A 144,179-nucleotide genomic window follows, 5' to 3' on the forward strand; every position below is an offset into this window, starting at 1 on the left:
TCATCGTTCAGCCATGACTCCGTGAAGCATAAGATGTTACATTTTTCCATGTCCCGTTGGTAGTTTAATCTTCTGCGTAACTCGTCGATTTTATTCTCCAAAGATTGCACATTTGCTAGCAGAATGGAGGGAAGTGGGGGTTTATTCGATCGCCTACGAATTCTCAAAATTCTCCTCCTCCTCTTCACGCAGATCACGGGGATCTGGGCCTGTTCCAGAGGAAGCAGTATATCCTTGGCGTCGGGCTCGTCAGAGTCATGAAAGGAAAAAAAGGACTCTGCTAGTCCGCGGTGAGTAATCACAGTCCTGATTTCTATAAGTTATTTTTGGTCATAAGAGATGGTGGTGGCAACATTATATACAAAATAAGTTTTAAAAAACAAGTTACAAACAACGCAAATAAACAAACAAAAAACACAATCGGCTGGGGGCACGTCAAACTTCTGCCTTCTTCTCCGGCGCCATCTTACTAATTGACTCGTGATGATATTTGCCCCTGATTTAGTGGCAGAGACAAAACAAACAGTCTGCAGTACACTTTAATAATAATACACCCAAAGTTATTTAACACCCCCTAGAGTGGATTGACGCACCGGTGTCAGTTTAAGCTAGAGATATCGGTTTTGCATTGGATGCGTCTCCATCCACCACATCCACCAGTGTCGCACTTCTGCATCTCCAGTTAAAGGTGGCAGAGCTAGAGTCTCGTGCAGAGCTAGAGTCTCGTGCAGAGCTAGAGTCTCGTGCAGAGCTAGAGTCTCGGGCAGAGCTAGAGTCTCGGGCAGAGCTAGAGTCTCATGCAGAGCTAGAGTCTCATACAGAGCTAGAGTCTCATGGTTTGTCAGACCATCAGACATCCCGAAAATCAGTTTTCTCACAAAAAAAGTCTGTAGCGTCTGTAACGGTTTGACCCACAAAACAATTATGGAAAGGGGAGACTCTCACAAACACCATGGTGTTCTCTGTTTTGCTCTATGACCCCACTGTGGAAAGGGAATATTCTCACGTTATTATTATAGTGACCCCACTGTGGAAAGGGAATATTCTCACGTTATTATTATAGTGACCCCACTGTGGAAAGGGAATATTCTCACGTTATTATTATAGTGACCCCACTGTGGAAAGGGAATATTCTCACGTTATTATTATAGTGACCCCACTGTGGAAAGGGAATATTCTCACGTTATTATTAAAGTGATCCCACTGTGGAAAGGGAATATTCTCACGTTATTATTATAGTGACCCCACTGTGGAAAGGGAATATTCTCACATTATTATTATAGTGACCCCACTGTGGAAAGGGAATATTCTCACGTTATTATTATAGTGACCCCACTGTGGAAAGGGAATATTCTCACGTTATTATTATAGTGACCCCACTGTGGAAAGGGAATATTCTCACGTTATTATTATAATGACCCCACTGTGGAAAGGGAATATTCTCACGTTATTATTATAATGACCCCACTGTGGAAAGGGAATATTCTCACGTTATTATTATAATGACCCCACTGTGGAAAGGGAATATTCTCACATTATTATTATAATGACCCCACTGTGGAAAGGGAATATTCTCACGTTATTATTATAATGACCCCACTGTGGAAAGGGAATATTCTCACATTATTATTATAGTGACCCCACTGTGGAAAGGGAATATTCTCACATTATTATTAAAGTGACCCCACTGTGGAAAGGGAATATTCTCACGTTATTATTAAAGTGACCCCACTGTGGAAAGGGAATATTCTCACGTTATTATTATAGTGACCCCACTGTGGAAAGGGAATATTCTCACGTTATTATTAAAGTGACGAACACGATGGTGGTGTTCTCCGTGTTCCTCTACTACCCCCACAAGTGTCCCAGGACTCATACGAAGGTAACTGGTTAAAACACATGAATGGAAGTATGAAGGTTGTTTTGTGCCGACACCCAAAAAGGAGTTAAAATATACTGTATATATTTCCTGAGCTTTCTTATATCTCCTAGAGATAAGACAGACACTTCAAAACCTTGTATCTTATGATTTATTTTTGGACTGTCTTTTTATGTCCATTTATTAATGTGTTATTCTGTACGTTTCATTATTCAATACATAGCAAGGGCCAAATTCAATATTTTATCAAATCATGTTTTAATATATATGTCTTTATACCTAAAGGGGTCCTAAAATTCTAAATCAAATAGCTAAATGATCTATAGTAGGACCATCTAAAACAATTCCATATGTCTTTACACAATATTTTCTTGTTTTGTCACACACTGAAATTAATTAAAAATCTGTCTTTTTCTTTTTCTCTTTAGTTCATTCTCTTGGTTGTTGGTGCAATAGGGGGGGGGGGGTCTTGGGGGTGGGGAATGGAATTAATAAATGGACAGCTATTGGGGAACTGTGGGGGGATCTTGGGGGTGGGGAATGGAATTAATAAATGGACAGCTATTGGGGAACTGTGGGGGGGGGGGGTTCTTGGGGGTGGGGAATGGAATTAATAAAGGGACAGCTATTGGGGAACTGTGGGGGGATCTTGGGGGTGGGGAATGGAATTAATAAATGGACAGCTATTGGGGAACTGTGGGGGGGATCTTGGGGGTGGGGAATGGAATTAATAAAGGGACAGCTATTGGGGAACTGTGGGGGGGATCTTGGAGGGTTAGGGTATCCGTTTTTTTGGCCTGGTAGGAGATCTGTCAAAGTCCCCTTGAGCAGGGCATTGACCCTGGGTGCTTCTGTGTGTCGCTCTGATTGGGAGTCTGTTGGATGACTGGTCTGATGTAGTTGTTGAGCGGCTTCACTGCAAGTATATTGTATGTTTCGGATTTTCAATAAAAACAATGAAAAAAAATATATACAATTTGCAGTGAAGGAAATGGCGAAGCAATTTCTGCATAGTTTTCACTCCTTTAGGCATTTGCCAAACTAATCTGATAATGAAAAGGATATTTAGACTCTGCTCATGTAATTAACTTGAAAAGCTATTTCCAATTGAAACAACCCAGTGGCATCGGTTCATGGATGCCATTCTATTGCATGGATTATGACAAATCCACGAAGATGATGGCTGTATAAAAGGCACCGTTACGAGAAGGTATTACATATGATAAAGCTTATAGCTTACATAACAACTTTGGAAACATTGAAGCCGTTCAAAATGGAATTGAATGCAATTGAATTTGCATTAGTGCTGCATTATCTTCGACTTGCAAAGTCCTTGGAGAATTTTCAGAGATTGTTGGAGTAAGCAGTTTAGGATCTGATTCGGTTGCCCTCTAAGATCATCAAACACACACGCACACACCCTCACGTGCACACAGATTTTCCATATTTGCCTTACACAGCAGTTATTGTTTAATTAGCCTGACTTGTATTTGTAAGCTACCATAACATGGCTGGAACCAGATGAAACATTTTGGTATGAGCCCAATCGTCCTACCAGTGGTTACTATTGGGCTCCCGAGTGGCGCAGCGGTCTAAGGCACTGCATCTCAGTGCTAGACGCATCACTACAGACTCTGGTTCAATTCCAGGCTGTATCACAACTGGCTGTGATTGGGAGTCCCAATGCGCAATTGGCCCAGTGTTGTCCGGGTTAGAGTTTGGCCGGTGGAGGCCATTATTGTAAACAAGAATTTGTTCTTAACTGACTTGCCTAGTTAAATAACAAAAATTGGAAATGCAGTAATAGTCAGTATTAATAATCGTTTTGATCGGTAAACCGTACTTGTCAGTCAATCATGATTAGGTACCTTCACATAGTATCTGATGAGACAGGAGCTAATAGGACAGATCGATTGCCTGTCTGTCTGTCTGTCTGTCCGTCCGTCTGTCTGTCTGTCTGTCTGTCTGTCCGTCTGTCCGTCTGTCCGTCTGTCCGTCTGTCCGTCCGTCCGTCCGTCCGTCCGTCCGTCTGTCCGTCCGTCCGTCTGTCAATTGATAATGGTCCTCAGTGGGTGAGCGTGGTTAACCCATAAAGTGCACATTGAGAAAAAGACCACACCAACGTTGTTACGATATGAAGACATGAATTTGCTCTGTAATCTGAGGTTGAATCCCTGTAACATTCTTACCTAGCCTTTTACAGTATTCACAGCCATGCTCATCCTCCCTTCCCGTACATACTAAACGTATTTTAAATTCATGTTACACCTTCACTTTACTTATAAATATTAAATCAATCACTTTTTACATGTCTTCCAACCATTAGCAAGGTAATGCTTTTATGATTCTGATTGGATATGAATCCCCTACAAACGTTAACTTTCTATCCCTCGTTCTATAATACATGGAGAAATAAGATGATTGAAGGAGTAGCTGGAAGCTGCAGACCTCTTTACTCCACCTGTCTTTTAGAAGCTGGAGGAGAGAGAGCATGAAAAAGAGAGAAAGCTCCTCTTTGACCAAGTTATCATCAGAAATCCTGCCCTTCCTCCATCTCTCCATCCTGCCCTCCCTCCCTGTCGCCGTCCCTCCCTCCCTCCCTCCCTCCCTCCCTCCCTCCCTCCCTCCCTCCCTCCCTTGGCATGATCCGAGACATCTGCCACCATCACCACTATCACTGTCCATTACCTACAGGTGTCCCAGGTTATGTCCCAAATGGTATCCTATGCCTGTATAGGGCACTGCGAGACATACCCTTGGAGTCACAGGAAGTCACTTTCTGTGCAATGTACCAGATGATTCCCTAGGCATTTTTCCGAATAGTAATTGGTCAGGGACCTGTGGTGTGTCTCAGAGTGACTAGGTTGCTAGCTACCACATGAATCAACCGGTATAGAGGCAAGGCAGGGCTTTAGCCCCAAAGTAACACCTGGGAGGCCACGGCTACTGTTCTAGCTATTGTCCTGAGCATTTTTAGCCTTCATCATGGAAGCTGGTTAAGCTGAGACACAGTAACAGTAAACATTACTTTATTCTCATTGGTCAGGATATAGATAGCTGGGTTTTATTAATCAAAGTATTTTGGGCCTAAATAAAATAATATTCACAGGTAAGACGGCACTACCAACAACAGAATCAAGACCCCCATCACTCTATGGGAGACAAAAACATAATGTAACCCACATAGCCTACTGTAACCCACATAGCCTACTGTAACCCACATAGCCTACTGTAACCCACATAGCCTACTGTAACCCACATAGCCTACTGTAACCCACATAGCCTATTGTAACCCACATAGCCTACTGTAACCCACATAGCCTACTGTAACCCACATAGCCTACTGTAACCCACATGATACATAGGGAATGCATCATAATCAACACCCTGCAGGAAAAGCAGGGGTAGTAAATGCCACACTACCAGTCAGATACCAGCCAACAAGTTAATTAATGAATGAAACCGCTTCTTCCTCACGGTAGCCCACTGTTTACTAAAGGAGATAAAAACAAGCTGAATTCAATACTGTAGTTGTGATGACATACCTGGCGTTCTACTTCCACAAACACTCCCTGCTGTAGAGGTTAAACTCCACTCGTATCTCCCCTTGCAGGAAATCAAGCCACAGAGGCTGGCGGCCTTTCTACACCACTCAATAGGTGAGCCAGCAGATGGTTTCTTACCCTCCCTCTGATATCCTGGGGGCTGTATTTACCAAACCATGCAGAGATATGCTAAAAGAGTCTCAGCACTCATCTTCTGGATATCTACTCAATTAGATCATAACACGTTATATCGAAGCACATTTCTGTTTTTGATTAGGTCGTAATCAGCTGGCGGCCATATTGGATATAGCCGCAAGCAGCATCAGATCTAGATGACAGGTCAGGAAGTTGCCATATAAAATAACATTTGGGTAAATAAAAATGAAAAGGTGCAAATTCAGTTTGTTGCTTTAAGTTTGATATAACTACATGAAAATAGACAGTTGAAGACGTACGGGTGCCGAAGGAAATAACAGAAGGGAACATTCACGACGTAGAAGGTAAACTAATGTATCAGATTGTGCTTGCTAGCTAGCTAACATTAGCAGATTTCATCATCAGCTGTTAAGATGAACAGGTGCTAAACTAACAAAATTGTGAATTTAGCAATGTGTAAATTATGAAGACCGAGGGAGTTTAACATACTTTAACATGAATCAGCGGACAACAGATAGAGCAAATCAATTGTCTAATAAAAAATGAAAGAAATGTAGTTTGGTGTTCTGCTATGTCAAATGTGCATTCTTACCTCGATTGATCTGTAGTAGCCTGCGTGCATGTCATGTCTGTTTAGCAATGGGCTGAAGTAATGACTTCTGGTTACACCGTCTGAGATAACGCCATACATACATTTGGAAAATCCTCTCAAGAGCTCTACAAACCAGAATGTTGAATATCATTTTATTTTAGATTACTATACCGGTTGTGTATGCGGTTGGTCCTAAAACAACTTTTCAAAACGTGGATAACTGCTGTTGGGATTTATATCACCTGGCACATGTGAAAAACCATGTAAACACCTGCAAGACTTCAGTTAGTGTGTATGCATCGCCTGCATGTACATCAGTTAGTATGTATGCATCGCCTTAATGTAAATCAGTTAGTGTGTATGCATCGCCTTAATGTACTTCAGTTAGTATGTATGCATCGCCTGCATGTACTTCAGTTAGTATGTATGCATCGCCTGCATGTACTTCAGTTAGTATGTATGCATCGCCTGCATGTACTTCAGTTAGTATGTATGCATCGCCTGCATGTACTTCAGTTAGTATGTATGCATCGCCTGCATGTACTTCAGTTAGTATGTATGCATCGCCTGCATGTACTTCAGTTAGTATGTATGCATCGCCTGCATGTACTTCAGTTAGTATGTATGCATCGCCTTAATGTACTTCAGTTAGTATGTATGCATCGCCTGCATGTACATCAGTTAGTATGTATGCATCACCTGCATGTACTTCAGTTAGTATGTATGCATCGCCTGCATGTACTTCAGTTAGTATGTATGCATCGCCTGCATGTACATCAGTTAGCATGTATGCATCGCCTGCATGTACTTCAGTTAGTATGTGTGTATTGCCTGCATGTACTTCAGTTAGTATATATGCATTGCCTGCATGTACTTCAATTAGTATGTATGCATCGCCTGCATGTACTTCAGTTAGTATGTATGCATCGCCTGCATGTACTTCAGTTAGTATGTATGCATCGCCTGCATGTGCTTCAGTTAGTATGTATGCATCGCCTGCATGTACTTCAGTTAGTATGTATGCATCGCCTGCATGTACTTCAGTTAGTATGTATGCATCGCCTGCATGTACATCAGTTAGTATGTATGCATCGCCTGCATGTACATCAGTTAGTATGTATGCATCGCCTGCATGTACTTCAGTTAGTGTGTATGCATCGCCTGGATGTATATCAGTTAGTATCTATGCATCGCCTGCATGTACATCAGTTAGTATGTATGCATCGCCTGCATGTACTTCAGTTAGTGTGTATGCATCGCCTGCATGTACTTCAGTTAGTGTGTATGCATCGCCTGCATGTATATCAGTTAGTATATATGCATCGCCTGCAAGTGTAACAGTATAACTTAACGTCGTCCCCTCGCCCCGACACGGGCGCTAACCAGGGACATTCTGCACACATCAACAACGTTCGACCACGAAGCGTCGTTACCCATCGCTCCACAAAGGCCGCGACCCTTGCAGAGCAAGGGGCAACCCTACTTAAAGTCTCAGAGCAAGTGACGTAAATGATTGAAATGCTACTAGCGCGTACCCGCTAACTAGCTAGCCATTTCACATCCGTTACACTCACCCCCCTTTCAACCTCCTCCTTTTCCGCAGCAACCAGTGATCCGGGTCAACAGCATCAATGTAACAGTATAACTTTAAACCGTCCCCTCGCCCCGACCCGGGCGCGAACCAGGGACCCTCTGCACACATCAACAACGGTAGCCCACGAAGCGTCGTTACCCATCGCTCCACAAAGGCCGCGGCCCTTGCAGAGCAAGGGGCAACCCTACTTAAAGTCTCAGAGCAAGTGACGTAAATGATTGAAATGCTACTAGCGCGTACCCGCTAACTAGCTAGCCATTTCACATCCGTTACACATGTACATAAGTTAGTATGTATGCATTGCCTGCATGTACATCAGTTAGTATGTATGCATTGCCTGCATGTACTTCAGTTAGTATGTATGCATTGCCTGCATGTACATCAGTTAGTGTGTATGCATCGCCTGCATGTACTTCAGTTAGTGTGTATGCATCGCCTGCATGTACATCAGTTAGTGTGTATGCATCGCCTGCATGTACTTCAGTTAGTATCTATGCATCGCCTGCATGTACTTCAGTTAGTATGTATGCATCGCCTGCATGTACTTCTGTCTTGTGTGCATCGCTTTGGTGATGAGTAAACACATGTTGATAACCGCACACAAACACCCATGTTTGAAGTGGTTTAATAATATTTTTCTGTGGATATTTTGTCTCAAAGTTCCAGCAGCAGAAGGAGGAAATCAGTGGACAACAGGTAGAGGAAGTTTGAATCAGTGAACAACAGGTAAAGGAAGTTTGAATCAGTGGACAACAGGTAGAGGAAGTTTGAATCAGTGGACAACAGGTAGAGGAAGTTGAATGGGTGGACAACAGGTAGAGGAAGTTTGAATCAGTGGACAACAGGTAGAGGAAGTTGAATGGGTGGACAACAGGTAGAGGAAGTTTGAATCAGTGGACAACAGGTAGAGGAAGTTGAATCAGTGGACAACAGGTAGAGGAAGTTTGAATCAGTGAACAACAGGTAGAGGAAGTTTGAATCAGCGGACAACAGGTAGAGGAAGTTTGAATCAGCGGACAACAGGTAGAGGAAGTTTGAATCAGTGGACAACAGGTAGAGGAAGTTTGAATCAGCGGACAACAGGTAGAGGAAGTTTGAATCAGCGGACAACAGGTAGAGGAAGTTAGAATTAGTGGTCAACAGGTAGAGGAAGTTGAATGGGTGGACAACAGGTAGAGGAAGTTGAATGGGTGGACAACAGGTAGAGGAAGTTTGAATCAGTGGACAACAGGTAGAGGAAGTTGAATCAGTGGACAACAGGTAGAGGAAGTTTGAATCAGTGAACAACAGGTAGAGGAAGTTGAATCAGTGGACAACAGGTTGAGGAAGTTTGAATCAGCGGACAACAGGTAGAGGAAGTTTGAATCAGTGGACAACAGGTAGAGGAATTTTGAATCAGTGAACAACAGGTAGAGGAAGTTTGAATCAGTGGACAACAGGTAGAGGAAGTTGAATGGGTGGACAACAGGTAGAGGAAGTTTGAATCAGTGGACAACAGGTAGAGGAAGTTTGAATCAGTGGACAACAGGTAGAGGAAGTTTGAATCAGTGGACAACAAGTAGAGGAAGTTGAATCAGTGAACAACAGGTAGAGGAAGTTGAATCAGTGGACAGCAGGTAGAGGAAGTTTGAATCAGTGGACAACAGGTAGAGGAAGTTTGAATCAGCGGACAACAGGTAGAGGAAGTTTGAATCAGTGGACAACAGGTAGAGGAAGTTGAATCAGTGGACAACAGGTAGAGGAAGTTGAATCAGTGGACAGCAGGTAGAGGAAGTTTGAATCAGTGGACAACAGGTAGAGGAAGTTTGAATCAGTGAGCAACAGGTAGAGGAAGTTGAATGGGTGGACAACAGGTACAGGAAGTTTGAATCAGTGGACAACAGGTAGAGGAAGTTTGAATCAGTGAGCAACAGGTAGAGGAAGTTGAATGGGTGGACAACAGGTAGAGGAAGTTTGAATCAGTGGACAACAGGTAGAGGAAGTTTGAATCAGTGGACAACAGGTAGAGGAAGTTTGAATCAGCGGACAACAGGTAGAGGAAGTTTGAATCAGTGGACAACAGGTAGAGGAAGTTTGAATCAGTGGACAACAGGTAGAGGAAGTTTGAATCAGTGGACAACAGGTAGAGGAAGTTTGAATCAGTGGACAACAGGTAGAGGAAGTTTGAATCAGTGAACAACAGGTAGAGGAAGTTTGAATCAGTGGACAACAGGTAGAGGAAGTTTGAATCAGTGGACAACAGGTAGAGGAAGTTTGAATCAGTGGACAACAGGTAGAGGAAGTTTGAATCAGTGGACAACAGGTAGAGGAAGTTTGAATCAATGGACAACAGGTAGAGGAAGTTTGAATCAGTGGACAACAGGTAGAGGAAGTTTAAATCAGTGGACAACAGGTAGAGGAAGTTTGAATCAGTGGACAACAGGTAGAGGAAGTTGAATGGGTGGACAACAGGTAGAGGAAGTTTGAATCAGTGGACAACAGGTAGAGGAAGTTTACTCAAAATTCCGACCCGTAAAGCGACTGTTTGGACGTTTTGGCTCTATATACTAAAGACGAGTGAGGAGATTTTCACACTCGGATTAGAAAGAGACTATTAATGAACTTGGTTGATTTCTAGAGCCTACATACAATACAAGGCCAGGGGGTGCTGTGGCCCTGTGGCTGTGTGGCATAGCACTGAGACTAGGACTGCGTCTGAAATGGCACCCTATTCCCTGTAAAGGCTAGTGCACTACTTTTGACCAGAGTCCTTTGGGTTCCAATCAAAAGTTGTGCACTACATAGGGAATAGGGTGCCATTGGGGACAGCCTTGGGCTGCCTGAGCCATACAGTAGAATCACAGATCAGTTGTACAAGGCTGAGGGTCTACAATACAAATCCCCATAAATAACTCAATGTAGATTTCTAACATTTGGCAGACAGGCAGACGGGGAGAAATGCAAGACCATTTTTAGTCCTTACTAAGTAAGTAGACGCTGTGGATTCATCCCAAATGGCATCCTATTCTCTACATAGTGCACACTGCTTTAGATGAGAGCTGTATGGGCCCTGTGCACTAAATAGGGAATAGGATACCATTTGGGATGCACACAGACTCCGTAATGTCTCAGGAAAAGGGCAAACCATCAGTTATATCTCCATAGGGTCTTAATTATGTGACCTTTTTTTATAGTCCTTTTACATGTGGGGAACCCCTCGTTTGCAGTTGGGCCCTTAGTCGGAGTCTCAAATGGCACTATATTCCCTATGTAGTGCACTACTTTTAACCAGAGCCCTATGTGCCCTGGTCAAAAGTAGTGCACTACGAAAGGAATAGGGTGCCACTTGAGACAAAGACCTAGTTTTGTCTGTACTATGGCCTAAAGAATGGCTTGTCTGAGGACTTGATGACGATACATGGGACAAACTGAATTACAGTATATATAGGGACACAATGGAGGCTATCAGTCGGGTACCATTTGTTTTAATATGTACACAATAATTCACTACATTTGTAAAAAACACTTTAATGGCTAGGCTGTTAAAATTATCTATCCTTTATGTTGATTGATATGATTATGTTGATAGGACATTTTAAGTGTTGGGTAACTGATTTAAGATATTTATAGACCAATCTGACTTTGGTCAAGCAAAATGTGATTCAACACCTTCAACTCACCTTGTGATTTGAGATCAAATCCATGATTATGTGTTTTAGGCTGATGGTTGTAAGTCTCCTGTCTGTGTTGTGTATCAATGGGGTTTTGCTAAAGGCAAACTGTGAATGACACTTAGCAGCATGTTTCGAACCTGTGATGAGTTTACTCTCCCTCAAGATGGATTCCTTCCTATCCTCTGATACACTAACTGGCAAATGAAAAACTGACCCCAGAACAGCCTATTTGGGAAATGATTACAACAGCTGCTACAGGCAGACAGACAGAGGGGGAAAAGAAATGCTGAGAAATATCTCATTTCTTCTCGTCTCATAATAATAAATATATCCTTCATTAGCATGCTTCTCACACCTCCCCAGTGCTACAACGTCCCAAATGACACTATATTCCCCTTTATAGTGCACTAATTATGACCAGGGCGCATGCACTATATAGGGGAAAGGGTGCCATTTGGGAGCCAGACCTAGATCTTCATATATCACAGCCAAAATAGAACCGTGCAGGGAAATAATACCGGAGGGTGGGGGTGGTGGGTGGAGGAGGTCCTTGTTGGATGTCTGGTTGTTTTGCTACTGTGTGGAGATATCGACCAGAGAAAGAGAGAGAAATAGTTATGCAATGTAGAGCAAAGGGGAAATCTCTTCCTGCTGGCAGAAATACATCACATTTCAGCAGCCGCTATAAACAAACACTGATGGGTAGAAAAGGAAACAAAAAAAAAACGGTAAAAATACTGTATTATATGACAATCATTCGCTCTCTCTCTCCCTCTATCCTGCTCTCTTTCTCTCTGCTCTCTTTCTCCCTCTATCCTGCTCTCTTTCTCTCTGCTCTCTTTCTCCCTCTAACCTGCTCTCTTTCTCTCTGCTCTCTCTCTCTCTATCCTGCTCGCTTTCTCTCTGCTCTCTCTCTCCCTCTATCCTGCTCTCCCGCTCTCTTTCTCTCTGCTCTCTCTCTCCCTCTATCCTGCTCTCCCGCTCTCTTTCTCTCTGCTCTCTCTCTCCCTCTATCCTGCTCTCCCGCTCTCTTTCTCTCTGCTCTCTCTCTCCCTCTATCCTGCTCTCCCGCTCTCTTTCTCTCTGCTCTCTCTCTCCCTCTATCCTGCTCTCCCGCTCTCTTTCTCTCTGCTCTCTCTCTCCCTCTATCCTGCTCTCTTTCTCTCTGCTCTCTCTCTCCCTCTATCCTGCTCTCCCGCTCTCTTTCTCTCTGCTCTCTCTCTCCCTCTATCCTGCTCTCCCGCTCTCTTTCTCTCTGCTCTCTCTCTCTCTCTATCCTGCTCGCTTTCTCTCTGCTCTCTCTCTCCCTCTATCCTGCTCTCCCGCTCTCTTTCTCTCTGCTCTCTCTCTCCCTCTATCCTGCTCTCCCGCTCTCTTTCTCTCTGCTCTCTCTCCCTCTATCCTGCTCTCTTTCTCTCTGCTCTCTCTCTCCCTCTATCCTGCTCTCTTTCTCTCTGCGCTCTCTCTCCCTCTATCCTGCTCTCTTTCTCTCTGCTTTCTCTCTCCCTCTATCCTGCTCTCTTTCTCCCTCTATCCTGCTCTCTTTCTCCCTCTATCCTGCTCTCTTTCTCCCTCTATCCTGCTCTCTTTCTCTCTGCTCTCTTCCTACCTCTATCCTGCTCTCTTTCTCTCTGCTCTCTCTCTTCCTCTATCCTGCTCTCTTTCTATCTGCTCTCTCTCCCTCTATCCTGCTCCCCCGCTCTCTTTCTATCTGCTCTCTCTCGGTTCTAAAATGATTTTATCTGGTGTTGGAAAATCACAATATCATGATGTCATGAGAGATTATGAAATATATTTTTCTCCTGAAAATGCCTTCCTCAATATGATATGTTAATGTGATACCCAGGCTGTCATTGTTTAAATAACAATGTCTTGTTAATTGACCTGCCTGTTAAAATCAAGATACATTTTTGTTTAGAAAATACGCCTATGAGGACATATTGGGTAAGGTAAATTATTTCAGTAGTTTTTATAAAGTGTATATATTCAATTAGTCAGTGATTTGAATATATATATTTTTAAACATTCACTCATAAAAAAATACATGGATTGATCAAGCAGTTCCACTGGCGTTTTCACTTTCCTGATAAGGATAGTTTATGATACACAAACCACTAGATGGAGTGTTCAACTCTTATTAAACTATTGCAGGAAAAGATAAGGGTCTTAGAAATGGGATCCACAAACAATGCCTTTGTTTGTACTGCATCATTTCAGTGAGCTCTGTCATAATATACTCCTGCACCCTGAGCAGGGGTGCAGTGGTGCCTGGAGAAGTGGGAATACTCTGGCCAACAATTTTTCCAAACGGCGTGTGAAGAATTCTATGAGAAATTGTGACATACACTCTGAGAGAAAAGGTGGTATCTAAAACCTAAAAGGGTTCTTCAGCTGTCCCCATAGGAGAACCCTTGTTGGTTCCACATATATTTAACTTCTTAGACGTTTTAGACATTTAGCAGACACTCCTATCCAGAGCAATTTACAGTAGTGAGTGCATACATCTTCATACTTTTTAAAATTTCATACTGGTCCCCCATAGGAATTGAACCCACAACCCATTGCAACCACCACGCTCTACCAACAGGACCACGGGACCACCCTTTTGGTTCCAAATAGAACTGTTTTGAGTTCCATGTGTAACGCTTTACACAGAGGGTTCTACATGGAACCCAAAATGGTTTTACCTGGAACCAAAAAGGATTTTATCTGGAACCAAAAAGGGTTTTATCTGGAACCAAAAAGGGTTTTATCTGGAACCAAAAAGGGTTTTATCTGGAACCAAAAAGGGTTATCCTATGGGGACAGCTGAAGAACCCTTTTGGAACCCTTTTTTCCCCTAAGAGTGTGAATGACCTAAAATGAAAAATCCCACATTGGTGTTTCATAGTCAGACCAACCCAAGCTGTACTGGGTAGTGGTCTAATAGTAGGCCTACTATTGAAACAGATTAACTGAGTCAGAAATTCACACGTTTCAGATTTTCATTCTCAAAACAAAAAAATTGTCAGTTCTCAGTCCATAACCATGCTTAAACCACATCAAGAGACCACTTTTGAGGAAAAATCTAAGACATTTGGATTTTTGAGAGTAGTTTCCCTTTTAATTGAAGTGTGCAGGCACATAGCAATAGTGTTTTATTAGCGATGTTTCTGTAACACATCAGATGGAGTTTACAAAAGAAATGGCCACTGGATGCAAATAATCATCATGATATCACTGACAGGTAGACATAGGCTAGTTAACATTTAATAGAGAAGGTTATAAGGAAGCCTTTCCATCTACCAGAAGATGGTTAGGCTTATCACTACCATCTCTGTATTTTTCCTGTTCCTTAATTGTTTGAAACCTGCATGTTTTACCTTGCTTCAAAGTAGCATATAGCCCAAATCCTACCATAGAAATGTAGAGGCAATTATTTTTATGAAAACTTCTTCATATGCTTTCTCCTGTTCTATTGATTTTTATTTGAACTTCTTTCATTTTCTATCAGCCAAAGGCATTATCCTAGTCATATTAGGTTCCCATGATAGTTGTTGCATCTTTAGATCTCCCCTCTTTCTAACATATAATTCCATCTCTGTTCTTGAACCCGATTGCACGTGTGCAGTTTAGAATGGTGTTTTCCAACAAATGGCATTTGGAACTTTCACTCGTAGGCCTACTGACGTGTGTACGTTGCTGCACCTAAAATGTGAAGAAATATTCCGTTATCAACCTTTTAAGCTAAACACTCAGATCTGTTCCATCAGCCTTATTAATTGCTACTGTGTATACCTCCACCACCCTACTTTGATATGTATCAGTGTGATTAAGAAGTGAGAGAACTCAATGCCCACTGAAATAAGAGCGTATACCTGCGTATACCCTCCACTACACTACTGAACCTGAGGGACTTCTGCGTGATATAACAGTTATTCTATTGCCTCTAAGATTGTTGGGGTGTAAGCTTGGCCCCCTCTAAGACTGTTGGGGTGTAAGCTTGGCCCCCTCTAAGACTGTTGGGGTGTGAGCTTGGCCCCCTCTAAGATTGTTGGGGTGTTAGCTTGGCCCCCTCTAAGACTGTTGGGGTGTCAGCTTGGCCCCCTCTAAGACTGTTGGGGTGTAAGCTTGGCCCCCTCTAAGACTGTTGGGGTGTAAGCTTGGCCCCCTCTAAGACTGTTGGGGTGTCAGCTTGGCCCCCTCTAAGACTGTTGGGGTGTGAGCTTGGCCCCCTCTAAGATTGTTGGGGTGTTAGCTTGGCCCCCTCTAAGACTGTTGGGGTGTCAGCTTGGCCCCCTCTAAGACTGTTGGGGTGTAAGCTTGGCCCCCTCTAAGACTGTTGGGGTGTAAGCTTGGCCCCGTCTAAGACTGTTGGGGTGTAAGCTTGGCCCCCTCTAAGACTGTTGGGGTGTAAGCTTGGCCCCCTCTAAGACTGTTGGGGTGTAAGCTTGGCCCCCTCTAAGACTGTTGGGGTGTAAGCTTGGCCCCCTCTAAGACTGTTGGGGTGTGAGCTTGGCCCCCTCTAAGATTGTTGGGGTGTTAGCTTGGCCCCCTCTAAGACTGTTGGGGTGTTAGCTTGGCCCCCTCTAAGACTGTTGGGGTGTAAGCTTGGCCCCCTCTAAGACTGTTGGGGTGTAAGCTTGGCCCCCTCTAAACTGTTGGGGTGTGAGCTTGCCCCATGTGCTTGTGTTCAATCTGTCTTGTCTGGGATCAACCTCACCTAGTGAAGAGTTCCATACTCACTGATTTGATGCATGTTTAGTGAATACTTTACTCTAATGTACAAAACCCCTAGGATCTTACATTCCCTCTGGGTAAAATCCATTCTAACATGGTAAACTAGATGGAGTGAATATTGCACCCTTAATAAGGCAGCTACAGAGCAAGAAAACTGATAGCCATGATTGGCCCAAATATAGGAAGTAAGCCATGGAATTGAGGCAAACTACCCATTGATTCACAAGTCAATTGGTCCAATTCAAGCAGAGAGGCAGAGAACAGCAATTTCTGTTGGTGCACTAACACTTCATGATAATGGTCCAGCAGTCAAACCCTATTGTCTGAAAGCACAGTCCAGATACTGTGTGCTTTAGTCAAGCACAGGGCTTGATTTTAGGTCCCCCCCACTCCTCTTTGTTTCAAACTGCTTCAAGTTCTTGAAAACCATTTGAGCTCTCAGATATATATCCTGGTGTGTAGTGGGGTTGTGAAGAAGGCAGCTGCACTAGCTGTTTGTCTGTGTGACTTGTATCTCTCTGCGGGGCTAATGTCTCCCTGAGACAAATACGGCTAACTCTCTAGGTTGTAAAGTTAAATTCAGATCTGTTGCCCATTACTCTCTTCACAAGTTTGTGGAGCACGGCAGTTGAAACAGAACTAGAATGGAGGGGCAGATCTCTGGCCGTGCGCCAGAGGACTGAATGAAGACTTTCAAGCAGACAGGAAGAAGGCTTGCCAAGTATGGAGGCAGCAACAATGCCAGCACCCTGAGAACTAGGCATGTGGTGCTCTGTACAGGCTGCATCCCAAATGACATCCTTTGTCTCTATATAGTGCACTACGTTTGACCAGAGAAGCCCTCTGGGCCGTGGTCAGAAGTAATGCCTTCTAAAGGGGATAGCGTGCCATTTAGGATGCAGACACAGTTAAGAGTAGGTGTGTCGGCCTTCGTTGGACACCAACAGGAATGATCGGGTGGATAAGCTTTGCCAGGAGAGACAGGGCTGTACATAAAGAAACACAATGGCTGAAAGAAGGCTAGCAAAAGGAACCGTCATAAGTCTACAATATCGCTTTTAATTGAAGATTAGGCCTGTATCTGATGTTTTGTAATTAAGGACTACCATTGTGTAAACGTTGTCTAGTCATCGATTGAAATTCTGTTTGAAAAAGATGGAGAAACACATGTCTGTGTTTCAAGGATAAGGTGTTTTCTGATTGAGACTTACAGTTGTCTGACAGTCTATAAATAGCCTTAGTGGAAATAAAGAAGTGATTTTTCTCATTTCCTCATTGTGACTCGTCCACACAGTGACCCTGCGGGAATAGCTGCTACCCTTTCTGTTAAGGGGAACAACATATCAGAAACAATAAATGTGAACAATGTGATCTTTACAGTGGTGTACTGTAAATACCACAGAAAATATAACAGTATAATTAGTTACACCCAACCACCACTGGGAGAACAATTAAAACATAACCAGCAAACATATGTTTTTATTACTACTGCCCAATGTCTATTTATTATTGCTCAATCCCCCGACTCCTACATCAGTTCCTTTGACTGTAGCCTTGTATTATATTAGCCACATTTTGATCCTATTTTTATTCATAGAGCCTTTCATTTTTTGTACTCTTTCATTCCCTTAATTACTTTTCCTATTGTTGTTGCATTGTCGAGAGAGGAACTTTGTAGGTAAGGATTTCATTACACTGTGTACTCCTTGTACATCAGATGTACAGTATATGATGAATAAACACACTGGAAGCTTGATCTCTGTCTAATACTCTAGCAAATCAAATCAAAGTTTATTGGTAGCGTACACAGATTTGCAGGTGTTAATGCAGGTGCAGTGAAATGCTTATGTTACCAGCTCCTACAGTGCAATAGAATGTCTTATGTTACCAGCTCCAACAGGGCAGTAGAATATCTTATGTTACCAGCTCCAACAGGGCAGTAGAATGTCTTATGTTACCAGCTCCAACAGTGCAATAGAATGTCTTATGTTACCAGCTCCAACAGGACAGTAGAATATCTTATCTTACCAGCTCCAACAGGGCAGTAGAATGTCTTATGTTACCAGCTCCAACAGGGCAGTAGAATGTCTAATGTTACCAGCTCCAACAGGGCAGTAGAATGTCTAATGTTACTAGCTCCAACAGGGCAGTAGAATGTCTTATGTTACTAGCTCCATCGGGGCAGTAGAATGTCTTATGTTACCAGCTCCAACAGGGCAGTAGAATGTCTTATGTTACCAGCTCCAACAGGGCAGTAGAATGTCTAATGTTACCAGCTCCAACAGGGCAGTAGAATGTCTTATGTTACTAGCTCCAACAGGGCAGTAGAATGTCTTATGTTACTAGCTCCAACAGGGCAGTAGAATGTCTATGTTAACAGCTCTAACAGGGCAGTAGAATGTCTTATGTTAACATCTCTAACAGGGCAGTAGAATGTCTTATGTTACCATGGAAGTAGAATGTCTTATGTTACCAGCTCTTTTAGGGCAGTAGAATGTCTTATGTTACCAGCTCCAACAGGGCAGTAGAATGTCTTATGTTACTAGCTCCAACAGGGCAGTAGAATGTCTTATGTTACCAGCTCCATCGGGGCAGTAGAATGTCTTATGTTACTAGCTCCAACAGGGCAGTAGAATGTCTTATGTTACTAGCTCCAACAGGGCAGTAGAATGTCTTATGTTACCAGCTCCATCGGGGCAGTAGAATGTCTTATGTTACTAGCTCCAACAGGGCAGTAGAATGTCTAATATTACCAGCTCCAACAGGGCAGTAGAATGTCTTATGTTACCAGCTTCAACAGTGCAGTAGAATGTCTAATGTTACCAGCTCCAACAGGGCAGTAGAATGTCTAATGTTACCATGGAAGTAGAATGTCTTATGTTACCAGCTCTAACAGGGCAGTAGAATGTCTAATGTTACCAGCTTCAACAGGGCAGAAGAATGTCTTATATTTCCAGCTCCAACAGGGCAGAAGAATGTCTTATGTTACCAGTTCCATCGGGGCAGTAGAATGTCTTATGTTACCAGCTCCAACAGGGCAGTAGAATACTCTCAAATACAATACACACCACACACACACACGCACACACACACACACACACACACACACACACACACACACACACACACACACACACACACACACACACACACACACACACACACACACACACACACACACACACACACACACGCACACAAAAAAAATATGTAAGATAAAGATCAAGATGTAACAGAGCAGCATTTGGCACTATGTGATTTATAACTGGATGTCAGGCTCTTGGGGGTGACCAACATCTGTTAGGGGAGACCAACATATGTTAGGGTGACCAACATATGTTAGGGTGACCAACATCTCTTGGGGGTGACCAACATCTGTTAGGGTGACCAACATCTGTTGGGGGTGACCAACATCTCTTGGCGGTGACCAACATCTGTTAGGGTGACCAACATCTCTTGGGGGTGCCCAACATCTCTTGGGGGTGCCCAACATCTCTTGGGGGTGACCAACATCTCTTGGGGGTGACCAACATCTGTTGGGGGTGCCAAACATCTCTTGGGGGTGACCAACATCTCTTGGGGGTGACCAACATCTGTTGGGGGTGCCAAACATCTCTTGGGGGTGACCAACATCTGTTGGGGGTGCCAAACATCTCTTCGGGGTGCCCCACAGTTCTTGGGGGTTCCCGACATGACGTCAATATTTGACAATTGTGGCTGGGCCTACATTGATATATTAATTGTTTCTCCCTGAATGTTGAGTTTGAACACCAATGTGTCATCAATGCATGGGGCCTGCTTCAGTTGGTCCAATGTGTCATCAATGCATGGCGCCTACTTCAGTTGGTCCAATGTGTCATCAATGCATGGGGCCTGCTTCAGTTGGTCCAATGTGTCATCAATGCATGGGGCCTGCTTCAGTTGGTCCAATATGTCATCAATGCATTGGGCCTGCTTCAGTTGGTCCAATGTGTCATCAATGCATGGGGCCTGCTTCAGTTGGTCCAATGTGTGTGGGGATAATTACCCCTTCACTAGGTGAGCCCATTCCAACAGAGGTGTGGTGCTGAGATGCATAAGAGTAAATAAAACGTTGGTTAAAATCCCTGATGAAGGCAGCTTGCTGTGGAAACTTGATGTAATATGTCGCCGACAGATAAGGCAGCTCTGCTTCTAGCTACTAAGCAACACTGCAGTATTTCTTTTTTTGTGTTTTATTTCTTACATTATTAGCCTAGGATTTTTTTGTGTTATTACATGCAGCCAGAAATAACGTTTGGATATCAGGTAACTCATCAGCATTACGACTGGGAATATGACTTTTCTGAATTGGATTCTTTGTTCATACCTCCCAGGGCAATTGAACTGATTCCAGAGGCTGATCCAAAACAACGCCGGCGGAGAAGAAGTATTCGGAGTGGACTTCTAGTCCGACACAGGAGGGGCGCACATCATCCACCACTTCTGAGTATATTACTTGCTAATGTTCAGTCTTTGGATAATGAAGTAGATGAGCTCAGGGCGAGAATCTCCTTCCAGAGACAATTCAGGGATTGTAACATACTCTGTTTCATGGAAATATGGCTCTCGGGATAAATTGTCTTTGTCCATACAGCCAGCTGGGTTCTTAGTGTAGCAGACAGGAATAAAGAACTCTCTTGGAAGAAGAATGGCGTTGGTGTTTGTTTTATGATTAACTACTCATGGTATGATTGTGATGACATACAGAAACTCAAGTCATTTTGTTCACCCGACCTAGAATACCTGACAATCATATTACCTCCCAAGATAATTATTTTTGGTCATAGCCACAGCCGTGTATATTCCCCCAAAAGCCGATACCACAACGGCTCTAAAAAAGCTTCACTGGACTTTATGCAAACTGGAAACCTCATATCCTGAGACCGCATTTATTGTAGTTGGTGATTTTAGCAAAACAAATTTGAGGAAAACGCTACCAAAGTTCTACCAACACATTGACTGTAACACTCGCTCTGAGAAAACATTAGACTACTGCTACTCAGCTTTTCAAAATGCCTACAAGGCCCTCCCCCGCCCTCCCTTCGGCAAATCTGATCACGACTACATTTTGCTCCTCCCTTTCTATAGTCAGAAACTCAAACAGGAAGTACCCATGGTAAGGACTATTCAACGCTGGTCTGACCAATCGGAATCCACGCTTCAAGATTGTTTTGATCACGCGGACTGGGATATGTTCCGGGTAGCCTCTGAAAATAATATTGACGAATACACGGATACGGTGACTAAGTTTATCAGGAAATGTTTAGGAGAGTACCCACTGTGACTATTAAAATCTACCCAAACCAGAAACCATGGATAGATGGCAGAAGGAAAACCAGCCACGTCGCGGTCTTGCTTCCGGACAAGCTGAACACCTTCTTTGCCCGCTTTGAGGATAAAACAGTGCTACCGACGCTGCCTGCTACCAAGGACTGTGGGATCTGCCGACGTGAGTAAATTAGGGATAGGGTCTAGTTTCCTGAATTTCCGCCTGACTTACGTGCCCAAAGTAAACTGCCTGTTACTCAGGCCCAGAAGCCAGGATATGCATTTACTTGGTAGCATTGGATAGAAAACACTTTGAAGTTTCTAAAACTGTTAAAATAATGTCTGAGACTATAAAATAATTGATATGGCAAGCAAAAATTCGGGAAAAACCAACCGGAAGCGTTCTTTTTTTGAGGTCTCAGGCTCTTATAATGGAAACCTATTGTTCCTATGTAAATCCATCTCCCAGATTGCAATTCCTATGGCTTCCACTAGATGTCAACAGTCTTTATTCAAAGTTTCACGCTTGTTTTTTGAAAAACAAACAAGAATTTGGAGTTTTGGTTGATTTTTGAAAAACAAGCAAGAATTTGGAGTTTTGGTTAGGACACCACCAGAACAATATCAGTCTTTCAGAGAGCGAGGGAGAGGGCGTGCGCTTACTAATTTTGCTTTCCTATTAAACATACTACTTTCCGTGTGAAATAAATGACTATCTCCCCATAGCACTCAATTCTGTCATCATGAAGTGCTTTGAGAGGCAAGTTACTTAAGGATCTGCCCCTTTTTTTCAATTTTCGCCTAAATCTAACTGCCTGTAGCTCAGGCCCTGAAGGAAGGATATTCATATTCTTGATACCATTTCAAAAGAAACACTTTGAAGTTGGTGGAAATGTGAAAGGAATGTAGGATAATATAACACATTAGATCTGGTAAAAGGTAATACAATGAAAAAAGCAACCGTTTAAAAGAAAATTGTACCATCATCTTTGAATTACAAGAGAAAGGCCATAATGTATTATTCCAGCCCAGGTGCAATTTAGATTTTGGCCACTAGAAATGCATCAGTGTGTGTGCAACTTTTAGACTGATCCAATGACCCATTGCATTTATGGTCAAAAAGTTGTTTCAAGACTGCCCAAATGTGCCTAATTGGTTTACTAATAACTTTTCAAGTTCAAAACTGTGCACTCTCCTCAAACAATAGCATGGTATTATTTAGCTGTGATAGCTACTGTAAATTCTACAGTGCAGTTAGATTAACACGAATTTAAGCTTTCTGGCAATATCAGATATGTCAATGTCCTGGGAAATGTTCTTGTTACTTACAACCTCATGCTAATCGCATTAGCCTACGTTAGCTCAACTGTCCCGTGGGTGGGAGACCGATCTTTAGAAATCATTAAGAAGTTTTAAGGTTCATATCACCTCTATCTTACCTGACACCCTAGACCCACTTCAATTTGCTTACCGCCCCAATAGATCCACAGACGATGCAGTCGCCATCACACTGCACAGTGCCCTATCCCATCTGGATAAGAGGAATACCTATGTAAGAATGCTGTTCATTGATTATAGCTCAGCATTCAACATCATAGTACCCTCCAAGCTCATCATTAAGCTCGGGGCCCTGGGTCTGAACCCCACCCTGTGCGACTGGGTCCTGGACTTCCTGACGGGCCGCACCCAGGTGGTGAAGGTAGGAAACAACACCTCCACTTCACTGATCCTCAACACAGGGGCCCCACAAGGGTGTGTGCTCAGCTCTCTCCTGTACTCCCTGTTCACCCATGACTGCGTGGCCACGCACGCCTCCAACTCGATCATCAAGTTTGCAGACGACACAACAGTAGTAGGCCGGATTACCAACAATGACGAGACAGCCTACAAGGAGGAGGTGAGTGCCCTGGGAGTGTGGTACCAGGAAAATAACCTCTCACTTAACGTCGACAAAACATAGGAGCTGATCGTGGACTTCAGGAAACAGCAGAGGGAGCCCCTGTCCACATCGTCGGAACCGCAGTGGAGCAGGTGAAAAGCTTCAAGTTCCTTAGTGTACACATCACTGATGATCTGAAATTGTTCATCCACACAGACAGTGTGATGAAGAAGGCGCAATAACGCCACTCCACCTCAGGAGGCTGAAGAAATTTGGCTTGGTACCTAAAACCCTCACAAACTTTTACAGATGCACAATTGAGAGCATCCTGACAGGCTGTATCAACGCCTGGTACGGAAACTACCACCTGCATCCGCAGGGCTCTCCAGAGGGTGGTGCGGTCTGCCCAACGCATCACCGGGGGCAAACTACCTGCCCTCCAGGACACCTACACCACCCGATGTCACAGGAAGGCCAACAACCACCAAGCCACTGCCTGTTCACCCAAATATCATCCAGAAGGCGAGGTCAGTACAGGTGCATCAAAGCTGGAACAGACAGAAGCTGTTTTTCAGTCTATCTCAAGGCCATCAGACTGTTAAATAGTCATCACTAAGCGGCTTCCACCCGGTTTTGTAACCCTGCACCTTAGAGGCTGCTGCCCTATATACATAGATTTGAAAACACTGACCACTTTAATAATGGAACACTAGTTACTTTAATAATGTTTACATACTTTTGCTTTACTCATCTCATATGTGTATACTGTATTCTATTCTTTGTCTATGCCACTCCGACATTGCTCATCCTAATATTTATATATTCCTTAATTCCATTCTGTTACTTTTAGGTTTGTGTGTATTGTGTGTGTTCCTGTGAATTGTTAGATATTACTGCACTGTTGGAGCTAGAAACACAATGATTTCGCCACACCCGCAATAACATCTGCTAAACATGTGTATTTGACCAATAAAATGTGATTTGATTTGAAACATTGGTTGTTAATGATGTATTTCACCTGAGCGATATACGGTGCAGCTACCTCTTCAAGTTCTCCCTTTCTATTTGCTGCTGAGAGCCAGAGTGGTGAATGTGAGGGGAAATCAGTGTGTAATTAATGAGGTGACTGATGGTTGAATAGGAGGGATGAGAGTCCCTAGTGGAGCTCAGCCTGAGCTTCAGCAAGTGTGTGTCAACAAACAGGCACAGAGCCCCACAGAAGGGACATCACTCAGTCCTCTGATGGTGCAACCTGGCTGCTGCATACTACAGAGCACCACACACACCGACTTACCACAGCTCCTACACAACCCTAATAATGAATCCCTGTTTGCTAGACTTCACCATGGATGTAGATAGATAGGAGAGCAGGTGATTGATCTGAGGAGAATCCACTTCTGGTATCAGGATCCACCAACATCTGACAGCCTGGTGGGAGGAGCTATAGGAGGACCAGCTCATTGTAATGGCTGGCAGGGAATACATGGAACAGAGTCAGACATGTTGTTTCCATATGTTAGATGGATTTGATACCGTTCTATTTATTCTATTCCAGCCATTACAATTAGCCCGTCCTCCTATAGCTCCTCGCACCAGCCTCATCTGACATTGGTTAATATAAGGGAGGTTGATGGGCCACACGGTGTGTTTTAAAACCTCACAGCCAGCAGCATTATATATTGACTGACTACTCCTGGTCCGGGTACTCTATATTAAATGGTGTTATAATAAACTCATTAAAAAAAGAAACGTCCTCTCACTGTCAACTGCGTTTATTTTCAGCAAACTTAACATGTGTAAATATTTGTATGAACATAACAAGATTCAACAACTGAGACATAAACTGAACAAGTTCCACAGACATGTGACTAACAGAAATTGAATAATGTGTCCCTGAACAAAGGGGGAGGGGGGTCAAAATCAAAAGTAACAGTCAGTATCTGGTGTGGCCACCAGCTGCATTAAGTACTGCAGTGCATCTCCTCCTCATGGACTGCACCAGATTTGCCAATTCTTGCTCTGAGATGTTACCCCACTCTTCCACCAAGGGACCTGCAAGTTCCCAGACATTTCTGGGGGGCATGGCCTAGCCCTCACCCTCTGATCCAACAGGTCCCAGGCGTGCTCAATGGGATTGAGATCCGGGCTCTTCACTGGCCATGGCAGAACACTGACATTCCTGTCTTGCAGGAAATCACGCACAGAACGAGCAGAATGGCTGGTGGCATTGTTATGCTGGAGGATCATGTCAGGATGAGCCTGCAGGAAGGGTACCACATGAGGGAGGAGGATGTCTTCCCTGTAACGCACAGTGTTGAGATTGCCTGCAATGACAACATGCTCAGTCCGATGATGCTATGGGACCAAATCGATCCCACTCCAGAGTACAGGCATCGGTGTAACGCTCATTCCTTCAACGATAAGCGCGAATCCGACCATCACCCCAAACCCTTTTTCCACATTTTGTTACATTACAGCCTTAAATAAATAACATAATTCAGGAATCAACACACAATACCCCATAAAGACAAAGCGTAAACAGGTTTTTAGCTACTTTTGCTAATTTATTAATAATAAATAACAGAAAACCTTATTTACATAAGTATTCAGACCGTTTTTCTATGCAACTCAAAATTAAGCTCAGGTGCATTCTGTTTCTATTGATCATCCTTGAGATGTTTCTACAACTTGATTGGAGTCCATCTGTGGTAAATTCAATTGATTGGACATGATTTGGAAAGGCACCCACCTGTCTATATAAGGATCCACAGTTGACAGTGCATGTCAGAGCAAAAACCAAGCCATGAGGTCGAAGGAATTGTCCGTAGAGCTCCGAGACAGGATTGTGTCGAGGTACAGATCTGGGGAAGGTACCTAAAAATGACTGCAGCATTGAGGATAACCCTAAAACACAGTGGCTTCCATCATTCTTAATTGGAAGAAGTTTGTAACCACCAAGACTCTTCCTAGAGCTCGCCGCCTTTCCAAACTGAGCAATCCTGGGAGAAGGGCCTTGGTCAGGGAGGTGACCAAGAATCCAATGGTCACTCTGGCAGAGCTCCAGAGATCCTCTGTGGAGATGGGAGAACCTTCCAGAGGGACAACCATCTCTACATCACTCCACCAATCAGCCCTTTATGGTAGAGTGGCCAGATGGAAGCCATTCCTCAGTAAAAGGCACATGACAGCCCGCTTGGAGCTTGCCAAAAAGGCACCTGAAGACTCTCAGACCAGGTTTGAAGGAAAGATGAATGGAGCAAAGTACAGAGAGATCCTTGATGAAAACCTGCTCCAAAGCGCTCAGGACCTCAGACTCGTGTGAAGGTTCACCTTCCATTAGAACAACAGCCAAGACAGCGCATTAGTGGCTTCGGGATGTGCTTGAGTGGCCCAGCCAGAGCCTGGCCCAGCCAGAGCCTGAACTCGATCGAACAGCTCTGGAGAAACCTGAAAATAGCTGTACAGCAACGCTCCTAATCCAACCTGACAGAGCTTGAGAGGATCTGCAGAGAAGAATGGGAGAAACTCCCCAAATACAGGCTTGCCAAACTTGTAGTGTCATTTATTTCTTTAAAAAAATGCCACCTTTATTTAACCAGGTAGGCATGTTGAGAACAAGTTCTCATTTACAATTGCGACCTGGCCAAGACAAAGCAAAGCAGTTCGACACACACAACAACACAGAGTTACACATGGAGTAAAACAAACATACAGTCAATAATACAGTAGAAAAATAAGTCTATATACAATGTGAGCAAATGAGGTGAGATAAGGGAGGTAAAGGCAAAAAAGGCCATGGTGGCCAAGTAAAACACTGGAATGGTAGATTTGCAGTGGAAGAATGTGCAAAGTAGAGATAGAAATAATGGGGTGCAAAGGAGCAAAATAAATAAATAAACAAAGTAGGGGAAGAGGTAGTTGTTTGGGCTAAATTATAGATGGGCTATGTACAGGTGCAGTAATCTGTGAGCTGCTCTGACAGCTGGTGCTTAAAGCTAGTGAGGGAGATAAGTGTATTCAGTTTCAGAGACTTTTTGTAGTTCGTTCCAGTCATTGGCAGCAGAGAACTGGAAGGAGAGGCGGCCAAAGGAGGAATTGGTTTTGGGGGTGACCAGAGAGCTATACCTGCTGGAGCGCGTTCGAAATGGTCGGTAATCTGTTTGTTGACTTGGCTTTCGAAGACCTTAGAAAGGCAGGGTAGGATAGATATAGGTCTGTAGCAGTTTGGGTCAAGAGTGTCCCCCCCTTTGAAGAGGGGGATGACCGCAGCTGCTTTCCAATCTTTGGGAATCTCAGACTACACGAAAGAGAGGTTGAACAGGCTAGTAATAGGGGTTGATAGTTAGTTTAGTTTTAGAAAGAAAGGGTAGTTTTAGAAAGAAAGGGTCCAGAGTATCTAGCCCAGCTGATTTGTAGGGGTCCAGATTTTGCAGCTCTTTCAGAACATCAGTTGACTGGATTTGGGAGAATGAGAAATGGGGAATGCTTGGGCGAGTTGCTGTGGGGGGTGCAGTGCTGTTGACCGGGGTAGGGGTAGCCAGGTGGAAAGCATGGCCAGCCGTAGAAAAATGCTTATTGAAATTCTCAGTTATAGTGGATTTATCGGTGGTGACAGAGTTTTCTATCCTCAGTGCAGTGGGCAGCTGGGAGGAGGTGCTCTTATTCTCCATAGACTTTACAGTGTCCCAGAACTTTTTTGAGTTTGTGTTGCAGGAAGCAAATTTCTGCTTGAAAAAACTGCCTTTGTATATTGGTATCTAACTTCCCTGAAAAGTTGCATATCACGGGGGCTGTTCAATGCTAATGCCGAACGCCATAGGATGTTTTTGTATTGGTTAAGGGCAGTCAGGTCTGGAGAGAACCAAGAGCTATATCTGTTCCTGGTTCTAAATTTCTTGAATGGGGCATGCTTATTTAAGATGGTGAGGAAGCCATTTAAAAGAAATAACCAGGCATCCTCTACTGACCTGATGAGGTCAATATCCTTCCAGGATACCCGGAAGGATATAAAACAAACTTAGGGAGGAGGCTTCTAATGTTAACATGCATGAAACCAAGGCTATTACGGTTACAGAAGTAATCAAAAGAGAGCGCCTGGGGAATAGGAGTGGAGCTAGGCACTGCAGGGCCTGGATTCACCTCTACATCACCAGAGGAACAGAGGAGGAGTAGGATAAGGGTATGGCTAAAAGCTATGAGAATTGGTCGTCTAGGACGTCTGGAACAGAGAGTAAAAGGAGCAGGTTTCTGGGGGCAATAAAATAGCTTCAAGGTATGAAGCTAGACAAAGGTATGGTAGTATGTGAATACAGTGGAGGTAAACCTAGGCATTGAGTGATGATGAGAGAGATATTATCTCTAGAAACATCATTGAAACCAGGTGATGTCATCGCATGTGTGGGTGGTAGAACTGAAAGGTTGGATAAGGTACAATGAGCAGGGCCAGAGGCTCTACATTGAAATAAGCCAATAAACACTAACCAGAACAGCAATGGACAAGGCATCTTGACATTAAGGAGAGGCATGCTTAGCCGAGTGATCATAAGGGTCCAGTGAGTAGTGAGGTTGGTTGGGGTCACGGCGATTCAGACAGCTAGCCGGGCCATGGGTAGCAAGCTGGCAGAGGATGGAGGTCTGTTTTTAGCCACCTCGTGCGTTTCCGTCGGCAGATTAGTGGGGTTCCGTGTGGTTGAGCGGACCAATCCAATTGGCAAAGTAGATATATGTAGTTATAGTGGCCCAAGAAAATTGTCCGATAGACTTATTCAGATAGCAGCCGATAAGACAGCTAACGATTAGTGGGCCGCAGATGGGCGTTCAGGTTACGTTGCGACGGAGGGGCCAGATCGATAACTCCCTCGGGCAGATAACGTCGGTAGTCCAGTGGTGAAGGCCCGGTGGGTCTCCGTATTGGCAGTAAAAACGGGTTCGGATTGGTGATTGTAGCCCAGGAGTGGCTGATGGAACTCTTCAGCTGGCTAGCTCCGGAATAATTGATGTTTGCTCCGGGATAGCAGATAGCTAGCTGCAAGATCCAGGTGTAAATGTCCAGAGCTTGCGGTTGAAATCCGGGGATATGGAGAGAAAATAGGTCCGGTATGCTCTGGTCTGAGTCGCGTTGTACAAAACTGGCGATAGTTTTTCGAGCTAAAGGATAGCTGATGACGGCCAACCGTGGTTAGCTGAATAATAATGTTAGCCAGTGAACTGGCTAGCTTCTGACTAGCTTCTGGCTAGCTTCTGTCATACCCAAGAAGACTCGATGCTGTAGTGGCTGCCAAAGGTGCTTCAACAAAGTACTGAGTAAAGGGTCTGAATACTTATGTAAATGTGATATTTCAGTTTTTATTTGTAATAAATTTGCAAACATTTCAAAAAAACTATTTTTGTTTTGTAATTATGGGGATTTGAAAAAATAATTTATATGTTTAAAGAAAATGATTAAATAATTCCACTCTGAAACCATATAATTGTATGAAATTGATTAGAATCATGAAATTATAATCTGATGATGTGTGTAGTTTTAGTCAGAATTAGAACAAGGACGGTTTGCTCCTTTTTAGTATATAAGCAGGGTGCAAGTAGGAAACAAATGATAAGAGGAGCTATCGACAGGCGAGTTGTACTACTGTGTTCCTTACAGGACATTCTGTCTCCACCCGTGGAGGGGAGAAACTGTTAGGCTTGCAGAAAATTATGAAACATGTTGCAGATTAAACAATGTACGTGTATAGTGGAAAAACACAGACTGTCTGAGCAAGGCGTAGTTTAAGATTTGAACTTGTATGTATGTGCGTAGGATATCTACTGTTTGTGTGTATGTATGTGCGTAGGATATCTGCTGTTTGTGTGTATGTATGTGCGTAGGATATCTACTGTTTGTGTGAAGGTATGTGCGTAAGGAGCCAGTATAAAATGGATGTTTTTGTACAATGGACTAGAACGTTGTCTGAATAAACTGTACTAACCTTTTGCATAAAGCTGAGTCTTTGCCTAATTGTTATTATACCCATGGTCTTACAAACCTCGGGGATTGGTCAGAGCTATTGATTGATAGTTATTATCATTGGGATTGAAAATTCTCATGACAGGATTGTGTGTAGATTGATGAGGGGGAAAATAACAATTTAATCAATTTTAGAATAAGGCTGTAACGTAACAAAATGTGGAAAAAGTCAAGGGGTCGGAATATTTCCCGAAGGGACTTTATAAATCTCCCCATATCCTTTTTTTATTTGGGGGTGGGGGGTGGTTGGGGATTAAATGCCATTGCCAAATTCTTCCCAGTCCACTTCTGGCCATAACTGAGGATGAAAAGTGCTCCTTCAGAAGAGCAAGCAGCATGACAAAACAAGGAGGAGAATGAAACATGAGAGAACAATGAGAAAAAGTAAACATGAGAAAACAAGCAGAAAAAAGAAACGTGACAAATCAATGAGCCTGGTGCCTGCTATTTTTGCAGTAACACGATTTTTGTTTTAGTGTTACGTAATTTATTGATTTGTCCTTCACTCGTAAAGTTCTACTTTAACACAACTTCACCTCCCACACACAGTAGTATGTTTTGAGCTTCCGTTTGTCTGAACCATGTGCTGCTGGCACATGGTTCACAGTCACAGTTGGCTTAGATACAAGTTAAAATAGAACTAGAATAATGCAATAGTTAAATGTCTTCCTGTTTGTATATGCAGGTATAAATAGAAACAGACAACACTACACACAGTGGGAGGCACATTTGGTGCAGTTAGTTGCTCATTTAAAAATGCTTGTTGTACTTATTTAAATATTTGAATCAATCAAATGTGATTATATTGGGCATTAAAAAAATATCTTGTCACAAAGGGATTAACAGTGACCTGGTGCCATTTGCGTTTTTGATGGAAATGAATAAGATTACATGGACAGGTGGACCTGATCCTAGATCAACACTCCTACTCTGAGATGCTTGGCACAAACAATATGGCCACTGGCCTAACACCCCAAAGAGACGCAAGATAAACCTTCCCAGGTAGCAAGAAACCTTGAGAGGAACCAAACTCTGAGGAGTAGGCTCTAGGACAGAACAGAAACTGACCAATCCAGAGCAGGGCCTGGGTAACAGGGAACACAGAACCAGAGTCAAGACGAGACAGGAAAGGACAGGACAGGACCAGAGACAGGACAGAACCAAAGACAGGACAGGACAGAACCAGAGACAGGTCAGGACAGAACCAGAGACAGTACAGGACATAACTAGTGACAGGACACATGCAGAGACAGTACAGGACAGAACCAGAGACAGGACAGAACCAGAGACAGTACAGGACATAACTAGTGACAGGACACATGCAGAGACAGTACAGGACAGAACCAGAGACAGTACAGGACATAACTAGTGACAGGACACATGCAGAGACAGTACAGGACAGAACCAGAGACAGGTCAGGACAGAACCAGAGACAGTACAGGACATAACTAGTGACAGGACACATGCAGAGACAGTACAGGACAGAACCAGAGACAGGACAGAACCAGAGACAGTACAGGACAAAAATAGAGACGGGACATATGCAGAGACAGGTTAGGACAGAGGCAGAGACAGGACAGAACCAGAGAAAGGACAGAAGCAGAGACAGGACAGAACAGCCTCCATATCAAGCAGTTTGGTGTTTACTAATCTCTGTTAACCAACAACTAAAATATTGTGTAATATGGTCAGATGCAGTCTGTACACCAAAGGTTTTTACTGGACGTTGTAGCACTGAAGGGTAACATCAGTTGAAGAACATACACTGTGTTGTCAAGACCTCTGGCCGTAGCTAGCTGGTTGACATGATTTATCAAAACAATGAATGGGAGCACTCATTGTGACTATCGTGGAGGGAGGACTTTCCTCAGGCTTAGAAATAGCTTGTGCAATCAACAATTTCAGTTTAAACCAATCAGATGAAAGTAAATTGATGGGTTCTTCGAGCAGACGTTGATTCAGGAGCGTGACTAGGATCAACATCAGCTGCGGAAATGAATTGCCTTCATGAAGACAACATTTAGGATCTTTCTTTAAGCATATAAATTATTGATTGTATTTGCACCCAAATGACTATACCATACACTGAGTGTACAAAACATTAGGAACACCTGCTCTTTCCATGACATAGACTGACCAGGTGAATCCAGGTAAAAGCTATGATCCCTTATTGATGTAATTTGTTAAATCCACTTCAATCAGTGCAGATTAAGGGGAGGTGACCGGTTAAATAAGGAATTGTACGCCTTGAGACAACTGAGACATGGATTGTGTGTTTGTGCAGTTCAAAGAGTGAATGGATAAGACAATATATGTCTGTCTTTGAATGGTGTATGGTAGTATGTGCCAGGGGAACCAGTTCGTGTCAAGAACTGTAACGCTGCTGGGTTTTTCACGCTTAACAGTTTACTGTGTGTATCAAGAGTGGTCCACCACCTAAAGGACAGCCAGCCTACTTCACACAACTATAGGAAGCATTGGAGTCAACATAGGCCAGTGTCCCTGTGGAACGGGGGGGGGGGGGGGTAATGAAACGGGACACAGTGAATGAAACAGGACACTTTTAACTTTCAGAAACGTTCACTATTTCTTCTTTTGTGAAACGTTTTCTATGAACGGTACCGGCTGGTGAGAGCAGAAACCAGAGAGGGACAGAGAAAGGAATTTAAAATGCATGAGCAGGCATTTCTGATATTCATTGTTCATCCTGTACCTTGTGGGGAGCCTGAGTTAAAGGGCCAAAGGTCTTATCTCGCTAAATGAGCCGACTCTCATTGCATGGGATGTGCCTCGCGAATAGGTCAAATCATGTTGCCATTAATATTTGAAAAGCGCTATATTGAAAGAGATGTTCATATAGTACCAGGCTGTCTCTTCTCTCCTTTCCTCTAATAAAATACTCTCCTAAAACACCATTTCCCATCGTCAGATCAGGAGGAGATAGTCCTGTCTATTTCTTGTTGAGCCATTTATCTTTTCCTTACATTGATGAATTCATCACGTTGACAATTCCCTGTCGGAATAATGAAATGCCACCCAGGGATTGGTCCGCTGGGTTGAAATGGAATGCACAGATATCCAGGCCCAATTATTGTAATATTGCTCTTCTCAGGTAATCCATCTCTGAAAACTTCTATTAGTTCATACAGTATAGACTATGGCAAAAAGCACCCTATTCCCTATTTAGTGCACTACTTTTTTACCAGGGTCCTATGGGTTTTGGTCACAAGTAGTGCACTATGTAATGAATAGGGTGCCACTTGGGACGCAGCATCGGTCTGTAAATGGCTGCAGTTGCTGTAGGTCTGGTTGAAATCTAAATGACTTGAGGACATAACCTCCTCTTTAAGCGACACGTCTGCTTTAATTGTGTTTTTTACTGGTTTAGACAAGGACTCAACGATGTCACTCTTCTTGATTATAACGCCTGATTGAGCTTCCCTGGAATGGCTCCTGCATGGAGAAATATTTAGATTGGCTGTAGGGTATATGGTCTTATGTCTCGAATAACCTGTTCCCCCGCACATTGAATCTGTACCGGTACCCCCTGTCTATAGCCTCGTTATTGTCATTTTATTGTGTTCCTTTTTTTAAACTTTAGTTTATTTAGCAAATATTTTCATAATTTTATTTAGTAATATACCACTGGCTAATCAACATGTCTCTCCTATAGTAATATACCACTGGCTAATCTACATGTCTCTCCTATAGTAATATACCACTGTCTAATCAACATGTCTCTCCTATAGTAATATACCACTGGCTAATCAACATGTCTCTCCTATAGTAATATACCACTGTCTAATCAACATGTCTCTCCTATAGTAATATACCACTGTCTAATCAACATGTCTCTCCTATAGTAATATACCACTGGCTAATCAACATGTCTCTCCTATAGTAATATACCACTGGCTAATCAACATGTCTCTCCTATAGTAATATACCACTGGCTAATCAACATGTCTCTCCTATAGTAATATACCACTGTCTAATCAACATGTCTCTCCTATAGTAATATACCACTGGCTAATCAACATGTCTCTCCTATAGTAATATACCACTGTCTAATCAACATGTCTCTCCTATAGTAATATACCACTGGCTAATCAACATGTCTCTCCTATAGTAATATACCACTGTCTAATCAACATGTCTCTCCTATAGTAATATACCACTGGCTAATCAACATGTCTCTCCTATAGTAATATACCACTGTCTAATCAACATGTCTCTCCTATAGTAATATACCACTGGCTAATCAACATGTCTCTCCTATAGTAATATACCACTGGCTAATCTACATGTCTCTCCTATAGTAATATACCACTGTCTAATCTACATGTCTCTCCTATAGTAATATACCACTGTCTAATCAACATGTCTCTCCTATAGTAATTTATCACTGGCTAATCAACATGTCTCTCCTATAGTAATATACCACTGGCTAATCTACATGTCTCTCCTATAGTAATATACCACTGGCTAATCAACATGTCTCTCCTATAGTAATATACCACTGTCTAATCAACATGTCTCTCCTATAGTAATATACCACTGTCTAATCAACATGTCTCTCCTATAGTAATATACCACTGGCTAATCAACATGTCTCTCCTATAGTAATATACCACTGGCTAATCAACATGTCTCTCCTATAGTAATATACCACTGTCTAATCAACATGTCTCTCCTATAGTAGTATACCACTGTCTAATCAACATGTCTCTCCTATAGTAATATACCACTGTCTAATCAACATGTCTCTCCTATAGTAATATACCACTGTCTAATCAACATGTCTCTCCTATAGTAATATACCACTGTCTAATCAACATGTCTCTCCTATAGTAATATACCACTGGCTAATCTACATGTCTCTCCTATAGTAATATACCACTGGCTAATCAAAATGTCTCTCCTATAGTAATATACCACTGTCTAATCAACATGTCTCTCCTATAAATTAGTATACCACTGGCTAATCAACATGTCTCTCCTATAGTAATATACCACTGGCTAATCAACATGTCTCTCCTATAGTAATATACCACTGGCTAATCAACATGTCTCTCCTATAGTAATATACCACTGGCTAATCAACATGTCTCTCCTATAGTAATATACCACTGGCTAATCAACATGTCTCTCCTATAGTAATATACCACTGGCTAATCAACATGTCTCTCCTATAGTAATATACCACTGGCTAATCAACATGTCTCTCCTATAGTAATATACCACTGGCTAATATACATGTCTCTCCTATAGTAATATACCACTGTCTAATCAACATGTCTCTCCTATAGTAATATACCACTGTCTAATCAACATGTCTCTCCTATAGTAATATACCACTGGCTAATCAACATGTCTCTCCTATAGTAATATACCACTGGCTAATCAACATGTCTCTCCTATAGTAATATACCACTGGCTAATCAACATGTCTCTCCTATAGTAATATACCACTGTCTAATCAACATGTCTCTCCTATAGTAATATACCACTGGCTAATCAACATGTCTCTCCTATAGTAATATACCACTGTCTAATCAACATGTCTCTCCTATAGTAATATACCACTGGCTAATCAACATGTCTCTCCTATAGTAATATACCACTGTCTAATCAACATGTCTCTCCTATAGTAATATACCACTGGCTAATCAACATGTCTCTCCTATAGTAATATACCACTGTCTAATCAACATGTCTCTCCTATAGTAATATACCACTGGCTAATCAACATGTCTCTCCTATAGTAATATACCACTGGCTAATCTACATGTCTCTCCTATAGTAATATACCACTGTCTAATCTACATGTCTCTCCTATAGTAATATACCACTGTCTAATCAACATGTCTCTCCTATAGTAATTTATCACTGGCTAATCAACATGTCTCTCCTATAGTAATATACCACTGGCTAATCTACATGTCTCTCCTATAGTAATATACCACTGGCTAATCAACATGTCTCTCCTATAGTAATATACCACTGTCTAATCAACATGTCTCTCCTATAGTAATATACCACTGTCTAATCAACATGTCTCTCCTATAGTAATATACCACTGGCTAATCAACATGTCTCTCCTATAGTAATATACCACTGGCTAATCAACATGTCTCTCCTATAGTAATATACCACTGTCTAATCAACATGTCTCTCCTATAGTAGTATACCACTGTCTAATCAACATGTCTCTCCTATAGTAATATACCACTGTCTAATCAACATGTCTCTCCTATAGTAATATACCACTGTCTAATCAACATGTCTCTCCTATAGTAATATACCACTGTCTAATCAACATGTCTCTCCTATAGTAATATACCACTGGCTAATCTACATGTCTCTCCTATAGTAATATACCACTGGCTAATCAAAATGTCTCTCCTATAGTAATATACCACTGTCTAATCAACATGTCTCTCCTATAAATTAGTATACCACTGGCTAATCAACATGTCTCTCCTATAGTAATATACCACTGGCTAATCAACATGTCTCTCCTATAGTAATATACCACTGGCTAATCAACATGTCTCTCCTATAGTAATATACCACTGGCTAATCAAAATGTCTCTCCTATAGTAATATACCACCCGGTAATCAACATGTCTCTCCTATAGTAATATACCACTGGCTAATCAACATGTCTCTCCTATAGTAATATACCACTGTCTAATCAACATGTCTCTCCTATAGTAATATACCACGGGCTAATCAACATGTCTCTCCTATAGTAATATACCACTGTCTAATCTACATGTATCTCATATAGTAATATACCACTGTCTAATCTACATGTCTCTCCTATAGTAATATACCACTGTCTAATCTACATGTCTCTCCTATAGTAATATACCACTGTCTAATCAACATGTCTCTCCTATAGTAATATACCACTGGCTAATCAACATGTCTCTCCTATAGTAATATACCACTGGCTAATATACATGTCTCTCCTATAGTAATATACCACTGGCTAATATACATGTCTCTCCTATAGTAATATACCACTGGCTAATATACATGTCTCTCCTATAGTAATATACCACTGGCTAATCAACATGTCTCTCCTATAGTAATATACCACTGGCTAATCAACATGTCTCTCCTATAGTAATATACCACTGGCTAATCTACATGTCTCTCCTATAGTAATATACCACTGGCTAATCTACATGTCTCTCCTATAGTAATATACCACTGGCTAATCAACATGTCTCTCCTATAGTAATATACCACTGGCTAATCAACATGTCTCTCCTATAGTAATATACCACTGGCTAATCAACATGTCTCTCCTATAGTAATATACCACTGGCTAATCTACATGTCTCTCCTATAGTAATATACCACTGGCTAATCTACATGTCTCTCCTATAGTAATATACCACTGTCTAATCTATATGTCTCTCCTATAGTAATTTATCACTTCTCTAATCAACATGTCTCTCCTATAGTAATATACCACTGGCTAATCTACATGTCTCTCCTATAGTAATATACCACTGTCTAATCTACATGTCTCTCCTATAGTAATATACCACTGTCTAATCAACATGTCTCTCCTATAGTAATTTATCACTGGCTAATCAACATGTCTCTCCTATAGTAATATACCACTGGCTAATCTACATGTCTCTCCTATAGTAATATACCACTGGCTAATCAACATGTCTCTCCTATAGTAATATACCACTGTCTAATCAACATGTCTCTCCTATAGTAATATACCACTGTCTAATCAACATGTCTCTCCTATAGTAATATACCACTGGCTAATCAACATGTCTCTCCTATAGTAATATACCACTGGCTAATCAACATGTCTCTCCTATAGTAATATACCACTGTCTAATCAACATGTCTCTCCTATAGTAGTATACCACTGTCTAATCAACATGTCTCTCCTATAGTAATATACCACTGTCTAATCAACATGTCTCTCCTATAGTAATATACCACTGTCTAATCAACATGTCTCTCCTATAGTAATATACCACTGTCTAATCAACATGTCTCTCCTATAGTAATATACCACTGGCTAATCTACATGTCTCTCCTATAGTAATATACCACTGGCTAATCAAAATGTCTCTCCTATAGTAATATACCACTGTCTAATCAACATGTCTCTCCTATAAATTAGTATACCACTGGCTAATCAACATGTCTCTCCTATAGTAATATACCACTGGCTAATCAACATGTCTCTCCTATAGTAATATACCACTGGCTAATCAACATGTCTCTCCTATAGTAATATACCACTGGCTAATCAAAATGTCTCTCCTATAGTAATATACCACCCGGTAATCAACATGTCTCTCCTATAGTAATATACCACTGGCTAATCAACATGTCTCTCCTATAGTAATATACCACTGTCTAATCAACATGTCTCTCCTATAGTAATATACCACGGGCTAATCAACATGTCTCTCCTATAGTAATATACCACTGTCTAATCTACATGTATCTCATATAGTAATATACCACTGTCTAATCTACATGTCTCTCCTATAGTAATATACCACTGTCTAATCTACATGTCTCTCCTATAGTAATATACCACTGTCTAATCAACATGTCTCTCCTATAGTAATATACCACTGGCTAATCAACATGTCTCTCCTATAGTAATATACCACTGGCTAATATACATGTCTCTCCTATAGTAATATACCACTGGCTAATATACATGTCTCTCCTATAGTAATATACCACTGGCTAATATACATGTCTCTCCTATAGTAATATACCACTGGCTAATCAACATGTCTCTCCTATAGTAATATACCACTGGCTAATCAACATGTCTCTCCTATAGTAATATACCACTGGCTAATCTACATGTCTCTCCTATAGTAATATACCACTGGCTAATCTACATGTCTCTCCTATAGTAATATACCACTGGCTAATCAACATGTCTCTCCTATAGTAATATACCACTGGCTAATCAACATGTCTCTCCTATAGTAATATACCACTGGCTAATCAACATGTCTCTCCTATAGTAATATACCACTGGCTAATCTACATGTCTCTCCTATAGTAATATACCACTGGCTAATCTACATGTCTCTCCTATAGTAATATACCACTGTCTAATCTATATGTCTCTCCTATAGTAATTTATCACTTCTCTAATCAACATGTCTCTCCTATAGTAATATACCACTGGCTAATCTACATGTCTCTCCTATAGTAATATACCACTGTCTAATCAACATGTCTCTCCTATAGTAATATATCACTGGCTAATCAACATGTCTCTCCTATAGTAATATACCACTGTCTAATCAACATGTCTCTCCTATAGTAATATACCACTGGCTAATCAACATGTCTCTCCTATAGTAATATACCACTGGCTAATCAACATGTCTCTCCTATAGTAATATACCACTGGCTAATCAACATGTCTCTCCTATAGTAATATACCACTGTCTAATCAACATGTCTCTCCTATAGTAATATACCACTGTCTAATCAACATGTCTCTCCTATAGTAATATACCACTGGCGAATCAACATGTCTCTCCTATAGTAATATACCACTGGCGAATCAACATGTCTCTCCTATAGTAATATACCACTGGCTAATCAACATGTCTCTCCTATAGTAATATACCACTGTCTAATCTACATGTCTCTCCTATAGTAATATACCACTGGCTAATCTACATGTCTCTCCTATAGTAATATACCACTGGCGAATCAACATGTCTCTCCTATAGTAATATACCACTGTCTAATCAACATGTCTCTCCTATAGTAATATATCACTGGCTAATCAACATGTCTCTCCTATAGTAATATACCACTGTCTAATCAACATGTCTCTCCTATAGTAATATACCACTGTCTAATCAACATGTCTCTCCTATAGTAATATACCACTGGCTAATCTACATGTCTCTCCTATAGTAATATACCACTGGCTAATCTACATGTCTCTCCTATAGTAATATACCACTGGCTAATCTACATGTCTCTCCTATAGTAATATACCACTGGCTAATCAACATGTCTCTCCTATAGTAATATACCACTGGCTAATCAACATGTCTCTCCTATAGTAATATACCACTGGCTAATCTACATGTCTCTCCTATAGTAATATACCACTGTCTAATCAACATGTCTCTCCTATAGTAATATACCACTGGCTAATCTACATGTCTCTCCTATAGTAATATACCACTGGCTAATCAACATGTCTCTCCTATAGTAATATACCACTGGCTAATCAACATGTCTCTCCTATAGTAATATACCACTGGCTAATCAACATGTCTCTCCTATAGTAATATACCACTGGCTAATCTACATGTCTCTCCTATAGTAATATACCACGGGCTAATCAACATGTCTCTCCTATAGTAATATACCACTGGCTAATCTACATGTCTCTCCTATAGTAATATACCACTGGGTAATCAACATGTCTCTCCTATAGTAATATACCACTGGCTAATCAACATGTCTCTCCTATAGTAATATACCACTGGCTAATCAACATGTCTCTCCTATAGTAATATACCACTGTCTAATCTACATGTCTCTCCTATAGTAATTTATCACTTCTCTAATCAACATGTCTCTCCTATAGTAATATACCACTGGCTAATCTACATGTCTCTCCTATAGTAATATACCACTGTCTAATCAACATGTCTCTCCTATAGTAATATATCACTGGCTAATCAACATGTCTCTCCTATAGTAATATACCACTGTCTAATCAACATGTCTCTCCTATAGTAATATACCACTGGCTAATCAACATGTCTCTCCTATAGTAATATACCACTGGCTAATCAACATGTCTCTCCTATAGTAATATACCACTGGCTAATCAACATGTCTCTCCTATAGTAATATACCACTGTCTAATCAACATGTCTCTCCTATAGTAATATACCACTGTCTAATCAACATGTCTCTCCTATAGTAATATACCACTGGCGAATCAACATGTCTCTCCTATAGTAATATACCACTGGCGAATCAACATGTCTCTCCTATAGTAATATACCACTGGCTAATCAACATGTCTCTCCTATAGTAATATACCACTGTCTAATCTACATGTCTCTCCTATAGTAATATACCACTGGCTAATCTACATGTCTCTCCTATAGTAATATACCACTGGCGAATCAACATGTCTCTCCTATAGTAATATACCACTGTCTAATCAACATGTCTCTCCTATAGTAATATACCACTGTCTAATCAACATGTCTCTCCTATAGTAATATACCACTGGCGAATCAACATGTCTCTCCTATAGTAATATACCACTGTCTAATCAACATGTCTCTCCTATAGTAATATACCACTGGCTAATCAACATGTCTCTCCTATAGTAATATACCACTGGCTAATCAACATGTCTCTCCTATAGTAATATACCACTGGCTAATCAACATGTCTCTCCTATAGTAATATACCACTTACTAATCTACATGTCTCTCCTATAGTAATATACCACTGTCTAATCAACATGTCTCTCCTATAGTAATATACCACTGGCTAATCAACATGTCTCTCCTATAGTAATATACCACTGGCTAATCAACATGTCTCTCCTATAGTAATATACCACTGGCTAATCTACATGTCTCTCCTATAGTAATATACCACTGTCTAATCTACATGTCTCTCCTATAGTAATATACCACTGTCTAATCTACATGTCTCTCCTATAGTAATATACCACTGGCTAATCAACATGTCTCTCCTATAGTAATATACCACTGTCTAATCAGCATGTCTCTCCTATAGTAATATACCACTGGCTAATCTACATGTCTCTCCTATAGTAATATACCACTGTCTAATCTACATGTCTCTCCTATAGTAATATACCACTGGCTAATCAACATGTCTCTCCTATAGTAATATACCACTGTCTAATCAACATGTCTCTCCTATAGTAATATACCACTGGGTAATCAACATGTCTCTCCTATAGTAATATACCACTGGCTAATCAACCTGTCTCTCCTATAGTAATATACCACTGGCTAATCAACCTGTCTCTCCTATAGTAATATACCACTGGGTAATCAACATGTCTCTCCTATAGTAATATACCACTGTCTAATCAACATGTCTCTCCTATAGTAATATACCACTGGGTAATCAACATGTCTCTCCTATAGTAATATACCACTGGCTAATCTACATGTCTCTCCTATAGTAATATACCACTGGCTAATCTACATGTCTCTCCTATAGTAATATACCACTGGGTATTCTGATCAGCTGATAGTCTGATCGTGGGTTTTTCCTCCTTTTCCTCAGGCACACGGAGACAGGCATGGAGCAGGACACCTGGTTGTCACTTACAGCTCAGCGGGGTCCTACAGGGCCCCAGGAAATGCCATCTATCATTGTCGCCAGACCAATCATCCTTACCAGCAGGGACCTTCTATCCAGCAGGAACTATCAGGAACGTTCACAGTTAGGTCTTGGTAGAGTGTCCCTATTCCCTCATCTCATGTCACCGCCACTAAGGTACTGTAGAGTGGGAATGGGAATGATACCAGACAAGCAATATCGGCTCGGCATTCAGCTGCTTTTCTAAGTGATTTTCAGTTCTATTGGGTGCTGTGTTGTGGCAAACCTACTGTAACTTATTACCATCAATACAGTTGGCCTTCTTGCTTATTCCCTAACATATCCTCCAGCAATGTGCTAGTGCAGTTCAATGGGAATAGTGCTAGCAGACAACAGACTAGTGCCTCCAATACAGTTGGCCTTCTTGTAAAATAAGATTTAATATAAAGTTCCTTGTACTATAACATGGGAATCACAAAAGCTGTTGAGCATCAGAAGAGGGGGATGGTTGTTTCCCTATTAGACTCACAAGTTACTATTGTATGAGCTGTTAATTACATTATCTAGGAAGGAAAGGGTTGTCTCATAAGATTAGCTTGTTGTTGGCCAGGGCGCAAAACAAACAAACGAAACATTATAGAAGGTGGCAGCCATTCAAGTGCCATTTTTCAAGTGCATTGTGCAGTAACTTGTGGTTTCACATGAAATTAGTTATCAATGCTTGAAATATCCCCTGTCCCCCTCTCTTGTAATGAGTCTAAAATGCCTACTCTAAATTCAGTCTTAACTTTGGCTCGCCTCAGTTGTTTTATATAACACATGGCTAATTGATCGTCCATTGTCATTCAACTGAATTCACAACTCTGTTATAAATAGTAAGAAAATATGATGTTATTTAGATCAGCAATTAAATAAACTGTGACGAAGCATAGACTTTAAGTAAAGATTTACCAACAGAACCATATAGAATACAACTAAATCATACACCTACATGACCAGATTAAGCAATATAATGCATGGAAAGAAAACATGCCTTCATTGCTAAAGGCCAAAAGGATACTAGAGGAGACCAGAGATGAACCTTCATACCTTCAGATCAGCCCTCCAGAGGATGCTGCTGTATGTTAAGCATCTCCTAATCCTGCTGGACTAGCACCGGGACAAAGGCCTCTGAAATATCTCCTAATCCTGCTGGACTAGCACCAGGACAAAGGCTTCTGAAATATCTCCTAATCCTGCTGGACTAGCACCGGGACAAAGGCCTCTGAAATATCTAATCCTGCTGGACTAGCACCAGGACAAAGGCCTCTGAAATATCTCCTAATCCTGCTGGACTAGCACCAGGACAAAGGCCTCTGAAATATCTCCTAATCCTGCTGGACTAGCACCGGGACAAAGGCCTCTGAAATTTCTAATCCTGCTGGACTAGCACCGGGACAAAGGCCTCAGAAAGATCTCCTAATCCTGCTGGACTAGCACCGGGACAAAGGCCTCTGAAATACCTCCTAATCCTGCGGGACTAGCACCGGGACAAAGGCCTCTGAAATATCTCCTAATCCTGCTGGACTAGCACCGGGACAAAGGCCTCTGAAATATCTCCTAATCCTGCTGGACTAGCACCAGGACAAAGGCCTCTGCAATATCTAATCCTGCTGGACTAGCACCAGAACAAAGGCCTCTGAAATATCTCCTAATCCTGCTGGACTAGCACCAGGACAAAGGCCTCTGAAATATCTCCTAATCTTGCTGGACTAGCACCAGGACAAAGGCCTCTGCAATATCTAATCCTGCTGGACTAGCACCGGGACAAAGGCCTCTGAAATATCTCCTAATCCTGCTGGACTAGCACCGGGACAAAGGCCTCTGAAATATCTCCTAATCCTGCTGGACTAGCACCAGGACAAAGGCCTCTGAAATATCTAATCCTGCTGGACTAGCACCGGGACAAATACCTCTGAGATATATCCTAAACCACAGAGCTGGATAGGGATTGGAGGGGGAAACCCTTGCCCCTTGATGGAGGATTAGGCCTACCAGAGGCTTCACAGTAAGCCAAGTCTTACTGCAGGTGCCTGGGCCATCTCACCAAAACATTTGGGTCGTGTTCATTAGGGCCCACCGTAGCAAATCGTAGCCAAGGGGTTTGCAAAGGAAGACTTCTTAAATTGTCCTAGTCCCTTACTGTTTCAGTCACTTTTCTCCTGTATGGTGCCTAATGAATAACACTCAGGTAATGCCTGACAATCACAGGGAGACAATCACAGGGAGACAATCACAGGGAGACAATCACAGGGAGACAATCACAGGGAGACAATCACAGGGAGGCAATCACAGGAAGTATGGCACAGGTAAAAGGCCTACTATAGTGATGGAAAGTATCCCAAAAAGCAGACATTATAACAAGTTCTCTGTGTATGTCTTTCTAAAACAATGCTACATAAACCATGACAGACATGTTACTTACTGGCAGCACAACAGCAAACTGTCAAGGTAGGTGAGGATATCACCCTTAGGTTCTGCAGGGCAGACAGAGCAGGCTCCGTGGAAATAGGATTTGTGCTTGTTGCTTGCATCAGCTGGAGAAGCTTATTGTCTGAGAAGCACAGAGGGGATCACCATTAACCCAAAGTATTTACCCCTTTCTGATTTTCTATATTTTGGCATATTTTTGATACTGAATGTTATCAGATTTTCAACCAAAACCTAATATTAGATAAAGCAGTTTATAAATAAAATGAGGTTCTTACTGTGGAATGCAGTGTTTGGTTTTCGGCAGATATAACGGGACCCATCTCGTCCAAAAAGTTAACTCAAGTTTGCCAAAAAAGCACCTGGAAGCACCTAGATGATCATCAAGGCTCTGGAAGAATATTATATAGACAGATGAGTCAAAAGTCTAACTTTTTTGGACGAAATGTGTCCCATTATGCCTGGCGATGCCATTTTGGGCCTATGTGTTTGTGTTTCATCCACATGCAGTTCAGTCAACAGGTGTTGCCCGAGTTGCTACAGTAGTGATCCATGCCAAAACAGTTTACTGTTTGATGCAGCCACCATACATCACGCTGTATGGCTGTCAAAGCAGCCAATGGACAATGTCATCATCTCTGTCAGATGTTATGATGGCCTGTCATGATGAACCACTGTCTCGACGTTACACCCATTAAAGACGGAACAAGATCTAAGACACAAGAGATAACCTTTTGACAATGCCCAGACGCTGAGATGTAACCAAAAACGCTAGGATTCCATGTTGGCAAAGAGTCCAGTGCATTGCCTTATGTAAAGAATGATCTGGCTATCATTTAAAAAAAGGAAAATGTTCACAAGGTATCAACACTTAGAAAAGCAGATAAACAAACCCAACAGCTTTTTAAGCTATACATATTTATGGAGTGCATCTACATACTGAAATAATGATTTGTGAGGACAAACATTTGCAAATGTATGTAGAAGGATATTTAAATTACAACAGGGCACTGAAGCTTGTACGTTTATAAAAAGAGGGGAAAAAAACAAACTACTGTAGCACTTGAATACATTTTGAAAATGCATAACATATTCAAAGCAATGCTCCCTACTGACTCTGACTAATTCTATTTTCCAGAGGAATTCTTAAATAGACTTGGAGGAGGGTTTGGTTGGTTCATGATCTTGTACTAATGTCTGCGTGACTGGTATAATGAAAGACGTGACATCCTAACCCCTGTCAGTTTCACTGTGGTAAATCTACAGGACACTCTCCACTCACCACATGACCCCTATGACACTGGTAAGTGGCATATCATACAATCGCACATGGCCCCTGTGACATCATTCACAACAGGAAGTAAATTGGTGCCATAACAACCCGTAATCTGTGGGAATGTAGTCTGACCTAACAGCTCTTGACACCAACAACGTATACTGATCGTCAAGCACCCAAATTCCATAATGAGTTCTATCAATGAGGCATCATTCAATGTTAACAATTAGTGACGGTATAGGAAGGAGATTGGAATGACTGATTTTAAAATAACACATTCATTTGAGTCTTTAGACAACTGGTCATTGGCAGCTGTTGTTTTCCAAAATGTGTGTCAAAAATGTTGATGCTAACTTGAGGCGGTTTGTGATTTATATATATCTATATCGATAGAAATAAATAAATAGTTATGCGAGACACCAATATTAATAATCCAATCATCATTCATTCCCTAAACGCTAGTCTATAATTTATTCACTGGACGAAAGCATAAAAGTTGCGAGGGTAAATTGTTTCACATCAATCATAGCTGAATGTGTGACTGGAGCAGGCAGGCAGCTGTGTTGCTCCAAGCCAGAAACAAACTGCTCCTACGTTGTCCTTTTCTAGGCCTCGGCTGCGAGTGGATACGTTGCTGTTGAACAGCAGTGCACAAACGTCCCCCGGCCCTGCTGCGATAAACAGGATTGATGTTTGCTACCAAGACATTTGACTTGATCCAGCAGTGCTTGAGAGGAATCATTCAGCTTCATTGAGCCGCTAAAGAGCTTTTTGAGGGAAATGTTTTCCTCTGCCATTTTACTCTTTCTCTAGACACCACTGGCATCAATGTAATGGGGTGTTCTAAGCATATATAGGATAGATAGTCTATCTTTTCTAAATATTTTTGCTTTATTTTCAAGCTCTTATGGAATTATACAGTATAAGCTGTTTTTGATTAGGAATAGGATGTTTGTTTCACCATACTGAAATTGGTTAGCTATAGTTTTGTGCAGATACGCAGGTAGTTCAAGCTTCATTGTTGATACGATATTGAAGTAATAAGTTAGAGTCAACAGCACATATTAACGACTCAACAGCGCATATTTCTAACAGAAACAATGTAAATCCTGATATAACTGAACATCTGGTGCCTAGACTACCATCAATGTTTGGGTGAGAAGGACATCATAGAGGAGGAGAGGGGGAGAGAGGAGAGGGAGACGGGGGGGGGGGGGGGGGGGGAGGAGAGGGGGAGAGAGGAGAGGGAGACGGGGGAGAGAGAGAGGGGGAGAAGGAGAGGGGGAGAGGAGAGGGAAACGGGGGGAGAGAGAGAGGGGGAGAAGGAGAGGGGGAGAGAGGAGAGGGAAACGGGGGAGAGAGAGAGGGGGAGAAGGAGAGGGAAATGGGGAGAGAGAGAGAGGAGAGTAAGTGAGTAAGTAACACAGGGAGAGGCCTTTATTTGCATCCCAAATGCCACCCTATTCCCTATATAGTGCACTACTTTTGACAAGAGCCCTGTGGGTCCTGGTCAAAATAAGTGCACTATATAGGGAATAGGGTGCTATTTAGGATGTATCCTAAGAAAGTATTCAGACCCCTTGACTTTTTCCACATTCTGTTAGGTTGCAGCCTTATTCTAAAATGGATTACATCAGTCTATGCACAATAATGACAAAGCAAAAACAGGTTTTTAGTCATTTTTCCAAATGTATGAATACAAAACAACTGAAACATCACATTTACATAAGTATTCAGACACCTTACTCAGTACTTTGTTGAAGTACCTTAGGCAGCTATTACAGCCTAGAGTCTTATTGGGTATGACACTGCAAGCTTGGCACACCTTTATTTGGGGAGTTTCTCCCATTCTTCTCTGAAGATCCTCTCAAGCTATGTCAGGTTGGATGGATGGTACAGCTATTTTCAGGTTTCTCTAGAGATGTTCGATCGCGTACAAGTCCTCGCTCTGGCTGGGCCACTCAAGGATATTCAGACACTTGTCCCGAAGCCACTCCTGCGTTGTCTTGGCTGTGTGCTTAGGCTCGTTTTCCTGTTGGAAGGTCCTGAGCGCTCTGGAGCAGATTTTCATCACGGATCTCTTTGTACTTTGCTCCGTTCATCTTTTCCTCGATCCGGACTAGTCTCCCAGTCCCTGCCGCTGAACAACATCCCCACATGGTGCTGCCACCACCGTGCTTCACTGTAGGGATGGTGCCAGGTTTACTCCAGACGTGACGCTTGGCATTCAGGCCAAAGAATTGAATCTTGTTTCTCATGGTCCGAGAGACTTTTGGTAAACTCCAAGCGGGCTGTCATGTGCCTTTTACTGAGGAGTGGCTTCCATCTGGCCACTCTACCATAAAGGCCTGATTGGTGGAGTGCTGCAGATATGATTGTCCTTCTGGAAGGTTCTCCCATCTCTGTCAGGTTTTGGCCAGGACTGTTCAGGTTTTGGTCACTAGATGTCCCCATTGCACCTTTTTTGTACCTTTTGTTTTTCCTTGCTCTAATTATTGTTTGCACCTGTGTGTCGTTCCCTTGTTAGTATTTAAACCCTGTGTGTTCCTCAGTTCCTTGCTCAGTGTTTGTATGTTAGCACCCAGCCCCAGCCCAAGCCTTGTTCTGAACATATGATTCTCTTATTGGATTTTCCAGAGGTTCTCTGGTTTAGTTCTTGTGTATTTTTGAGTAGTCTTTTGAGGTTTGTTTTTCCCTGCTGTTTTTTCCACTTTGTGGAGTTTCTTTGTATTTTGGAGGATATCCATTTTGTGCTTCTTGGCTTTATGTTTGGACATTGTGGATTTAGATTCTTTGCCTGAAGATTTTGTTCTTTAATTAAACCACCATCTCTAATACCGCTGTGTCTGCCTCATCTTCTGGGTTCTGACAATTATTAGTGACTGTTTCTCGCACCGGGTCTTGACAATCTCCACAGAGGAACTCAGAGTAACTATTGTGTTCTTGGTCACCTCTCAGACCAAGGCCCTTCTCCCCCAAATGCTCAGTTTGGCTGGGCGGCCAGCTCTAGGAAGAGTCTTGGTGATTCCAAACTTCTTCCATTGAAGAATGATTGAGGCCACTGTGTTCTTGGGGACATTCAATCCTGCAGAAATGTTTTGGTACCCTTCCCCAGATCTGAGCCTAGACAAAATCCTGTCTTAGAGCTCTACGGACAATTCCTTTGACCTCATGGCTTGGTTTTTATTCTGACATGCACTATCAACTGTGGGACCTTATATAGACAGTTGTGTGCTTTTCCAAATCATGTCCAATCAATTGAATTTACCACAGGTGGACTCCAAACAAGTTGTAGAAACATTTCAAGCATGATCAATGGAAACAGAATACACCTGAGCTCAATTTCCAGTCTCATAGCAAAGGGTCTGAATACTTATGTAAATAAGATTTAGATTTTTTTAAATAAATGTACAAACATTTCTCAAAACCTGTTTTTTTGCTTTGTCATTATGGGGTATTGTGTGTAGATTGCTAAGGATTTGTACTTATTTAATCGACTTTAAAATAAGGCTGTAACGTAGCAAAATGTGGGAAAGGTCAAGGGATCTGAATACTGGTGAGACAAAGTACACCGTGTCTACCCACCAACACCATATCATGTCGATCTATAAAATGCAGGCTCAAAGTGTGCACAAATATTTAAAGCACAAAGCTACTGTGTTGCTGGTTTTTAGAATATACATAACTGTGTTTACTTGATTTCTGGAAAAGCTGCGTCTGTTATTTTCCCATTTTGAAACATGCATGCAGCATCGATTACCAATAATTGGCTCCTTTCTCTGGAAGCATCTTTAGATATTTTATTTTTACAGTAATTTATTATGGAATGTTTTCAAACTCAATTTTCTGAGACTTTCTCTTTTGATGAATGTATCTATTCTGATGTGATGAAACAACTTTATTTATCTAGGGTATCTATTATTTTCCTCTTGTCAGTTGTTCTGGTATCCGAGGAAGATACCGAGTCAGCATTCCAGATTCCAAATCGATTGCGAAGGGACAATAAATAATTCAACAAGAAAGCTCCATTTGGTGCAAGAAGAAGAATGTAGATGAAAATACCAATCCACATACCTACCTACCAAAATAACAGGCAGCATTAATATAGATTGGAAATGGAGAAGAACACATTAATATATATTGCAGTGTTCATAATAGGTCAGATGAACTGGTCAAAGGTCAGTCTGGTTATCTGAGGTTGGTTGAGAACAACATGTAATTAAATAAAGATTACATTTAGTAGATACTAAACTACCCTCTAAGATAAGCATTTTCATTTAGAAAACTAAGAGGGAGATCTCAATATTTTGACTGTAATATGATTTAGATCACTGAATTGTCACATTTGTATTATGTCATAGCTAAGACTGACTTGGAAATTAGAGTCATGTTCTGTGTCTTGTCCCCTGGGCTTTGTGTTCTCTCTCTCTCTCTCTCTCTCTCTCTCTCTCTCTCTCTCTCTCTGTGTCTCTCTGTGTCTCTCTCTCTCTCTCTCTCTCTGTGTGAATCATATTATTTTGGTGACTGTTGTTAAACGCCTCTAAAAACAATCTTCAGTGATGCTCTAAATATTACCATGGGGTAACAGTTGTGACTGTACATTTGTATTGATGCATTATGTACACATGAGCTACTGTACATTCTCAGATTTGACAAAATATAGAATGTGTGCCTTCAAAACAGTAACTGCCGATCCCACCTACCAATGTGAAAATGGTAGCGGTCATACATGTACTCACCTATTGTAAAGGAGAATGTGGTTCATTCAATCAAAGACAGCTCTATCACCAACTACGCTACCCCATTCATATACACACAGTAGTCCAGTTCATACCCCTCTGCCATCCATCAACCTCCTGGCCTCATTTATAGATGAGTTGGTTTACATTAAGACTCAGTCTCCCCTGGTGCTCTGCTCTCCTCTCAGGCCATTGTTGCTAACCTAACCTTGGTCCAGAAACCTAGCCAAGCTCCGGTATGCTGGCTGTGGCCTGCCTGGCCTGGCCTGTGCTGCTCTGCCTGGCAGGGGGGAGGAAGGAGACGGGTGGGGGGGTTAGTTCGTGCCAGCTGGAGGCAGTCTGCTGTCCTAGATCCTGGACTACTGTCACGGCACCTGCTGTGACTCACCTGCTGTCCTTGGCTTTCACCGCAACCCTGGAGCGAGAGAGAGGGCTGCACTGGATGTGATCGCAATATAACCCTAGAATGATCCTGGCTGCACTGGATGTGATCACAATATAACCCGAGAATGATCCTGGCTGCACTGGATGAGATCACAATATAACCCTAGAATAATCCTGGCCGCACTGGATGAGATCACAATATAACCCTAGCATGATCCTGGCTGGACTGGATGTGATCACAATATAAACCTAGAATGATCCTGGCTGCACTGGATGTGATCACAATATAACCCTAGCATGATCCTGGCTGCACTGGATGTGATCACAATATAACCCTAGAATGATCCTGGCTGCACTGGATGAGATCACAATATAACCCTAGAATGATCCTGGCTGCACTGGATGAGATCACAATATAACCCTAGAATGATCCTGACTGCACTGGATGTGATCACAAAATAAATGTCACGCCCTGACCTTAGTTATCTATGTTTATGTATTATTTTGGTCAGGTCAGGGTGTGACGAGGGTGGGTATACTTGTTTGTCTTGTCTAGGGTTTTTTGTATGTCTAGGGTTTTTTGTAAGTCTAGGTAATTGTAGGTCTATGGTGGCCTGAATTGGTTCCCAATCAGAGGCAGCTGTTTATCGTTGTCTCTGATTGGGGATCCTATTTAGGTTGCCATTTTTCCATTTTGGTTTTGTGGGTTCTTGTCTATGTGTAGTTGCATGTCAGCACTTGGTTATTATAGCTTCACATTCGTTTTGTTACTTTGTTAGTTTGTTCAATGTTCTTTGTTTAATTAAAGAAGAATGTATTCATATCACGCCTTGGTCTCCTCAATACAACGAACGTGACAATAACCCTAAAATGATCCTGGCTGCACTGGATGACATTTTTACATTTACATTTTAGTCATTTAGCAGACGCTCTGAACCAGAGCGACTTACAGTAGAGTGCATACATTTTATTACATTTTTACATACTGAGACAAGGATATCCCTACTGGCCAAAACCTCCCTAACCCGGACGACGCTATGCCAATTGTGCGTCGCCCCACGGACCTCCCGGTTGCGGCCGGCTGCGACAGAGCCTGGGTGCGAACCCAGCCCAGCCTGGGCACGAACCCAGAGACTCTGGTGGCGCAACTAGCACTGCGATGCAGTGCCCTAGACCACCGCCCCACCCGGGAGGCCATGAGATGAGATCACAATATATGAGATCACAATATAACCCAAGAATAACACTGGCTGCACTCACCACCTCACCACCTGTTACAGTTACATTTTAGTCATTTAGCAGATGCTCTTATCCAGAGTGAGTTATAGTTAATACATTCATCGTAGGGTAGCTAACAGAGACAACCGTATATTACAGTCATAGTAAGCACATTTTCCCTCAATAAGTAGCTTTCAGTAAAGTCAGGGCTAGTAAGAAAAGACAAGTGTGAGTGTTAGTTGAAGATCGAGCTGCACTGTTGACAAGAGATCTGTACTGGCTGCACTCTGGCTGGATATACAGCATGTTGAAGTCCACTGTTCCAGTGGGGAGTTTCCTCTGTCCGCAGTTCTCTGTGCACAGTTTATGGTCACTTATATAGAAGGAAACTGGGTGTGTAAATATAGAAGGAAATGTAGTGTGTAAATAAAGAAGAAAACAGGGTGTGTAAATATCAAAGGAAATTGGCTGTGCAAATAGCAGGAAATGGGGTGTGTAAATATACAAGGAAATGGGGTGTACAAGGTGGGGTGTACATGGGGTGTACAGGGTGTGTAAATATACAAGGAAATGGGGTGTGTAAATAGCAGGAAACAGGGTGTGTAAATATACAAGGAAATGGGGTGTGTAAATAGCAGGAAACAGGGTGTGTAAATATACAAGGAAATGGGGTGTGTAAATATATAAGGAAATGGGGTGTACAAATAGCAGGAAACGGGGTGTGTAAATATACATGGAAATGGGGTGAGTAAATATACAAGGAAATGGGGTATGCAAATTCCAATAAGATACAGTATAGTGATGTCACCATGAGGATAAAATATGTTAAAGTCAGAATAATTACGTTGTCATTACTGTACTGTACTTAGCAGTTGTTGTTAAAAGAACACACAACTGGAAATAAATTTGAATATGAATTGCCAATGAATGAATGTGCACATCAGAGGAAGTACCAGATGGGTATGAAAGATGTATACTTGATCCAATAGTAACAACACAACAACAACAACACACAACAACAACAACACACAACAACAACACACAACAACAACAACACACAACAACAACACACAACAACAACAACACACAACAACAACAACACACAACAACAACCCACTGACTGTATGATCATCAACAAATCAAAGTAAATGTCATCGTACCTTCATGCTTCTGTAACCATATACACTAATATAGGCCTGTTTGTCATTACCTGTAATCTATACATCCATATACATTAACATATAAAGCACATATAGAGAGCCCTCTAAAACACTGCAGAAATTCTAAGTATTATGTCTGGCCTCTGACTCATCAGGAGAAGAAAAGCACTCATTCAATCTATTCTTGACCAGCATGTAACCACTATAAATGTGTCTTAAGTGTGCATTTATTTATGCATGATAATATCACAGTAGTATGAATGTGATGAATACATAAGCCAAGAGTAGGCCTATATAGTTTTCGCTAAGGTCAGCTTTTTGATAAATGCAATTTTCCCAATTACCTTCTTACACAATATTAACAATGTCATTGTCATGAAGCAGCAGTAGTAGTAGTAGTAGTAGTAGTAGTAGTACTAGTAGTAGCAGCAGCAGTAGTTGTTCTAGTTGTAGCAGCAGTAGCAGTAGTAGTAATAGTAGTACTAGTAGTAGCAGCGGCAGTAGTTGTACTAGTTGTAACAGCAGTAGTAGTAGTAGTACTAGTAGTAGCAGCAGCAGTAGTTGTACTAGTTGTAGCAGCAGTAGTTGTACTAGTTGTAGCAGCAGTAGTAGTAGTAGTAGTAGTAGTAGTAGTAGTAGTAGTACTAGTAGTAGCAGCAGCAGTAATTGTACTAGTTGTAGCAGCAGTAGTAGTAGTAGTAATAGTAGTACTAGTAGTAGCAGTGGCAGTAGTTGTACTAGTTGCAGCAGCAATAGTAGTAGTAGTACTAGTAGTAGCAGCAGCAGTAGTTGTACTAGTTGTAGCAGAAGTAGTAGTAGTACTACTAGTAGTAGTAATAGTAGTACTAGTAATAGCAGCAGCAGTAGTTGTACTAGTAGCAGTAGTAGTAGTACTAGTAGTAGCAGCAGCAGTAGTTGTACTAGTTGTAGCAGCAGTAGTAGTAGTAGTAATAGTAGTACTAGTAGTAGCAGTGGCAGTAGTTGTACTAGTTGCAGCAGCAATAGTAGTAGTAGTACTAGTAGTAGCAGCAGCAGTAGTTGTACTAGTTGTAGCAGAAGTAGTAGTAGTAGTAGTACTAGTAATAGCAGCAGCAGTAGTTGTACTAGTAGCAGTAGTAGTAGTACTAGTAGTAGCAGCAGCAGTAGTAGTAATAGTAGTACTAGTAGCATCAGCAGTAGTAGTAGTAGTAGGACTAGTAGTAGTACTAGTAGTAGCAGCAGCAGTAGTTGTACTAGTTGTAGCAGCAGTAGTAGTAGTACTACTAGTAGTAGTAATAGTAGTACTAGTAGTAGCAGTGGCAGTAGTTGTACTAGTTGCAGCAGCAGTAGTAGTAGTAGTAATAGTAGTACTAGTAGTAGCAGCAGCAGTAGTTGTACTAGTTGTAGCAGTAGTAGTAGTAATCATAGTACTAGTAGTAGTAGCAGTAGTTGCAGTAGTGGTAGTATTTGTATTTTTTATGGATCCCCATTAGCTGCTACCAAGGCAGGTAGTCTAGTGGTTGGAACGTTGGGCCAGTAACCAGTTACTGGATCAAATCCCTGAGCTGACAATGTAAAAATCTGTCATTCTGCCCATGAATTATCTGCTAAATTGTAATTATTCGATTTATTGCCTACCTCGTGCCTTTTGCACACATTGTATATAGATTCTCTTTTTTCTACCATGTTATTGACTTGTCTATTGTTTACTCCATGTGTAACTCTGTGTTGTTGTCTGTTCACACTGCTATGCTTTATCTTGGCCAGGTCGCAGTTGCAAATGAGAACTTGTTCTCAACTAGCCTACCTGGTTAAATAAATAAAAATAAAAAATAAAAATAAAAATAAAAAAATAAAGAAATAAAGAAATTAAAAAAAATTAAAAAAAATGAACAAGGCAGTTAACCCACTGTTTCCCGGTAGGCCGTCCTTGTAAATACGAATTTGTTCTTAACTGACTTGCCTAGTTAAGTAAAAGATACAAAAAATACTCTTCCTGGGGTTCTGCAATATTAAGGCAGTTATACATTTTTTTAAACATTACAATAGATTTCATAACAGATTTCACAACATATTAAGTGTGTGCCCTCAGGCCCCCTACCACACATGTACAACACAAAATTAATCTGTACGTGTGTGTATAGTGCGTATGTTAGCGTGTGTCTGTATGCATGTGTCAGTGCCTATGTTTGTGTCTCTTCTCAGTTCCTGCTGTTCCATAACGTGTATTCTTATCTGTTTTTTAAAATCTGATTCTACTGCTTGTATCAGTTACCTGATGTGGAATAGAGTTCAATGTAGTCATGGCTCTATGTAGTACTGTGCACCTCCAATAGTCTGTTCAGGACTTGGGGACTGTGAAGAGACCTCTTGTGGCATGTCTTGTGGGGTATGCATGGGTGTCCGAGCTGTGTGCCAGTAGTTTAGACAGAGAGCTCGGTGCATTCAACATGTCAATAACTCTCATAAATAAAAGTAGTGATGACGTCAATCTTTCCTCCACTTTCAGCCAGGAGAGATTGACATGCATATTGTTAATGTTAGCTCTCTGTGTACATCCAAAGGCCAGCCGTGCTGCCCTGTTCAGAGCCAATTGTAATTTTCTTAAGTTCCTCTTTGTGTCACCTGACCACATGACTGAACAGTAGTCTAGGTGCGACAAAACTAGGGCCTGTAGGACCTGCCTTGTTGATAGTGCTGTTAAGAAGGTAGAGCAGTGCTTTATTATGGACAGACTTCTCTCCATCCTAGATACTGTCGCAGTGGTAGTGGTAGTGGTACTGGTGGTAGTAGTAGTAGTGATGGTGGTAGTAGTAGTTATAGTAGTAGTTAATAGTTAATAGTCGTTCCTCAACCTACATCAGTGCAGGCAGAGTCTTCGCACTATCTGACATAACATCATGCATTGATCCCCAAACTTCTCAACGATCACAGTGACATTGTGAAGGGAGGTGAGGTGAGTATGGAGGTGTAGTTATCCTGCATGCATAACATGCATTCATGTTATCCTGCTGGCTCAGCCATGAGCCAGCCATGAGCCAGCCATGAGCCAGCCATGAGCCAGCCATGAGCCAGCCATGAGCCAGCCATGAACCAGCCATGACCTAGCCATGAACCAGCCATGACCTAGCCATGAACCAGTCATGACCCAGCCATGAACCAGCCATGACCTAGCCATGACCCAGCCATGAGCCAGCCATGAGCCAGCCATGAGCCAGCCATGAGCCAGCCATGAACCAGCCATGACCCAGCCATGAACCAGCCATGACCTAGCCATGAACCAGCCATGACCTAGCCATGAACCAGTCATGACCCAGCCATGAACCAGCCATGACCTAGCCATGAACCAGCCATGACCTAGCCATGAACCAGCCATGACCCAGCCATGAACCAGCCATGACCCAGCCATGACCCAGCCATGACCCAGCCATGAACCAGTCAATTTCATTTCCATAAAATAAAGGTTGTGTCAGAAACAAATGCCAAAACAACATCTTGAGTGACAATAGCTGCTATCCCACCTGGTACTGCTAGTTAATGACTGTCACCACCTGCCATCAACACAGTGGCTGGCTCCCGACTGAGGTTGATTAGCACGGATACAATAAATAAAACGGATGTTTGGTATTGCCACCTTGAATACTGATTGATACAGACGGCAGAGTGGCTGGTATCATGTAGTTAAGGTGATTGCATGATTGGACGTGTTATCTGATTGCTCGTTTGACCTCCTCTAAGGTACAGTAGTTGTCATGCATATGCATTGTAGGCAGTGGTAGGAGTTGATTGAATATATTGTGTGATGGTCACCCATACAAAAAAAACAGCTTGGAAAGAAATCACATTTAGACACGTGTGAACAAATCACATGAAAAATGTCCTGAGTCAGAAGTGGTCAGACGTGGTTTTCGGATATGTGTGAAGTTTCACATGTACATTTTTCACGTGAAAAAAATGTTTCCCACACATTTATTATCACCTCTTCCAGCTACATCTGGTCTCCCATCCAGGGACTGACCAAGACAACTCTGCTTAGCTTCAGAAGTAAACCAGCAGATGGATGCAGGGTGCTATGTTGCTGGAAGGAATTTTAGAAGACTTGCAACTAGTTAAAAGGCAGCCAAAGCAAAAAGGCAGCCAAAACTAGTTAAAAGGCAGCCAAAGCAAAGGACCAGGGTAACATAACCAAAGGACCAGGGTAACATAACCAAAGGACCAGGGTAACATAACCAAAGGACCGGGGTAACATAACCAAAGGACCAGGGTAACATAACCAAAGGACCAGGGTAACATAACCAAAGGACCGGGGTAACATAACCAAAGGACCAGGGTAACATAACCAAAGGACCGGGGTAACATAACCAAAGGCCCGGGGTAACATAACCAAAGGACCAGGGTAACATAACCAAAGGACCAGGGTAACATAACCAAAGGACCGGGGTAACATAACCAAAGGACCGGGGTAACATAACCAAAGGACCGGGGTAACATAACCAAAGGCCCGGGGTAACATAACCAAAGGACCGGGGTAACATAACCAAAGGACCGGGGTAACATAACCAAAGGACCAGGGTAACATAACCAAAGGACCAGGGTAACATAACCAAAGGACCAGGGTAACATAACCAAAGGACCGGGGTAACATAACCAAAGGACCGGGGTAACATAACCAAAGGACCAGGGTAACATAACCAAAGGCCAGGGTAACATAACCAAAGGACCAGGGTAACATAACCAAAGGACCAGGGTAACATAACCAAAGGACCAGGGTAACATAACCAAAGGACCAGGGTAACATAACCAAAGAGAGGGACAATAGCAGGAGAAAAATAAATAAAAAATCTGCACATTTTTGGGGTTTGTCTCCTTGCAATATTTGTTTTGCTATTAATACTTTGGGGCTTATGTTTTGCTTTCACAAACTACAATTCACATGTGAGGTGATATAGTTTTTTCTCCTCACATGTGTAAAGGTGGTGTTAAAGCCAGACTCAGTAAGTGTAAGTTCGAATTCTGCTATGTCAGTTTGTTTATATTAATGATTTTTTATGTTAGGGCGACAAAACAAATCAATGGAATGTGTTTGCATCAGACATACACAACAAGAATCATTGTTCTCGTGACAAGACAGCACCCTGGTACAACGCAGTCTTAGCAATGATCTGAGCAAATGGCAGAACAATTCACGAAAATCCAAGATTTTAAGTGTTACTATCAACCGACGAGAAAAAAAACCTAACCGAAAACAACAAGATATTAGGAGGTGAAGAGTAAATATTAGTGAAGGTATCGTTTCGGATAATGTCCGGAAGGGGGCGGAGATGACCGACATTGGACAGGGAGTCAAGGCCACGGACACGAAAAGAAGAATAAGTCATCGAGCCCTGGAAGGAGGAACAAACAGCGGGGAGTCGGAAATGGCGGCGACTAGTGTGGACAAAATGGAGGAAATGGAGAGAAAGTTGGTGAAGAAACAGCTGTGCTGGAATGAGGACAATATGGGTTCTACTTTGAGAACCCAAACTCTTGCCTCATTCACAGCAAAGAGCGAGGGAGTCCGGGGGATGACTTGAGGAGCAATGGCGAAAGCGGAAGTGTTGTGCGATGATCTTGGCACGAGTACAGTTGGTGAGAATGAGTCGACAATGGTGAAGAAGAGTGGAGTAGAAAGGGTTATAGTTGTAAATGTACAGCAGTTTATGGCTGGAGTGTAATTCACGAGCAAGGATGTTTTTTGGGGTGACAGGGGTGGTAGGTGCATGTCACAAGAATTGAATGATAGATGGAAAGAAGGAGCAAAGTCCATCGGTTTTACTGTCCTTTGATGAAGTGGTTCTCCTGACTTATGTAAAACTTGGGTATGTGAGATATGAGTTAAGACCATATGTACAGAAGCAGCTGCCGTGTTTGGTCACGTGACAAGTGTTTGTTAAAGGAATAAATATGTAAGTTAGTAGTTGAAGAGTCAGATGAAGCACGTTGTTACTTATTTTGTACGACCCTGTACAGTAGGTGACAACAATACACCTTATAAGTGTAGTCTGCCAATAAACCTCAAAGAAGAAGAAATATTGGTGACAGTTTTGAAAGGTGGCGGGAGCTCCGGAGTCAACTCCATCTTAGACGAGCTGGGGAAATGGCATTGTTTCTGATGAACAGGTATACTTGACTGACAGATACAACCACTTTCTTCATTGTAACTAACATTAGCTGATGATGTGTTCGTTCAATGACTAGCCGGCAAAATAACCGAATTAAGCAAACTATTTAACAAGAAAGTAGTTGTAAATGGTTAAAAGTTGTTAACTACCAGTATAAAGTGATGGAAAGTGCTTGCGAAGAAGACCCCAAAACCTTACAGTTACATCCCTGAGCTGCAAGCAGGTGTGGTCAGACAGAGGTTGGCATCCAACGTGGGAATGCCAAGGATCATCCCTCGTGTAGCCAGTGACCCTAGGAATCTTGGCCTTCTCCCTGAGGTTCCACCACCACCCATCCAGGTGCTGGTTCAGGCTTATGTCAGCCGAGGGCTAAGTATGAGTGATGAGATTAAAAACAGGCGTGTTTTTTAAAAGTAGGGTCAAACAGAATGTTTGTAGGTGTATCTGTTCCTCCCTCTCCCTGGGATCTGCTACAATGACCTGACACTGTCACACCCTGATCTGTTGCACCTGTCTTTGTGCTTGTTTCCACCCCCCTTCAGGTGTCGCCCATCTTCCCCATTATCCCCAGTGTATACACACATGTGTTCTCTGTTTGTCAGTTGCCAGTTTGTTTTGTTTGGTCAAGCCTACCAGCGTTTTCCCCGTGCTTCTGTCTTTCTCTAGTTCCTGTTTTCTAGTTTTCGGTTTTAACCATTCTGCCTGCCCTGAGCCTGCCTGCCGTTCTGTACTTTGTCAACCACCCTGGATTACTGACCTCTGCCTGGCCTGACCCTGAGCCTGCCTGCCGTTCTGTACCTTTCGGATTCTGCTCTGGACTACTGACCTATGCCTGCCCTTGACTTGTCATTTGCCTGCCCCCCTGTTTTTGTAATAAACTTTTGTTACTTCGAAAATGTCTGCATCTGGGTCTTTTCCTGATTCTTGACAGAAACCTCATGCCCACATGCGTGTGTGCGCACACCCACACACACACCCACACACACACACACACACACACACGCACGCACGCGCACGCACGCACGCATGCACACACAAGCACACATGCACACTGAATGCCAATAGCTCGCAATTAGTTCCTATAGTTTATTGTAAATAACAATAACAAATAACCACCATTATGTTATTGTACATTGTGTTATTGTACAGTCCCTTCTACTCAATTAAATAAACCTAATTTGCCTATAATAGTAATTGTAAATAACCTCATGTTATTGATAATGTATTGTACAGTCCTCTCTACTAATCCACCTATAAATAAACCTTATGAGTACATTGGCACTCATGAATGTTGTCTTATGTCTAAATAAATGTAATTATACACCGTCAAATTCTGTGTTCTATGATTCTGTTTCATATAAAAAATATATATATTTGTTGAACAAATAAAACATTTTGCACTATATTCAACCTTTGTCTGTAACATCAGTTGTTTATAATAAACAGTGGATTAGAGTTGGCGAACACATACACAAATGAACAAACAAATACATGGACAGAATTCTCTAAGTCTGCCAGGAGTGAATCCTTTATACAGGCCATTAGTGTCAGGGAAAGCGTCTCTGATGTGCCACACGCAGCAGCTTGGAATAACAATTCTGTGACCCTGCCGAAGCATGCCATGCTGCCGACAGATAAACTGCCGGTAGGCAGCACGCCTGTACTCCGCATGGTCTTCTCCCTGTTCCTCGCTCTCATCCAGGGCTAACAGATCATTCCTGTAGACCCTGATGTTGCTCACGGTTTCCAGGCTCCAGGCAGGAAGTGTACATGTGTAGCGCTGTACTGATGCAGGAGGTTAGCCTCCCACCACAACACTTCTCCTCAGTCAGTTGGCATTTCATGACACCTGCCACAGGTGCACCAAAAAGGGCCTCCCCCTGCACCTCCCTGGTTGGCCTGGATGAGATGGACCACATCAAAAAGAGCTCCTGGTGTCCTCTCCAGCATCATCATCAAATCACCATGTGTCTCTCTCTCTCTCCGACAGCTGTTCAAGATACACCTAAAGTTGATGAGTAAAAAAAACAGCTATACTTCCTGGTTGACATGAGTACCAGAGTTGACAATCTGGTCTAGATTTGGTTAAGACTAATCAGACATGGTGTTGTGTGGCTTACAAAGCTGTACACGTCTATCTTGATGATGATCAACTCTCTCCCTGTCAGCAGGGATATTTCCCAGATTCTGCCTCTGCTGCTTCTACCTCTTCCCCTGTTCCCTCCCCTGGCCCTGTGTGATCCTCTTACCCTCTACATGGACCCTGTTTCTACACTGGCCCTCAGCAATCCTCCACAGACCCTTGGACCTCTGTCCCTGGCTCTCCTTCTCTTTTTAGACCTATATGTGGCATATTCAGGCAGCAGATTCTCCTAAAAGAAATCATTGATGAATCAGAATCACCTTTATCCACCAAGTACGTTTACCTGTACTAAAAATTTGACCTGGTGAAATGGTGCTGCCAGCAAATGACAGAAAATATACTCTATATGACTGACAGCTAACTTAGCTACAACTATTGATACATTCACAAGGTCATTAGATATTAGCTATATTACCTTGACATCTCTGATATAGTAATGCTAGCTTTTTAGATGTTTATGTTGTGGAAGGGAGACAAACGTGACTAATTAGCTAACACAGAAAACAAACATTTTGGATTTACGATGAGCCTAACGGTAGCTAACTGTTAGTTTGCTAGCGAGCTAGTGAGTTAACTAATTTAGGCAGTTAGCTAGCTACAGTAGCTGCCTAGTCTAGCCAACAGGCAGAACACTACAGAACATGCAGAACAGGGCCCAGATTCACAAAACACTTCTTACACAAAAAATTAAGAAGCTTTTTAAGAAGTTCATAAGATAGTTCATAAGTGCAATTCCTCAACAATATCTTAAGATTTTATGATTTTCTCATGAAATTCTCAAATATTTTCTTATAAATCTTCTGAAGATGTCTGTTGCTAGGCAACCGTTTTAGCTAGCTATCTAGCTTCCAATGGCAATCATGTTAGCATATTTCTTACTAAGATTACTGTTCTACAACATGTTCTTGGGTTTTAATAATCAATACTGAAACTTTCATATGAAGTTTGTGTGTGAATTAACATGTTCCATTGCTTTCATGAGCTTTTTCTCTCACTGCCCTGAGTTTAAGACAAGGGTTTAAAAACTTCTTAATAAGGCTAGGGGGAACTATTTTCACATCCGGATGAAAAGTGTGCCCAAAGTAAACTGCCTGCTACTCAGGCCCAGAAGCTAGGATATGCATATAATTGGTAGATCTGGATATAAGACACAAAAGTTTCTATAAATGTTAAAATTATGTCTGTGAGTATAACAGAACTTATTTGGCAGGCGAAACCCCAAGGACAAACTATTTAGGATTTTTTGTGGATCTAGATTTCTAAGGCACTTTCTTGCTGTTCCTATCACTTCCACTAGATGTCAACAGTCTTTAGAAATTGGTTGATGTTTTTCCTTTGAGTAATGAAGAATTATGGCTGTTCAGAATGAGGGTCGAGTCTAGTGTACTGTTGTGGTTGGGGCGCACGACCTGAAAGCTCGCTCCACCTTGTTTTCGTCCTGTATTGAACACAGTTTATTCTGTTTTACATTTTTTTGATTATTTTTGTTTAAAAATACATAAAGTTGATTAGGAAAGTTGTTTGAAATGTTTGGATCAAGTTTACAGGTAACTATATTAGATACTTTGTAGTCATGTTGCGTGAGTTGGAACCGGTGTATTTTCTGAATCATGCCTCCCGGGTGGCACAGTGGTCTAGGGCACTGCATCGCAGTGCTAGCTGCGCCACCAGAGTCTCTGGGTTCGCGCCCAGGCTCTGCCGCAGCCGGCCGCAACCGGGAGGTCCGTGGGGCGACGCACAATTAGCATAGCGTCGTCCGGGGTTAGGGAGGGTTTGGCCGGTAGGGATATCCTTGTCTCAGTATATAAAATGTATGCACTCTACTGTAAGTCGCTCTGGATAAGAGCGTCTGCTAAATGTAAATGGACATTTTGGAGATATAACGACGGAATTTATCAAACAAAAGGACCATTTGTGATGTTTAATGGACATGTTGGAGTGCCAACAGAAGAAGATCTTCAAAGGTAAGGCATGAATTACATAGTTATTTCTGACTTTTGTGTCGCGCCTGGCGGGTTGAAATCTGATTTTTATGTGTTGGTATGCTGGGCGCTGTCCTCAGATAATTTCATGGTTTGCTTTCGCCGTAAAGCCTTTTTGAAATCTGACACTGTGGCTGGATTAACAAGAAGTTCATATTTTAACCGATGTATAACACTTGTATGATTTATGAATTATTATTGTGAGTATTTCTGTTTTTGAATTTGGCGCGCTGCTATTTCACTGGGTGTTGTCGAATCAATCCCGTTAATTGGCGCGCAAAGGGATTTCTAAGAATTAACTATCTTGGAATTTAAAGGACATTTCCAATAACTTTATTTTCAATAATCAAATTTTTACTTAACTTGTGCTTAAGGAGAAACATAAGAAATAGCGCAAGAAAATGTCCAATAACCTTTTTAACTTTCTTCTTAAGTCTATAGTTAAGGAAAGAATGGCAGTGAAGAAGAAATGTCTTATTAAGAAGGTCTGAGAATCTGAGACCAGGTTGGCAGAAACTAGCTATTTTCCAGAACAGAACAAAGTATACAATATAATGGATGGCTAATTACATAAAATAATTGAATATTTTATTCCAAAAAGTTGTAACGGCTTTCTTCCTGGGATGAAGGAGAGGGCCAAAATGCAGCGCGGTTATAGTTCAACATGTTTAATAAGACGATAAACGATGAACATTAACAAATAACAAAATAACAAACATGAAAGCCGAGATAGTCCTATCTGGTGCAGAACACAAACACAGAGACAGGAAACAACCACCCACAATCCCCAACACAAAACAAGCCACCTATATATGATTCTCAATCAGGGACAACGATTAACAGCTGCCTCTGATTGAGAACCATATTAGGCTGGACACAGAAACAGACAAACTAGACACACAACATAGAATTCCCACCCAGCTCACGTCCTGACCAACACTAAACAAGCAAAACACATAAGAACTATGGTCAGGACGTGACAAAAGTACTCTTATCAGTATTTTTGGTCACAGTCCGACTGGACTGACTGCGTGGCTAACTGTCACTCTGCACTATGGCTGAGTGACATTTAAGTTGTAAACATCACTCAGCGCATGAGCGAGATTACATTTTGGCTACTCTCGATTATACATCATCACGTCGTCTGGCTGAGAAATTAGCTGCAAAATGTAAACAAGCCTGAAGGGGAGGAAATGGAAAAAAGCTCCAGTTTTTCCAGTGTTGTGGCGTCAAAGCACTAAATAAGTCAAATTAAGACTCAATATCTCTTATTTGAGAGATATAAACCAAAATCGAAAATTCATTTGATTTATTTTGCACTTACTGAATCTGGCTTTAACATGTGAACTCTAAATTCAATACATGTAAAATATGGTTTCAGATGTGACATTTAAGGTCAACATGTGAAACTGCAAATGTGATATGTTGTTGTTGTTGTAAAGGATAATTTGAATATATTTACAGCATTTATCCATGTTGTTATCACTTACCTGTGTAAATAGTGTCACTTAGCTGTGTAAATACTGTTACTTAACTGTGTAAATAGTATCACTCAACTGTGTAAATAGTGTCACTTAGCTCTGTAAATAGTGTCATTTCGCTGTGTAAATGGTATCACTTAGCTGTGTAAATAGTGTCCCTTAACTGTGTAAATAGTATCACTCAACTGTGTAAATAGTGTCACTTAACTGTGTAAATAGTATCACTCAACTGTGTCAATAGTGTCACTCAACTGTGTCAATAGTGTCATTTAGCTGTGTAAATAGTGTCACTTAGCTGTGTAAATAGTGTCATTTAGCTGTGTAAATAGTGTCACTCATCTGTGTAAATAGTTTCACTTAGCTGTATAAATAGTGTCACGTAGCTGTGTACATAGTGTCATTTAGCTGTGTAAATAGTGTCACTCATCTGTGTAAATAGTTTCACTTAGCTGTGTAAATAGTGGCACTCATCTGTGTAAATAGTGTCACTTAGCTGTATAAATAGTGTCACTTAGCTGTATAAATAGTATCACTTAGCTGTGTACATAGTGTCACTTAGCTGTGTAAATAGTGTGTCACTTAACTATTCTAGCGGTTTCAGGGGTTGTGTGGTGGATGGACAGTATGTGCCTGCGAGGTTGCTTTGTTTTCTGGATGCCAGGACCACGGATAGCAATGTGTTGTATTCCCCAGGCAGGACCATGGACAGCGCAGGGGAAACTTCTAGACTGCAGCAGAACAGCCACACCTGTCTCCAGTTGTGATCAGAGCCAAACTGCAGACAGGTGAAACCAATCAGGGTCTCTACTTATCCGTGCCCTGGGTTTTTTCTTTTCTTTGTCTTTTCTTTGACCCCCGGAAGGTGAAGGAGTAGGTTATTGGGGTGAGAGGACGTACGGTGGAGAAGGAGGTTTACCGGAAGAAAGGAACTGATGAGTTCAGCAATGATTGAACCCCCAAAGAGAAAGGTTGGAGGACCTTCCACTGGTGACGAAATGTTCAGGCTGTTTGTTCAGAGTTTTGTAGAAATGGAACGCTGCCGACCTCTGATAATACTAAACCACTTTAACCCTTCCCTTGGACTGGTGGTGTGTGTTTGTATGTGTAAACAAGGCCTTACAGAGATCTTGGCGCCGAAACCGCCACACTGTGTAAATAGTGTGTAACATAGCTGTGTAGATTTTGTCCTCTGAATACACTGAAAGTTATGCATCAGTTGAATGACACACCGATCCGACCCTTCTCATCTTAACAGGCCAGTTGACGAGGATTCATCACCCTGGTTCAATCTGCTTTTACGTTTCATCCATTATTTATCTAGCCTGTGTTTTGGCACCAAAACTGTATCATAAAGTGCCTTTTTACATCAAAGGAATACGAGCACAGTCCTGCCAAGTGTTCCCACTCTAAGGTATGGCAGTTCCATGCAGCAGCATGACAAGACATCTGTTATTTTAGAAAATCAGTGCCACACCAAAGGTGATCACCCTGGGACATGTAACACAGCTGTAAATGAAGGCAGGATCCGAGCAGAGGAGGAAATATACAGAGTAATGTACAGACATTAGGAGGAACCCAGGCTAAACATGACATACTTGTGAGTCATAATGCATACTGCAGCCCTGTGTTCATACCTCCACGATGGCTTTACACACATGTTTTGGGGATTTACATATTGTATTTATAGATTTCAGCCATAGTGTGGGATATTTGACATGTAAAGGATTATTGTAAATCTTGTAAAATATGAGAAATTACATGGAAATTCTTCATTTTTCAAATGGAATGAAACAGAAATCTCCTCACTGATCACCTCACTGTACTCCTCAGTAACCTCCTCACTGTACTCCCCAGTAACCTCCTCATTGTACTCCTCAGTAATCACCTCACTGTACTCCTCAGTAATCACCTCACTGTACTCCTCAGTAATCACCTCACTGTACTCCTCAGTAACCACCTCACTGTACTCCTCAGTAACCACCTCACTGTACTCCTCAGTAACTTCCTCACTGTACTCCTCAGTACCCACCTCACTGTACTGCTCAGTAATCACATCACTGTACTCCTCAGAATCCTCCTCACTGTACTCCTCAGTAACCACCTCACTGTACTCCTCAGTAACCACCTCACTGTACTGCTCAGTAACCACCTCACTGTACTCCTCAGTAATCACCTCACTGTACTCAGTAACCTCACTGTCCTCAGTAACCACCTCACTGTACTCAGTAACCTCACTGTACTCAGTAACCTCACTGTATTCAGTAACTTCCTCAATGTACTTCTCAGTAACTTCCTCAATGTACTTCTCAGTAACTTCCTCAATGTACTTCTCAGTAACTTCCTCAATGTACTCCTCAGTAACCACCTCACTGTACTGCTCAGTATCCACCTCACTGTACTCCTCAGTAACCACCACACTGTACTCCTCAGTAACCTCTGCACTGTACTCCTCAGTAATCTCCTCACTGTACTCCTTAGTAACCACCTCACTGTACTCCTTAGTAACCACCTCGCTGTACTCCTCAGTTACCATCTCGCTGTACTCCTCAGTAATCATCTCGCTGTACTCCTCAGTAACCACCTCACTGTACTGCTCAGTATCCACCTCACTGTACTGCTCAGTATCCAACTCACTGTACTCCTTAGTAATCACCTCACTGTACTCCTCAGTAATCATCTCACTGTACACCTCAGTAACCACCTCACTGTACTCCTCAGTAACCACCTCACTGTACTCCTCAGTAACCACCTCACTGTACTCCTCGGTAACCACCTCACTGTACTCCTCGGTAGCCACCTCACTGTACTCCTCAGTAACGACCTCACTGTACTCCTCAGTAACCACCTCACTGTACTCCTCAGTAACCACCTCACTGTACTCCTCAGTAACCACCTCACTGTACTCCTCAGTAACCACCTCACTGTGCTCCTCAGTAATCACCTCACTGTGCTCCTCAGTAATCACCTCACTGTGCTCCTCAGTAATCACCTCACTGTGCTCCTCAGTAATCACCTCACTGTACTCCTCAGTAACCACCTCACTGTACTCCTCAGTAACCACCTCACTGTACTCCTCAGTAACCACCTCACTGTACTCCTCAGTAATCACCTCACTGTACTCCTCAGTATCCTCCTCACTGTACTCCTCAGTAATCACCTCGCTGTACTCCTCAGTAATCACCTCACTGTACTCCTCAGTAACCACCTCACTGTACTCCTCAGTAATGACCTCACTGTACTCCTCGGTAACCACCTCACTGTACTCCTTAGAAATCACCTCACTGTACTCAGTAACCTCACTGTACTCAGTAACCTCACTGTACTCAGTAACCTCACTGTACTCAGTAACCTCACTGTATTCAGTAACTTCCTCAATGTACTTCTCAGTAACTTCCTCAATGTACTTCTCAGTAACTTCCTCAATGTACTTCTCAGTAACTTCCTCAATGTACTCCTCAGTAACCAACTCACTGTACTGCTCAGTATCCACCTCACTGTACTCCTCAGTAACCACCTCACTGTACTCCTCAGTAACCTCTGCACTGTACTCCTCAGTAACCTCCTCACTGTACTCCTTAGTAACCACCTCACTGTACTCCTTAGTAACCACCTCGCTGTACTCCTCAGTTACCATCTCGCTGTACTCCTCAGTAATCATCTCGCTGTACTCCTTAGTAACCACCTCACTGTACTGCTCAGTATCCACCTCACTGTACTCCTTAGTAATCACCTCACTGTACTCCTCAGTAATCATCTCACTGTACTCCTCAGTAATCATCTCACTGTACACCTCAGTAATCATCTCACTGTACACCTCAGTAACCACCTCACTGTACTCCTCAGTAACCACCTCACTGTACTCCTCAGTAACCACCCCACTGTACTCCTCGGTAACCACCTCACTGTACTCCTCGGTAACCACCTCACTGTACTCCTCGGTAACCACCTCAATGTACTCCTCAGTAACCACCTCACTGTACTCCTCAGTAATCACCTCACTGTGCTCCTCAGTAATCACCTCACTGTGCTCCTCAGTAATCACCTCACTGTACTCCTCAGTAATCACCTCACTGTACTCCTCAGTAACCACCTCACTGTACTCCTCAGTAACCACCTCACTGTACTCCTCAGTAACCACCTCACTGTACTCCTCAGTAACCACCTCACTGTACTCCTCAGTAACCACCTCACTGTACTCCTCAGTAATCACCTCACTGTGCTCCTCAGTAATCACCTCACTGTGCTCCTCAGTAACCACCTCACTGTACTCCTCAGTAACCACCTCACTGTACTCCTCAGTAATCATCTCACTGTACTCTTCAGTAACCACCTCACTGTACTCCTCAGTAACCACCTCACTGTACTCCTCAGTAACCACCTCACTGTACTCCTCAGTAATGACCTCACTGTACTCCTCAGTAATGACCTCACTGTACTCCTCAGTAACCACCTCACTGTACTCCTTAGTAATCACCTCACTGTACTCAGTAACCTCACTGTACTCAGTAACCTCACTGTACTCAGTAACCTCACTGTACTCAGTAACCTCACTGTATTCAGTAACTTCCTCAATGTACTTCTCAGTAACTTCCTCAATGTACTTCTCAGTAACTTCCTCAATGTACTTCTCAGTAACTTCCTCAATGTACTTCTCAGTAACTTCCTCAATGTACTCCTCAGTAACCAACTCACTGTACTGCTCAGTTTCCACCTCAATGTACTCCTCAGTAACCACCTCACTGTACTCCTCAGTAACCTCTGCACTGTACTCCTCAGTAACCTCCTCACTGTACTCCTTAGTAACCACCTCACTGTACTCCTTAGTAACCACCTCGCTGTACTCCTCAGTTACCATCTCGCTGTACTCCTCAGTAATCATCTCGCTGTACTCCTTAGTAACCACCTCACTGTACTGCTCAGTATCCACCTCACTGTACTCCTCGGTAACCACCTCACTGTACTCCTCGGTAACCACCTCACTGTACTCCTCGGTAACCACCTCACTGTACTCCTCGGTAACCACCTCACTGTACTCCTCGGTAACCACCTCACTGTACTGCTCGGTATCCACCTCACTGTACTCCTTAGTAACCACCTCACTGTACTGCTCAGTATCCACCTCACTGTACTCCTTAGTAATCACCTCACTGTACTCCTCAGTAATCATCTCACTGTACAACTCGGTAACCACCTCACTGTACTCCTCGGTAACCACCTCACTGTACTCCTCGGTAACCACCTCACTGTACTCCTCGGTAACCACCTCACTGTACTCCTCGGTAACCACCTCACTGTACTCCTCAGTAACCACCTCACTGTACTCCTCAGTAACCACCTCACTGTACTCCTCAGTAACCACCTCACTGTACTCCTCAGTAATCACCTCACTGTGCTCCTCAGTAATCACCTCACTGTGCTCCTCAGTAATCACCTCACTGTACTCCTCAGTAACCACCTCACTGTACTCCTCAGTAACCACCTCACTGTACTCCTCAGTAACCACCTCACTGTACTCCTCAGTAACCACCTCACTGTACTCCTCAGTAATCACCTCACTGTACTCCTCAGTATCCTCCTCGCTGTACTCCTCAGTAATCACCTCGCTGTACTCCTCAGTAATCACCTCACTGTACTCCTCAGTAACCACCTCACTGTACTCCTCAGTAACCACCTCACTGTACTCCTCAGTAACCACCTCACTGTACTCCTCAGTAACCACCTCACTGTACTCCTCAGTAACCACCTCACTGTACTCCTCAGTAACCACCTCACTGTACTCCTCAGTAACCACCTCACTGTACTCCTCAGTAATGACCTCACTGTACTCCTCAGTAACCACCTCACTGTACTCCTCAGTAACCACCTCACTGTACTCCTCAGTAACCACCTCACTGTACTCCTCAGTAATGACCTCACTGTACTCCTCAGTAATGACCTCACTGTACTCCTCAGTAACCACCTCACTGTACTCCTTAGAAATCACCTCACTGTATTCAGTAACCACCTCAATGTACTTCTCAGTAACTTCCTCAATGTACTTCTCAATAACTTCCTCAATGTACTTCTCAGTAACTTCCTCAATGTACTCCTCAGTAACCACCTCACTGTACTGCTCAGTATCCACCTCACTGTACTCCTCAGTAACCACCTCACTGTACTCCTCAGTAACCTCCGCACTGTACTCCTCAGTAACCTCCTCACTGTACTCCTTAGTAACCACCTCGCTGTACTCCTCGGTAACCACCTCGCTGTACTCCTCGGTAACCACCTCACTGTACTCCTCGGTAACCACCTCACTGTACTCCTCGGTAACCACCTCACTGTACTCCTCGGTAACCACCTCACTGTACTCCTCGGTTACCTACCTTACTGTACTCCTCAGTAACCACCTCACTGTACTCCTCAGTAATCACCTCACTGTGCTCCTCAGTAATCACCTCACTGTGCTCCTCAGTAATCACCTCACTGTACTCCTCAGTAATCACCTCACTGTACTCCTCAGTAACCACCTCACTGTACTCCTCAGTAATCACCTCACTGTGCTCCTCAGTAATCACCTCACTGTGCTCCTCAGTAATCACCTCACTGTACTCCTCAGTAACCACCTCACTGTACTCCTCAGTAACCACCCCGCTGTACTCCTCAGTAACCACCTCACTGTACTCCTCAGTAATCACCTCACTGTACTCCTCAGTATCCTCCTCACTGTACTCCTCAGTAATCACCTCGCTGTACTCCTCAGTAATCACCTCACTGTACTCCTCAGTAACCACCTCACTGTACTCCTCAGTAATCATCTCACTGTACTCTTCAGTAACCACCTCACTGTACTCCTCAGTAACCACCTCACTGTACTCCTCAGTAACCACCTCACTGTACTCCTCAGTAACCACCTCACTGTACTCCTCAGTAATGACCTCACTGTACTCCTCAGTAACCACCTCACTGTACTCCTTAGTAATCACCTCACTGTACTCAGTAACCTCACTGTACTCAGTAACCTCACTGTACTCAGTAACCTCACTGTACTCAGTAACCTCACTGTATTCAGTAACTTCCTCAATGTACTTCTCAGTAACTTCCTCAATGTACTTCTCAGTAACTTCCTCAATGTACTTCTCAGTAACTTCCTCAATGTACTTCTCAGTAACTTCCTCAATGTACTCCTCAGTAACCAACTCACTGTACTGCTCAGTTTCCACCTCAATGTACTCCTCAGTAACCACCTCACTGTACTCCTCAGTAACCTCTGCACTGTACTCCTCAGTAACCTCCTCACTGTACTCCTTAGTAACCACCTCGCTGTACTCCTCAGTTACCATCTCGCTGTACTCCTCAGTAATCATCTCGCTGTACTCCTTAGTAACCACCTCACTGTACTGCTCAGTATCCACCTCACTGTACTCCTCGGTAACCACCTCACTGTACTCCTCGGTAACCACCTCACTGTACTCCTCGGTAACCACCTCACTGTACTCCTCGGTAACCACCTCACTGTACTCCTCGGTAACCACCTCACTGTACTCCTCGGTAACCACCTCACTGTACTGCTCAGTATCCACCTCACTGTACTCCTTAGTAACCACCTCACTGTACTGCTCAGTATCCACCTCACTGTACTCCTTAGTAATCACCTCACTGTACTCCTCAGTAATCATCTCACTGTACAACTCGGTAACCACCTCACTGTACTCCTCGGTAACCACCTCACTGTACTCCTCGGTAACCACCTCACTGTACTCCTCGGTAACCACCTCACTGTACTCCTCGGTAACCACCTCACTGTACTCCTCAGTAACCACCTCACTGTACTCCTCAGTAACCACCTCACTGTACTCCTCAGTAACCACCTCACTGTACTCCTCAGTAATCACCTCACTGTGCTCCTCAGTAATCACCTCACTGTGCTCCTCAGTAATCACCTCACTGTACTCCTCAGTAACCACCTCACTGTACTCCTCAGTAACCACCTCACTGTACTCCTCAGTAACCACCTCACTGTACTCCTCAGTAACCACCTCACTGTACTCCTCAGTAATCACCTCACTGTACTCCTCAGTATCCTCCTCGCTGTACTCCTCAGTAATCACCTCGCTGTACTCCTCAGTAATCACCTCACTGTACTCCTCAGTAACCACCTCACTGTACTCCTCAGTAACCACCTCACTGTACTCCTCAGTAACCACCTCACTGTACTCCTCAGTAACCACCTCACTGTACTCCTCAGTAACCACCTCACTGTACTCCTCAGTAACCACCTCACTGTACTCCTCAGTAATGACCTCACTGTACTCCTCAGTAACCACCTCACTGTACTCCTCAGTAACCACCTCACTGTACTCCTCAGTAACCACCTCACTGTACTCCTCAGTAATGACCTCACTGTACTCCTCAGTAATGACCTCACTGTACTCCTCAGTAACCACCTCACTGTACTCCTTAGAAATCACCTCACTGTATTCAGTAACCACCTCAATGTACTTCTCAGTAACTTCCTCAATGTACTTCTCAATAACTTCCTCAATGTACTTCTCAGTAACTTCCTCAATGTACTCCTCAGTAACCACCTCACTGTACTGCTCAGTATCCACCTCACTGTACTCCTCAGTAACCACCTCACTGTACTCCTCAGTAACCTCCGCACTGTACTCCTCAGTAACCTCCTCACTGTACTCCTCAGTAACCACCTCGCTGTACTCCTCGGTAACCACATCACTGTACTCCTCGGTAACCACCTCACTGTACTCCTCGGTAACCACCTCACTGTACTCCTCGGTAACCACCTCACTGTACTCCTCGGTAACCACCTCACTGTACTCCTCAGTTACCTACCTTACTGTACTCCTCAGTAACCACCTCACTGTACTCCTCAGTAATCACCTCACTGTGCTCCTCAGTAATCACCTCACTGTGCTCCTCAGTAATCACCTCACTGTACTCCTCAGTAATCACCTCACTGTACTCCTCAGTAACCACCTCACTGTACTCCTCAGTAATCACCTCACTGTGCTCCTCAGTAATCACCTCACTGTGCTCCTCAGTAATCACCTCACTGTACTCCTCAGTAACCACCTCACTGTACTCCTCAGTAACCACCCCACTGTACTCCTCAGTAACCACCTCACTGTACTCCTCAGTAACCACCTCACTGTACTCCTCAGTAATCACCTCACTGTACTCCTCAGTATCCTCCTCACTGTACTCCTCAGTAATCACCTCGCTGTACTCCTCAGTAATCACCTCACTGTACTCCTCAGTAACCACCTCACTGTACTCCTCAGTAATGACCTCACTGTACTCCTCAGTAACCACCTCACTGTACTCCTTAGAAATCACCTCACTGTATTCAGTAACTTCCTCAATGTACTTCTCAGTAACTTCCTCAATGTACTTCTCAATAACTTCCTCAATGTACTTCTCAGTAACTTCCTCAATGTACTCCTCAGTAACCACCTCACTGTACTGCTCAGTATCCACCTCACTGTACTCCTCAGTAACCACCTCACTGTACTCCTCGGTAACCTCCGCACTGTACTCCTTAGTAACCACCTCACTGTACTCCTTAGTAACCACCTCACTGTACTCCTTAGTAACCACCTCGCTGTACTCCTCAGTTACCATCTCGCTGTACTCCTCAGTAACCACCTCACTGTACTGCTCAGTATCCACCTCACTGTACTCCTTAGTAATCACCTCACTGTACACCTCAGTAACCACCTCACTGTACTCCTCAGTAACCACCTCACTGTACTCCTCAGTAACCACCTCACTGTACTCCTCAGTAATCACCTCGCTGTACTCCTCAGTAATCACCTCACTGTACTCCTCAGTAACCACCTCACTGTACTCCTCAGTAATGACCTCACTGTACTCCTCAGTAACCACCTCACTGTACTCCTCGGAAATCACCTCACTGTATTCAGTAACTTCCTCAATGTACTTCTCAGTAACTTCCTCAATGTACTTCTCAGTAACTTCCTCAATGTACTTCTCAGTAACTTCCTCAATGTACTCCTCAGTAACCACCTCACTGTACTGCTCAGTATCCACCTCACTGTACTCCTCAGTAACCACCTCACTGTACTCCTCAGTAACCTCCGCACTGTACTCCTCAGTAACCTCCTCGCTGTACTCCTCAGTAACCACCTCGCTGTACTCCTCAGTTACCATCTCGCTGTACTCCTCAGTAATCATCTCGCTGTACTCCTCAGTAACCACCTCACTGTACTCCTCAGTAACCACCTCACTGTACTCCTCAGTAACCACCTCACTGTACTCCTCAGTAACCACCTCACTGTACTCCTCAGTAACCACCTCACTGTACTCCTCAGTAACCACCTCACTGTACTCCTCAGTAACCACCTCACTGTACTCCTCAGTAACCACCTCACTGTACTCCTCAGTAACCACCTCACTGTACTCCTCAGTAATCATCTCACTGTACTCCTCAGTAATCATCTCACTGTACTCCTCAGTAATCATCTCACTGTACTCCTCAGTAACCACCTCACTGTACTCCTCAGTATCCTCCTCACTGTACTCTTCAGTAATCACCTCACTGTACTCCTCAGTAACCACCTCACTGTACTCCTCAGTAATGACCTCACTGTACTCCTCAGTAACCACCTCACTGTACTCCTCAGTAACTACCACATAATTAGTTTAGCACTGGGTCATTCTGGATAGCTTATACATAAGAGGCATGTTGGAGGGAGAGAAGAAACCAATAATCCATTAATATAACATACATCCTCTTTATCAATTGATTTTAATCAACGTCAACAGAGTTATGCCAAAGTCTGTCTTTCCAAACTGTAGTTCTCAGGCACAGCATTTCTTAGACATCACACAGACGTTTCCACACGGACATCTTGAGATCTCCCACATCTTCCTTCCAACTCCCTGGGTTCCTCTCCCAACGTCATCACTTTGGCCCCTATCGGATGGTTGAGCAAGACAGCCATCCCCCTGGTACAGTGCCTGTTCCTCACCACAGAGCTGTCAGCTGTCACAGTGCCTGTTCCTCACCACAGAGCTGTCAGCTGTCACAGTGCCTGTTCCTCACCACAGAGCTGTCAGCTGTCACAGTGCATGTTCCTCACCACAGAGCTGTCAGCTGTCACAGTGCCTGTACCTCACCACAAAGCTGTCAGCTGTCACAGTGCATGTTCCTCACCACAGAGCTGTCAGCTGTCACAGTGCCTGTTCCTCACCACAGAGCTGTCAGCTGTCACAGTGCATGTTCCTCACCACAGAGCTGTCAGCTGTCACAGTGCCTGTTCCTCACCACAGAGCTGTCAGCTGTCACAGTGCATGTTCCTCACCACAGAGCTGTCAGCTGTCACAGTGCATGTTCCTCACCACAGAGCTGTCACAGTGCATGTTCCTCACCACAGAGCTTACAGCTGTCACAGTGCATGTTCCTCACCACAGAGCTGTCAGCTGTGGGTCCTTCTGAGAACCAAATACAACCCCCCATCTGGAGAGCTGCTAACCACAGCAGACTGACAGCTCAGCAACACCGTCAGTGATCTTCATTAGTAAAGCTAATGTACACTACTGTATGTGTTGGATGCTTCATTTATGTTTGGCAGTATTGCCTGACTTGGAATGCCGGGGAAGCATTGGGATCCAGGTTTATACAGTGGTAGAGCTGTAATTCCACAGAACCTTAGCTCAGATGCGGATCAGATAGGTATGTGGTTAACCCTTCTTCAGGTTAGTAGAGGTTAGATGGCATCAGTAAGTTAACCCTTCTTCAGGTGAGTAGAGGTTAGATGGCATCAGTAAGTTAACCCTTCTTCAGGTGAGTAGAGGTTAGATGGCATCAGTAAGTTAACCCTTCTTCAGGTTACTAGAGGTTAGATGGCATCAGTAAGTTAACCCTTCAGGTTTGTAGAGGTTAGATGCCATCAGTAAGTTAACCCTTTCTGCTGTCAATAGAGGTTAGATGGCATCAGTAAGTTAACCCTTTCTCCTGTCAATGGAGGTTAGAGGACATTTTATGGTCCTTCACCTCTCTTCACTCATCTGTGAAACGTCTGATATAGAAAAATATGTTTCTAAATATTGTCTCCGTTAGTTTTCTCTCCCCTCCTTCCCAAATCATCTCTCTTGGAGGTGATTATTCAAGGGGATAATTAAATGTAAACTGCCCAGTGTAATTTGTCATGTCATGTGAAGGACCCAAGGCGTTGTCGCTGCCAGCAGATGCTACTCAGCAGTTCTCCTGCGGATCAGAATCCTTCACGTAGGTCAAACACACACACAAACACACACACATGTTTTCCTTTGCAGACCGTGGTACAGAAACACCAGATGGCTAAAGTTGGAGGTGTATTTCCTTTCACCTCTGAGACTCGATGGCTACATTTCATCTACGACAGGACATGATGTCATGCTTAAGAGCTTCACATGAAGCACTAGATCACATGTCAACATCAAGGCCTGCGGGCCAGATCCAGTCTACATTGGAATTGACTGAAGCCAAACCAAAACGGTTTCGAAATATTACACCTATATTTGTGGCGGCAGGTAGCCTAGTGGTGAGAGCGTTGGACTTGTAACCGAAAGGTTGCAAGATCAAATCCCCGAGCTGACAAGGTTAAAATCTGTTCTGCCCCTGAACAAGGCAGTTAAGACACGTTATCTGGTACCCCTTGTATATAGACACGTTACCTGGTACCCCTTGTATATAGACACGTTATCTGGTACCCCTTGTATATAGACACGTTATCTGGTACCCCTTGTATATAGACACGTTATCTGGTACCCCTTGTATATAGACACGTTATCTGGTACCCCTTGTATATAGACACGTTATCTGGTACCCCTTGTATATAGACACGTTATCTGGTACCCCTTGTATATAGACACGTTATCTGGTACCCCTTGCATATAGACACGTTATCTGGTACCCCTTGTATATAGACACGTTATCTGGTACCCCTTGTATATAGACACGTTACCTGGTACCCCTTGTATATAGACAAGTTATTGTTACTCATTGTGGATTTATTCTTTGTGTTATTATTTTTCTATTATTTTTAATATTTTCTCTCTGTATTGTTGGGAAGGGCCTGTAAGTAAGTATTTCACTGTTATCCTACACATGTTGTTTACCAAGCATGTGACAAATAACAATTGACTGGATTTTGATTACCTGAAAGCTGGATAGTCAGGGAGCATAGAACATTCCCAAACCGATGGATAGAGGACATCATTTTGATCATTTTAACAGCGAGGAAATAGAACATATTTTCAGTTCGGCCTTCCAGACCCCGTTAAAGACCGAATGCGGCCCGTGAGCAAAATGAGTTTGACACCCCTTATCTTAGATGGTCAAAATGGATTGGTCAAGTTCGGGTGCTGCTCTCAACCATTGTCATGTCGTGTGGCTTTCGCTTATTGTTTACAGTATCTGTGTAGAGCAACAGGTGTAATTTCTTCAAATGTTTGTTTTGCTACTGGAACTATTGAACTGCTATAGGCCTACATGAAATATAGGAATATATTTTTTACTTGGACTTACTCCTCAGTAAGCGTTCGTACTAGTATACAAGTTGAAATGCCCCCCCTGAATGCATAGACCTGATAATGTGTTTAGGTAATCTTCATAAGATTATGACGTTTTTAATTATTTCACTCTGTTATCGTGACATCTTTCATACGGTTCTTTTATCCCATCTTGTGATCTGTAAACTTTGATTTGATTTGTTTCTTTGCAGTCTTTTTGCTGGCACATTTGATGTGCCATGTCAGATAACGCATTCCCAGAATTAAATAGAAGAGACAGCATTTCTCTCTCTGTTTCCAAGAGGTCTGTTCTCTATTGTATACCAAGCCTGCCTTTAACCCTGTGGAAAACATGTACTTTTACTCTCAAAGATTCCACCTGTAGTACAGGAGATTTCAAGATGGCCAAACCATGTTAAATATGCAGTAATTGGAACGGGTAGCTTTGTGATGTCATAATAGAAACATGTTTAAAATGACTAACAATACATTTTCTTGGAAATTTGAATTTTTTTCTTAGACTCTTCCCCTGTATTCGTTGAGATCCACTTTCTTGCATAGCTCAGAGTATAAGTCTCCAGTATTTCCAGTGCCGTTGCATTCTTTATCCTTGACACACTACATACCAAATCCCCATGGTAGGCAAATGACTCATAAGTTAAACACAACTTCAGAATGAAAATAACTCCCTACAGATTGGCCCTCTGTAGAATATACCCGTGATTCTTCCACCCACTGCCACTACATTATATTAATCAGTTAAGGTCTTATCTGCCAGGTAACCTGAAGTTCACCTGCTTTGGGTTTTGAAAGGGTTCACATGCAGATAATTGTATTTCTCTTTTCAACCGTGCTTAGAATACATTCTCTTTCAATTATTAAGGGCCTCTGAGATTGTCGCAAGGCACTCATAGAAAGAACAGCATGGTACAATGTATTATGAGACATTAGTCAAAGAAGGGGCAATATATGGAGGAAGTCATTGATATGCATTTCTAGAAAGTACTTTATCTTCTACTCTTGTGTCTAAAGCAGACGTATTGATGAATGAGAATAACATAATAATAATTATACAAATTAATATACAAAGTATGTTTATTATTATATTACTACTACTAATTATTGCACTAAATAATATATTCATTATTTGTATTATTAATTATACAATTATTTAAAGTATTAGTATGCAATAAGCAGCTAGATGACAAGCTTACAATTGTATTACTAGTAACTAATAATGAACCATTTATAAACTACTTATAAACACTTTATAAATCCTTAATAAAGTATATCTCTATTGTTGTAGTTGTCTAGTTTCATGCTCCTCCTCTGTATGTTCTCTTAAGACTCAGACTCATTAATCTCCAACAAAGTGACATAGATTGTTACATTTCCCTAGTTTGGTCACATGTGTTACATCACTTCACTAACAGGTTGTGTTACTGTAAAACACTTCACTAACAGGTTGTGTTACTGTAAAACACTTCACTAACAGGTTGTGTTACTGTTAAACACTTCACTAACAGGTTGTGTTACTGTAAAACACTTCACTAACAGGTTGTGTTACTGTTAAACACTTCACTAACAGGTTGTGTTACTGTTAAACACTTCACTAACAGGTTGTGTTACTGTAAAACACTTCACTAACAGGTTGTGTTACTGTAAAACACTTCACTAACAGGTTGTGTTACTGTTAAACACTTCACTAACAGGTTGTGTTACTGTAAAACACTTCACTAACAGGTTGTGTTACTGTTAAACACTTCACTAACAGGTTGTGTTACTGTAAAACGCTTCACTAACAGGTTGTGTTACTGTTAAACACTTCACTAACAGGTTGTGTTACTGTAAAACACTTCACTAACAGGTTGTGTTACTGTTAAACACTTCACTAACAGGTTGTGTTACTGTTAAACACTTCACTAACAGGTTGTGTTACTGTAAAACGCTTCACTAACAGGTTGTGTTACTGTTAAACGCTTCACTAACAGGTTGTGTTACTGTAAAACGCTTCACTAACAGGTTGTGTTACTGTTAAATGCTTCACTAACAGGTTGTGTTACTGTTAAACACTTCACTAACAGGTTGTGTTACTGTTAAACACTTCTAACAGGTTGTGTTACTGTTAAACACTTCTAACAGGTTGTGTTACTGTTAAACACTTCTAACAGGTTGTGTTACTGTTAAACACTTCTAACAGGTTGTGTTACTGTTAAACACTTCTAACAGGTTGTGTTACTGTTAAACACTTCACTAACAGGTTGTGTTACTGTAAAACACTTCACTAACAGGTTGTGTTACTGTAAAACACTTCACTAACAGGTTGTGTTACTGTTAAACACTTCACTAACAGGTTGTGTTACTGTTAAACACTTCACTAACAGGTTGTGTTACTGTAAAACACTTCACTAACAGGTTGTGTTACTGTAAAACACTTCACTAACAGGGTGTGTTACTGTTAAACACTTCTAACAGGTTGTGTTACTGTAAAACGCTTCACTAACAGGTTGTGTTACTGTTAAACACTTCTAACAGGTTGTGTTACTGTTAAACACTTCACTAACAGGTTGTGTTGCTGTAAAACGCTTCACTAACAGGTTGTGTTACTGTAAAACGCTTCACTAACAGGTTGTGTTTCTTTAATTCCACTCACATCTGAGTGCTTTGCCTATGATCCTTAGATTGAATTTGGGCACAGGAACACTTTTTGTAAAAGTTGGACTCGTGCCCCTGGTAGGAACTGTCATGAGTGCTTTAGAATTGTGTGCATGGATGCATCCCAAATGGCACCCTATTCCCTAAATAGTGCACTACTTTTAAGCAGAGCTGGCACCCTATTCCCTAAATAGTGCACTACTTTTAAGCAGAGCTGGCACCCTATTCCCTAAATAGTGCACTACTTTTAAGCAGAGCTGGCACCCTATTCCCTAAATAGTGCACTACTTTTAAGCAGAGCTGGCACCCTATTCCCTAAATAGTGCACTACTTTTAAGCAGAGCACTATGGACACTAAAGGAATAAGGTGCCATTCGGGAGGCATTTCATATCTACAGCCAGCTGTGTGAGCCAAACTAGATGATTTCTGCCAAGAAGTGTTTGAACACCTTGTAAGCATTTTAAATCAATGCCTTGTAGAAACTGTAAAAATCCACATTGAATTCCCTTAACACTAGATATGAAGGTATTGAAGATATGGAGTTTACCATCCAGTGGGAAGTGTGTCTTTGATCTTTATACCTTGATAACATGTACCGTTGCCAGATCTCCTCTCAGTTGAACAAGTTGATGATCGTTACATGTGATAGGTGATTCACAAAACCACACCTACTGAACACCATTCAACCCCTTAGCACAACTCAACATGGCGGTGATGATGATGATGATTAGTGATGATGGTGGTGGTGATGAGGATTATATTGATGATAATGATGATGATGATGGTGATGAGGATTATATTGATGATGGTTAGTGGTGGTGGTGGTGATGATGATTATATTGATGATGGTGGTGGTGGTGGTTAGTGATGATGGTGGTGGTGGTGGTTAGTGATGATGATGGTGATGGTGGTGGTGGTAGTTAGTGATGATTATGGTGGTGGTGGTTAGTGATGATGGTGGTGGTTAGTGATGGTGGTGGTGGTGGTGGTTAGTGATGATGGTGGTGGTGGTGGTTAGTGATGATGATGGTGGTGGCGGTTAGTGATGGTGGTGGTGGTAGTTAGTGATGATTATGGTGGTGGTGGTTAGTGATGGTGGTGGTTAGTGATGGTGGTGGTGGTGGTGGTTAGTGATGATGATGATGGTGGTGGTGGTTAGTGATGATTATGATGGTGGTATTTAGTGATGATGAATAATGATGGTGGTGGTGGTTAGTGATGATGATGATGGTGGCGGTTAGTGATGATGGTGGTGGTGGTTAGTGATGGTGATGGTGGTGGTGGTTAGGGATGATGGTTAGTGGTGGTTAGTGATGATGATGATGGTGGTGGTGGTTAGTGATGATGGTGGTGGATAGTGATGATGGTGACGGTAGTGGTTAGTGATGATGATGATGGTGGTGGTTAGTGATGATGATGATGGTGGTGGTTAGTGATGATGGTGGTGGTGGTTAGCGATGATGATCATGGTGGTGGTTAGTGATGGTGATTAGTGATGGTGGTGGTGGTTAGTGATGATGGTGATGGTTAGTGATGATGGTGGTGGTTAGTGATGATGATGATGATGATGGTGGTGATGGTTAGTGATGATGGTGGTGGTGGTTAGTGATGATGGTGGTGATGGTGGTGGTTAGTTATTATTATTTGTGGTGGTGGTGGTTAGTGATGGTGGTGGTGGTTAGTGATGATGGTGGTTAGTGATGGTGGTTAGTGATGATGGTGGTTAGTGATGATGGTGGTGGTTAGTGATGATGGTGGTGGTTAGTGATGGTGGTGGTGGTTAGTGATGATGATGGTGGTTAGTGATGATGGTGGTGGTTATAAATGATGGTGGTTAGTGATGATGGTGGTGGTTAGTGATGATGGTGGTTAGTGATGGTGGTGGTGGTTAGTGATGATGGTGGTTAGTGATGGTGGTGGTGGTGGTGGTTAGTGATGATGGTGGTGGTGGTGGTTAGTGGTGATGATGGTGGTGTTGGTGGTTAGTGATGATGATGATGGTGGTGGTGATGGTGGTTAGTGATGATGGGGGTGGTGGTTAGTAATGATGATGATTGTGGTGGTGATGGTGGTTAGTGCTGATGGTGGTGGTTAGTGATGATGATGGTGGTTAGTGATGATGATGGTGGTGTTGGTGGTTAGTGATGATGATGATGATGGTGGTTAGTGATGATGGGGGTGGTGGTTAGTGATGATGATGATTGTGGTGGTGATGGTGGTTAGTGCTGATGGTGGTGGTTAGTGATGATGATGGTGGTTAGTGATGATGATGGTGGTGTTGGTGGTTAGTGATGATGATGATGATGGTGGTTAGTGATGATGATGGTGGTGGTTAGTGATGATGCTGGTGGTGGTTAGTGATGATGATGGTGGTTAGTGATGATGATGGTGGTGGTGATGATGGTGGTGGTGGTGGTTAGTGGTGGTGGTGGTGGTGGTGGTGGTGGTTAGTGACGATGATGGTGGTGGTGGTTAGTGATGATGATGATGGTGGTGGTTAGTGATGATGATGATGGTGGTGGTTAGTGATGATGATGGTGGTGGTGGTTAGTGATGATGGTGGTGGTGGTGGTTAGTGATGATGGTGATGGTGGTGGTGGTTAGTGATGATGATGATGATGGTGGTGGTGGTTAGTGTTGTTGGTGGTGGTGGTTAGTGATGATGATGATGATGGTGGTGGTTAGTGACGATGATGATGGTGGTGGTTAGTGATGATGATGATGATGGTGGTGGTTAGTGATGATGATGATGATGGTGGTGGTTAGTGACAATGATGATGGTGGTGGTTAGTGATGATGATGATGGTGGTGGTTAGTGATGATGATGATGATGGTGGTTAGTGATGATGATGGTGGTGGTGGTGGTTAGTGATGATGGTGGTGGTTAGTGATGATGATGATGCTGGTGGTGGTTAGTGATGATTGTGATGGGGATGGTTAATGATGGTGGTGGTGGTGATGGTTAGTGATGGTGGTGGTGGTGGTGGTTAGTGATGATGGTGGTGGTTAGTGCTGATGGTAATGGTGGTGGTTAGTGATGGTGGTGATGGTGGTGGTTAGTGATGATGATGGTGGTTAGTGGTGATGGTGGTGGTTAGTGATGATGATAGTGGTGGTGGCTGTTAGTGATGATGGTGATGGTGGTGGTTAGTGATGATGGTGGTGGTGGTGGTGGTGGTGGTGGTTAATGATGATGGTGACGGTAGTGGTTAGTGATGATGATGGTGGTAGTGGTGGTTAGTGATGATGATGGTGGTGGTGGTTAGTGATGGTGGTGGTGGTGGTGGTTAGTGATGATGTTGGTGGCGGTGATGGTTAGTGATGATGATGGTGGTGTTTAGTGATGGTGTTGGTGGTTAGGGATGATGGTGGTTAGTGATGGTGGTGGTTAGTGATGATGGTGGTGGTGGTAGTTAGTGATGATGTGGTGGTGTTGGTTGTTAGTGATGATGGTGGTGGTGGTGGTTATGATGATGGTGGTGGTTAGTGATGGTGGTTAGTGATCATGATGGTGGTGGTGGTGGTTAGTGATGATGATGATGTGGTGGTTAGTGATGATGGTGTTGGTGGTTCGTGATGATGATGGTGGCGGTGGTTAATGGTGGTGATGGTTAGTGATGGTGATGGTGGTGGTTAGTGATGATGGTGGTGGTGGTGGTGGTGGTTAGTGATGATGATGGTGGTGGTGGTTAGTGATGATGGTGGTGGTTAGTGATGGTGGTGGTTAGTGATGATGATGGTTAGTGATGATGATGGTGGTGGTGGTGGTTGTTAGTGATGATGGTGGTGAGGGTGGTGGTGGTGATGGTGGTGATGATGATGTGAACAAGGATGCTGATTGTTTTATCTCTGTCTCTCTGTAATGAAAGGTGGAATAATAGACTAATAAAAGCATCACTGGACCCAACAATCACTGAGGAAATAATGTATAATTAACAAACTATTAATTTAATTTAATTTTTACAGGAAGTGTACAGAAGAGACTTCTTGTTTCTAACCATAGTTCTTTGGGGGATGAGATATCTTCTTATGGCTGCAAGCCCGACGTCGGTACACTTATGACAACAGCCAGCTCAAGTGCAGGGCGCGAAATTCAAAATATATATTTTTAAAATATTTAACTTTCACACATTAACAAGTCCAATACAGCATATGAAAGGTACACATCTTGTGAATCCAGCCAACATGTCGAATTTTTTAAATGTTTTACAGCGAAAACACCACGTATATTTATGTTAGCTCAGCATGCACAAAGCCAACCTAACTAACCAAGAACTCAAAATAACTAAATACTCATCATATAACATTTCTGAAAAATACATAGTGTACAGCAATTGAAAGACAGGCATCTTGTGATTCCAGACAATATTTCTGATTTATCAAGTGTTTTACAGCGAAAACACAATATAGCGTTATATTAGCTTACCACAATAGCCAAAAACACAAGCAATTTCCCAGTAGCAAAAGTAAGTGATCGTAACAAACAAGCAAAAGATATATAATTTTTGACTAACCTTGATTTTCTTCCTCAGATGACAGTCCTATAACATCAGGTTATACATACACTTATGTTTTGTTCGAAAATGTGCATATTTAGAGCTGAAATCAATGGTTACACATTGTGCTTACTTAGCTACTTTTTCCCACTACGTCCGGATTTTTCCTGACACTTTTCTGACACACATATTCTGACCAAATAGCTATTCATAAACATAACTAAAAAATACATGTTGTATAGGAAATGATAGATCCATTAGTTCTTAATGAAATCGCAGTGTTAGAATTCTAAAAATAACTTCATTACGATATGCAGCTTCGGTATAGCTAGAGTACCCAAACGTTGGGCGCCCACGACTAGTTCACATGTACGACAGATATATGAAATAGCATCATAAAATGTTTCTTACTTTTGCTGATCTTTCATCAGAATGTTGGACAAGGTGTCCTTTGTCCAGAACAATCGCTGTTTGGATTTAGAACGGCAACTTTCCCTCTTGATTTAGCACGCGCACTAGCCAAGTGGCACGGATCTCTCCATCGTCAACAAAGTCAGAGAACGGAACACGGCAAAACTCCCGAAAAAATGTCAATAATCTGATTAAACTATATTGAAAAAACATACTTTACGATGATATGGTCACATGTATCAAATAAAATCAAAGCCGGAGATCCCACTGTCCAACTCGCGCTCCCCAGAGTACCGGAAATGAGGGACACATCATACAAAGAGCCTGTATTCCACTTCAGACCAAGATAAACACGAAATGTCTTCTCTCACAGCCTCTTGACATCCAGGGGAAGGTCTATAAAGTGCACGTAGACTCTTACGTATCATGCCCATTTATAGGCAGGAAGAAGAACAGAGCCTCGATTTCAGACTTTCCACTTCCTGGTCAGGAAGTTTGTGCCAAATGAGTTCTGTTTGACTCACAGATACAATTCAAACGGTTTTAGAAACTAGAGAGTGTTTTCTATCCAATAGTAATAATAATATGCATATTGTACGAGCAAGAATTGAGTACGAGGCCGTTTGAAATGGGCACCTTTAATCAGAGCTACTCAATACTGCCCCTGCAGCCATAAAAAGATATACTCCAGCAGCATGTCACCTCTTGTAACCTCTTGTAGACAGGACTTGAGATAAGTAACTCATCACTCTCTCGTATAGATCATCTGTGTGGATGATACCCTGACCTGCAGGGGGCCCGTGATCCTTTGAATGGTATTGTAGTTCAGTAAGGACTTGGTGCTACAGCCACAAAATGTAGGTAAAAAGGTAAAAAACAGCAGGTTTATGTATTGGGTATAACTTTTATTGACAGTTTGATAAAAGGCGTATATACAGGTGTAGGATCTTAATCTGATCAGCCTGTTGGAGGAGAACTAGTAGTGTATTTGAGGTTTAATAAAAAGACTTCTGAAGTTTGTAATTTCCATTTAGAAATTTTACTCTTGATTTTCCCTCACGAAAAATGTAATCAAATTAAGATCCTACATCTGTACAGAAAATAGTCAGTTGATCCATTTAAACAAATCTGAGTCAGTCGGAATGATCATATTATAGTCAAAAGCTATTAGAAAAATAGCAGAAATACTGAGAACGTCATGGGATATTATTACATGATGTGTTATTAAAAACCTGTCTAGGACAGGGGTTCCGCTAGCGGAACTCCGCCCACATTCCACTGAAAAGGCAGCGCGCGAAATTCAAAAAATATTTTGTAGAAATATTAAACTTTCACACATTAACAAGTCCAATACAGCAAATGAAAGATGAACATCTCGTGAATCCAGCCAACACGTCTGATTTTTAAAATGTTTTACAGCGAAAACACCACGTATATTTATGTTAGCTCACCACCAAATACAAAAAAGCAAAGACATTTCTTTCACAGCACAGGTAGCTTGCACAAAACCAACCAAACTAACCAAGAACCAACCAAACTAACCAAGAAACAACTTCATCAGATGACAGTCTTATAACATGTTATACAATAAATCTATGTTTTGCTCGAAAAATGTGCATATTTGAGGTATAAATCATAGCTTTACATTGCAGCTACCATCACAAATAGCACCGAAGCAGCCAGAGTAATTACAAAGAGCAACGTGAAATACATAAATACTCATCATAAAACATTTATGAAAAATACATGGTGTACAGCAAATGAAAGACAAACATCTTGTGAATCCAGCCAATATTTCAGATTTTTTAAGTGTTTTACAGCGAAAACACAATATAGCATTATATTAGCTTACCACAATGGCCAAAAACACAACCCATTTATCAGCAGCAAAAGTTAGCGATCGTAAAAAAACAGCAAAAGATATATCATTTTTCACTAACCTTGATAAGCTTAATCAGATGACAGTCCTATAACATCAGGTTATACAATACACTTATGTTTTGTTCGAAAATGTGCATATTTAGAGCTGCAAACCGTGGTTATACATTGTGAATATGTAGCATCGATTCACCAAATTGTCGCGAAGCTTCCATCGTCACCAAACGCAGAGAACAGAACACGCCAAAACTCCTGAAAAAATTTCAATAATCTGATAAAACTATATTGAAAAACATACTTTACGATGATATTATCACCTTTATCAAATAAAATCAAGGCCAGAGATATTAGCCGTCTATAACGAAAGCTTTTCAGAAGCCAAAGCTGATGTCCTTCCCGCGTCTTCCTGAACAAAGGAAATTGGGGTCATGTCATTCCAAGACCTCTCTTTTGACCATAGTTAAAGCTAGACTCCCCATTTCACCTCTCACTGCCTACTGACATCTAGTGGAAGGCGTATGAAGTGCATGTATAGTCATAAATTTCAAGCAAATTAATAGGGAGGCCCTGTAACAGAGCCTCGATTTCAGATTTTTCACTTCTGACAGGAAGTTTGCTGCCAAATGAGTTCTGTTTTACTCACAGATATAATTCAAACGGTTTTAGAAACTTGAGTGTTTTCTATCCAATAGTAATAATAATATGCGTATTGTACAAACAAGAATAGAGTACGAGGCCGTTTAAATTGGGCATGATTTTTCCCCAAAGTGAAAATAGCGCCCTCTATCCTCAGTGACTTACGGAGGCAGATCTGGTTTACACATTTATATAGTTATTTCTCTGTTGACCAGTAATTAACGCCACAGTGACTGGCACATTTTAGCTTCTTATTATCGGCATTCTTAACTTCCTGCTGTGGTTAATGTAACATGTTTCATTTTATGATTTCATGACTTCTGTTTCACCACCATCAAAATAAATATCTCTATGAGCGTCTGTGCTTTCCCAGCACACCATGGCATTACTTCACATCCTGTTCAAACACACACTGTTGGCATATCGTTTGGTACTGACTATTCAACTCACACTCTCTCTAATGAGGTTTCCCAAAAAGACGTTCTGATTTTGTTGGAAAAGTGCAGCTAATACAGGACTTCAGGTATGTTTTGATTAGTTCTGTTATATTAATATTTTGATAACATAACACGACATAGTCAGGGAGAGAATTCATATCAGTGTTATGAAATTCATGGTAATTTAGTGGTCATCTATATGTTTTTTTACCCTCTCGTTTTAATTATACTTTACACCCTCTAGTTTTAATGATACTTGATACCTAATAGTTTGAATGATACTTTATACCCACTAGTTGTAATGACACTTTATACCCTCTAGTTTTATTGATACTTTATATACACTAGTTTTAATGATACATTATACACTCTAGTTGTAATGACTCTTTATACCAAAAAGTTAATGATACTTTATATACACTAGTTTTAATGATACTTTATACCCTCTAGTTTTAATGATACTTTATACCCTCTAGTTGTAATGACTCTTTATACCCTCTAGTTGTAATGACTCTTTATACCCTCTAGTTGTAATGTCTCTTTATACCCTCTAGTTTTACTGATGCTTTATATACACTAGTTGTAATGACTCTTTATACCAAAAGGTTTTAATGATACTTTATATACACAAGTTTTAATGATACTTTATACCCTCTAGTTTTAATGATACTTTATACCCTCTAGTTGTAATGACTCTTTATACCCTCTAGTTGTAATGTTTCTTTATACCAAAAAGTTTTAAGGATACTTTATATACACTAGTTGTAATGACTCTTTATACCAAAAAGTTTTAATGATACTTTATATACACTAGTTTTAATGATACTTTATATACACTAGTTTTAATGATACTTTATACCCTCTAGTTGTAATGACTCTTGATACCCTCTAGTTGTAATGATACTTTATACCCTCTAGTTTTAATGATACCTTATACACTCTAGTTTTAATGATACTTTATACCCTCTTAGTGTCAAGTTGAAGGTTTTGATTACAAAAATATAATTTAAAGAGTGAAAGCATCAAGTTACAGGCTATAAGGGAATGTGTAATGGGGTTAATCTTTCTAAACAATCTGTATCATATGAACTTAACATATCCTTTTGATTCTTAAGGACATCATGGAAATGCCTCCCACCCCCAGCTCTGGTAATAGTAACCTGAATGAAGCCAACACTTGTGGAGTGGACCTCAACCAAGATGCCATCTACCTTCCTGTAATCTACAGTATCTTCTTCATCATTGGCACTCCCCTCAATCTGATGGCCCTGTTCGGGCTCTATCGTCTGATCAAGTCTGAAAACGTCTTACCGGTGTACGTGATCAACCTGCTCCTTTCGGATCTCCTCCAACTGTTCACTGTACCTCTATGGATTGACTACTATCGCAGGGGTCACAGCTGGCGATTCGGGTCCACTTCCTGCCAGTTATTGGGGGTCAGTTTCTACGTCAGCATTTACACCGGCATTGCCTTCATGTGCATCATCGCTTTGGAGCGCTACTTGGCCATCGCCAAGCCTCTGAGATTCCAAGCATTGAGAAAGCTGAAGTTTGCACGATGGATAGCCCTTAGCATATGGGTCTTGGTAGCCGTGCCTCCATCCATCGCCTTGCATAAAATGCAACCCAACGACAATCACACCCTGTGTATCGAGAGCTACCCTTCCAAGGAAGGGTTCATCATCTACCGATTGATCACCTTATCCCTGTCCTTCATCATCCCTCTCACCTTCATCGTGTTCCTCCACCGGAAGACCCTGAGGTCTTTGTCGGCCATTGGTACCTTGGGAACGGAAGAGAAGCACCGCATCAGGGGGCTTCTCAATCTGCTGGTGGTCATCTTCATCCTGGTCCTTGGCCCCTACCACATCACAGGATGCGTGAAGTACATTGGATTGCTTTTCCACAGGGACGCCTGTGAGTGGGAGAAGGCTGTGTTTGTGCCCTACCAGCTGGGCAGGGGTCTGTTGAGCCTCAACAGTCTGCTGGATCCTGTACTTTATACGTTCTTGAGGAGTGACTTCAGGGAGGCTGCGGGCCATTACCTGCCCTGCCTGAGGAGGATGCAGGAGTCTGTATGCAGGACTGTGAGTCATCATAGGACCACCACTAAGACTCCTAGTAGTCTCTCAGATCACACTGATTCTATCTAAACCCAAACCAGACATTTGTAACATACCTGTACATGATGTACAGTACCTAGCTAGATGCTATCTGCTTTTCTTATAATATATTAACCAGCCTTCGAAGAACCATCACCAGGACCACTATTATCCTTTAAGACCCCACAGAGAGACCCTGATTCAACCTGTGATAAACATTAATACTGAACATTATTGATAAATGCTGCAGAACAAAGGTTATACTGTGGGAAAGGAACGTCTCTAAGATACATATATTTTGTATATATATATATTTTTTTTTACAAAAACTGTTTGTTTCTATAAACAGTGCCAGTGGGTTTTAGAAAGTACATTCTTGATTGAGACAGACGTGGTTTGCCTCATATTGCCACAGCCAGGAAGTTGCCAAATTGTGATTTCATGTGGCAGGCAGCTGGTATCGCAGAAGGACTGGTATCCTCATAATACATTCATATTTCCTCTTTCAAGCAACAAAAAATTGCACAAAAAAGAACTTGCCTATAAACACATCTTGTTCCAAATCAATTGGAAGTTGTTTTATAACTTTGTTTAAACAAACTTACAAACTAGACATGAAACATATAACATAAACTGCTGAAGGACTGAACATAGTTTTAATCCTTGGTTGTCCACAATAGTGTATATTTGACACTGGGGAGAAAAATTATTTAGTACTTTGATGATTTAGAGTTGCCCCTGGCAACTGAAAGGGATGCTTCAACCAGACTGTTCTACCTGTTTATAAATAGCATCGTACCCAACTGAGGACCACACGTACACAAGAATTGGAAGTGGTTTTGTAATGTGGGGCAATGTGTAATATTGTATTTCTGTCAGCATTGCAATGCTAAATGTAAATCAATCTATATCACAAACCTATGTACCATTTCATTTAAAACATTTAATTTAAAACATATCTGTACATATCATGACACCTTTCAGATTCAGTTGATTAAAAGAGTTTCATGTTTGCATAAAAATGATATTGATTATATCCCATATGTTACTATAGCCTATAGGGGGGCAAAACGAATGAAATGTACAGTGAGTTCCTAATGTTTCCATCTGTGCTACAACACTGAAGGTGCTAAAGATGATGCCGTTGACATAGTAACACGTACCACTTGACAATATGTGCATTGTATGTCCAATTTATCTGCCCACAGAGACTAATCACATAGTTCTAGCTCTGTGGTTGAGGCAGTCATTCCACGCGGCACTAACTTGAAAGGAGAGAGACTCCTGTAAAATTCCTCTTGATTCATAGAACCGCAAAATCAATAAAAGTGTATATTATCTAATTACACATTTTAGCAAAGACATATATATATTTTTTTATCAACGCTTTGCCTCTGTGATTGAGCAATGCATTATTGCACTGATTCAGAATGATACCAGTTAATTGTTGTACAATGCATTAAAGAGCGCTTTAATTATAGACGGCAGACTCTGTCTTCTCTCTGCTGTCACTCTTATCCTGCTCTGTCATTTGTTCATTAGTCCCTGCAGACCTGATTAGTCAATGGATGCATTGTAATAACCCTGGCTCTTAAAGAGGTGTAGCTCCAGCTCAATGCAGTCAGGCTCCCACATCAGAAGATATTGATCCAATAGACTGTAATGCCCCCCCCCCTCCTGATCCATATCACAGTCTGCTGCTTATCAGTGACACACAGGGATGCTTGCCATGCTCAGATTTTCAATAAAGTTCCATACATGTGAATGCCTGTGAGAATATGGTCATGTGTGATTTACATTATCAGGGGATCTTATAGCACACAATTATAAACTGGCCCTCACAAATTGATGGCAATCTGTCTTAAAGGTGGTGGGTAGATAGCTGGCCCTCATAAATTGATGGTAATCTGTTTTAAAGGTGGTGGGTAGATAGCTGGCCCTCACAAGTTGATGGTAATCTGTTTTAAAGGTGGTGGGTAGATAGCTGGCCCTCACAAGTTGATGGTAATCTGTTTAAAGGTGGTGGGTAGATAACTGGCCCTCACAAGTTGATGGTAATCTGTTTTAAAGGTGGTGGGTAGATAGCTGGCCCTCACAAGTTGATGGTAATCTGTTTTAAAGGTGGTGGGTAGATAGCTGGCCCTCACAAGTTGATGGTAATCTGTTTAAAGGTGGTGGGTAGATAACTGGCCCTCACAAGTTGATGGTAATCTGTTTTAAAGGTGGTGGGTAGATAACTGGCCCTCACAAGTTGATGGTAATCTGTTTTAAAGGTGGTGGGTAGATAACTGGCCCTCACAAGTTGATGGTAATCTGTTTTAAAGGTGGTGGGTAGATAACTGGCCCTCACAAGTTTTTAAAAATTTTAAACCTTTATTTAACTAGGCAAGTCAGTTAAGAACTACTCGTCACAGTATCTCTGTGCATTCAAATTGCCATCGATAAAATACAATTGTGTTTGTTGTTGGTAGCATATGCGTGCCCAAACCATAACCCCACTACCACCACGGGCCACACTGTTCACAAAGTTGACATCAGCAAATCGCTCGCCCACATGACGCCTGTCAATTGTTCTGAAGTTGTGAGGCCATTTGGACGTACTGCCAAATTCTCTAAAACGACGTTGGAGGCTGTGGAGAAATTAACATCACCAGGCGGTATGAGTTAATAGACCAATAACAAAGACATTATCAAACCTCTCTGACAATAACAGCTAGTTTTCAGGTACATATCCCTCGCATTAAGCTAGTCCAAATAGGCCCTTCACTCAGACCACTTCCAGACAGTCCTATGCCCCTCACTCAGACCACTTCCAGACAGTCCTATGCCCCTCATTCAGACCACTCCCAGACAGTCCTATGCCCCTCATTCACACCACTCCCAGACAGTCCTAGGACACCACTAATACAGTAGGGTACTACATTGTTACCCAGAAATGATTTGATATTGAGATAAAAACGGCTGCATTGACTTAATGGCACGGGATTCTGCTAATCCGTGACAACGATATATTCTGATGTGGTTAAACTTGAATGTAAATGTTTTTGCTATGTACAAACAATACATCACGTTTGATGGATTTATCCTGTTTTTATTCCAGATTTTATGTTTTTGTAAAAAGAGGGTATGCTCATTTTTTCACAGAGTCTGACGTTACAGAATGGCATTACCAACCTAATCTTCTTATTCAATTACATCTGATTAATTATCACCTCCTTCAATAAAGTCATATCAAAGTCAATATTCCATCAACATAGGGGATTCTTTGGCCCATGAAATTACACCAGAATTAATATTTTCATTTGTTTTCTGTTGCAATCTTACTAAAAAGTAAGTTTCTATTTTAGAAGTAATGAGAGGCTACATACTATTTTAAAAAGGGTTCTTCAGATGTTAAAACGGTTCTTTATAGAACCTTATCCCTCCGCAAAGAACACTTTTGAAAGCCTTTTTTCTAACAGTGTAGAATGTATTATTGTCTCTCACCAATGCACGTGACTACTGTCCAGATCGATCTTTACATCTGTTTGGCTTCCAGTGTGAAAATGTCAAGGGCATAGAAGGATAATCACATAAGTTCATAATGTTAACATTTTCTTGTTCCCGGGGATTTATATGTATCCTGGGGAGAGTAATATATTTTGTAAGGCCCTTAAACTGTACATAAAACTAATGTGAATTTGATCAAAATGCCCTTCATGGCTTGGACTGGGGGCATTCAACAAGCTACTCTTCATGGCTTGGACTGGGGGCATTCATCAAGCCACCCTTCATGGCTTGGACTGGGGGAAATCATCAAGCTACCCTTCATGGCTTGGACTGGGGGCAATCAACAAGCCACCCTTCATGGGTTGGACTGGGGGTAATCAACAAGCTACTCTTCATGGGTTGGACTGGGGGTAATCATCAAACTACCCTTCATGGCTTGTACTGGGGGCAACCATCAAGCCACCCTTCATGGTTTGTACTGGGGGCATTTATCAAACTACCATTCATGGCTTGTACTGGGGGCAATCATCAAGCCACCCTTCATGGCTTGGACTGGGGGCATTCAAGCCACCCTGTAATCAAGCCACCCTGTATTGCCCACTCCCCCATGTTAAAAAAACGGAACGCTCTCTTGTGTTCCTTTAGTACACCTACTTGAATCCCTGAATCTGGAATATACTTTCACATGCTGTTTTAAAATAGAATTGACGCTGTGAGAAAAGAGATGACAACCACTATAACCTTTGAGGGCCAGCATGAAAAGTTTCCAGGTGCTTCGCTTCTGCAGTCCTCTCTGCATGAGGAGACATAACAAATCAAGGGCCACCATCTCCCAGAGGCAGACAGGGGCTGCGTCCCAAATGATTCCATATCCTCTATATAGTGCACTGCTTCTGACCAGAGCCCAATTGGCCCTGGTCCCTATTGGCCCTGGTCAAAAGTAGTTCACTATATAGGGAATAGGGGTGCCATTTTGGATGCAGCAGGGCATCCTGGGGGACCAAAGTCCAGTTAGAGGGGAAAAGGAGAGCCAGAGAAAGAGAGAGTCAGTTCCCCTACAGACATTACAGACATACTAGATCACATGGGTACAAAGATTAGACAGAGGTCATGCAGATACAGTATTTAAAGATACAGTTACAGTTGCAGATACAGTTTAAAAAGTGTATTGGTAGTGTACACAGATTTGCAGGTGTTATATCAGGTGCAGTGAAATGCTTATGTTACCAGCTCCTACAGTGCAGTTGAATGTCTTATGTTACCAGCTCCTACAGTGCAGTAGAATGTCTTATGTTACCAGCTCCAACAGGGCAGTAGAATGTCTAATGTTACCAGCTCCAACAGGGCAGTAGAATGTCTTATGCTACCAGCTCCAACAGGGCAGTAGAATGTCTTATGTTACCATGGAAGTAGAATGTCTTATGTTACCAGCTCCAACAGTGCAGTAGAATGTCTTATGTTACCAGCTCCAACAGTGCAGTAGAATGTCTTATGTTACCAGCTCCAACAGTGCAGTAGAATGTCTTATGTTACCAGCTCCAACAGGGCAGTAGAATGTCCAATGATACCAGCTCCAACAGGGCAGTAGAATGTCTAATGTTACCAGCTCCAACAGGGCAGTAGAATGTCTAATGTTACCAGCTCCAACAGGGCAGTAGAATGTCTTATGTTACCAGCTCCAACAGGGCAGTAGAATGTCTTATGCTACCAGCTCCAACAGGGCAGTAGAATGTCTTATGTTACCAGCTCCAACAGGGCAGTAGAATGTCTAATGTTACTAGCTCCAACAGGGCAGTAGAATGTCTAATGTTACTAGCTCCAACAGGGCAGTAGAATGTCTTATGTTACCAGCTCCAACAGGGCACTAGAATGTCTCACAAATACAATACTAATACACACATAACCAAAAATCTAAACAACAAATCAAGAAATGACTGAACCAGTCGAATGACTGGCATTAAAATAACAAATCACACAATTTCAACCACTGTGTTAACTATTTGTTATATTTTTAAACTATCTATAACAGTTGATAAACGACTTATAAACCCCTTTAGAAAGTAGACACCCATAAAGTTTTAAGTAGACACCCATAAAGCTAGTTCTATAATACAATATAAGAGTATCATAAGGCATTATAATGCATCATAAGGCATACGCCTATATCTGTATGCCCTTAAAGTGTTACCTATGTCTCCCCATACTGGTACCTTCATTTTGAAACCACCACCAGTGGACGTGAAGCAATACGTTTCTGTTTCAACACGAACCATCTAAATATAGCTATTCATTTGTGATGCATTCAAATTCTGAATTTCTGTAAGCCTTCCAATCTGGGTGCCCAAGAGAGGCAGTCCTGACTGCAATGGGGGAATTATAAATATTTAAATGTTCTACCTTCTTACATTTCATGCAATGTGTATATCAGGTTATTCGAGCCTGCAGTGCACGAAGCAAGGACATGAGATATGCAAACATGCAACCAAGCATTCTGTCCATTAGACCATCTGACTGTCTTGCCATCTGACTGTCTTACATCAGACTGTCTTACAGTTAGTTCACAGTTTAACAGTCTGTTTAATCTTCAGTAGGCCTATAATAATTCTAATAATAATAAATTATACAACTATACTAAAGAACATCTTCTAATTTGACCAACACCATGACCACAACCTGCATTAGATAGATATAATAAAACATAGCTATGTGTCCAAGAGTATATACCACATCCTCATTTATACATCTACTGTAAGGTTTCCCTTGTGTAATGCCAATTGATTTATTGACTTTGTTTAACCTGGTGATTATTAAGAAGCCATTCTCTTGTACAATAACTATTTCATTTTTTAATTTAACCAGGCAAGTCATTTAAGAACAAACCCTTATTTACAACGACAGCCTCATGGAGAACAGTGTGTTAACTGCCTTGTTCAGGGGCAGAACGACAGATTGTTTTTACCTTGTCAGCTCAGGGATTTGAGCCAGCAACCTTCCGGTTACTGATCCAACGCTCTAACCACCAAGCTACCTTCCGCCTCTATAGTCACCAATCCTTTACCTTTTACACTGTGTATGGTCTAGCATCTGCAGAAAGGAGTGTTGTGTTTTTGAAACGGGTAATACATTTTCTGAAAACTATAAATTAGTCATAATAACATATTATTTCTGCTTATCAAATCAAATCATATTTTATTGGTCAAATACACGTGTTTAGCAGATGTTATTGGGAGTGTAGTGACATGTTTGTGCTTCCAGTTCCGACACTGCAACATTATCTAACAAGTAATATCTAACAATTGTACAACAAACACCTAATACATACAAATCTAATTTCTGCTTCTATTCATTAAAGGCATTAGCATATGAAGAAATGCCAGTGCTGATTTATTGAATTAGTATATATGTAGGCCAAGCGGTGCTGTTTCAGTGTGTTGCATCACATCGCTAACGGTTATTTGCATTCCAGGCTCAAACATTCCCTCTAAATGGTTTACATTAATCCCTTTTCATATTGTGATTTTTAGTATTCTGTATATCAGAAATACTGTATGCTTTACAATGAAGCACAATATTTCATACCCTAAAATAAAACATGCATTGTTACATGACTAACTACCTAAATCACGTCAACAGGCACTCTCAGATATAGCAAACAAAGACGTGTGTTTTCATGTTTGGCGATAGACTTTCTCCAACTGTTTTCCATATTAATTCCCCATTCTGAGATAGACACAGGATGGCTCGCAAATGGAACCCTATTTCCTCAAAGTGCACTACTTTTGACCAGAGACCTATGGGCCCTAGTCCAAAGTAATGCACTTCATAGGGAATAGGGTGCCATTTGGGATGTAGACTCAGGGTTCATAGAGACGGGTGCATAGCAATTACCTGGTCTTCTTTGAACAGCTTTCTGTGTATCTCATCAAGGCTCATTTTCATCGAAGCAAACAGCAGATCCCCTCCAAATCATACAATGTGCCCCAAATGGCACCCTATTCCCTGTGTAGTGCACTACTTCTGACCAGAGCCCTATGGGATTTCCTATGGGCCCTGACCAAAAGTAGTGAATAGGAGGCCGCTTGGGGCACAGTCGTACGTTTCTGGCTCCCACAGAGCAATCGTAATGGCACCGCTATCTTCATTTTCCCTCAAAAGAGAAAAAACACAGAACACATGCTTTTCATGTGGATTTTTCATTTCAGTACGCCTGAGACCATTTTGAAAGAGGCAAACAAGTTATGTGTCAGTTGCTGAAAATGGCTTTAATACTAACTTGTCTGTCAGCTAGTCGGCCGGTTCATGATGTTTTCTGTTTGTTGGAATTTAATTAGTTTATAACATCCTTATTATAGATCACTATGAAGCATTATATGACTCAAGTGCAAAGGACATTGTAGACATGCCTAGTATGTCTATATTCAACACTGACAATTTGTTAGGAACGGAGGTCAGGCTGGCTAGTTGGTTTCGTAAAACATTTTAAATGAATGATTGTAATTTCAGACTTGGCTCAATAAGAGCAGTGTCTGTTGCCCTATTCTCTCTCTCTCTCTCTCTCTCTCTCTCTCTCTCTCGCTCTCGCTCTCGCTCTCGCTCTGGCTCTCGCTCTCTCAAATCAATTCAACTCAAAGGGCTTTATTGGCATGAGAAACATATGTTTCCATGCCCAAAGCACGTGAAATAGATAAGAAACAAAGTGAACAACCACTAGTTTGACCAACTCATTGTCTTGGCTGATTCCTGCCAGAGAAGCTTCATCAAACTCAATGGAACTAAAGTAAGACAGGTTTGAACGACCGATCAGCTAATGAAACCCCCCCCCCCCCCCCCCCCAGGTACCGTGTGGTGTAACGGCAGCCTTCCTCCTCTTCGTCTGAAGACCGGGGACACCATGCGTAAGGCTGGTGCCATGTACACCGGCCCGAGGAGACGCACTGGAGACCAGATGTGTTGAGCCGGCTTCATGACACCTCGCTCAATGCTCAATGCTCAATCTAGCCCGGCCGATACGTGGAGCTGGGATGTACCGCACCGGGCTATGCATACGTACAGGAGACACCGTGCGCTCTTCCGCACAACACTGTGTCCGCCCGTACTCTCGCTTTCCACGGTCAGCCCGGGCAGTTGTCGCAGGTCTCCTACCTTCGCCACACTCCCCTTTAGCCCCCCCCCCCCCCCCCCCCCCGGAATGAATGGCAGCTCCGGACTGAATGGCAGCTCCGGTCTGAATGGCAGCTTCGGACTGAATGGCAGCTTCGGACTGAATGGCAGCTTCGGACTGAATGGCAACTCCGGAATGAATGGCAGCTTCAGACTGAATGGCAGCTCCGGACTGAATGGCAGCTCCGGACTGAATGGCAGCTTCGGACTGAATGGCAGCTCCGGACTGAATGGCAGCTCATGACTGGAGGGCAGCTCATGACTGGAGGGCAGCTCATGACTGGAGGGCGGCTCATGACTGGAGGGCGGCTCATGACTGGAGGGCGGCTCATGACTGGCGGGCGGTTCATGACTGGCGGGCGGCTCTGGCAGCTCCTGACTGGCTGGCGGCTCTGGCAGCTCCTGACTGGCTGGCGGCTCTGGCAGCTCCTGACTGGCTGGCGGCTCTGGCAGCTCCTGACTGGCTGGCGGCTCTGGCAGCTCCTGACTGGCTGGCGGCTCTGGCAGCTCCTGACTGGCTGGCGGCTCTGCCGGCTCCTGACTGGCTGGCGGCTCTAGCGGCTCCTGACTGGCTGGCGGCTCTAGCGGCTCCTGACTGACGGACGGCTCTAATGGCTCGGGACAGACGGGCGGCTCTGACGGCTCGAGACAGACGGGCGGGTCAGATGGCGCTGGGCAGACGGATGGCTCAGATGGCGCTGGGCAGGCAGGCAGCTCAGATGGGCAGGCAGCTCAGACGGCGCTGGGCAGGCAGGCAGGCAGCTCAGACGGCGCTGGGCAGGCAGGCAGCTCAGACCTGCTGAGGCGCACAGTAGGCCTGGTGCGTGTTGCCGGAACTGGTGGTACCGGTTTGTAGACACGCAGCTCATGGCTAGTGCGGGGAGCAGGAACAGGGCACACTGGACTCTCGAGGCGCACTATACACCTGGTGCGTGGTACGGGCACTGGTGGTACCGGGCTGAGGGCACGCACCTCAGGGAGAGTGCGTGGAGGAGGAACAGAGTTCTGGAGACGCACAGGAAGCCTGGTGCGTGGTGTAGGCACTGGTGCTACTGGGCTGGGGCGAGGAGGTGGCGCCGAATATACCGGACCGTGAAAGCGTACTGGCTCCCTTGAGCACCGAGCCTGCCCAACCTTACCTGGTTGAATGATCCCTGTAGCCCGACCAGTGCGGGGAGGTGGAATAACCCGCACTGGGTTGTGCAGGCGAACCGGGGACACCATGCGTAATGCTGGTGCCATGTACACCGGCCCGAGGAGACGCACTGGGCTATGCATACGTACAGGAGACACCGTGCGCTCTTCCGCACAACACGGTGTCTGCCCGTACTCTCGCTTTCCACGGTAAGCCCGGGAAGTTGGCGCAGGTCTCCTACCTGACTTCGCCACCCTCCCCTTTAGCCCCCCCCCCCCCCCCCCCCATTTTTGGGGTTTCTTCTCGGGCTTCCAGCCACGCTTCCGTGCTGCCTCCTCATACCACCGCTCCTCGGCTTTAGCTGCCTTCAGCTCTTCACGAGAGCGGCGATATTCTCCAACCTTAGCCCAGGGTCCCTTACCCTCCAGAATTTCCTCCCGTGTCCAGGAGTCCTGTGTAATGGGCCGCTGCTGCTGCTGCTGCCGCTGCTGCCCGTTGCTACGCTGCTTGGTCCGAGATTGGTGGGTGATTCTGTAATGGCAGCCTTCCTCCTCTTCGTCTGAAGAGGAGGTGTAGCAGGGATCGGAACAAGACGCAGCGTAGCTCGTGTTCAACATGATTTAATAATGACGATTAAACAGTGAACACTTACAAAATACAAAATAACAAAATAACAAACGTTGCTTACCGATACAGCCCTATCTGGTGCAGAGAAAACACAGAGACAGGAAACAACCACCCACAAAATCCCAACACAAAACAAGCCACCTATATATGATTCCCAATCAGAGACAACACAAAACATCTCCCTCTGATTGAGAACCCTATTAGGCCAAACATAGAAACAGACAAACTAGACAAACAACATAGAATGCCGTCCTGACCAACAATAAAACAAGCAAAACACACAAGAACTATGGTCAGAACGTGACATGTGTTCACATGATAGAGCTGCCCTCCTGTAACTGCTATATGCCTAAAGACTATTACACTGTACATGTGAGCCAAACCTGTCAGTGACCTGTGCATTTAGTCCACAGAGTTCACACAAGGACACTGCATACCTATATAATGTTCTGATATTATTTCAATGTGATCCTCTCAGGTACTTTCAAATCAAATCAAATGTCTTTATAAAGTCATTTTTACATCAGCACATGTCACAAAGTGCTTATACAGAAACCCAGCCTATAACCTCAAACAGCAAGCAATGCAGATGTAGAAAGCACGGTGTCTAGGAAAAGCTCCCTAGAAATGCAGGAACCTAGGAAGAAACCTAGAAAGGAACCAGGCTCTGAGGGGTAGCCAGTCCTCTTCTGACTGTGCTGGGTGGACATTATAACAGTACATTGCCATTAATAAGTTGTTCAAACTTTCATAGATGACCAGCAGGGTCACATAATACTTTGACCCGGTCATACTGTAGTTTAGATCCCAATATCAGGTTCTGATATTATTTGAATGGGATCCTCTCAGGTACTTTGACCCGGCCATACTGTAGTTTAGATCCCAATATCAGGTTCTGATATTATTTGAATGGGATCCTCTCAGGTACTTTGACCCGGTCATACTGTAGTTTAGATCCCAATATCAGGTTCTGATATTATTTGAATGGGATCCTCTCAGGTACTTTGACCCGGTCATACTGTAGTTTAGATCCCAATATCAGGTTCTGATATTATTTGAATGGGATCCTCTCAGGTACTTTGACCCTGTCACACTGTAGTTTAGATCCCTAAATGATTGAGTTTAGATCCCATAAGGAGACAAACTGTCAACTTCATACTCCAACCAAATTAATTTGGCTCATAAATGTGAATAGATGAATGGGCTTTTCTGAAATGTCTAGTCGTCACACACGGTGAAAGTTTAATTTATTTTTCATTCTAACTTGACATTCTGACAATGATTTATTTTTACTTGGTAAGTCCCCTGACAATGTTGTTGTAAGACAAATGTTCGGATAGAATGTTGACATGCTGAAAGGTCGGACATGTTTGAACATTCATTGCAATGATTGTGTCTAGCCCACTGTATTCCAGTTTATATACATTTAATCATCTTATAAGTACCTTATGAAATATAAAGTTTGTCAATTTGTTTCATGTGAGAGCGTTATTGTCCCATTTGGAAATAAACTGTGGGTTATAGCTACTATTAAACCCTGTATGAAAGGCTGTAATCACAGCTTGCCCTTACTCACTCATAGGCTGGGTCAGAAATACACTCCATCTAGGTAATGGCTGTCAAGCAACAATTATACTACATGCTATATATATATATACATCTGGGACTGTAAACATAGGATTGTAATACCCAGTAATTACTGTTTCTCTGCCGTTCGCCGACGGACTCTAACAAAACTCAGCAGGCAGTTTAATTCATGGCGTCCATTATAGTGATGTGACACAGTGGACTCACTGATAGTGGTGCTGTGAGTTATGCAGTAGGGTGTAATTGTCCTCCTGGTTAAACCAAAGCTCAAACGTCATATTGAAATGTAGGCTGCGTCACAAATACCACCATATTCCCTATCTAGTGCACGACTTTTCACCAGGCCCCAAAAGTCTCTAGTCAAAAGTATTGTACTGTTATAGGGAATAGGGTGCGAACCCCGCCCCATCTGGCACTCCAGCCAGGCTAGAGCAAACGCTCAAAAGGATTTGAAAGATCTCAAATAGTATTTGAACCCAGGTCTGGTACGTAGGTGCTGTACAGTGAGAAAGCTGCTACAGCCAGGGACAGTGATACATAATGTGGATCTATCCACGAGGATGAATTGTATTTCTCCCAGCTAGACTTAGCTATGTCTAAGTAATGGAGTGTGGCATCATGGGAAATGACCCATAGAGATAGATAGAGAGGTGTGCCCTCTTTCCATCTCTATGGAAGGTGATGCTACAGTAAATGTCTCCTAAAATCTTAATCAGGGCCAGAATTCATAAAGTGTCTTAGAGTTTGAATGCTGATCTAGGATCAGTTTTGCCTCATAGACCATAATGAATAAGATTATATGGATATAGGGGATCTGATCCCAGACCAAGCAGTGAAGACAAAAAGACAAAGTTATATATATATATATATATATATATATATATATATATATATATATATATATGTAAATTATTATTATTACCAAGCAATCAATTATATGGTTATTATGAGAAAACAGGAAGTCTTTAAAACTAGTTTTCACTTTATTTCACTTTATTATTATGTTATTACCATAAAAGTACATTTTTAATAGGATAATTGAATAGGATCTCTGTGGTTGTTACCCTCTATTCTGGGCTGGAATGTAAAGTGCTGCTGAACCATTTCCCATTTCTTCACAAGACCTCTTTACAAAAACAAGTTCAAAGGATTAATCAACATTGTAATGGGGTTTAGTAACGCAGCCTACAAAGAAAATGGAGATATTTGCCGTAACTGCAGGCAACAGCGATATGGTGGGAAACAACTTGCCAAATGTTAGTTCCATGTGTCAGTAGTGTTGGTTGAGGAACACAACACCTCCTGTCTCTTTCAGCTCACTCTTGGGAGAGCCCAAAACTACAGGCCAGAGGATGGACCAAGGGGTATTGACAACAACATTGGCATGAGGTTTTTACACACACACACACACACACACACACACACACACACACACACACACACACACACACACACACACACACACACACACACACACACACACACACACACACACACACACACACACACACACATTCAATCACTGGGGGGGAAGCTGGCAAAGACCTAAACCCTCAGCATTCCAGCCATGGGTAAAACGAACACTGTCTTTGATGTTCTCTTGGCATTTCTATTCTCTGTCTCTGTCTATTCTCTGTTTAAAAATACAACCTTGGCCCATGTCTGCAGGTCAAACTCTCCTTCAGAATAGCTCTGCCATCAATGTTTATCCCATTTTTGCTGAAACAAGTCTGGAAGAATGCAACAGGGACCAATATATTGTATCTCAAATAGTTGCTTATTAATAATAATTTTAAATGTTTGAGAAAAATGTGATGGTTCATCCTTTATTTGTCACAGTGTCGCGTTCTGACCATAGTTCTTGTGTGTTTTGCTTGTTTTAGTGTTGGTCAGGACGTGAGCTGGGTGGGCATTCTATGTTGTGTGTCTAGTTTGTCTGTTTCTATGTTTGGCCTAATATGGTTCTCAATCAGAGGCAGATGTTTTGTGTTGTCTCTGATTGGGAATCATATATAGGTGGCTTGTTTTGTGTTGGGATTTTGTGGGTGGTTGTTTCCTGTCTCTGTGTTTTCTCTGCACCAGATAGGGCTGTTTCGGTTTGCCACGTTTGTTATTTTGTATCGTTGTAAGTGTTCACAGTTTTCGTCTTGTTGATTAAAGGATGTTGAACACGGAATACGCTGCGTCTTGGTCCGATCCCTGCTACACCTCCTCTTCAGACGAAGAGGAGGAAGGCTGCCGTTACACACAGATGTCGAATACAACAAGTGTAGATTTACAGTGAAATGCTGATTTACAAGCCCTTATCCAACAGTGCAGTTCAAGAAGAAGAAAATATTTACCAAGTTGACTAAAATAAAAAGTATTAATAAAAAGTATTAATAGAAAGTAACACAATAAGAATAGCAATAATGAGGCTATATACAGGGGGCACCGGTACTGAGTCAGGTAATCTGTACATGTAGGGGTACAGGCTAGTTGAGGTAATCTGTACATGTAGGGGTACAGGCTAGTTGATGTAATCTGTACTTGTAGTGGTACAGGCTGGTTGAGGTAATCTGTATTTGTAGGGGTACGTGCTGGTTGAGGTAATCTGTATTTGTAGGGGTACAGGCTAGTTGAGGTAATCTGTACATGTAGGGGTACAGGCTAGTTGAGGTAATCTGTACATGTAGTAGTACAGGCTAGTTGAAGTAATCTGTATTTGTAGGGGTGCAGGCTAGTTGAGGTAATCTGTACATGTAGGGGTACAGGCTAGTTGAGGTAATCTGTACATGTAGTGGTACAGGCTAGTTGAGGTAATCTGTATTTGTAGGGGTACAGGCTAGTTGAGGTAATCTGTACATGTAGGGGCACAGGCTAGTTGAGGTAATCTGTACATGTAGGGGTACAGGCTAGTTGAGGTAATCTGTACATGTAGAGGTACAGGCTAGTTGAGGTAATCTGTACATGTAGGTGTACAGGCTAGTTGAGGTAATCTGTACTTGTAGGGGTACAGGCTAGTTGAGGTAATCTGTATTTGTAGGGGTACAGGCTAGTTGAGGTAATCTGTACATGTAGGGGTACAGGCTAGTTGAGGTAATCTGTACATGTAGGGGTAGAGGCTAGTTGAGGTAATATGTACATGTAGGGGTACAGGCTAGTTGAGGTAATCTGTATTTGTAGGGGTACAGGCTAGTTGAGGTAATCTGTATTTGTAGGGGTACAGGCTAGTTGAGGTAATCTGTACATGTAGGGGTACAGGCTAGTTGAGGTAATCTGTACATGTAGAGGTACAGGCTGGTTGAGGTAATATGTACATGTAGGGGTACAGGCTAGTTGAGGTAATATGTACATGTAGGTGTACAGGCTAGTTGAGGTAATCTGCACATGTAGGGGTACAGGCTAGTTGAGGTAATCTGTAAATGTAGGGGTACAGGCTAATTGAGGTAATCTGTACATGTAGTGTTACAGGCTAGTTGAAGTAATCTGTACATGTAGTGGTACAGGCTAGTTGAAGAAATCTGTACTTGGAGGGGTACAGGCTAGTTGAGGTAATCTGTACATGTAGGGGTACAGGCTAGTTGAGGTAATCTGTACATGTAGGGGTACAGGCTAGTTGAGGTAATCTGTACATGTAGGGGTACAGGCTAGTTGAGGTAATCTGTACATGTAGGGGTACAGGCTAGTTGAGGTAATCTGTACATGTAGGGGTACAGGCTAGTTGAGGTAATCTGTACATGTACGGGTACAGGCTAGTTGAGGTAATCTGTACATGTAGAGGTACAGGCTGGTTGAGGTAATCTGTACATGTAGGGGTACAGGCTAGTTGAGGTAATCTGTACATGTAGAGGTACAGGCTGGTTGAGGTAATATGTACATGTAGGGGTACAGGCTAGTTGAGGTAATATGTACATGTAGGTGTACAGGCTAGTTGAGGTAATCTGCACATGTAGGGGTACAGGCTAGTTGAGGTAATCTGTAAATGTAGGGGTACAGGCTAGTTGAGGTAATCTGTACATGTAGTGTTACAGGCTAGTTGAAGTAATCTGTACATGTAGTGGTACAGGCTAGTTGAAGAAATCTGTACTTGGAGGGGTACAGGCTAGTTGAGGTAATCTGTACATGTAGGGGTACAGGCTAGTTGAGGTAATCTGTACATGTAGGGGTACAGGCTAGTTGAGGTAATCTGTACATGTAGGGGTACAGGCTAGTTGAGGTAATCTGTACATGTAGGGGTACAGGCTAGTTGAGGTAATCTGTACATGTAGGGGTACAGGCTAGTTGAGGTAATCTGTACATGTACGGGTACAGGCTAGTTGAGGTAATCTGTACATGTAGGGGTACAGGCTAGTTGAGCTAATCTGTACTTTTAGGGGTACAGGCTAGTTGAGGTAATCTGTACTTGTAGGGGTACAGGCTTGTTGAGGTAATCTGTATTTGGAGGGCTACAGGCTAGTTGAGGTAATCTGTATTTGTAGGGGTACAGGCTAGTTGAGATAATCTGGATTTGGAGGGGTACAGGCTAGTTGAGGTAATCTGTATTTGGAGGGGTACAGGCTAGTTGAGGTAATCTGTACTTGAAGGGTTACAGGCTAGTTGAAGTAATCTGTACTTGGAGGGGTACAGGCTAGTTGAGGTAATCTGTACATGTAGGGGTACAGTCTAGTTGAGTTAAACTGTACTTGGAGGTGTACAGGCTAGTTGAGGTAATCTGTACATGTAGGTGGGGGCGAAGTGACTATGCATAGGTAACAAACGAACAGTTAGTGGCAGCAGTGTACAAAAGGGAGAGGGGGTGTCAATATAAATTGTCCTGTGGCGATCTTATGAATTGTTCAGCCAGCAGTCTTATGGCTTGGGGGTAGAAGCTGTTGAGGAGACTTTTGGTTCTAGACTTGGTGCTCCGGTACTACCCTCTGTAGCGCCATACGGTCAGATGCCGAGCAGTTGCCATACCAGGCAGTGATGCAACCGGTCAGCATGCTCTCGATGGTGCAGCTGTAGAACCTTTTGAGGATCTGGGGACCCATGCCAAATCTTTTCAGTCTCCTGAGGGGGAAGAGGTTTTGTCCTGCCCTCTTACGACTGTCTTGGTATGTTTGGACCATGATAGTTTGTTGGTTATGTGGACACCAAGGAACTTGAAACTCTCTACCCGCTTCACTACAGCCCCGTCGATGTTAATGCGGGCCTGTTCGTTCCGCCATTTCCTGTAGTCCACGATCCGCTCCTTAGACTTGCTCACATTGAGGGAGAGGTTGTTGTCTTGGCACCACACTGCCAGTTCTCTGACCTCCTCCTTATAGGCTGTCTCATCGTTGCCGGTGATCAGGCCTTCCACTGTTGTGTCATCAGCAAACTTAATGATGGTGTTGGAGTCGTGTTCGGCCACGCAGTCATGTGTGAACAGGGAATACAGGAGGGGACTAAGTACACACCCCTGAGGGAACCCCAGTGTTAAGGATCAGCGTGGCAGACGTATTGTTGCCTACCCTTACCACCTGGGGGCGACCCGTCAGGAAGTCCAGGATCCAGTTGCAGAGGGAGGTGTTTAGTTCAGAGTCCTTAGCTTAGTGATGAGCTTCATGGGCACTATGGTGTTGAACGTTGAGTTGTAGTCAATGAACATCATTCTCACATTGGTGTTCCTTTTGTCCAGGTGAGAAAGGGCAGTGTGGAGTGCGATTGAGATTGCGTCATCTGTGGATCTGTTGGGGCGGTATGCGAATTGGAGTGGGTCTAGGGTGCTCGGGAGGATGCTGTTGATGTGAGCCATGACCAGCCTTTCAAAGCACTTCATGGCTACCGACGTGAGCGCCACGGGGCGGTAATCATTTAGGCAGGTTACCTTCGCTTCATTTAGGCAGGTTACCTTCACTTCCTTGGGCACAGGGACTATGGTGGTCTATTTGAAACATTTAGGTATTACAGACTCGGTCAGGGAGAAGTTGAAGATGTCAGTGAAGACACTTGACAGTTGGTCCGCGCATGCTTTGAGTACACATCCTGTGAATGTTGACCTGTTTAAAGGTTTTGTTCACATCAGCTACCGAGAGCTTTATCACACAGTCATCCAGAACAGCTGGTGCACTCGTGCATGCTTCAGTGTTGCTTGCCTCGAAGCATGTAGCTCGTCTGGTAGGCTCACGTCACTGGGCAGCTCGGGTCTGGGTTTCCCTTTGTAATCCATAATAGTTTTCAAGCCCTGCCACATCGGACGAGCATCAGAGCCGGTGTAGTAGGATTCAATCTTAGTCCTGTATTGATGCTTTGCTTGTTTGATGGTTCGTCTGAGTGCGTTGCGGGATTTTTTATAAGCGTCCGGATTAGTCTAAAGCTCCTCGAAAGCGTCAGCTCTAGCCTTTAGCTCGATGCCTTATGCCTTATGACAGTACGACAGAGTAATATTCACAATATTTACTGTATCTATTGAAGAAGCAATCTACACTACACGTAAATACAAATTTTCTCAATAATTCATGCCTTCCGGGAATGCTAGAAAGTCCAAAAGTTATGGGTGTAGTTAAAAAGTTGTCTGTCAGAAGTATTAGAGTGTAAATGAACTTTTAATCTGTCTGTCTGCATATTTCAAGACATGGCATATGAGGGTGCAGTGAGATACCCGATGGTTTCTACCATACTCTTCTCGTCAATCATCTCGAAAACACGTATAATTAAAAACTGGAAATCAACCAGTCCTCCATCTTTAACACAAAGGAAAGGTCAAATGCTTTGTTAACTAAATGTTGAAAGTGTGTGGGCGACGGAGAGAAACAAAATGGTGCAGTTAGAGGCCATGTGGCAGAGAGTGATGCGGGCACGGGGGATGGGAGTGTGAGCTGGTGGGTTTGGGCAGGAGGGATGTTATGAATGTTCGTCAAGGTCTCTATGTTTTTGTTTGTGTGTGTATGTTTTATATTGTGAAAAGCAAACAATTCTCACAAAAAAATACACATTTTCCATTTTCATTTAGAACATGAAAAAAGTATGTATTATTGAGTTGTGTCTTTATCCTTGTAACAGTAGAGCACAGTATAGTAGAGTAGTAGTAGTCCTTATCCTTATAACACAGTAGAGTAGTAGTAGTCCTTATCCTTATAACACAGTAGAGTAGTAGTAGTCCTTATCCTTATAACACAGTAGAGTAGTAGTAGTCCTTATCCTTATAACACAGTAGAGTAGTAGTAGTCCTTATCCTTATAACACAGTAGAGTAGTAGTAGTCCTTATCCTTATAACACAGTAGAGTAGTAGTAGTCCTTATCCTTATAACACAGTAGAGTAGTAGTAGTCCTTATCCTTATAACACAGTAGAGTAGTAGTAGTCCTTATCCTTATAACACAGTAGAGTAGTAGTAGTCCTTATCCTTATAACACAGTAGAGTAGTAGTAGTCCTTATCCTTATAACACAGTAGAGTAGTAGTAGTCCTTATCCTTATAACACAGTAGAGTAGTAGTAGTCCTTATCCTTATAACACAGTAGAATAGTAGTAGTCCTTATCCTTATAACACAGTAGAGTAGTAGTAGTCCTTATCCTTATAACACAGTAGAGTAGTAGTAGTCCTTATCCTTATAACACAGTAGAGTAGTAGTAGTCCTTATCCTTATAACACAGTAGAGTAGTAGTAGTCCTTATCCTTATAACACAGTAGAGTAGTAGTAGTCCTTATCCTTATAACACAGTAGAGTAGTAGTAGTCCTTATCCTTATAACACAGTAGAGTAGTAGTAGTCCTTATCCTTATAACACAGTAGAGTAGTAGTAGTCCTTATCCTTATAACACAGTAGAGTAGTAGTAGTCCTTATCCTTATAACACAGTAGAGTAGTAGTAGTCCTTATCCTTATAACACAGTAGAGTAGTAGTAGTCCTTATCCTTATAACACAGTAGAGTAGTAGTAGTCCTTATCCTTATAACACAGTAGAGTAGTAGTAGTCCTTATCCTTATAACACAGTAGAGTAGTAGTAGTCCTTATCCTTATAACACAGTAGAGTAGTAGTAGTCCTTATCCTTATAACACAGTAGAGTAGTAGTAGTCCTTATCCTTATAACACAGTAGAGTAGTAGTAGTCCTTATCCTTATAACACAGTAGAATAGTAGTAGTCCTTATCCTTATAACACAGTAGAATAGTAGTATTCTTTATCCTTATAACACAGAGTAGTAGTAGTAGTAGTAGTAGTAGTAGTAGTAGTAGTAGTAGTCTTTATCCGTAAAACACAGTAGTTGTAGTAGTAGTAGTAGTCTTAATCCGTATAACACAGTGGTTGTAGTAGTATTAGTAGTATTCTTAATCCGTATAACAGTAGAGTAGTAGTAGTAGTGGTCGTTATCCTTATGACACAGTAGTAGTAGTAGTAGTAGTAGTAGTAGTAGTAGTAGTCTTTATCCTTATAACACAGTAGAGTAGTAGTAGTAGTAGTAGTCTTTATCCTTATAACACAGTAGAGTAGTAGTAGTAGTAGTAGTAGTAGTCTTTATCCTTATAACACACTAGAGTAGTAGTAGTAGTAGTGGTCATTATCCTTATAACACAGTAGAGTAGTAGTAGTAGTAGTGGTCGTTATCCTTATAACACAGTAGAGAAGTAGTAGTAGTAGTAGTAGTCTTTATCCTTATAACACAGTAGAGTAGAGTAGTAGTAGTAGTCTTTATCCTTATAACACAGTAGAGTAGTAGTAGTAGTAGTAGTCTTTATCCTTATAACACAGTAGAGTAGTAGTAGTAGTGGTCGTTATCCTTATAACACAGTAGAGTAGTAGTAGTAGTAGTAGTCTTTATCCTTATAACACAGTAGAGTAGTAGTAGTAGTAGTAGTAGTCTTTATCCTTATAACACAGTAGAGTAGAGTAGTAGAGGTAGTCTTTATCCTTATAACACAGTAGAGTAGTAGAGGTAGTAGTCTTTATCCTTATAACACTGTAGAGTTGTAGAAGTAGTAGTAGTCTTTATCCTTATAACATAGTTGTAGTAGTATTAGTAGTAGTAGTAGTCTTTATCCTTATAACACAGTAGAGTAGTAGTAGTAGTGGTCATTATCCTTATAACACAGTAGAGTAGTAGTAGTAGTAGTAGTGGTCGTTATCCTTATAACACAGTAGAGTAGTAGTAGTAGTAGTAGTAGTCTTTATCCTTATAACACAGTAGAGTAGTAGTAGTAGTAGTCTTTATCCTTATAACACAGTAGAGTAGTAGTAGTAGTAGTGGTCGTTATCCTTATAACACAGTAGAGTAGTAGTAGTAGTAGTAGTCTTTATCCTTATAACACAGTAGAGTAGTAGTAGTAGTGGTCGTTATCCTTATAACACAGTAGAGTAGTAGTAGTAGTAGTAGTCTTTATCCTTATAACACAGTAGAGTAGTAGTAGTAGTGGTCGTTATCCTTATAACACAGTAGAGTAGTAGTAGTAGTGGTCGTTATCCTTATAACACAGTAGAGTAGTAGTAGTAGGAGTAGTAGTAGTCTTTATCCTTATAACACAGTAGAGTAGTAGTAGTAGTAGTAGTAGTCTTTATCCTTATAACACAGTAGAGTAGTAGAGGTAGTAGTCTTTATCCTTATAACACTGTAGAGTTGTAGAAGTAGTAGTAGTCTTTATCCTTATAACATAGTTGTAGTAGTAGTAGTAGTAGTAGTAGTCTTTATCCTTATAACACAGTAGAGTAGTAGTAGTAGTAGTAGCAGTCTTTATCCTTATAACACAGTAGAGTAGTAGTAGTAGTGGTCGTTATCCTTATAACACAGTAGAGTAGTATTAGTAGCAGTAGTCTTTATCCGTATTACACAGTAATTGTAATAGTAGTAGTAGCAGTAGTCTTTATCCGTATTACACAGTAGTTGTAGTAGTAGTAGTATTAGTAGTCTTTATCCTTATAACACAGTAGTTGTAGTAGTAGTAGTAGCAGTAGTCTTTATCCGTATTACACAGTAGTTGTAGTAGTAGTAGTAATAATAGTCTTTATCCTTATAACACAGTAGTTGTAGTAGTATTAGTAGTCTTTATCCTTATAACACAGTGTAGTTGTAGTAGTATTAGTAGTCTTTATCCTTATAACATAGTAGTTGTAGTAGTAGTAGTAGCAGTAGTCTTTATCCGTATAACACAGTAGTAGTAGTAGTAGTGGTAGTAGTAGTAGTAGTAGTAGTCTTTATCCGTATAACACAGTAGAGTAGTAGTAGTAGTAGTAGTCTTTATCCGTATAACACAGTAGAGTAGTAGTAGTAGTAGTCTTTATCCGTATAACACAGTAGTTGTAGTAGTAGTAGTAGTAGTAGTAGTCTTTATCCGTATAACACAGTAGAGTAGTAGTAGTAGTAGTCTTTATCCGTCTAACACAGTAGTTGTAGTAGTAGTAGTAGTAGTCTTTATCCGTATAACACAGTAGTTGTAGTAGTAGTCTTTATCCTTATAACACAGTAGAGTAGAGTAATAGTAGTAGTCTTTATCCTTATAACACAGTAGAGTAGAGTAGTAGCAGTAGTCTTTATCCTTATAACACAGTAGAGTAGAGTAATAGTAGTAGTCTTTATCCTTATAACACAGTAGAGTAGTAGTAGTAGTAGTAGTCTTTATCCTTATAACACAGTAGAGTAGTAGCAGTAGTCTTTATCCTTATAACACAGTAGAGTAGAGTAATAGTAGTAGTCTTTATCCTTATAACACAGTGGTTGTAGTAGTAGTAGTGGTCTTTATCCTTATAACACAGTAGTTGTAGTAGTAGTAGTAGTAGTCTTTATCCTTATAACACAGTAGTTGTAGTAGTATTAGTAGTCTTTATCCGTATAACACAGTAGTAGTAGTAGTAGTAGTAGTAGTCTTTATCCTTATAACACAGTAGTAGTAGTAGTAGTAGTAGTAGTCTTTATCCTTATAACACAGTAGTAGTAGTAGTAGTAGTAGTGGTCGTTATCCTTATAACACAGTAGAGTAGTAGCAGTAGTAGTAGTCTTTATCCTTATAACACAGTAGAGTAGTAGTAGTAGTAGTGGTCGTTATCCTTATAACACAGTAGAGTAGTAGTAGTAGTAGTAGTCTTTATCCTTATAACACAGTAGAGTAGTAGTAGTAGTGGTCGTTATCCTTATAACACAGTAGAGTAGTAGTAGTAGTAGTAGTAGTAGTAGTCTTTATCCTTATAACACAGTAGAGTAGTAGTAGTAGTAGTAGTAGTCTTTATCCTTATAACACAGTAGAGTAGAGTAGTAGTAGTAGTCTTTATCCTTATAACACAGTAGAGTAGTAGTAGTAGTAGTAGTAGTAGTCTTTATTCTTATAACACAGTAGAGTAGTAGAGGTAGTAGTCTTTATCCTTATAACACTGTAGAGTTGTAGAAGTAGTAGTAGTCTTTATCCTTATAACATAGTTGTAGTAGTAGTAGTAGTAGTAGTAGTCTTTATCCTTATAACACAGTAGAGTAGTAGTAGTAGTAGTAGTAGTCTTTATCCTTATAACACAGTAGAGTAGTAGTAGTAGTAGTCTTTATCCTTATAACACAGTAGAGTAGTAGTAGTAGTGGTCGTTATCCTTATAACACAGTAGAGTAGTAGTAGTAGTAGTAGTCTTTATCCTTATAACACAGTAGAGTAGTAGTAGTAGTAGTCTTTATCCTTATAACACAGTAGAGTAGTAGTAGTAGTAGTCTTTATCCTTATAACACAGTAGAGTAGTAGTAGTAGTGGTCTTTATCCTTATAACACAGTAGAGTTGTAGTAGTAGTAGTAGTCTTTATCCTTATAACACAGTAGAGTAGTAGTAGTAGTAGTAGTCTTTATCCTTATAACACAGTAGAGTAGTAGTAGTAGTCTTTATCCTTATAACATAGTTGTAGTAGTAGTAGTAGTCTTTATCCTTATAGCACAGTAGAGTTGTAGTAGTATTAGTAGTCTTTATCCTTATAACACAGTAGTTGTAGTAGTAGTAGTAGTAGTCTTTATCCTTATAACACAGTAGAGTAGTAGTAGTATTAGTCTTTATCCTTATAACACAGTAGAGTAGTAGTAGTAGTAGTCTTTATCCTTATAACACAGTAGTTGTAGTAGTAGTAGTAGTAGTCTTTATCCTTATAACACAGTAGTTGTAGTAGTATTAGTAGTCTTTATCCGTATAACACAGTAGTAGTAGTAGTAGTAGTAGTAGTCTTTATCCTTATAACACAGTAGTAGTAGTAGTAGTAGTAGTAGTAGTCTTTATCCTTATAACACAGTAGTAGTAGTAGTAGTAGTCTTTATCCTTATAACACAGTAGAGTAGTAGTAGTATTCGTCTTTATCCTTATAACACAGTAGTTGTAGTAGTAGTATTAGTCTTTATCCTTATAACACAGTAGAGTAGAGTAATAGTAGTAGTCTTTATCCTTATAACACAGTAGAGTTGTAGTAGTATTAGTAGTCACTATCATTATAACACAGTAGAGTTGTAGTAGTATTCGTCTTTATACTTATAACATAGTTTTAGTAGTAGTAGTAGTAGTCTTTATCCTTATAACACAGTGGTTGTAGTAGTAGTAGTAGTGGTAGTCTTTATCCTTATAACACAGTAGTTGTAGTAGTAGTAGTAGTAGTCTTTATCCTTATAACACAGTGGTTGTAGTAGTAGTAGTAGTCTTTATCCTTATAACACAGTAGAGTAGTAGTAGTAGTGGTAGTCTTTATCCTTATAACACATTAGAGTAGTAGCAGAGACAGTAGAGAGTAATGTACATGATTATTATCTATTTAAACAAACAACCTCCACTCCAGATATATAGATTTTCTGCAGTATTTTTCATTAGCGACATGACTACTACTCGGCTGGCATTGTAACCTGCCAGTGCCAGTGTTTGGCTATAGAATATAAATGTGTGTCTGTGCTAGTCTTTTAAGTGGGGCCAAGTTAACACTTTGCAGCTCACCTAAACCCCCCTATCAAGCAGCAGCAGCTGTAGAGAACCCCCAAGCCACCACAGACGTAATCCAATTTGACTGGTCATCACTGGAGGCCGTAGCTGCATGGAACATAGGCCATGGCTCAAATGGTACCCTGTTCCCTATACAGTGTACTACGTTTGTGTAGCGGGTTCCCTACGGGCCCTGGTCAAAAGTAGTGCACCATATAGGGAATAGAACAGCATGGGACCTGGGTGGATAAACCTTTTTACTCTGCATTAGTGGAAAGTTTATCATTTCATTTCTGTTCTGAGTCTGATTTAGCTATGGTGGGAAGAATATTAAATGAATCAGATAGTTAGGCTATACCGGTAATGAAAATGAAGGATTATTGTGAAAAACATCTAATATCTGAGTTTGTTTTACATGTTACAAAATAAATACCATGACATGAATGGCTATTAGACACAGTCATAATGTCACGATCGTGTGGCGGATTGACGGACCAAAAAGCAGCAGTTGGAAAATAAGCCATCTTCTTTATTAAACAACACGAAGATGAACACGACACAAAACACTTTACAAACTAACAAAACAACAAAACGACCGTGAAGCTACAAACGTTGTGCACATACATACAGGCTACAAACGTTTTACATAGACAATTACCCACAACCAATGAGAGCCTATGGCTACCCTAAATAAGGCTCCCAATCAGAGACAACCGAAATCAGCTGTCTCTAATTGGGAACTCATTCAGGTAACCATAGACTCTCCTAGACAACTAAACATACATAGACAACACTAGAAACATGTACTCCACACAAACCCATATACTATACACAACCCCTTTACCATAAACAACACCCAAAACCAACAAAACATAAACATTCCCCATGTCACACCCTGACCTAACTAAAATAATAAAGAAAACAAAGAATAATAAGGCCAGGGCGTGACATAACCCCCCCCTTGAGGCGCGAACTCCGGGCGCACCATACACAGTCTAGGGGAGGGTCTGGGTGGGCTCCCCTCCACGGTGGCGGCTCCGGCTCTGGTCGTAGTCCCCACGTCACCACAGTACCTAACCACCTCCTAGGCTTCCTCCAAACGACCCCCCTCCACATTAACCCCATTGCATTAAAGGGGAGTTCCGGACTAAGGGACAGCTCCGGACTAAGGACCAGTACCAGGGTAAGGGGCAGTACCAGGGTCAGGGGCAGTACCAGGGTAAGGGGCCCTACCAGGGTAAGGGGCAGCACCAGGGTAAGGGGCAGCACCAGGGTAAGGGGCAGCACCAGGGTAAGGGGCAGCACCAGGGTAAGGGGAAGCACCAGGGTAAGGGGCAGCTCCGGACTGAGGAATGGCAGCTCCGGACTGAGGGACTGCAGCTCCGGACTGAGGGACTGCAGCTCCGGACTGAGGGACGGCCCATGGCTGGCTGACAGATCTGGCTGCTCATGGCTGGCTAACGGATCTGGCTGCTCATGGCTGGCTAACTGATCTGGCTGCTCATGGCTGGCTGACGGATCTGGCTGCTCATGGCTGGCTGACGGATCTGGCTGCTCATGGCTGGCTGACGGATCTGGCTGCTCATGGCTGGCTGACGGATCTGGCTGCTCATGGCTGGCTGACGGATCTGGCTGCTCATGGCTGGCTGACGGATCTGGCTGCTCATGGCTAGCTGACGGATCTGGCTGCTCATGGCTAGCTGACGGATCTGGCTGCTCATGGCTAGCTGACGGATCTGGCTGCTCATGGCTAGCTGACGGATCTGGCTGCTCATGGCTAGCTGACGGATCTGGCTGCTCATGGCTAGCTGACGGATCTGGCTGCTCATGGCTAGCTGACGGATCTGGCTGCTCATGGCTAGCTGACGGATCTGGCTGCTCATGGCTAGCTGACGGATCTGGCTGCTCATGGCTAGCTGACGGATCTGGCTGCTCATGGCTAGCTGACGGATCTGGCTGCTCATGGCTAGCTGACTGATCTGGCTGATCCTGTCTGGTTGGCGGCTCTGGCAGATCCTGTCTGGTTGGCGGCACTGGCAGATCCTGTCTGACGGACGGCTCTAGCGGCTCCTGTCTGGCTGGCGGCTCTAGCGGCTCCTGTCTGGCGGACGGCTCAGTGGGCTCATGGCAGACGGGCGGCTTTGCAGGCTCATGGCAGACGGGCGGCTTTGCAGGCTCATTGCAGACGGATGGCTCAGATGGCGCTAGGGAGACGGCTGGCTCAGATGGCGCTGGGGAGACGGGCAGTTCAGTCATTGCTGTGCAGACGGCAGACTCCTGCCGGCTGAGGCGCACTGTAGGCCTGGTGCGTGGTGCCGGGACTGGTGGCACCGGGCTGGGGACACGCATCTCAGGGCTAGTGCGGGGAACAGCAACAGGACGCACAGGACTCTGGGGACACACAGGAGGCTTGGTGCGTGGTTTAGACACTGGTGGTAAAGGGCTGGAGACACGCACCATATAGCTAGTGCGTGGAGGAGGCACTGGTGGTACTGGATTGGGGCGGGGAGGTGGCGCCGGAAATACCGGACCGTGCAGGCGTACTGGCTCCCTTGAACGCTGAGCCTGCCCAACCTTACCTGGTTGTATGCTCCCCGTCGCCTGACCAGTGCGGGGAGGTGGAATAACCCGCACCGGCCTATGTAGGCGAACCGGGGACACCATGCGTAAGGCTGGTGCCATGTACGCCGGCCCGAGGAGACGCACTGGTGACCAGATACGTTGGGCCGGCTTCATGACATACGGCTCAACGCTCAGTCTAGCCCGGCCGATACGTGGAGCTGAAATGTACCGAACCGGGCTATGCACGCGTACAGGAGACACCGTGCGCTCTACTGCGTAACACGGTGTCTGCCCGTACTCTCGCTCTCCACGGTAAGTACAAGGAGTAGGCGCAGGTTTCCTACCTGACTTCGCCACACTCCCTTTAAGGCCCCCCCCAAGAAATTTTTGGGTTGTACTCACGGGCTTCCAGCCTTGTCTCCGTGCTGCCTCCTCATATCGCCTCCTCTCGGCTTTCGCTACCTCCAGCTCTTCACGAGAGAGGCGATATTCTCCAGGTTGAGCCCAAGGTCCATCTTCTTCCAATTCGTCCTCCCATCTCCAGAGATCCTGTGTAGGTAGGTCCTGTTGCCGCCTTCCATGCCGCTTGGTCCTATGGTGGGTAATTCTGTCACGATCGTGTGGCGGATTGACGGACCAAAAAGCAGCAGTTGGAAAATAAGCCATCTTCTTTATTAAACAACACGAAGATGAACACGACACAAAACACTTTACAAACTAACAAAACGACCGTGAAGCTACAAACGTTGTGCACATACATACAGGCTACAAACGTTTTGACATAGACAATTACCCACAACCAATGAGAGCCTATGGCTACCCTAAATAAGGCTCCCAATCAGAGACAACCGAAATCAGCTGTCTCTAATTGGGAACTCATTCAGGTAACCATAGACTCTCCTAGACAACTAAACATACATAGACAACACTAGAAACATGTACTCCACACAAACCCATATACTATACACAACCCCTTTACCATAAACAACACCCAAAACCAACAAAACATAAACATTCCCCATGTCACACCCTGACCTAACTAAAATAATAAAGAAAACAAAGAATAATAAGGCCAGGGCGTGACACATAAACGCAGGAACAAATGTAGAAGGACATGCCATCTGGCGTTTAGCCTAGGGCAGGCCTAATAATCTGGTAATAATCTAGTTAATGTATGTTAATCAGAGCAGTTAACCACTAATCTTCTGCATCTTCTACACTAACAGTGTTTGGGTAAAAATCAACTGTTGTCTTTGCTATATTGTTCCTGTCGAAAGCTTGAATGTTAAAACAACTTTTTCCCCCAGCACATCATTTCTTCACATTTTTAAGTAGGTGTACTTTTGTTCCATGCACCAGTTGCACGTTAAAGGGGAAATCCACAGTTGAAACAATAACGTGAACTACCCGCCACTGTTTCAGTAAAAGGCTCAGTGATGAGGCTGTAAGAATTTTACTACTCTCAAATTCATAGACAGAGCTATGGATGCAAGGACTGACCGTCCATGAAATCAAAATTATATTTTTCAACCATGTTTTGAGGCTGTACACTGTTTGTTTACATTTACATTATTACAAACATTGGAGTAAACAATATTTTTTTGGGGGGGGGTTCTGATGGGGGACAGATGAACTAAGCTCATGAGCCAAGTTATATTCTTCAAAACAATGAGTACATATCATTAATTTAGTAAAAATGGCCATGCACATAAATTCTATGAAAGGACACAGATATTTTATCTTTGCATTAGTTCTATGAATAATATAAATATTTCTCAATCCTAAACATGAATAAAAATATTTGTTCAACCTTGTCCTTGAACTGCACTGTAATTTAAATCTAACTGGTTTTGATTAGCTTCCATCTCCTCTTGTTGGATGCTTCATAGAAGCAGTGCATATGGTTCGGGGACCCAGTGAATCATCCAAGGGAACGCGACTCCTCGGCCAGAGAAACTGCTACCGCTGAAATAATCTTTCAGTTAATCCACACCAGACATATCAGACAGCTGTCATTGGCCGAGCTGGCCGGCCAGCCGCGTGGGGAGTCACGTCTTGGCACCGTCTACCACAGATCTCTGAGACAATCTTCATATTGCAGTGCCGCTAAGCAGCAGTGCTGGGTTCACATGGTATTTTGAATAGTATGTTATTCCAGACAGGCTTGAGCAAATACATGAAATGTTTGAATGATTTCGAATTGTGTTTGAATCCAAGTCTGCTAACCAGTGTGATTCATCTTTGTCCTCGATCACAGCCGTAAAACAAATCACCATCCTCCACAGATCAATCAGGGAGGAGAGAAGCAGAGGAGAGGAGAAGAGAGGAAGAGAAGAAGAAAATTCCTATTATTATGTACTTATGCGCTGTCTACAGATGCTCCTCTGTTTCTTCTGTCACATGTACGTCTCGCCCGGGGACCCTGTAGTTTAAATGTCACAGAGGTGTTCATTGAAACCGACACAATTAACTCAACAATCAGCTGAGACACATCTGACAGGCCACAATCAGGAGATATCCCTGTATCCCTGCACGCACACCTGAGCAACAGCAGCACCAGGCTGCCTCACAAATGACATCCTCATTCCTATATAGTGCACTACTTTTGACCAGTGTCCATAGGGCTCTGGTGAAAAGTAGTGCACTATATAGGGAATAGGGTGCCATTTGGGACGCATGCTTGGAGAAACAGATGAAGACGTGAGCCTGCTGCTGCCTCTGCTGCTGGCGATGCTAATGTCTCTCTGGTGACCTCCATGTATAATTCATATGCAGTAGCTTCAGTCCTCAGCTGATATGACCATGTATTATGTAAAGACTGGCTTTCAAAATATACACCTCATTAAATAAATCAAACACGTGAGACACTTAATGGCATTTGATCTCTCTCTCTCTCTCTCTCTCTCTCTCTCTCTGTCTCTCTCTCTCTCTCTCTCTCTCTTGGAGCCTTCAGACAGTAGTGTTACAGCTGCTGTATCACGGAGCCTTCAGACAGTAATCACATCCTTTGACTTTTTCCACATTTTGTAGTGTTACAGCCAACATTGAGTAAATTTAGTTTTTTGGGGGTCACTGGCCTACACACAATATCCCATAATGTCAAAATGGAATTATGTTTTCAGTAATTTTTACAAATTCATAAAAAATGAATAGCTGAAATGTCTTGAGTCAATAAGTATTCAACCCCTTTGTTATGGCGAGCCTAAATAAGTTCAGGAGTAAAATGTACAAGTCACATAATAAGTTGCATGGACTCCGTGTGCAATAATAGTGTTTAACAAGATGTTTTAATGACTACCTCATCTCTGTTCACCACACATACAATTATCTGTAAGGTCCCTTAGATTAAACCACAAAGACCATGCAGGTTTTCCAATGCCTTGCAAAGAAGGGCACCTAGATTGTTAAAAAATTAAAAAGCAGAGATTGAACATCCCTTTGAGCATGGTGAAGTTATTAATTACACTTTGGATGGTTTATCATTACACCCAGTCACTACATAGATACAGGTGTCCTTCCCAACTCTGCTGCCGGAGAGGAAGGAAACCACTCAGGGATTTCACGATGAGGCCAATGGTGACTTTAAAATAGTTACAGAGTTTAGTTGCTGTGATAGAAGAAAAATTGAGGATGGACCAATAGATTTGTTGTTGATCATTGCTAGACAACCATTTTAAAGTCTTGCCGTAGATGTTCAAGTAGATTTAAGTCAAAACTGTAACTCAGCCACTCAGGCAAATTCATTGTCTTCTTGGTAAGACACTCCTGGGTAGATTTGGCCTTGTGTTTTAGGTTATTGTCAAACTGAAAGGTGAATTCAACTCCCTGTGTTTGTTGGAAGGCATACTGAACCAGGTTATGCTTTAGGATTTTGCCTATGCTTACCTCCATTCTGTAAAATGTTTAAAAACTCCCCAGTCCTTAATAATTACAAACATACCCATAACATGATGCAGAAATCACTATGCTTGAAAATATGGAAAGTGGTCCTCAGTAATGTGTTGTATTGGAAGTGCCCCAAACATAATACTTTGTATTCAGGATAAAAAGTGAATTGCTTTGCCACATTTTATGCACTACTACTTATGTGCCTTACTGCAAACAGGATGCATGTTTTGGAATATTTGTGATCTGTACAGGCTTCCTTTTTTCACTCTGTCAATTAGGTTAGTAGTGTGGAGTAACTACAATGTTGTTGATCCATCCTCAGTTTTCTTCCATCACAGCCATTAGACTGTAACTGTTTTAAAATCACCACTGGCCTCAATCACGACCTAGTTCAATCAGATCAAATTATCATGACCTAGTTCAATCAGATCAAATTATCATGACCTAGTTCAATCAGATCACATTATCATGACCTAGTTCAATCAGATCACATTATCATGACCTAGTCCAATCAGATCAAATTATCATGACCTAGTTCAATCAGATCACATTATCATGACCTAGTCCAATCAGATCAAATTATCATGACCTAGTTCAATCAGATCACATTATCATGACCTAGTTCAATCAGATCACATTATCATGACCTAGTTCAATCAGATCAAATTATCATGACCTAGTCCAATCAGATCAAATTATCATGACCTAGTTCAATCAGATCACATTATCATGACCTAGTTCAATCAGATCACATTATCATGACCTAGTTCAATCAGATCACATTATCACGACCTAGTCCAATCAGATCAAATTATCATGACCTAGTCCAATCAGATCAAATTATCATGACCTAGTCCAATCAGATCAAATTATCATGACCTAGTCCAATCAGATCACATTATCATGACCTAGTCCAATCAGATCAAATTATCATGACCTCGTCCAATCAGATCACATTATTATGACCTAGTCCAATCAGATCACATTATCATGACCTAGTCCAATCAGATCACATTATCATGACCTAGTTCAATCAGATCAAATTATCATGACCTAGTCCAATCAGATCACATTATCATGACCTAGTCCAATCAGATCACATTATCATGACCTAGTCCAATCAGATCACATTATCATGACCTAGTCCAATCAGATCACATTATCATGACCTAGTTCAATCAGATCAAATTATCATGACCTAGTCCAATCAGATCACATTATTACACCGGCCAAACCCGGACGACGCTGGGACAATTGTGCGCCGCCCTATGGGACTCCCAATCACGGCGGTTGTGACACAGCCTGGATTCGAACCAGGTGTCTGTAGTGACTCCTCTAGCACTGAGATGCAGTGCCTTAGAACCCCTGGACAGGACACTATTCTATCTCCTGTTTTTGTAGCCTGACGCAGCTTGATGTACAAGTACACCCCTTGGACAGGACGCCAGTCTATCGCAGGGCCGATAACACATGACACCTGCATATTTGAAGTAAAGTGTTACCAAAGTTGTTCTCCCAAGACCATGGCAGTCACAGGCTCGGCCAGAGCAGTAGCACGTGTGTGGAAACAAGTTTCATTAAGCATGCTCACGTCTTCAGCTCTCTGCTTCAACCTGCTTGCACAGTGAATCAAAAATAACATTCCTCCTGCTGCCAGGGGCTCAGATGAGACGACAGGATTTTCATTCCACATGTGGAATAAAATATATTCAAAATCTTTCAACTAGTTTCAGCGCTTGCTTTACCTTGCTAAGAGTGCCAGCTGGAAGGGGTTTGCAGTTTTGTGACTTCCCTATTGGTGCCATTGTGCCAGGCAAGCTTAATCAAGCCCAGATATGTGTTTGAATGATTTCAAATATTATTTAAACCCAGGTCTGTTTCATTCAACTATTTTTGGGCTCTTGTCCAATATCACTAAAACCTGAGCTGTGATTTGGAGGCGAGAGCACATACAGCAAACCCATATAGCTAAGAGTGTCCACAGTGGTATCTCACTGTGTGTGTGTGTGTGTGTGTGTCCTCAGCGGTATCTCTCACTTCCATATGGAGGGAATTTGCTTAGTCAGGGAGGGTGATGGTTACCATAGAGATCCTATAATTCTATGATGGTAACATGCGTTCACAACAGCTTCACAGTTGCCTGTGTTGCTTTCTGGGTAGAAAAGTCACATATTAAATATATTAAGCCTAGTTTTAATTAAATGCATTGAGGTAACACTTAACATTAAGTTACTCTTATAGCTGTGGAGTAATGCTGTACTTAAACTAGTAACAACATTTTATCAACATGTTGTGACATAGTCAGTGGTGGAAAAATTACCCAATTGTCATAATTGAGTAAAAGTAAAGATAACTTAATAGAAAATGACTCACCCAGTAAAATATTACTTGAGTAAAAGTCCAAACGTATTTGGTTTTAAATATACTTAAGTATCAAAAGTAAATGTAATTGCTACAATATACTTAAGAATCAAAGTAAAAGTATAAATTATTTCAAATTCTTTATATTAAGCTGTCACGCCCTGACCATAGTTTGCGTTGTTTGTTTCTTTGTTTTGTTTGGTCGGGGTGTGATATGATTGGGCATTCTATGTTGTATGTCTAGTTTGTCTATTTCTATGTGTTTGGCCTGATATGGTTCTCAATCAGAGGCAGATGTTAGTCGTTGTCTCTGATTGGGAACCATATTTAGGTAGCCTGTTTTGTATTGTGGGTTGTGGGTGATTGTTCCTGTTACTGTGTTCCTGTGTTTGCGTTGTCACTTTACGGGACTGTTTCGTCTTCCTTCGTTTATTCCTTATTTTATTTGTTTTAAGTATTCTAATAAATATGAATACTCACCACGCTGCGTATTGGTCCGACATTTCTTACTCCTCGACAGAGGAGGACGAAGAAGACCGTTACATAAGCAAACTAGATGGCACTATTTTCTTATTTATTTTTTATTTTAATATAGCCAGGGGCACACTCCAACACTCAGACATCATGAACAAATTAAGCATTTGTGTTAATGAGTCCACCAGATCAGAGGCAGTAGGGATAACCAGGGATGTTCTCTTGATAAGTGCTTGAATTGGACCATTTTCCTGTCCTGTTAAGCGTTCAAAATACATTTTGGGTGTCAGGGATGTAAAAAGTACATATGGTCTTTAGGAATGTAGTGAAGTAAAAGTAAAAGTTGTCACAAATATAAATAGTAAAGTACAGATAGCCAAAACAACTACTTAAGTAGTATTTAAAGTATTTTTACTTAAGTACTTTACACCACTGGACATAGTAACTTCATTTAATTACTTTCCAAATGATCCTCTTCCTCTAAATGAGTTTGAATGATTATATGATTAAAGCAAACCTTATCAGGGTTTTCTTATGGAGCGCTCATTGGAAATGACCTTTATATGTAACACTGGGAATTAAAGGCAGAGAAGAGTGGTGGTCATCACACTTGAAGCAGAGTGGTGGTCATCACACTTCAAGCAGAGTGGTGGTCATCACACTTCAAACAGAGTGGTGGTCATCACACTTCCAACAGAGTGGTGGTCATCACACTTCCAACAGAGTGGTGGTCATCACACTTCAAGCAGAGTGGTGGTCATCACACTTCAAGCAGAGTGGTGGTCATCACACATCAAGCAGAGTGGTGGTCATCACACTTCCAACAGAGTGGTGGTCATCACACTTCAAGCAGAGTGGTGGTCATCACACTTGAAGCAGAGTGGTGGTCATCACACTTCCAACAGAGTGGTGGTCATCACACTTCCAACAGAGTGGTGGTCATCACACTTCAAGCAGAGTGGTGGTCATCACACATCAAGCAGAGTGGTGGTCATCACACATCAAGCAGAGTGGTGGTCATCACACTTCAAACAGAGTGGTGGTCATCACACTTCAAGCAGAGTGGTGGTCATCACACTTCAAACAGAGTGGTGGTCATCACACTTCATGCAGAGTGGTGGTCATCACACTTCAAGCAGAGTGGTGGTCATCACACTTCAAACAGAGTGGTGGTCATCACACTTTAAACAGAGTGGTGGTCATCACACATCAAGCAGAGTGGTGGTCATCACACATCAAGCAGAGTGGTGGTCATCACACTTCAAACAGAGTGGTGGTCATCACACTTCAAACAGAGTGGTGGTAATCACACTTCCAACAGAGTGGTGGTCATCACACTTCAAGCAGAGTGGTGGTCATCACACATCAAGCAGAGTGGTGGTCATCACACTTCAAGCAGAGTGGTGGTCATCACACTTCCAACAGAGTGGTGGTCATCACACTTTAAACAGAGTGGTGGTCATCACACATCAAGCAGAGTGGTGGTCATCACACATCAAACAGAGTGGTGGTCATCACACTTCCAACAGAGTGGTGGTCATCACACTTCAAGCAGAGTGGTGGTCATCACACTTCCAACAGAGTGGTGGTCATCACACTTCATGCAGAGTGGTGGTCATCACACTTCATGCAGAGTGGTGGTCATCACACTTCAAGCAGAGTGGTGGTCATCACACTTTAAACAGAGTGGTGGTCATCACACTTCCAACAGAGTGGTGGTCATCACACTTTAAACAGAGTGGTGGTCATCACACTTTAAACAGAGTGGTGGTCATCACACATCAAGCAGAGTGGTGGTCATTACACATCCAACAGAGTGGTGGTCATCACACATCAAGCAGAGTGGTGGTCATCACACTTCCAACAGAGTGGTGGTCATCACACTTCCAACAGAGTGGTGGTCATCACACATCAAGCAGAGTGGTGGTCATCACACTTCCAACAGAGTGGTGGTCATCACACATCAAGCAGAGTGGTGGTCATCACACATCAAGCAGAGTGGTGGTCATCACACTTCAAGCAGAGTGGTGGTCATCACACTTCAAGCAGAGTGGTGGTCATCACACTTCCAACAGAGTGGTGGTCATCACACATCAAGCAGAGTGGTGGTCATCACACATCAAGCAGAGTGGTGGTCATCACACTTCAAACAGAGTGGTGGTCATCACACTTCAAGCAGAGTGGTGGTCATCACACTTGAAGCATAGTGGTGGTCATCACACATCAAGCAGAGTGGTGGTCATCACACTTGAAGCAGAGTGGTGGTCATCACACTTCCAACAGAGTGGTGGTCATCACACTTTAAACAGAGTGGTGGTCATCACACTTGAAGCATAGTGGTGGTCATCACACATCAAGCAGAGTGGTGGTCATCACACTTGAAGCAGAGTGGTGGTCATCACACTTCAAGCAGAGTGGTGGTCATCACACTTCAAGCAGAGTGGTGGTCATCACACATCAAGCAGAGTGGTGGTCATCACACTTTAAACAGAGTGGTGGTCATCACACTTCAAGCAGAGTGGTGGTCATCACACTTCAAGCAGAGTGGTGGTCATCACACTTCCAACAGAGTGGTGGTCATCACACTTCCAACAGAGTGGTGGTCATCACACATCAAGCAGAGTGGTGGTCATCACACATCAAGCAGAGTGGTGGTCATCACACTTCAAACAGAGTGGTGGTCATCACACTTCAAGCAGAGTGGTGGTCATCACACTTCAAACAGAGTGGTGGTCATCACACTTCAAACAGAGTGGTGGTCATCACACTTCAAGCAGAGTGGTGGTCATCACACTTCAAACAGAGTGGTGGTCATCACACTTTAAACAGAGTGGTGGTCATCACACATCAAGCAGAGTGGTGGTCATCACACTTCCAACAGAGTGGTGGTCATCACACTTCAAGCAGAGTGGTGGTCATCACACATCAAGCAGAGTGGTGGTCATCACACATCAAGCAGAGTGGTGGTCATCACACTTCCAACAGAGTGGTGGTCATCACACTTCAAGCAGAGTGGTGGTCATCACACTTCCAACAGAGTGGTGGTCATCACACTTCATGCAGAGTGGTGGTCATCACACTTCATGCAGAGTGGTGGTCATCACACTTCAAGCAGAGTGGTGGTCATCACACTTTAAACAGAGTGGTGGTCATCACACTTCCAACAGAGTGGTGGTCATCACACTTTAAACAGAGTGGTGGTCATCACACTTGAAGCATAGTGGTGGTCATCACACATCAAGCAGAGTGGTGGTCATCACACTTCCAACAGAGTGGTGGTCATCACACTTCCAACAGAGTGGTGGTCATCACACATCAAGCAGAGTGGTGGTCATCACACTTCCAACAGAGTGGTGGTCATCACACATCAAGCAGAGTGGTGGTCATCACACATCAAGCAGAGTGGTGGTCATCACACTTCAAGCAGAGTGGTGGTCATCACACTTCAAGCAGAGTGGTGGTCATCACACTTCCAACAGAGTGGTGGTCATCACACATCAAGCAGAGTGGTGGTCATCACACATCAAGCAGAGTGGTGGTCATCACACTTCAAACAGAGTGGTGGTCATCACACTTCAAGCAGAGTGGTGGTCATCACACTTGAAGCATAGTGGTGGTCATCACACATCAAGCAGAGTGGTGGTCATCACACTTGAAGCAGAGTGGTGGTCATCACACTTCCAACAGAGTGGTGGTCATCACACTTTAAACAGAGTGGTGGTCATCACACTTCAAACAGAGTGGTGGTCATCACACTTCAAGCAGAGTGGTGGTCATCACACTTCAAGCAGAGTGGTGGTCATCACACTTCAAGCAGAGTGGTGGTCATCACACTTCAAGCAGAGTGGTGGTCATCACACATCAAGCAGAGTGGTGGTCATCACACTTCAAGCAGAGTGGTGGTCATCACACTTCAAGCAGAGTGGTGGTCATCACACTTCAAGCAGAGTGGTGGTCATCACACATCAAGCAGAGTGGTGGTCATCACACTTCAAGCAGAGTGGTGGTCATCACACATCAAGCAGAGTGGTGGTCATCACACTTCAAGCAGAGTGGTGGTCATCACACTTCAAGCAGAGTGGTGGTCATCACACTTCAAGCAGAGTGGTGGTCATCACACTTCAAACAGAGTGGTGGTCATCACACTTCAAGCAGAGTGGTGGTCATCACACTTCAAACAGAAAAAGCTTTGGCACCCTCTGGTGTTTTGTTCATACTCCAACGAGCTCCTCTGTTCTCTGTTGAAATCTGCAGACGGGGAGGAGGTGGGAAGGGACAGGGGAGATGGAAGAAGCAAGAGAGGGAGGGAGAGAAAATGGGAGATGGAACAGGAAAGGGAGTGGAGCTAAAGATAGAGAGGGAGGTAGAGGGAGAGGGAGAGAGCGAGGTAAAAGGCTGCGTCTGTGATATCAAATCATTTATATTATTTGACCTAGTCCAATCAGATCAAATTATCCTGACCTAGTCCAATCAGATCAAATGATCATGACCTTGTCCAGTCAGGTCAAATTATCCTGACCTAGTCCAATCAGATCAAATGATCATGACCTAGTTCAATCAGATCCAATGATCATGACCTAGTCCAATCAGATCCAATGATCATGACCTAGTCCAATCAGATCCAATGATCATGACCTAGTTCAATCAGATCAACACCAATGATTACTGGTGACTAATTGTTAATGTTGTGTCCCTGTTGAAGTTTTTTCTGCATCCCAAATGGGACTTTATTCCCTATTCAGTGCTCTGCTGCTAGTTAAAAGTAGTTCACTATATGTAGGGGGTAGGGTGCCATTAGGAACACGACAGGTGATGTCCCATCCTCCTAATGCCTTACAGCTGTTCTCCCTACTCCCCCAGGGGTGACAGACAGACAGGCAGGCAGCTATTTGTTAGGGCTAAGCACTATTTGTTAGGGCAGTGTCACTGTCAGCGTGGACATTACAGGACCACACACACATGCACACACACACGTCCGTCCAAGGTGAACGGAGCCACTGTTTAATTGGTGGCGATGGCAGTGGGCCGATCACTCATCCTGGTCTCCTGTTGTGAGCTTCACTAGGCCCGCTGTGGCACACACACACACACACACACACACACACACACACACACACACACACACACACACACACACACACACACACACACACACACACACACACACACACACACACACACACACACACACACACACACACACACACACACACAGCCTCCTCATCTAAAATCTCCTCTGACAGCACCAACTAGTCATGGGTCATAAAGAACCCACGTCCACTAGCAGCACAGCGCTCCGAGCATCAGACCCGGGTTCAGATACTTTGAGCGATTGCTGGAGTGGTTTTGCACAGGGTTTGCAGTTTTGGGACTTTTCTACTGGTCCCATTTCACCAGCCAAGCTCAATTGGGCACAGATAAAGTAAGTAAAATGATTTAGAACAGTATTTGAACCCAGGGAACACAGAGCTGCCTCTTACCCTTTATCATTAATCATCCCCCAAACTGGCAGATGTGACACCCGGCCGCAGATGATAGGTCGCCTCATGCCTCATCTCTCTCTCTCTCTCTCTCTCTCTCTCTCTCTCTCTCTCTCTCTCTCTCTCTCTCTCCTCTCTCTCTCTCTCTCTCTCTCTCTCTCTCTCTCTCTCTCTCTCTCTCTCTCTCTCTCTCTCTCATATTCCGGATGACTTGTGAAGACCATCAATAAACTCCAGGAGCATTCAACAGTGTGCTGGTATCTATCTTTTATTTATCTGTTTTGTACCTGCAGCTACAACTTACTGGATGAATGTGGTTTGGTTTAGTTTATTAGGATCCCGATTGGCTGTTGGACCAAATACAACACTTGTGTGTACATAACTTCAGAACTAGCCAGGCTTTAAACGCTCTGTGACATCTCCGACGTAAAGCTGTAGTCTGAAGATGAGTCAACGAGGATCCACTCTATACAGCCTTTACACAGTAACATATATGTTTAGAGAATACAGTAGATGACCTGTGAAGCATCTACTGGTATATGCAGTTTACAAGGACATGATGTATGTTTCATAAATCATTTTTAAATACAGTATGTCATAAGCTTATAGCTAGATCTATGTAGTGTTTCTATAGACTTTATGTATGCTACGGATGCTATGCATGCTAGTCAACTCTGAGACAACATGTGGGTGTTAACACAGCTGCAGGAGCCCCTGGAGAACCAGACTACCTGGTGGTATTCCTCACAGCATCTCCCTCCCTCTGAGATGTACACCAGAGATTACCCCCATTAATATTCTACCTTACTCACAGGGGTGTGTGTGTGTGTGTGTGTATCTGGAGGACTGAATAGAGGGAGATATTCTGTACATCACCTAGTGGGCTGAATAGAGAGAGGTATTCTGTACATCACCTAGTGGGCTGAATAGAGGAAGGTATTCTGTACATCACCTAGTGGGCTGAATAGAGAGAGATATTCTGTACATCACCTAGTGGGCTGAATAGAGAGTGGTATTCTGTACATCACCTAGTGGGCTGAATGAAGAGAGGTATTCTGTACATCACCTAGTGGGCTGAATAGAGGGAGGTATTCTGTACATCACCTAGTGGGCTGAATAGAGAGAGGTATTCTGTACATCACCTAGTGGGCTGAATAGAGAGAGGTATTCTGTACATCACCTAGTGGGCTGAATAGAGGGAGGTATTCTGTACATCACCTAGTGGGCTGAATAGAGAGAGGTATTCTGTACATCACCTAGTGGGCTGAATAGAGAGAGGTATTCTGTACATCACCTAGTGGGCTGAATAGAGGGAGGTATTCTGTACATCACCTAGTGGGCTGAATAGAGGGAGGTATTCTGTACATCACCTAGTTGGCTGAATAAGGAGAGGTATTCTGTACATCACCTAGTGGGCTGAATAGAGAGAGGTATTCTGTACATCACCTAGTGGGCTGAATAGAGGGAGGTATTCTGTACATCCCCTAGTGGGCTGAATGAAGAGAGGTATTCTGTACATCACCTAGTGGGCTGAATAGAGAGAGGTATTCACACTGTTTCCCAGACCTCTACTCTCCTTCCTTCTTCTCCTCATCTTCATCATCTCCTTCTCCTCTTCCTCCTCAGCTGAATCTGTATCTCTGTGAACAGGACCAGGAGGAGAGATGATAGTTAACACCTGGGGGTGGAGGGGCTGTTACCATGCTACTTCGTTAGAAAATAAACTGTTTCCCAAACACACTGTGTCTAAACTCTGGTGTCCAAACACCCAGCGCCCTAGACCTTCTGTCTGAGGACCAACTAGGGTCACCCAGCCACATAATAATACACACAGGCACAAATGACCTGAGAACACAGCAGGAAAGGGTGGCCTCAGCACTCAAGGGAGTGATTGAAAAGCTTCTTCTACACCCTGCTACCACGAAAGACTTCAACCCTGCTACCATACAACGGGTAAAAGCAAGTATGTCCCGTGACTGTGCCTCAAAACCAAATGTCTACCTGGCCCACCACTCCACCCTGGACTTGAACAGCCTTTACGAACAGGTCCACCTATACAAGGCAGGAGTGCCCACCTTACATTTACATTTACATTTAAGTCATTTAGCAGACGCTCTTATCCAGAGCGACTTACAAATTGGTGCATTCACCTAATGACATCCAGTGGAACAGCCACTTTACAATAGTGCATCTAGATCTTTTAAGGGGGGGGGGGGGGGGGGGGGCAGAAGGATTGCTTTATCCTAGGTATTCCTTGAAGAGGTGGGGTTTCAGGTGTCTCCGGAAGGTGGTGATTGACTCCGCTGTCCTGGCGTCGTGAGGGAGTTTGTTCCACCATTGGGGTGCCAGAGCAGCGAACAGTTTTGACTGGGCTGAGCGGGAACTGTACTTCCTCAGTGGTAGGGAGGCGAGCAGGCCAGAGGTGGATGAACGCAGTGCCCTTGTTTGGGTGTAGGGCCTGATCAGAGCCTGAAGGTACTGAGGTGCCGTTCCCCTCACAGCTCCGTAGGCAAGCACCATGGTCTTGTAGCGGATGCGAGCTTCAACTGGAAGCCAGTGGAGAGAGCGGAGGAGCGGGGTGACGTGAGAGAACTTGGGAAGGTTGAACACCAGACGGGCTGCGGCGTTCTGGATGAGTTGTAGGGGTTTAATGGCACAGGCAGGGAGCCCAGCCAACAGCGAGTTGCAGTAATCCAGGGAGATGACAAGTGCCTGGCTTAGGACCTGCGCCGCTTCCTGTGTGAGGCAGGGTCGTACTCTGCGGATGTTGTAGAGCATGAACCTACAGGAACGGGCCACCGCCTTGATGTTGGTGGAGAACGACAGGGTGTTGTCCAGGATCACGCCAAGGTTCTTAGCGCTCTGGGAGGAGGACACAATGGAGTTGTCAACCGTGATGGCGAGATCATGGAACGGACAGTCCTTCCCCGGGAGGAAGAGCAGCTCCGTCTTGCCGAGGTTCAGCTTGAGGTGGTGATCCGTCATCCACACTGATATGTCTGCCAGACATGCAGAGATGCGATTCGCCACCTGGTCATCAGAAGGGGGAAAGGAGAAGATTAATTGTGTGTCGTCTGCATAGCAATGATAGGAGAGACCATGTGAGGTTATGACAGAGCCAAGTGACTTGGTGTATAGCGAGAATAGGAGAGGGCCTAGAACAGAGCCCTGGGGGACACCAGTGGTGAGAGCGCGTGGTGAGGAGACAGATTCTCGCCACGCCACCTGGTAGGAGCGACCTGTCAGGTAGGACACAATCCAAGCGTGGGCCGCGCCGGAGATGCCCAACTCGGAGAGGGTGGAGAGGAGGATCTGATGGTTCACAGTATCGAAGGCAGCCGATAGGTCTAGAAGGATGAGAGCAGAGGAGAGAGAGTTAGCTTTAGCAGTGCGGAGCGCCTCCGTGATACAGAGAAGAGCAGTCTCAGTTGAGTGACTAGTCTTGAAACCTGACTGATTTGGATCAAGAAGGTCATTCTGAGAGAGATAGCAGGAGAGCTGGCCAAGGACGGCACGTTCAAGAGTTTTGGAGAGAAAAGAAAGAAGGGATACTGGTCTGTAGTTGTTGACATCGGAGGGATCGAGTGTAGGTTTTTTCAGAAGGGGTGCAACTCTCGCTCTCTTGAAGACGGAAGGGACGTAGCCAGCGGTCAAGGATGAGTTGATGAGCGAGGTGAGGTAAGGTAGAAGGTCTCCGGAAATGGTCTGGAGAAGAGAGGAGGGGATAGGGTCAAGCGGGCAGGTTGTTGGGCGGCCGGCCGTCACAAGACGCGAGATTTCATCTGGAGAGAGAGGGGAGAAAGAGGTCAAAGCACAGGGTTGGGCAGTGTGAGCAGAACCAGCGGTGTCGTTTGACTTAGCAAACGAGGATCGGATGTCGTCGACCTTCTTTTCAAAATGGTTGACGAAGTCGTCTGCAGAGAGGGAGGAGGGGGGGGGGAGGGGGAGGAGGATTCAGGAGGGAGGAGAAGGTGGCAAAGAGCTTCCTAGGGTTAGAGGCAGATGCTTGGAATTTAGAGTGGTAGAAAGTGGCTTTAGCAGCAGAGACAGAAGAGGAAAATGTAGAGAGGAGGGAGTGAAAGGATGCCAGGTCCGCAGGGAGGCGAGTTTTCCTCCATTTCCGCTCGGCTGCCCGGAGCCCTGTTCTGTGAGCTCGCAATGAGTCGTCGAGCCACGGAGCGGGAGGGGACGACCGAGCCGGCCTGGAGGATAGGGGACATAGAGAGTCAAAGGATGCAGAAAGGGAGGAGAGGAGGGTTGAGGAGGCAGAATCAGGAGATAGGTTGGAGAAGGTTTGGGCAGAGGGAAGAGATGATAGGATGGAAGAGGAGAGAGTAGCGGGGGAGAGAGAGCGGAGGTTGGGACGGCGCGATACCATCCGAGTAGGGGCAGTGTGGGAAGTGTTGGATGAGAGCGAGAGGGAAAAGGATACAAGGTAGTGGTCGGAGACTTGGAGGGGAGTTGCAATGAGGTTAGTGGAAGAACAGCATCTAGTAAAGATGAGGTCAAGCGTATTGCCTGCCTTGTGAGTAGGGGGGGAAGGTGAGAGGGTGAGGTCAAAAGAGGAGAGGAGTGGAAAGAAGGAGGCAGAGAGGAATGAGTCAAAGGTAGACATGGGGAGGTTAAAGTCACCCAGAACTGTGAGAGGTGAGCCGTCCTCAGGAAAGGAGCTTATCAAGGCATCAAGCTCATTGATGAACTCTCCAAGGGAACCTGGAGGGCGATAAATGATAAGGATGTTAAGCTTGAAAGGGCTGGTAACTGTGACAGCATGGAATTCAAAGGAGGCGATAGACAGATGGGTAAGGGGAGAAAGAGAGAATGACCACTTGGGAGAGATGAGGATCCCGGTGCCACCACCCCGCTGACCAGAAGGTCTCGGGGTGTGCGAGAACACGTGGGCAGACGAAGAGAGAGCAGTAGGAGTAGCAGTGTTATCTGTGGTGAGCCATGTTTCCGTCAGTGCCAGGAAGTCGAGGGACTGGAGGGACGCATAGGCTGAGATGAGCTCTGCCTTGTTGGCCGCAGATCGGCAGTTCCAGAGGCTACCGGAGACCTGGAACTCCACGTGGGTCGTGCGGGCTGGGACCACCAGGTTAGGGTGGGCGCGGCCACGCGGTGTGAAGCGTTTGTATGGTCTGTGCAGAGAGGAGAGAACAGGGATAGACAGACACATGGTTGACAGGCTACAGAAGAGGCTACGCTAATGCAAAGGAGATTAGAATGACAAGTGGGCTACACGTCTCGAATGTTCAGAAAGTTAAGCTTACGTTGCAAAAAAATAAAAATAAAATACAAGATCTTATTGACTAAAATGATATAGTACTGCTGGCTGGTGAAGTAGCCTGGCTAGCAGTGGCTACGTTGTTGAAAGTGAAGCTGGCTAGGTAACCTCGACAATTTCACTAAATTTCTCTAAACTACACAGTTATCATGGATACAAGGACAGCAAAGACAACTAGCTAACACTACGCTAATCAAGTCGTTCCGTTGTAATGTAAGTTTCTACAGTGCTGCTATTCGGTAGAAGTTGGCTAGCTAGCAGTGTTGGCTAGGTAGGAGGACGGCAGCGCGGCAGGCGAAAAATAGCTGGCTAGCTAACCGATAATTCCTCAAAGCTACACAATTATCTTAGATACAAAGATAGCAAAGAAAACTATGTAGCTAGCTAACACTACACAAGTCAAGTCGTTCCGTTGTAATGTAATCGTTTCTACAGTGCTGCTAATCGGTGGCTAGCTGGCTAGCTAGCAGGGTTGACTACGTTACGTTACGTTACGTTAGGGCGAGAATACCTGGCTAGCGAACCTCAGCGAACCTTGATAACTACACAATTGTCACCGATACAAAGACGGCTATGTAGCCAGCTAAGTAGCTAGCTAAGATCGAACAAGTACAAATCAAAGATAGCAAAGACAACTGTGTAGTCAGCCAACACTACACTGATCAAGTCGTTCCGTTGTAATGCACTCGTTTCTACAATGCTGCTATTCGGTGGCAAGCTGGCTAGCTAGCAGTGTTGGCTACGTTGCGTTACGTTAGGGCGAAAATAGCTGGCTGGCGAACCTCAATAACTACACAATTATGTTTGATGCAAAGACGGCTATGTAGCTAGCTAAGATCAAACAAATCAAACCGTTGTACTGTAGTGAAAATGAAAATCAGACCGTTGTACTATAATGAAATGTAATGAAAAGTTATACTACTATTCGGTAGACGGTGGACGTTTGCTAGCTGCTGGGCAGATAGCAGTGTGGACTACGATAGACGACGGAATACGATAATTACGCAATTATCTTTTATACACAGACGGCTAAGTAGCTAGCTAAGAAGAAATTGCTAAGGTTAGACAAATTAAACAAATTAAACCGTTGTACTATAATGAAATGTAATGAAATGTAATGAAAAGTTATACTACCTGCAGAGCGAATGCAAATGCGACCGCTCGCTCCAAACCGGATGTAACAACCAGCGCCCTAGACCTTCTGTCTGAGGACCAACTAGGGTCACCCAGCCACATAATAATACACACAGGCACAAATGACCTGAGAACACAGCAGGAAAGGGTGGCCTTCGCCCGGACCTTCGCCCGGACCCTAAAGGACATGGCACTCCACCACAGCCCCAACACCTCACACAGGATTAACAGAGCAACAGACACTCTCCCAGACCTGCGGAACCCCCCCAGACCTACACATAGAGGACCCACGCCGAGAAGACCTACATCCAGACCACAACACCACCAGCCACATCCACACCCCCACCCCAACCAATCAACACCCCTCCCACCAAGTCAACCATGCCCACACCCCATTTAGGCTCCCTCAGATGAGACCTATGCCCCTCCTGCCCACCCCATGCCCCCCACCCCCTCAAAGAGGGCCTCAGCATGAAAGTCACACATACGCCAAGGCCGTGAGCAGGCAAACAGGCCCAACCCCCACTCTTAGACTAGCGCAAGCCAATGGCAATGTACCAGATGCTCAGCAGGCTCTGCTCCCACTTACTGGTCTGAGGCCAAACCACACGACTAACAACATTGGACACTTTATGAAACACAAAGCCTTCACTATCTCATCCTGGAATATCCAAGGGCTGAGGTCATCTGACTTTGGCCTAAAGAGCAGGAACCTGGACTTCACCCCAAAAATTCAGAAATACAGATGTTGTCATCCTACAAGGAACATGGTATAGAAATTCAAAAGGAAATGATTTCAACAGAGAAAAATGTCCTCCTGTGTGCTACCTATATCCCCCCACTAGAATCCCCATACTTGAATGAAGACAGCTTCTCCATCCTGGAGGGGGAAATCAATCATTTCCAGGCCCGGGGACACGTACTAGTCTGTGGGAACTTAAATGCCAGAACTGGACAAGAACATGACACCCTCAGCACGCAAGGGGACAAACACCTACCTGGAGGTGACACCATTCCCGCCCCCATTTGCCCCCAACCCCCCCCCCCCCCCCCCCCCCCCTAGGCACAACGACGACAACATAACCAACAAAAACGGGTCACAACCCCTGCAGCTCTGTCGCACGCTGGGTATGTACCTAGTTAATTGTAGGCTTCGAGGGGACTCCTATGCTAGGTACACCTATAGCTCATCTCTTGGTAGTAGTACTGTAGACTACTTTATCACTGACCTCAACCCAGAGTCTCTCAGAGTGTTCACAGTCCGTCCACTGACACCCCTATCAGATCACAGAAAAAGCACAGTCTACTGAACAGAGCAATACACAATCATGAGGAGAGCGAGAGAGAGAGAGGAGTGAGAGAGGAGTGAGAGAGAGAGAGAGAGAGGGAGAGAGAGAGAGAGAGAGAAGGAGAGAGAGGGAATGAGAGAGGGGAGAAATAGAGACAGACTGACAGAGCCCATGTTCTCTGTCCTCTGTTCTCTGTTAATGAGGGTTAACATTACACGGGGAAATCTATTCCCATTCATAAATCAGCAGCAAGTCGTAAGGTCTTTCATTCCCCTCCTCAGTTCAGTGCCATCGCATTGCATTCAAACCAGGTATAATCAGATTAATCATCACTAATCTATGCAGCAGTCTACACTGCAACAATATGCCTCTCCAAACATGTGAAGTGAAGTGTTTTCAAATGATACATTCCCCTTTTTAGTTGAAACCTCAATAGCCAAACTCTAAATTATATATTTTGTCAATTTATCATGGTTACTATTATTAAAAAACACAAATTAAATATTATTTATTTGCTTTCTTGACATAAACATACCACAACAAGTGCTTCACAACCTCAGTATCATTGCAGTAGTGATATGAGTCGTCAGATGCTTCCCCCCGACCTCCGTTTCGCAGAGCTACACCAATTACCACGTATTGATGTGTATCAACGACCTTCTAGAAGGATGTGGAAGGAGGTGAACATGGTCTGGAATAGAACATAAACAAGTGTTCAGTTGAGTGTTCCTAGGGGATAGGTGAGGCAATGCCTCGCAGTGGTGTGTGTGTGTGTGTGTGTATGTGTGTGTGTGTGTGTGTGTGTGTGTGTGTGTGTGTGTGTGTGTGTGTGTGTGTGTGTGTGTGTGTGTGTGTGTGTGTGTGTGTGTGTGTGTGTGTGTGTGTGTGTGTGTGTGTGTGTGTGTGTGTGTGTGTGCATGCGTGTGTTGCTAGCAGGAGTCTAAAGTGACACATAGGGTCTTAATAGAACAGTTCTGCTTCCTACCTACTGTACCACTGGGGTCACATACTCAACAGTATCACTGGGATAAAAGCGCCTGCTGAAAGGCATTATTATGACCCCAGTGTGAATAACGTCAACCAACCTGTGGTCACCAATCTCTGAAAAGCCATTTCAACAATGGACCCCATGAAAAGAGCCTCAAAATGAGTTCCACTTTTCTTGAGTCACCTACCTTTCTGGAGTCACTTAGCTTAGACATTCTGTGACAAAGAGAGGCAGGTCAGTCAGGGAAAAGATGACAGGGGAAAGCTTTTAGCAAGGTGTAATTGGTACTGTACTGTAATTAGTATGTGACAATGACGCATTATAATTCAAATGTCATATATCCATTAATACCACACACACGTACCACAATGATCCAGCCTCTATCTATTTGCTGGCCGAAATGTCACTTGAAGCGAAAATATCCCCAAGTTGTTGGCTGGTGCTATGTGACTTGTAACTGTTACTTGTTGTGTTCATGACTCAACACGTCCTTGTCATTAGGGTCAAAAGGTAATTCATATTTGTGAGGATGTCATTTAAAATTAAATTGTAATTGATCCTTTGTTCCTTTGTTCCTTTATGGATGACTAATTATAATGGATCCAACGTTAAATACCAAACACCAACAAGTAGATGATGCCGATTGAGATTCCTTTCTTCTCCAGGTGACAATGTCACGCCCTGGATATAGAGAGGCTTTTATTCTCTATGTTGGTTAGGCCAGGGTGTGACTAGGGTGGGCATTCTAGTTTCTTTATTTCTATGTTTTCTGTTTCTATGTTTTGGCCGGGTATGGTTCTCAATCAGGGACAGCTGTCTTATCGTTATCTCTGATTGGGAATCATACTTAGGCAGCCTGTTTTTCCACCTTAGTTGTGGGTAGTCGTCTGTGTTAGTGGCCTCAATAGCCATAGTCAGCTTCACGTTCGTTTTGTTGTTTCTTGTTTTTGTTGGTGACATTCTTAATAAAAAGAAATGTAAGCTGACCACGCTGCACCTTGGTCCGGTCATTTCCCTGACGACGTTCGTGACAGACCTACCCACCACAAACGGACCAAGCAGCGTGGTAAGGAGGACTGGACATGGACATGGGAGGACATCCTGAATGGGAAAGGATCCTGGACTCCTCGACAACGGGCCGTGGAGGCACGCTGGAGGTCTCGAGCGTAGAGCCTGCACAACCCGTCCTGGCTGGATGGTTACCTTCGCCCGGCAAAGGCGGGGTGCTGGCACAGGACGCACTGGGCTGTGCAGACGCACCAGAGACACATTGCACGGAGCCGGCGCAGGATATTCTGGGCCGTAGAGACACACTGGCGGCCAGATGCGCTGAGCCGGCACTATCCGTCCTGGCTGGATGCCCACTCTAGCCCGGCCAATGCGGGAAGCTGGAATGTAGCGCACCGGGCTGTGAACTCTCACTGGAGACACCGTGCGCTGACCAGTACCACGCTCCTTACGGTAAGCACAAGGAGTTGGCTCAGGTCTGAATCCTGACTCTGCCACACTCCCCGTGGCCTCCCGGTCTTTTGTGCCAGCCGTGACCCTGTATAAACCTGGGCCCTTTTTCTCGCTGCCACCGCTTTCCTCGCTGCTTCCACCTGATCCCAGGGCAGGCGATCCTTTCCCGCCAGGATCTCCTCCCAAGTCCAGGATCCTTTCCCATTCAGGATATCCTCCCATGTCCAGTCCTCCTTACCATGCTGCTTGGTCCGTTTGTGGTGGGTAGTTCTGTCACGACAAAGTATCCTACCAGACCTATAGATGGTTTAACACGAATACACAACAGCATAACATGCATTTGTCTGCCATGAGACTGATTGTATTTTGACATGCCCATCTGATTGAAAAGAACAAGTGTGTACAGCTCGCAATCAATAAAACATCACAATAAGACGCAGAGCGTTCCATTTCCCTGCTGGGGGGGCAAGGAGACCCACAGCTCCACTAAAACCATTGACAACTGTGTGATGTTTTCAATGGATATCATCACCTCTGGTAGAGCCTCGTCAGAACTACACGTCAGATTATTCCATGCAAAACAATACCACACATGTCTATCATCAGGGTTATACAGCAAGGAACTGCATGCTTTTCATGATCAGTAAACATCTACTGATCATGTCATTTCCAGGCCCCCAGTGTCCGGTCTGGAGTGTCAAGTCACAAGCTCAGCCAAAACAACACAGGAGTGGCTTCGGGATAAGCCTCTGAATGTGCTTGAATGGACTTGAACCCGATCGAACATCTCTGGAGAGACCTTAAAATAGCTGTGCAGCAACGCTTCCCAACCAACCTGACAGAGCTTGAGAGGATCTGCAGAGAAGCTTTTAGCGTCATACCTAAGACGAATCGAGGCTGTAATCGCTGCCAAAGGTGCTTCAACAAAGTACTGAGTTTATTTTTCATTTTTATTTATTTTACCTTTATTTAAGAAGTTAAGAACTTTCCGAATACACTGTATATAAACCCTGGATTGCTCATGCTATGTATTGACCAATGACAGGCTTTGAAGCCACTGGTCGGTCATATTTGCACTCCTCAGAAAAGCAGTCCTCCATAGGAATGAATGGAATTCTGCAGGATTTCAAAATGTATGTTTCAAGTGCAAAATTACATGTATTGAAGTATTTTGTTGTTGTAGCGGGGACAGCAACATTAGTAGTTTCAAAAACTTATACTTCAAGGATTTAAGAAAATATATTTTAGCATTCTTTATGTCTATCTTTAGCTCACATAATATAACTCTGTAATAGAATAAACCTAGATAAAACAATGTAGACATTAGTAAATTAATTTCAATAGCTTCCCAAGGTGGGTTAGTGCCAAGATGGAGGCTTGGTGGCTTCAAAACAGCGCCCCCTGTCATCATCTAGTGTATATATAAATTATATGTAGCAACCCAGCGGTGGTCTGCCCTGGTCTGCCCTAGAAAGCCTGTGTAAATTACGATCGCCAGAACGGCCAAATAAAATGTTTTTAGTTTTGGGCATAAAAATGTGTTTATTATGATGCAATTTGATCCCCACTGTGAATTATTTCAAAGTTTGCTACAAATCGTGATATTTAATTAAATATTGATCCATTCTGACAACAACATTTGTCATCATACAGGAACGCGTGCTGACAAAGACCAATCACGGGCCGGCAGGCTACGATGTGGCTCGCACCATCATGAAAGCTCTTTACACATGCACCTAGCTGGGTGTGGTGTACTATACAGATGAGAGAGCAGATTCAACGAGCCTGTCAAGTAGTGATGGAGGGACTGACCAATGTCTATGGGGCTGACAGAGGATGACAGAGTAGAGATGGAGGGATTGACCAATGTCTATGGGGCTGACAGAGGATGACAGAGTAGAGATGGGGGATTGACCAATGTCTATGGGGCTGACAGAGGATGACAGAGTGGAGAAAAGAGGATGACAGAGTGGACAACAGAGGATGACAGAGTAGAGAACAGAGAATGACAGAGTAGAGAACAGAGAATGACAGAGTGGAGAACAGAGAATGACAGAGTAGAGAACAGAGGATGACAGAGGGGACAACAGAGGATGACAGGTGGGAGAACAGAGAATGAAAGGTGGGAGAACAGAGGATGACAGAGTGGAGAAAAGAGGATGACAGAGTGGACAACAGAGGATGACAGAGTGGAGAAAAGAGGATGACAGAGTGGACAACAGAGGATGACAGGTGGGAGAACAGAGAATGACAGGTGGGAGAACAGAGGATGACAGAGTGGAGAAAAGAGGATGACAGAGTGGACAACAGAGGATGACAGAGTGGAGAAAAGAGGATGACAGAGTGGACAACAGAGGATGACAGAGTGGACAACAGAGGATGACAGGTGGGAGAACAGAGGATGACAGAGTGGAGAAAAGAGGATGACAGAGTGGACAACAGAGGATGACAGAGTGGAGAAAAGAGGATGACAGAGTGGACAACAGAGGATGACAGGAGGGAGAACATAGAATGACAGAGTAGAGAACAGAGGATGACAGAGTGGAGAAAAGAGGATGACAGAGTGGACAACAGAGGATGACAGAGTGGACAACA

General features: G+C 43.0%; 1 protein-coding gene across 1 annotated transcript; it reads left to right on the forward strand.

Moving 5' to 3' along the window:
- Positions 1-89,683: 89,683 nt before the first annotated feature.
- On the forward strand, positions 89,684-93,559 carry LOC129843347 (G-protein coupled receptor 4-like). The gene is made up of 2 exons (XM_055911993.1): positions 89,684-89,791; positions 90,821-93,559. Exon 2 carries the CDS (start codon positions 90,827-90,829, stop codon positions 91,856-91,858), a length of 1,032 nt encoding a protein of 343 aa, XP_055767968.1. The 5' UTR covers positions 89,684-89,791; positions 90,821-90,826; the 3' UTR covers positions 91,859-93,559.
- Positions 93,560-144,179: the final 50,620 nt, after the last annotated feature.

Source organism: Salvelinus fontinalis, unplaced genomic scaffold (genome assembly GCF_029448725.1).
Source record: "Salvelinus fontinalis isolate EN_2023a unplaced genomic scaffold, ASM2944872v1 scaffold_0122, whole genome shotgun sequence".
Lineage (NCBI taxonomy): Eukaryota > Metazoa > Chordata > Actinopteri > Salmoniformes > Salmonidae > Salvelinus > Salvelinus fontinalis.

Bases quoted from the DNA above. Each gene is read 5' to 3' on its own strand.
- LOC129843347 (XM_055911993.1), top strand. From the start codon at position 90,827: ATGGAAATGCCTCCCACCCCCAGCTCTGGTAATAGTAACCTGAATGAA.